General features: G+C 46.0%; 24 non-coding genes across 24 annotated transcripts; all 24 read right to left on the bottom strand.

Moving 5' to 3' along the window:
• Positions 1-14,567: 14,567 nt before the first annotated feature.
• trnae-cuc lies at positions 14,568-14,639 on the bottom strand. Its single transcript has one exon. It is a non-coding gene; the product is annotated as a tRNA-Glu (tRNA).
• A 4,562-nt stretch (positions 14,640-19,201) lies between these two features.
• Positions 19,202-19,273, bottom strand: trnae-cuc. The gene has a single exon. It is a non-coding gene; the product is annotated as a tRNA-Glu (tRNA).
• A 7,043-nt stretch (positions 19,274-26,316) lies between these two features.
• On the bottom strand, positions 26,317-26,388 carry trnae-cuc. The gene has a single exon. It is a non-coding gene; the product is annotated as a tRNA-Glu (tRNA).
• Positions 26,389-33,964: 7,576 nt separating this feature from the next.
• Positions 33,965-34,036, bottom strand: trnae-cuc. The gene has a single exon. It is a non-coding gene; the product is annotated as a tRNA-Glu (tRNA).
• A 9,472-nt stretch (positions 34,037-43,508) lies between these two features.
• Positions 43,509-43,580, bottom strand: trnae-cuc. The gene has a single exon. It is a non-coding gene; the product is annotated as a tRNA-Glu (tRNA).
• A 2,369-nt stretch (positions 43,581-45,949) lies between these two features.
• Positions 45,950-46,021, bottom strand: trnae-cuc. The gene has a single exon. It is a non-coding gene; the product is annotated as a tRNA-Glu (tRNA).
• Positions 46,022-51,162: 5,141 nt separating this feature from the next.
• On the bottom strand, positions 51,163-51,234 carry trnae-cuc. The gene has a single exon. It is a non-coding gene; the product is annotated as a tRNA-Glu (tRNA).
• A 4,024-nt stretch (positions 51,235-55,258) lies between these two features.
• Positions 55,259-55,330, bottom strand: trnae-cuc. The gene has a single exon. It is a non-coding gene; the product is annotated as a tRNA-Glu (tRNA).
• A 7,424-nt stretch (positions 55,331-62,754) lies between these two features.
• Positions 62,755-62,826, bottom strand: trnae-cuc. Its single transcript has one exon. It is a non-coding gene; the product is annotated as a tRNA-Glu (tRNA).
• Positions 62,827-62,935: 109 nt separating this feature from the next.
• On the bottom strand, positions 62,936-63,007 carry trnae-cuc. Its single transcript has one exon. It is a non-coding gene; the product is annotated as a tRNA-Glu (tRNA).
• A 1,202-nt stretch (positions 63,008-64,209) lies between these two features.
• Positions 64,210-64,281, bottom strand: trnae-cuc. Its single transcript has one exon. It is a non-coding gene; the product is annotated as a tRNA-Glu (tRNA).
• Positions 64,282-70,906: 6,625 nt separating this feature from the next.
• trnae-cuc lies at positions 70,907-70,978 on the bottom strand. Its single transcript has one exon. It is a non-coding gene; the product is annotated as a tRNA-Glu (tRNA).
• A 722-nt stretch (positions 70,979-71,700) lies between these two features.
• trnae-cuc lies at positions 71,701-71,772 on the bottom strand. Its single transcript has one exon. It is a non-coding gene; the product is annotated as a tRNA-Glu (tRNA).
• Positions 71,773-71,881: 109 nt separating this feature from the next.
• trnae-cuc lies at positions 71,882-71,953 on the bottom strand. The gene has a single exon. It is a non-coding gene; the product is annotated as a tRNA-Glu (tRNA).
• Positions 71,954-77,066: 5,113 nt separating this feature from the next.
• On the bottom strand, positions 77,067-77,138 carry trnae-cuc. The gene has a single exon. It is a non-coding gene; the product is annotated as a tRNA-Glu (tRNA).
• A 5,620-nt stretch (positions 77,139-82,758) lies between these two features.
• Positions 82,759-82,830, bottom strand: trnae-cuc. The gene has a single exon. It is a non-coding gene; the product is annotated as a tRNA-Glu (tRNA).
• A 5,732-nt stretch (positions 82,831-88,562) lies between these two features.
• Positions 88,563-88,634, bottom strand: trnae-cuc. Its single transcript has one exon. It is a non-coding gene; the product is annotated as a tRNA-Glu (tRNA).
• A 4,109-nt stretch (positions 88,635-92,743) lies between these two features.
• On the bottom strand, positions 92,744-92,815 carry trnae-cuc. The gene has a single exon. It is a non-coding gene; the product is annotated as a tRNA-Glu (tRNA).
• Positions 92,816-92,924: 109 nt separating this feature from the next.
• On the bottom strand, positions 92,925-92,996 carry trnae-cuc. Its single transcript has one exon. It is a non-coding gene; the product is annotated as a tRNA-Glu (tRNA).
• A 3,564-nt stretch (positions 92,997-96,560) lies between these two features.
• On the bottom strand, positions 96,561-96,632 carry trnae-cuc. The gene has a single exon. It is a non-coding gene; the product is annotated as a tRNA-Glu (tRNA).
• Positions 96,633-99,740: 3,108 nt separating this feature from the next.
• Positions 99,741-99,812, bottom strand: trnae-cuc. The gene has a single exon. It is a non-coding gene; the product is annotated as a tRNA-Glu (tRNA).
• Positions 99,813-103,018: 3,206 nt separating this feature from the next.
• On the bottom strand, positions 103,019-103,090 carry trnae-cuc. The gene has a single exon. It is a non-coding gene; the product is annotated as a tRNA-Glu (tRNA).
• A 1,804-nt stretch (positions 103,091-104,894) lies between these two features.
• trnae-cuc lies at positions 104,895-104,966 on the bottom strand. Its single transcript has one exon. It is a non-coding gene; the product is annotated as a tRNA-Glu (tRNA).
• Positions 104,967-116,658: 11,692 nt separating this feature from the next.
• trnae-cuc lies at positions 116,659-116,730 on the bottom strand. The gene has a single exon. It is a non-coding gene; the product is annotated as a tRNA-Glu (tRNA).
• Between the last annotated feature and the right edge of the window lie 4,888 nt (positions 116,731-121,618).

The raw sequence follows: 121,618 nt of genomic DNA, 5'->3' as shown, positions 1-121,618 counted from the left end.
TGACCGGGAATCAAACCCGGAGCTGCAGCGGTGAGAGCACCCGAATCCTAACCACTAGACCACTTAGGGAAGGATTATACAGTGCAAATCGGGTCTCAAGTGTGAGCTGGTACATATGTGCGATAACCTTCTGTATTCATTGTGACAGGTTGTACAAGTAAACATGTAGCAAAAGAGTAGTTCCCTGACCGGAATCTAACCCGGGACGCAGCGGTGAGAGCGCCGAATCCTAACCACTAGACCACCAGGGAAGGTACTACAGTGCAAATCGGGAGTCGAACTGGGAGTCGAACCACCAGGAAAGGGTACTACAGTGGAAATCGGGAGTCGAACCTGGGCCGCAGGGGGTGAGAGCGCCGAATCCCAACCACTAGACCACCAGGGAAGGGTACTACAGTGCAATTAGTTTCCCAGTTTGAAATGGTACATATAGTTGAAGTCGTAAGTTTCCATCCACTTAGGCTTGAGTCATTAAAACCTGTTTGTCAACCCTCCACACATTTCTTGCTAACAAACAATAGTTTTGGCAGTCGGTTAGGACATCTCCTTTGTGCATGACACAAGTAATTTTTTCCAACAATTGTTTACAGAGGGATTATTTCACTTATAATTCACTGTATCACAAATTCAGTGGGCCAGAAGTTTACATACACAAAGTTGGCTGTGCCTTTAAACAGTTTGTAAAATTCCGAAAATGATGTCATGGCTTTAGAAGCTTCTGATAGGCTTATTGACATCCTTTGAGTCAATTGAGGTGTAACTGTAGATGTATTTCAAGGTCTACCTTCAAACTCAGTGCCTCTTTGCTTGACTCCATGGGAAAAGCAAAGGAAATCAGCCAAGACCTCAGAAAAAAAATGTAGACCTCCACAAGTCTGGTTCCTCCTTGGGAGCAATTTCCAAACGCCTGAAGGTACCTAGCTCATCTGTAGAAACAATAGTACGCAAGTATAAACACCATGGGACCACGCAGGCGTCATACCGCTCAGGAAGGAGACGCGTTCTCTCTCCTAGAGATGAACGTACTTTGGGTCGAAAAGTGCAAATCCATCCCAGAACAACAGCAAAGGACCTTGTGAAGATGCTGGAGGAAACAGGTACAAAATGGTCTATATCCACAGGCAAACGAGTCCTATATCGACATACCCCGAGAGGCCGCTCAGCAAGGAAGAAGCTACTGCTCCAAAACCGCCATAAAAAAGCCATACTACAGTTTGGGGACAAAGATCCTAGTTTTTGGAGAAATGTCCTCTGGTCTGATGAAACAAAATCGAAAAAATGTAGACCTCCACAAGTCTGGTTCCTCCTTGGGAGCAATTTCCAAACGCCTGAAGGTACCTCGCTCATCTGTAGAAACAATAGTACGCAAGTATAAACGGCATGGTATGACGCAGGCGTCATACCGCTCAGGAAGGAGACGCGTCTCTCTCCTAGAGATGAACGTACTTTGGGTCGAAAAGTGCAAATCCATCCCAGAACAACAGCAAAGGACCTTGTGAAGATGCTGGAGGAAAAAGGTACAAAATGGTCTATATCCACAGGCAAACGAGTCCTATATCGACATACCCGAGAGGTCGCTCAGCAAGGAAAAAGCTACTGCTCCAAAACCGCCATAAAAAAGCCATACTACAGTTTGGGGACAAAGATCCTAGTTTTTGGAGAAATGTCCTCTGGTCTGATGAAACAAAATCGAACTGTTTGGCCATAATGACCATTGTTATGTTTGGAGGGAAAAGGGGAGGATTTCAATTGTTTACAGAAGAACACCATCATGTTGTGGGGGTGCTTTGCTGCAGGAGGGTCTGGTGCACCACTAGAACACCTGGGACGGACACTGCAGGGCAAATCGGTTTGCAATTTGAAGTGGTACATATGTGCGACAACCTACTAAATTCATAGTGACAGGTTGCACAAGTAAACAAGGAGCATAGACTATTTCCCTGACCGGGAATCGAACCCGGGCCGCGGCAGTGAGAGCGCCGAATCCTAAACACTAGACCACCAGGGAAGGGTACTACAGTGCAAATCGGTTCCAAGTGTGAGCTGGTACATATGTGCGATAACCTTCTATATTCATTGTGACAGGTTGCACAAGTAAACATGTAGCAAAGAGTGGTTCCCTGACCGGGAATCAAACCCCCTGCCGCAGCTGTGAGAGCGCGAATCCTAACCACTAGACCACCAGGGAAGGGTACTACAGTGCAAATCGGTTCCAAGTGTGAGCTGGTACATATGTGTGATAACCTTCTATATTCATTGTGACAGGTTGTACAAGTAAACATGTAGCAATAGAGTAGTTCCCTGACCAGGAATCGAACCCGGGCCGCGGCGGTGAGAGCGCCGAATCCTAACCACTAGACCACCAGGGAAGGGCACTACAGTGCAAATCGGTTCCAAGTGTGAGCTGGTACATATGTGCGATAACCTTCTGTATTCATTGTGACAGGTTGTTCAAGTAAACATGTAGCAAAGAGTAGTTCCCTGACCAGGAATCAAACCCGGGACGCGCGGTGAGAGAATCTAACCACTAGACCACCAGGGAAGGGTACTACAGTGCAAATCGGGAGTCAAACTGGGAGTTGAACCACCGGGGAAGGGTACTACAGTGCAAATCGGGAGTCAAACCCGGGCCGGCGGCAGTGAGAGCCCGAATCCTAACCACTAGACCACCAGGGAAGGGTACTACAGTGCAATTCGTTTCCCAGTTTGAAATGGTACATATAGTTGAAGTCGTAAGTTTCCATCCACTTAGGCTGGAGTCATTAAAACCTGTTTGTCAACCCCTCCACACATTTTTTGCTAACAAACGATAGTTTTGGCAGTCGGTTAGGACATCTGCTTTGTGCATGACACAAGTAATTTTTCCAACAATTGTTTACAGAGGGATTATTTCACTTATAATTCACTGTATCACAAATTCAGTGGGCCAGAAGTTTACATACACTAAGTTGGCTGTGTGCCTTTAAACAGTTTGTAAAATTCCCGAAAATGATGTCATGGCTTTAGAAGCTTCTGATAGGCTAATTGACATCCTTTGAGTCAATTGGAGGTGTACCTGTAGATGTATTTCAAGGCCTACCTTCAAACTCAGTGCCTCTTTGCTTGACTCCATGGGAAAAGCAAAGGAAATCAGCCAAGACCTCAGAAAACAATGTAGATCTCCACAAGTCTGGTTCCTCCTTGGGAGCAATTTCCAAACGCCTGAAGGTACCTCGCTCATCTGTAGAAACAATAGTACGGAAGTATAAACACCATGGGACCACGCAGGCGTCATACCGCTCAGGAAGGAGACGCGTTCTCTCTCCTAGAGATGAACGTACTTTGGGTCGAAAAGTGCAAATCCATCCCAGAACAAAAGCAAAGGACCTTGTGAAGATGCTGGTGGAAACAGGTACAAAATGGTCTATATCCACAGGCAAACGAGTCCTATATCGACATACCCCGAGAGGCCGCTCAGCAAGGAAGAAGCTACTGCTCCAAAACCGCCATAAAAAAGCCATACTACAGTTTGGGGACAAACGCAGGCGTCATACCGCTCAGGAAGGAGACGCGTTCTCTCTCCTAGAGATGAACGTACTTTGGGTCGAAAAGTGCAAATCCATCCCAGAACAACAGCAAAGGACCTTGTGAAGATGCTGGAGGAAACAGGTACAAAATGGTCTATATCCACAGGCAAACGAGTCCTATATCGACATACCCCGAGAGGCCGCTCAGCAAGGAAGAAGCTACTGCTCCAAAACCGCCATAAAAAAGCCATACTACAGTTTGGGGACAAAGATCCTAGTTTTTGCAATAACCTAGTTTTTGCGCCGAATCCTAACCACAAGACCACCAGGGAAGGGTACTACAGTGCAAATCGGTTCCCAGTGTGAGCTGGTACATATGTGCGATAACCTTCTATATTCATTGTGACAGGTTGCACAAGTAAACATGTAGCAAAAGAGTAGTTCCCTGACCGGGAATCGAACCCGGGCAGCTGCGGTGAGAGCACCGAATCCTAACCACTAGAACACCAGGGAAGGGTACTACAGTGCAAATCGGTTCCAAGTGTGAGCTGGTACATATGTGCGATAACCTTCTGCATTCATTGTGACAGGTTGTTCAAGTAAACATGTAGCAAAAGAGTAGTTCCCTGACCAGGAATCAAACCCGGGACACGGCGGTGAGAGCACCGAATCCTAACCACTAGACCACCAGGGAAGGGTACTACAGTGTAATTCGTTTCCCAGTTTGAAATGGTACATATAGTTGAAGTCGTAAGTTTCCATCCACTTAGGCTGGAGTCATTAAAACCTGTTTGTCAACCCCTCCACACATTTCTTGCTAACAAACGATAGTTTTGGCAGTCGGTTAGGACATCTACTTTGTGCATGACACAAGTAATATATCCAACAATTGTTTACAGAGGGATTATTTCACTTATAATTCACTGTATCACAAATTCAGTGGGCCAGAAGTTTACATACACTAAGTTGGCTGTGCCTTTAAACAGTTTGTAAAATTCCCGAAAATGATGTCATGGCTTTAGAAGTTTCTGATAGGCTAATTGACATCCTTTGAGTCAATTGGAGGTGTACCTGTAGATGTATTTCAAGGCCTACCTTCAAACTCAGTGCCTCTTTGCTTGACTCCATGGGAAAAGCAAAGGAAATCAGGCAAGACCTCAGAAAAAATGTAGACCTCCACAAGTCTGGTTCCTCCTTGGGAGCAATTTCCAAACGCCTGAAGGTACCTCGCTCATCTGTAGAAACAATAGTACGCAAGTATAAACACCATGGGACCACGCAGGCGTCATACCGCTCAGGAAGGAGACGCGTTCTCTCTCCTAGAGATGAACGTACTTTGGGTCGAAAAGTGCAAATCCATCCCAGAACAACAGCAAAGGACCTTGTGAAGATGCTGGAGGAAACAGGTACAAAATGGTCTATATCCACAGGCAAACGAGTCCTATAACGACATACCCGAGAGGCCGCTCAGCAAGGAAGAAGCTACTGCTCCAAACCGCCATAAAAAAGCCATACTACAGTTTGGGGACAAAGATCCTAGTTTTTGCAATAACCTAGTTTTTGCACCGAATCCTAACCACTAGACCACCAGGGAAGGGTACCACAGTGCAAATCGGTTCCCAGTGTGAGCTGGTACATATGTGCGATAACCTTCTATATTCATTGTGACAGGTTGCACAAGTAAACATGTAGCAAAAGAGTAGTTCCTGACCGGGAATCGAACCCGGGCAGCGGCGGTGAGAGCACCGAATCCTAACCACTAGACCACCAGGGAAGGGTACTACAGTGCAAATCGGTTCCAAGTGTGAGCTGGTACATATGTGCGATAACCTTCTGTATTCATTGTGACAGGTTGTTCAAGTAAACATGTAGCAAAAGAGTAGTTCCCTGACCAGGAATCAAACCCGGGACACGGCGGTGAGAGCGCCAAATCCTAACCACTAGACCACCAGGGAAGGGTACTACAGTGTAATTCGTTTCCCAGTTTGAAATGGTACATATAGTTGAAGTCGTAAGTTTCCATCCACTTAGGCTGGAGTCATTAAAACCTGTTTGTCAACCCCTCCACACATTTCTTGCTAACAAACGATAGTTTTGGCAGTCGGTTAGGACATCTACTTTGTGCATGACACAAGTAATATATCCAACAATTGTTTACAGAGGGATTATTTCACTTATAATTCACTGTATCACAAATTCAGTGGGCCAGAAGTTTACATACACTAAGTTGGCTGTGCCTTTAAACAGTTTGTAAAATTCCCGAAAATGATGTCATGGCTTTAGAAGTTTCTGATAGGCTAATTGACATCCTTTGAGTCAATTGGAGGTGTACCTGTAGATGTATTTCAAGGCCTACCTTCAAACTCAGTGCCTCTTTGCTTGACTCCATGGGAAAAGCAAAGGAAATCAGCCAAGACCTCAGAAAAAAATGTAGACCTCCACAAGTCTGGTTTCTCCTTGGGAGCAATTTCCAAACGCCTGAAGGTACCTCGCTCATCTGGACAGCGGAGTCAATCACCACCTTCCGGAGACACCTGAAACCCCATCTCTTTAAGGAATACCTAGGACAGGATAAGTAATCCTTCTCACCCCCCCCTAAAAGATTTAGATGCACTATTGTAAAGTGGCTGTTCCACTGGATGTCATAAGGTGAATGCACCAATTTGTAAGTCGCTCTGGATAAGAGCGTCTGCTAAATGACTTAAATGTAAATGTAAATGTATCTGTAGAAACAATAGTACGCAAGTATAAACACCATGGGACCAGGCAGGCGTCATACCGCTCAGGAAGGAGACGCGTTCTCTCCTAGAGATGACGTACTTTGGGTCGAAAAGTGCAAATCCATCCCAGAACAACAGCAAAGGACCTTGTGAAGATGCTGGAGGAAACAGGTACAAAATGGTCTATATCCACAGGCAAACGAGTCCTATATCGACATACCCCGAGAGGCCGCTCAGCAAGGAAGAAGCTACTGCTCCAAAACCGCCATAAAAAAGCCATACTACAGTTTGGGGACAAAGATCCTAGTTTTTGGAGAAATGTCCTCTGGTCTGATGAAACAAAAAATCAAACTGTTTGGCCATAATGACCATTGTTATGTTCGGAGGGAAAAGGGGGAGGCTTTCAAGCCGAAGAACACCATCATGTTGTGGGGGTGCTTTGCTGCAGGAGGGTCTGGTGCACCACTAGAACACCTGGGAAGGACACTGCAGTGCAAATCGGTTCCCAGTGTGAGCTGGTACATATGTGCGATAACCTTCTATATTCATTGTGACAGGTTGCGCAAGTAAACATGTAGCAAAAGAGTAGTTCCCTGACCAGGAATCAAACCCGGGACACGGCGGTGAGAGCGCCAAATCCTAACCACTAGACCACCAGGGAAGGGTACTACAGTGTAATTCGTTTCCCAGTTTGAAATGGTACATATAGTTGAAGTCGTAAGTTTCCATCCACTTAGGCTGGAGTCATTAAAACCTGTTTGTCAACCCCTCCACACATTTCTTGCTAACAAACGATAGTTTTGGCAGTCGGTTAGGACATCTACTTTGTGCATGACACAAGTAATATATCCAACAATTGTTTACAGAGGGATTATTTCACTTATAATTCACTGTATCACAAATTCAGTGGGCCAGAAGTTTACATACACTAAGTTGGCTGTGCCTTTAAACAGTTTGTAAAATTCCCGAAAATGATGTCATGGCTTTAGAAGTTTCTGATAGGCTAATTGACATCCTTTGAGTCAATTGGAGGTGTACCTGTAGATGTATTTCAAGGCCTACCTTCAAACTCAGTGCCTCTTTGCTTGACTCCATGGGAAAAGCAAAGGAAATCAGGCAAGACCTCAGAAAAAATGTAGACCTCCACAAGTCTGGTTCCTCCTTGGGAGCAATTTCCAAACGCCTGAAGGTACCTCGCTCATCTGTAGAAACAATAGTACGCAAGTATAAACACCATGGGACCACGCAGGCGTCATACCGCTCAGGAAGGAGACGCGTTCTCTCTCCTAGAGATGAACGTACTTTGGGTCGAAAAGTGCAAATCCATCCCAGAACAACAGCAAAGGACCTTGTGAAGATGCTGGAGGAAACAGGTACAAAATGGTCTATATCCACAGGCAAACGAGTCCTATAACGACATACCCCGAGAGGCCGCTCAGCAAGGAAGAAGCTACTGCTCCAAAACCGCCATAAAAAAGCCATACTACAGTTTGGGGACAAAGATCCTAGTTTTTGCAATAACCTAGTTTTTGCACCGAATCCTAACCACTAGACCACCAGGGAAGGGTACCACAGTGCAAATCGGTTCCCAGTGTGAGCTGGTACATATGTGCGATAACCTTCTATATTCATTGTGACAGGTTGCACAAGTAAACATGTAGCAAAAAGTAGTTCCCTGACCGGGAATCGAACCCGGGAGCGGCGGTGAGAGCACCGAATCCTAACCACTAGACCACCAGGGAAGGGTACTACAGTGCAAATCGGTTCCAAGTGTGAGCTGGTACATATGTGCGATAACCTTCTGTATTCATTGTGACAGGTTGTTCAAGTAAACATGTAGCAAAAGAGTAGTTCCCTGACCAGGAATCAAACCCGGGACACGGCGGTGAGAGCGCCAAATCCTAACCACTAGACCACCAGGGAAGGGTACTACAGTGTAATTCGTTTCCCAGTTTGAAATGGTACATATAGTTGAAGTCGTAAGTTTCCATCCACTTAGGCTGGAGTCATTAAAACCTGTTTGTCAACCCCTCCACACATTTCTTGCTAACAAACGATAGTTTTGGCAGTCGGTTAGGACATCTACTTTGTGCATGACACAAGTAATATATCCAACAATTGTTTACAGAGGGATTATTTCACTTATAATTCACTGTATCACAAATTCAGTGGGCCAGAAGTTTACATACACTAAGTTGGCTGTGCCTTTAAACAGTTTGTAAAATTCCCGAAAATGATGTCATGGCTTTAGAAGTTTCTGATAGGCTAATTGACATCCTTTGAGTCAATTGGAGGTGTACCTGTAGATGTATTTCAAGGCCTACCTTCAAACTCAGTGCCTCTTTGCTTGACTCCATGGGAAAAGCAAAGGAAATCAGGCAAGACCTCAGAAAAAAATGTAGACCTCCACAAGTCTGGTTCCTCCTTGGGAGCAATTTCCAAACGCCTGAAGGTACCTCGCTCATCTGTAGAAACAATAGTACGCAAGTATAAACACCATGGGACCACGCAGGCGTCATACCGCTCAGGAAGGAGACGCGTTCTCTCTCCTAGAGATGAACGTACTTTGGGTCGAAAAGTGCAAATCCATCCCAGAACAACAGCAAAGGACCTTGTGAAGATGCTGGAGGAAACAGGTACAAAATGGTCTATATCCACAGGCAAACGAGTCCTATAACGACATACCCCGAGAGGCCGCTCAGCAAGGAAGAAGCTACTGCTCCAAAACCGCCATAAAAAAGCCATACTACAGTTTGGGGACAAAGATCCTAGTTTTTGGAGAAATGTCCTCTGGTCTGATGAAACAAAAATCAAACTGTTTGGCCATAATGACCATTGTTATGTTCGGAGGGAAAAGGGGGAGGCTTTCAAGCCGAAGAACACCATCATGTTGTGGGGGTGCTTTGCTGCAGGAGGGTCTGGTGCACCACTAGAACACCTGGGAAGGACACTGCAGTGCAAATCGGTTCCCAGTGTGAGCTGGTACATATGTGCGATAACCTTCTATATTCATTGTGACAGGTTGCGCAAGTAAACATGTAGCAAAAGAGCAGTTCCCTGACCGGGAATCGAATCCTAACCACTAGACCACCAGGGAAGGGTACTACAGTGCAATTCGTTTCCCAGTTTGAAATGGTACATATAGTTGAAGTCGTAAGTTTCCATCCACTTAGGCTGGAGTCATTAAAACCTGTTTGTCAACCCCTCCACACATTTCTTGCTAACAAACGATCGTTTTGGCAGACGGTTAGGACATCTACTTTGTGCATGACACAAGTCATTTTTCCAACAATTGTTTACATTGGGATTATTTCACTTATAATTCACTGTATCACAAATTCAGTGGGCCAGAAGTTTACATACAATAAGTTGGCTGTGCCTTTAAACAGTTTGTAAAATTCCCGAAAATGATGTCATGGCTTTAGAAGCTTCTGATAGGCTAATTGACATCCTTTGAGTCAATTGGAGGTGTACCTGTAGATGTATTTCAAGGCCTACCTTCAAACTCAGTGCCTCTTTGCTTGACTCCATGGGAAAAGCAAAGGAAATCAGGCAAGACCTCAGAAAAAAATGTAGACCTCCACAAGTCTGGTTCCTCCTTGGGAGCAATTTCCAAACGCCTGAAGGTACCTCGCTCATCTGTAGAAACAATAGTACGCAAGTATAAACAGCATGGTATGACGCAGGCGTCATACCGCTCAGGAAGGAGACGCGTTATCTCTCCTAGAGATGAACGTACTTTGGGTCGAAAAGTGCAAATCCATCCCAGAACAACAGCAAAGGACCTTGTGGAGATGCTGGAGGAAACAGGTACAAAATAGTCTATATCCACAGGCAAACGAGTCCTATATCGACATACCCCTAGAGGCCGCTCAGCAAGGAAGAAGCTACTGCTCCAAAACCGCCATAAAAAAGCCATACTACAGTTTGCGGACAAAGATCCTAGTTTTTGGAGAAATGTCCTCTGGTCTGATGAAACAAAAATCGAACTGTTTGGCCATAATGACCATTGTTATGTTTGGAGGGAAAGGGGGAGGCTTTCAAGCCGAAGAACACCATCATGTTGTGGGGGTGCTTTGCTGCAGGAGGGTCTGGTGCACCACTAGAACACCTGGGAAGGACACTGCAGGGCAAATCGGTTTGCAATTTGAAGTGGTACATATGTGCGACAACCTACTAAATTCATAGTGGCAGGTTGTACAAGTAAACATGTAGCAAAAGAGTGGTTCTCTGACCGGGAATCGAACCCGGGCCGCAGCGGTGAGAGCGCCGAATCCAAAACACTAGACCACCAGGGAAGGGTACTACTGTGCAATTCGTTTCCCAGTTTGAAATTGTACATATAGTTGAAGTCGTAAGTTTCCATCCACTTAGGCTGGAGTCATTAAAACCTGTTTGTCAACCCCTCCACACATTTCGTGCTAACAAACGATAGTTTTGGGAGTCGGTTAGGACATCTACTTTGTGCATGACACAAGTCATTTTTCCAACAATTGTTTACAGAGGGATTATTTCACTTATAATTCACTGTATCACAAATTCAGTGGGCCAGAGTTTACATACACTAAGTTGGCTGTGCCTTTAAACAGTTTGTAAAATTCCGAAAATGATGTCATGGCTTTAGAATCTTCTGATAGGCTAATTGACATCCTTTGAGTCAATTGGAGGAGTACCTGTAGATGTATTTCAAGGCCTACCTTCAAACTCAGTGCCTCTTTGCTTGACTCCATGGGAAAAGCAAAGGAAATCAGGCAAAACCTCAGAAAAAAATGTAGATCTCCACAAGTCTGGTTCCTCCTTGGGAGCAATTTCCAAATGCCTGAAGGTACCTCGCTCATCTGTAGAAACAATAGTACGCAAGTATAAACACCATGGGACCACGCAGGCGTCATACCGCTCAGGAAGGAGACGCCTTTCTCTCCTAGAGATGAACGTACTTTGGGTCGAAAAGTGCAAATCCATCCCAGAACAACAGCAAAGGACCTTGTGAAGATGCTGGAGGAAACAGGTACAAAATGGTCTATATCCACAGGCAAACGAGTCCTATATCGACATACCCCGAGAGGCCGCTCAGCAAGGAAGAAGCTACTGCTCCAAAACCGCCATAAAAAAGCCATACTACAGTTTGGGGACAAAGATCCTAGTTTTTGGAGAAATGTCCTCTGGTCTGATGAAACAAAAATCAAACTGTTTGGCCATAATGACCATTGTTATGTTTGGAGGGAAAAGGGGAGGCTTTCAAGCCGAAGAACACCATCATGTTGTGGGGGTGCTTTGCTGCAGGAGGGTCTGGTGCACCACTAGAACACCTGGGAAGGACACTGCAGTGCAAATCGGTTCGCAATTTGAAGTGGTACATATGTGCGACAACCTACTAAATTCATAGTGACAGGTTGCACAAGTAAACAAGGAGCATAGACTATTTCCCTGACCTGGAATTGAACCCGGGCCACGGCGGTGAGAGCACCAAATCCTAACCACTAGACCACCAGGGAAGGATAATACAGTGCAAATCGGTTCTCAGTGTGAGCTGGTACATATGTGCGATAACCTTCTATATTCATTGTGACAGGTTGTACAAGTAAACATGTAGGAAAAGAGTAGTTCCCTGACCGGGATCGAACCAGGGCCGCGGCGGTGAGAGCGCCGAATCCAAACCACTAGACCACCAGGGAAGGGTACTACTGTGCAATTCATTTCCCAGTTTGAAATTGTACATATAGTTGAAGTCGTAAGTTTCCATCCACTTAGGCTGGAGTCATTAAAACCTGTTTGTCAACCCCTCCACACATTTCTTGCTAACAAACGATAGTTTTGGAGTCGGTTAGGACATCTACTTTGTGTATGACACAAGTCATTTTTCCAACAATTGTTTACAGAGAGGGATTATTTCACTTATAATTCACTGTATCACAAATTCAGTGGGCCAGAGTTTACATACACTAAGTTGGCTGTGCCTTTAAACAGTTTGTAAAATTCCCGAAAATGATGTCATGGCTTTAGAATCTTCTGATAGGCTAATTGACATCCTTTGAGTCAATTGGAGGAGTACCTGTAGATGTATTTCAAGGCCTACCTTCAAACTCAGTGCCTCTTTGCTTGACTCCATGGGAAAAGCAAAGGAAATCAGGCAAAACCTCAGAAAAAAATGTAGATCTCCACAAGTCTGGTTCCTCCTTGGGAGCAATTTCCAAATGCCTGAAGGTACCTCGCTCATCTGTAGAAACAATAGTACGCAAGTATAAACACCATGGGACCACGCAGGCGTCATACCGCTCAGGAAGGAGACGCGTTCTCTCTCCTAGAGATGAACGTACTTTGGGTCGAAAAGTGCAAATCCATCCCAGAACAACAGCAAAGGACCTTGTGAAGATGCTGGAGGAAACAGGTACAAAATGGTCTATATCCACAGGCAAACGAGTCCTATATCGACATACCCCGAGAGGCCGCTCAGCAAGGAAGAAGCTACTGCTCCAAAACCGCCATAAAAAAGCCATACTACAGTTTGGGGACAAAGATCCTAGTTTTTGGAGAAATGTCCTCTGGTCTGATGAAACAAAAATCAAACTGTTTGGCCATAATGACCATTGTTATGTTTGGAGGGAAAAGGGGGAGGCTTTCAAGCCGAAGAACACCATCATGTTGTGGGGGTGCTTTGCTGCAGGAGGGTCTGGTGCACCGCTAGAACACCTGGGAAGGACACTGCAGTGCAAATCGGTTCCCAGTGTGAGCTGGTACATATTTGCGATAACCTTCTATATTCATTGTGACAGGTTGCACAAGTAAACATGTAGCAAAAGAGTAGTTCCCTGAATGGGAATCGAACCCGGGACGCGGCGGTGAGAGCGCTGAATCCTAACCACTAGAGCACCAGGGAAGGGTACTACAGTGCAAATCGGTTCCAAGTGTGAGCTGGTACATATGTGCGATAACCTTCTATATTCAGTGTGACAGGTTGTACAAGTAAACATGTAGCAAAAGAGTAGTTCCCTGACAGGGAATCGAACCCAGGCAGCAGCTGTGAGAGTGCCAAATCCTAAGCACTAGACCACCAGGGAAGGGTACAACATTTCAAATCGGTTCCCAGTGTGAGCTGGTACATATGTGCGATAACCTTCTATATTCATTGTGACAGGTTGCACACGTAAACATGTAGCAAAAGAGCAGTTCCCTGACCGGGAATCGAATCCTAACCACTAGACCACCAGGGAAGGGTACTACAGTGCAATTCGTTTCCCAGTTTGAAATGGTACATATAGTTGAAGTCGTAAGTTTACATCCACTTAGGCTGGAGTCATTAAAACCTGTTTGTCAACCCCTCCACACATTTCTTGCTAACAAAAGATAGTATTGGCAGTCGGTTAGGACATCTACTTTGTGCATGACACAAGTCATTTTTCCAACAATTGTTTACAGAGGGATTATTTCACTTATAATTCACTGTATCACAAATTCAGTGGGCCAGAAGTTTACATACACTAAGTTGGCTGTGCCTTTAATCAGTTTGTAAAATTCCCGAAAATTATGTCATGGCTTTAGAAGCTTCTGATAGGCTAATTGACATCCTTTGAGTCAATTGGAGGTGTACCTGTAGATGTATTCCAAGACCTACATTCAAACTCAGTGCCTCTTTGCTTGACTCCATGGGAAAAGCAAAGGAAATCAGCCAAGACCTCAGAAACAAAATGTAGACCTCCACAAGTCTGGTTCCTCCTTGGGAGCAATTTCCAAACGCCTGAAGGTACCTCGCTCATCTGTAGAAACAATTGTACGCAAGTATAAACACCATGGGACCACGCAGGCGTCATACCGCTCAGGAAGGAGACGCGTTCTCTCTCCTAGAGATGAACGTACTTTGGGTCGAAAAGTGCAAATCCATCCCAGAACAACAGCAAAGGACCTTGTGAAGATGCTGGAGGAAACAGGTACAAAATGGTCTATATCCACAGGCAAACGAGTCCTATATCGACATACCCCGAGAGGCCGCTCTGCAAGGAAGAAGCTACAGCTCCAAAACCGCCATAAAAAAGCCATACTACAGTTTGGGGACAAAGATCCTAGTTTTTGGAGAAATGTCCTCTGGTCTGATGAAACAAAAATCGAACTGTTTGGCCATAATGACCATTATTATGTTTGGAGGGAAAAGGGGGAGGATTTCAAGCTGAAGAACACCATCATGTTGTGGGGTTGCTTTGCTGCAGGAGGGTCTGGTGCACCACTAGAACACCTGGGAAGGACACTGCAGGGCAAATCGGTTTGAAATTTGAAGTGGTACATATGTGCGACAACCTACTAAATTCATAGTGACAGGTTGCACAAATAAACAAGGAGCATAGACTATTTCCCTGACCGGGAATCGAACCCGGGCCGCGGCGGTGAGAGCGCCGAATCCTAACCACTAGACCACCAGGGAAGGATAATACAGTGCAAATTGGTTCTCAGTGTGAGCTGGTACATATGTGCGATAACCTTCTATATTCATTGTGACAGGTTGTACAAGTAAAGATGTAGCAAAGAGTAGTTCCCTGACCGGGAATCGAAACCGGGCCGCGGCGGTGAGAGCGCCGAATCCTAACCACTAGACCACCAGGGAAGGGTACGACAGTGCAAATCGGTTCCAAGTGTGAGCTGGTACATATGTGTGATAACCTATATTCATTGTGACAGGTTGTACAAGTAAACATGTAGCAATAGAGTAGTTCCCTGACTGGAAATCGAACCCCGGCCGCAGCGGTGAGAGCGCCGAATCCTAACCACTAGACCACCAGGGAAGGGTACTACAGTGCAATTCGTTTCCCAGTTTGAAATGGTACATATAGTTGAAGTCGTAAGTTTCCATCCACTTAGGCTGGAGTCATTAAAACCTGTTTGTCAACCCCTCCCCACATTTCTTGCTAACAAACGATCGTTTTGGCAGACGGTTAGGACATCTACTTTGTGCATGACACAAGTCATTTTTCCAACAATTGTTTACATTGGGATTATTTCACTTATAATTCACTGTATCACAAATTCAGTGGGCCAGAAGTTTACATACAATGAGTTGGCTGTGCCTTTAAACAGTTTGTAAAATTCCCGAAAATTATGTCATGGCTTTAGAAGCTTCTGATAGGCTAATTGACATCCTTTGAGTCAATTGGAGGTGTACCTGTAGATGTATTCCAAGACCTACATTCAAACTCAGTGCCTCTTTGCTTGACTCCATGGGAAAAGCAAAGGAAATCAGCCAAGACCTCAGAAAAAAAATGTAGACCTCCACAAGTCTGGTTCCTCCTTGGGAGCAATTTCCAAACGCCTGAAGGTACCTCGCTCATCTGTAGAAACAATAGTACGCAAGTATAAACACCATGGTATGGCGCAGGCGTCATACCGCTCAGGAAGGAGACGCGTTCTCTCTCCTAGAGATGAACGTACTTTGGGTCGAAAAGTGCAAATCCATCCCAGAACAACAGCAAAGGACCTTGTGAAGATGCTGGAGGAAACAGGTACAAAATGGTCTATATCCACAGGCAAACGAGTCCTATATCGACATACCTCGAGAGCCCGCTCAGAACACCATCATGTTGTGGGGGTGCTTTGCTGCAGGAGGGTCTGGTGCACCACTAGAACACCTGGGAAGGACACTGCAGTGCAAATCGGTTCCCAGTGTGAGATGGTACATATGTGCGATAACCTTCTATATTCATTGTGACAGGTTGCACAAGTAAACATGTAGCAAAAGCATAGTTCCCTGAACGGGAATAGAACCAAGGTCGCGGCGGTTAGAGCGCCGAATCCTAACCACTAGACCACCAGGGAAGGGTACTACAGTGCAAATCGGTTCCCAGTGTGAGCTGGTACATATGTGCGATAACCTTCTATATTCATTGTGACAGGTTGCACACGTAAACATGTAGCAAAAGAGCAGTTCACTGACCGGGAATCGAATCCTAACCACTAGACCACCAGGGAAGGATACTACAGTGCAATTCGTTTCCCAGTTTGAAATGGTACATATAGTTGAAGTCATAAGTTTCCATCCACTTAGGCTGGAGTCATTAAAACTTTGGGTCGAAAAGTGCAAATCCATCCCAGAACAACAGCAAAGGACCTTGTGAAGATGCTGGAGGAAACAGGTACAAAATGGTCTACATCCACAGGCCAACCAGTCCTATATCGACATACCCCGAGAGGCCGCTCAGCAAGGAAGAAGCTACTGCTCCAAAACCGCCATAAAAAAGCCATACTACAGTTTGGGGACAAAGATCCTAGTTTTTGGAGAAATGTCCTCTGGTCTGATGAAACAAAAATCGAACTGTTTGGCCATAATGACCATTGTTATGTTTGGAGGGAAAAGGGGGAGGCTTTCAAGCCGAAGAACACCATCATGTTGTGGGGGTGCTTTGCTGCAGGAGAGTCTGGTGCACCACTAGAACACCTGGGAAGGACACTGCAGGGCAAATCGGTTTGCAATTTGAAGTGGTACATATGTGCGACAACCTACTAAATTCATAGTGACAGGTTGCACAAGTAAACAAGGAGCATAAAATATTTCCCTGACCGGGAATCGAACCCGGGCCGCGGCACTGAGAGTGCCGAATCCTAACCACTAGACCACCAGGGAAGGATAATACAGTGCAAATTGGTTCTCAGTGTGAGCTGGTACATATGTGCGATAACCTTCTATATTCATTGTGACAGGTTGTACAAGTAAAGATGTAGCAAAAGAGTAGTTCCCTGACCGGGAATCTAACCCGGGCCGCGGCGGTGAGAGAGCCGAATCCTAACCACTAGACCACCAGGGAAGGGTACTACAGTGCAATTCGTTTCCCAGTTTGAAATGGTACATATAGTTGAAGTCGTAAGTTTCCATCCACTTAGGCTGGAGTCATTAAAGCCTGTTTGTCAACCCCTCCCCACATTTCTTGCTAACAAACGATCGTTTTGGCAGACGGTTAGGACATCTACTTTGTGCATGACACAAGTCATTTTTCCAACAATTGTTTACATTGGGATTATTTCACTTATAATTCACTGTATCACAAATTCAGTGGGCCAGAAGTTTACATACAATTAGTTGGCTGTGCCTTTAAACAGTTTGTAAAATTCCCGAAAATGATGTCATGGCTTTAGAAGCTTCTGATAGGCTAATTGACATCCTTTGAGTCAATTGGAGGAGTACCTGTAGATGTATTTCAAGGCCAACCTTCAAACTCAGTGCCTCTTTGCTTGACTCCATGGGAAAAGCAAAGGAAATCAGGCAAAACCTCAGAAAAAAATGTAGACCTCCACAAGTCTGGTTCCTCCTTGGGAGCAATTTCCAAACGCCTGAAGGTACCTCGCTCATCTGTAGAAACAATAGTACGCAAGTATAAACACCATGGTATGGCGCAGGCGTCATACCGCTCAGGAAGGAGACGCGTTCTCTCTCCTAGAGATGAACGTACTTTGGGTCGAAAAGTGCAAATCCATCCCAGAACAACAGCAAAGGACCTTGTGAAGATGCTGGAGGAAACAGGTACAAAATGGTCTATATCCACAGGCAAACGAGTCCTATATCGACATACCTCGAGAGCCCGCTCAGAACACCATCATGTTGTGGGGGTGCTTTGCTGCAGGAGGGTCTGGTGCACCACTAGAACACCTGGGAAGGACACTGCAGTGCAAATCGGTTCCCAGTGTGAGATGGTACATATGTGCGATAACCTTCTATATTCATTGTGACAGGTTGCACACGTAAACATGTAGCAAAAGCATAGTTCCCTGAACGGGAATCGAACCCAGGGCCGCGGCGGTGAGAGCGCCGAATCCTAACCACTAGACCACCAGGGAAGGGTACTACAGTGCAAATCGGTTCCCAGTGTGAGCTGGTACATATGTGCGATAACCTTCTATATTCATTGTGACAGGTTGCACACGTAAACATGTAGCAAAAGAGCAGTTCACTGACCGGGAATCGAATCCTAACCACTAGACCACCAGGGAAGGATACTACAGTGCAATTCGTTTCCCAGTTTGAAATGGTACATATAGTTGAAGTCGTAAGTTTCCATCCACTTAGGCTGGAGTCATTAAAACCTGTTTGTCAACCCCTCCACACATTTTTGCTAACAAACGATAGTTTTGGCAGTCGGTTAGGACATCTGCTTTGTGCATGACACAAGTAATTTTTCCAACAATTGTTTACAGAGGGATTATTTCACTTATAATTCACTGTATCACAAATTCAGTGGGCCAGAAGTTTACATACACTAAGTTGGCTGTGCCTTTAAACAGTTTGTAAAATTCCCGAAAATGATGTCATGGCTTTAGAAGCTTCTGATAGGCTAATTGACATCCTTTGAGTCAATTGGAGGTGTACCTGTAGATGTATTTCAAGGCCTACCTTCTAACTCAGTGCCTCTTTGCTTGACTCCATGGGAAAAGCAAAGGAAATCAGGGAAGACCTCAGAAAAAAAATGTAGACCTCCACAAGTCTGGTTCCTCCTTGGGAGCAATTTCCAAACGCCTGAAGGTACCTCGCTCATCTGTAGAAACAATAGTACGCAAGTATAAACACCATGGTATGACGCAGGCGTCATACCGCTCAGGAAGGAGACGCTTTCTCTCTCCTAGAGATGAACGTACTTTGGGTCGAAAAGTGCAAATCCATCCCTGAACAACAGCAAAGGACCTTGTGAAGATGCTGGAGGAAACAGGTACAAAATGGTCTATATCCACAGGCAAACGAGTCCTATATCGACATACCCCGAGAGGCCGCTCAGCAAGGAAGAAGCTACTGCTCCAAAACCGCCATAAAAAAGCTATACTACAGTTTGGGGACAAAGATCCTAGTTTTTGCAATAACCTAGTTTTGCGCCGAATCCTAACCACTAGACCACCAGGGAAGGGTACTACAGTGCAAATCGGTTCCCAGTGTGAGCTGGTACATATGTGCGATAACCTTCTATATTCATTGTGACAGGTTGCACAAGTAAACATGTAGCAAAAGAGTAGTTCCCTGACCGGGGATCGAACCCGGGCCGCGGCGGTGAGAGCGCCGAATCCTAACCACTAGACCACCAGGGAAGGGTACTACAGTGCAAATCGGTTCCAAGTGTGAGCTGGTACATATGTGCGATAACCTTCTATATTCATTGTGACAGGTTGTACAAGTAAACATGTAGCAAAAGAGTAGTTCCCTGACCGGGAATCGAACCCGGGCCGCAGCGGTGAGAGCGCCGAATCCTAACCACTAGACCACCAGGGAAGGGTACGACAGTGCAAATCGGTTCCAAGTGTGAGCTGGTACATATGTGCGATAACCTTCTGTATTCATTGTGACAGGTTGTACAAGTAAACATGTAGCAGTAGTTCCCTGACCAGGAATCGAGCCCGGGGCACAGCGGTGAGAGCCCCGAAACCTAACCACTAGACCACCAGGGAAGGGTACTACAGTGCAAATCAGGAGTCGAACTGGGAGTCAAACCACCAGGGAAGGGTACTACAGTGGAAATCAGGAGTCGAACCCGGGCTGCGGCGGTGAGAGCGCCGAATCCTAACCACTAGACCACCAGGGAAGGGTACTTCAGTGCAATTCGTTTCCCAGTTTGAAATGGTACATATAGTTGAATTCGTAAGTTTCCATCCACTTAGGCTGGAGTCATTAAAACCTGTTTGTCAACCCCTCCCCACATTTCTTGCTAACAAACGATCGTTTTGGCAGACGGTTAGGACATTTACTTTGTGCATGACACAAGTCATTTTTCCAACAATTGTTTACATTGGGATTATTTCACTTATAATTCACTGTATCACAAATTCAGTGGGCCAGAAGTTTACATACAATGAGTTGGCTGTGCCGAACCCGGCCGCAGCGGTGAGAGCACCGAATCCTAACCACTAGACCACCAGGGAAGGGTATTACAGTGCAAATCGGTTCCAAGTGTGTGCTGGTACATATGTGCGATAACCTTCTATATTCATTGTGACAGGTTGTACAAGTAAACATGTAGCAAAAGAGTAGTTCCCTGACCAGGAATCGAGCCCGGGGCACAGCGGTGAGAGCCCGAAACCTAACCACTAGACCACCAGGGAAGGGTACTACAGTGCAAATCAGGAGTCGAACTGGGAGTCAAACCACCAGGGAAGGGTACTACAGTGGAAATCGGGAGTCGAACCCGGGCCGCGGCAGTGAGAGCGCCGAATCCTAACCACTAGACCACCAGGGAAGGGTACTACAGTGCAATTCGTTTCCCAGTTTGAAATGGTACATTTAGTTGAAGTCGTAAGTTTCCATCCACTTAGGCTGGAGTCATTAAAACCTGTTTGTCAACCCCTCCCACATTTCTTGCTAACAAACGATAGTTTTGGCAGACGGTTAGGACATCTACTTTGTGCATGACACAAGTCATTTTTCCAACAATTGTTTACATTGGGATTATTTCACTTATAATTCACTGTATCACAAATTCAGTGGGCCAGAAGTTTACGTACACTAAGTTGTTTGTGCCTTTAAACAGTTTGTAAAATTCCCGAAAATGATGTCATGGCTTTAGAAGCTTCTGATAGGCTAATTGACATCCTTTGAGTCAATTGGAGGTGTACCTGTAGATGTATTTCAAGGCCTACCTTCAAACTCAGTGCCTCTTTGCTTGACTCCATGGGAAAAGCAAAGGAAATCAGGCAAGACCTCAGAAAAAAATGTAGACCTCCACAAGTCTGGTTCCTCCTTGGGAGCAATTTCCAAACGCCTGAAGGTACCTCGCTCATCTGTAGAAACAATAGTACGCAAGTATAAACACCATGGTATGACGCAGGCGTCATACCGCTCAGGAAGGAGACGCGTTCTCTCTCCTAGAGATGAACATACTTTGGGTCGACAAATGCAAATCCATCCCAGAACAACAGCAAAGGACCTTGTGAAGATGCTGGAGGAAACAGGTACAAAATGGTCTATATCCACAGGCAAACGAGTCCTATATCGACATAGCCCGAGAGGCCGCTCAGCAAGGAAGAAGCTACTGCTCCAAAACTGCCATAAAAAAGCCATACTACAGTTTGGGGACAAAGATCCTAGTTATTGGAGAAATGTCCTCTGGTCTGATGAAACAAAAATCGAACTGTTTGGCCATAATGACCATTGTTATGTTTGGAGGGAAAAGGGGGAGGCTTTCAAGCCGAAGAACACCATCATGTTGTGGGGGTGCTTTGCTGCAAGAGGGTCTGGTGCACCACTAGAACACCTGGGAAGGACACTGCAGTGCAAATCAGTTCCCAGTGTGAGCTGGTACATATGTGCGATAACCTTCTATATTCATTGTGACAGGTTGCAGAAGTAAAGAAGGAGCATAGACTATTTCCCTGACCGGGAATCGAACCCAGGCCGCGGCGGTGAGAGCGCCGAATCCTAACCACTAGACCACCAGGGAAGGATAATACAGTGCAAATCGGTTCTCAGTGTGAGCTGGTACATATGTGCGATAACCTTCTATATTCATTGTGACAGGTTGTACAAGTAAACATGTAGCAAAAGAGTAGTTCCCTGATCAGGAATCGAACCCGGGCCGCGGCGGTGAGAGCGCCGAATCCTAACCACTAGACCACCAGGGAAGGGTACTACAGTGCAAATCGGTTCCAAGTGTGAGCTGGTACATATGTGCGATAACCTATATTAATTGTGACAGGTTGTACAAGTAAACATGTAGCAAAAGAGTAGTAGACCACTAGGGAAGGGTACTACAGTGCAAATCGGGAGTCGAACTGGGAGTCGAACCACCAGGGAAGGGTAGTACAGTGGAAATCAGGAGTCGAACCCGGGCTGCGGCGGTGAGAGCGCAGAATCCTAAACACTAGACCACCAGGGAAGGGTACTACAGTGCAAATCAGGAGTCGAACTGAGAGTCGAACCACCAGGGAAGGGTACTACAGTGGAAATCAGGAGTCGAACCCGGGCCGCGGCAGTGAGCCGAATCCTAACCACTAGACCACCAGGGAAGGGTACTTCAGTGCAATTCGTTTCCCAGTTTGAAATGGTACATATAGTTGAATTCGTAAGTTTCCATCCACTTAGGCTGGAGTCATTAAAACCTGTTTGTCAACCCTCCCCACATTTCTTGCTAACAAACGATCGTTTTGGCAGACGGTTAGGACATTTACTTTGTGCATGACACAAGTCATTTTTCCAACAATTGTTTACATTGGATTATTTCACTTATAATTCACTGTATCACAAATTCAGTGGGCCAGAAGTTTACATACAATGAGTTGGCTGTGCCGAACCCGGGCCGCAGCGGTGAGAGCACCGAATCCTAACCACTAGACCACCAGGGAAGGGTATTACAGTGCAAATCGGTTCCAAGTGTGTGCTGGTACATATGTGCGATAACCTTCTATATTCATTGTGACAGGTTGTACAAGTAAACATGTAGCAAAAGAGTAGTTCCCTGACCAGGAATCGAACCCGGGCACAGCGGTGAGAGCCCGAAACCTAACCACTAGACCACCAGGGAAGGGTACTACAGTGCAAATCAGGAGTCGAACTGGGAGTCAAACCACCAGGGAAGGGTACTACAGTGGAAATCGGGAGTCGAACCCGGGCCGCGGGCAGTGAGAGCGCCGAATCCTAACCACTAGACCACCAGGGAAGGGTACTACAGTGCAATTCGTTTCCCAGTTTGAAATGGTACATTTAGTTGAAGTCGTAAGTTTCCATCCACTTAGGCTGGAGTCATTAAAACCTGTTTGTCAACCCCTCCACACATTTCTTGCTAACAAACGATCGTTTTGGCAGACGGTTAGGACATCTACTTTGTGCATGACACAAGTCATTTTTCCAACAATTGTTTACATTGGGATTATTTCACTTATAATTCACTGTATCACAAATTCAGTGGGCCAGAAGTTTACATACACTAAGTTGGTTTGTGCCTTTAAACAGTTTGTAAAATTCCCGAAAATGATGTCATGGCTTTAGAAGCTTCTGATAGGCTAATTGACATCCTTTGAGTCAATTGGAGGTGTACCTGTAGATGTATTTCAAGGCCTACCTTCAAACTCAGTGCCTCTTTGCTTGACTCCATGGGAAAAGCAAAGGAAATCAGGCAAGACCTCAGAAAAAAATGTAGACCTCCACAAGTCTGGTTCCTCCTTGGGAGCAATTTCCAAACGCCTGAAGGTACCTCGCTCATCTGTAGAAACAATAGTACGCAAGTATAAACACCATGGGACCACGCAGGCGTCATACCGCTCAGGAAGGAGACGCGTTCTCTCTCCTAGAGATGAACGTACTTTGGGTCGAAAAGTGCAAATCCATCCCAGAACAACAGCAAAGGACCTTGTGAAGATGCTGGAGGAAACAGGTACAAAATGGTCTATATCCACAGGCAAACGAGTCCTATATCGACATACCCCGAGAGGCCGCTCAGCAAGGAAGAAGCTACTGCTCCAAAACCGCCATAAAAAAGCCATACTACAGTTTGGGGACAAAGATCCTAGTTTTTGCAATAACCTAGTTTTTGAATCCTAACCACTAGACCACCAGGGAAGGGTACTACAGTGCAAGTCGGTTCCATGTGTGAGCTGGTACATATGTGCGATAACCTTCTATATTCATTGTGACAGGTTGCACAAGTAAACATGTAGCAAAAGAGAAGTTCCCTGACCGGGAATCAAACCCGGGGGGCGGTGAGAGCACCGAATCCTAACCACTAGACCACCAGGGAAGGGTACTACATTGCAAATCGGTTCCAAGTGTGAGCTGGTACATATGTGCGATAACCTTCTGTATTCATTGTGACAGGTTGCACAAGTAAACATGTAGCAAAAGAGTAGTTCCCTGACCAGAAATCAAACCCGGGACGCGGCGGTGAGAGCGCCGAATCCTAACCACTAGACCACCAGGGAAGGGTACTACAGTGCAATTCGTTTCCCAGTTTGAAATGGTACATATAGTTGAAGTCGTAAGTTTCCATCCACTTAGGCTGGAGTCATTAAAACCTGTTTGTCAACCCCTCCCCACATTTCTTGCTAACAAACAATAGTTTTGGCAGTCGGTTAGGACATCTACTTTGTGCATGACACAAGTCATTTTTCCAACAATTGTTTACAGAGGGATTATTTCACTTATAATTCACTGTATCACAAATTCAGTGGGCCAGAAGTTTACATACACAAAGTTGGCTGTGCCTTTAAACAGTTTGTAAAATTCCCGAAAATGATGTCTTGGCTTTAGAAGCTTGTGATAGGCTAATTGACATCCTTTGAGTCAATTGGAGGTGTACCTGTAGATGTATTTCAAGGCCTACCTTCAAACTCAGTGCCTCTTTGCTTGACTCCATGGGAAAAGCAAAGGAAATCAGCCAAGACCTCAGAAAAAAATGTAGACCTCCACAAGTCTGGTTCCTCCTTGGGAGCAATTTACAAACGCCTGAAGGTACCTCGCTCATCTGTAGAAACAATAGTACGCAAGTATAAACACCATGGGACCACGTAGGCGTCATACCGCTCAGGAAGGAGACGCGTTCTCTCTCCTAGAGATGAATGTACTTTGGGTCGAAAAGTGAAAATCCATCCCAGAACAACAGCAAAGGACCTTGTGAAGATGCTGGAGGAAACAGGTACTAAATGGTCTATATCCACAGGCAATCGAGTCCTATATCGACATACCCCGAGAGGCCGCTCAGCAAGGAAGAAGTACTGCTCCAAAACCGCCATAAAAAAGCCATACTACAGTTTGGGGACAAAGATCCTAGTTTTTGCAATAACCTAGTTTTTGCACCGAATCCTAACCACTAGACCACCAGGGAAGGGTACTACAGTGCAAATCGGTTCCCAGTGTGAGCTGGTACATATGTGCGATAACCTTCTATATTCATTGTGACAGGTTGCACAAGTAAACATGTAGCAAAAGAGTAGTTCCCTGACCGGGTTCGAACCCGGGCCGCGGCGGTGAGAGCGCCGAATCCTAACCACTAGACCACCAGGGAAGGGTACAACATTTCAAATCGGTTCCCAGTGTGAGCTGGTACATATGTGCGATAACCTATATTCATTGTGACAGGTTGCACACGTAAACATGTAGCAAAAAGAGCAGTTCACTGACCGGGAATCAAATCCTAACCACTAGACCACCAGGGAAGGGTACTACAGTGCAATTCGTTTCCCAGTTTGAAATGGTACATATAGTTGAAGTCGTAAGTTTCCATCCACTTAGGCTGGAGTCATTAAAACCTGTTTGTCAACCCCTCCCCACATTTCTTGCTAACAAACAATAGTTTTGGCAGTCGGTTAGGACATCTACTTTGTGCATGACACAAGTCATTTTTCCAACAATTGTTTACAGAGGGATTATTTCATTTATAATTCACTGTATCACAAATTCAGTGGGCCAGAAGTTTACATACAAAAGTTGGCTGTGCCTTTAAACAGTTTGTAAAATTCCCGAAAATGATGTCTTGGCTTTAGAAGCTTCTGATAGGCTAATTGACATCCTTTGAGTCAATTGGAGGTGTACCTGTAGATGTATTTCAAGGCCTACCTTCAAACTCAGTGCCTCTTTGCTTGACTCCATGGGAAAAGCAAAGGAAATCAGCCAAGACCTCAGAAAAAAAATGTAGACCTCCACAAGTCTGGTTCCTCCTTGGGAGCAATTTCCAAACGCCTGAAGGTACCTCGCTCATCTGTAGAAACAATAGTACGCAAGTATAAACACCATGGGACCACGTAGGCGTCATACCGCTCAGGAAGGAGACGCGTTCTCTCTCCTAGAGATGAACGTACTTTGGGTCGAAAAGTGAAAATCCATCCCAGAACAACAGCAAAGGACCTTGTGAAGATGCTGGAGGAAACAGGTACAAAATGGTCTATATCCACAGGCAATCGAGTCCTATATCGACATACCCCGAGAGGCCGCTCAGCAAGGAAGAAGCTACTGCTCCAAAACCGCCATAAAAAAGCCATACTACAGTTTGGGGACAAAGATCCTAGTTTTTGCACCGAATCCTAACCACTAGACCACCAGGGAAGGGTACTACAGTGCAAATCGGTTCCCAGTGTGAGCTGGTACATATGTGCGATAACCTTCTATATTCATTGTGACAGGTTGCACAAGTAAACATGTAGCAAAAGAGTAGTTCCCTGACCGGGGATCGAACCCGGGCCGCGGCGGTGAGAGCGCCGAATCCTAACCACTAGACCACCAGGGAAGGGTACTACAGTGCAAATCGGTTCCAAGTGTGAGCTGGTACATATGTGCGATAACCTTCTATATTCATTGTGACAGGTTGTACAAGTAAACATGTAGCAATAGAGTAGTTCCCTGACCGGGAATCGAACCCAGGCCGCGGCGGTGAGAGCGCCGAATCCTAACCACTAGACCACCAGGGAAGGGTACTACAGTGCAAATCGGTTCCAAGTGTGAGCTGGTACATATGTGCGATAACCTTCTGTATTCATTGTGACAGGTTGTACAAGTAAACATGTAGCAAAAGAGTAGTTCCCTGACCAGGAATCAAACCCGAGAGAGCGCCGAATCCTAACCACTAGACCACCAGGGAAGGGTACTACAGTGCAAATCGGGAGTCGAACTGGGAGTCGAACCATTCAGGAAAGGGTACTACAGTGGAAATCGGGAGTCGAACCTGGGCCGCGGCGGTGAGAGCGCGAATCCTAACCACTAGACCACCAGGGAAGGGTACTACAGTGCAATTCGTTTCCCAGTTTGAAATGGTACATATAGTTGAAGTCGTAAGTTTCCATCCACTTAGGCTGGAGTCATTAAAACCTGTTTGTCAACCCCTCCACACATTTCTTGCTAACAAACGATAGTTTTGGCAGTCGGTTAGGACATCTACTTTGTGCATGACACAAGTAATTTTTCCAACAATTGTTTACAGAGGGATTATTTCACTTATAATTCACTGTATCACAAATTCAGTGGGCCAGAAGTTTACATACACAAAGTTGGCTGTGCCTTTAAACAGTTTGTAAAATTCCCGAAAATGATGTCTTGGCTTTAGAAGCTTCTGATAGGCTAATTGACATCCTTTGAGTCAATTGGAGGTGTACCTGTAGATGTATTTCAAGGCCTACCTTCAAACTCAGTGCCTCTTTGCTTGACTCCATGGGAAAAGCAAAGGAAATCAGCCAAGACCTCAGAAAAAAATGTAGACCTCCACAAGTCTGGTTCCTCCTTGGGAGCAATTTCCAAACGCCTGAAGGTACCTCGCTCATCTGTAGAAACAATAGTACGCAAGTATAAACACCATGGGACCACGCAGGCGTCATACCGCTCAGGAAGGAGACGCGTTCTCTCTCCTAGAGATGAACGTACTTTGGGTCGAAAAGTGCAAATCCATCCCAGAACAACAGCAAAGGACCTTGTGAAGATGCTGGAGGAAACAGGTACTAAATGGTCTATATCCACAGGCAATCGAGTCCTATATCGACATACCCCGAGAGGCCGCTCAGCAAGGAAGAAGCTACTGCTCCAAAACCGCCATAAAAAAGCCATACTACAGTTTGGGGACAAAGATCCTAGTTTTTGCAATAACCTAGTTTTTGCGCCGAATCCTAACCACTAGACCACCAGGGAAGGGTACTACAGTGCAAATCGGTTCCCAGTGTGAGCTGGTACATATGTGCGATAACCTTCTATATTCATTGTGACAGGTTGCACAAGTAAACATGTAGCAAAAGAGTAGTTCCCTGACCGGGATCGAACCCGGGCCGCGGCGGTGAGAGCGCCGAATCCTAACCACTAGACCACCAGGGAAGGGTACTACAGTGCAAATCGGTTCCAAGTGTGAGCTGGTACATATGTGCGATAACCTTCTATATTCATTGTGACAGGTTGTACAAGTAAACATGTAGCAATAGAGTAGTTCCCTGACCGGGAATCGAACCCAGGCCGCGGCGGTGAGAGCGCCGAATCCTAACCACTAGACCACCAGGGAAGGGTACGACAGTGCAAATCGGTTCCAAGTGTGAGCTGGTACATATGTGCGATAACCTTCTGTATTCATTGTGACAGGTTGTACAAGTAAACATGTAGCAAAAGAGTAGTTCCCTGACCAGGAATCAAACCCGAGAGAGCGACGAATCCTAACCACTAGACCACCAGGGAAGGGTACTACAGTGCAAATCAGGAGTCGAACTGGGAGTCGAACCTGTACTACAGTGGAAATCGGGAGTCGAACCTGGGCCGCGGCGGTGAGAGCGCGGAATCCTAACCACTAGACCACCAGGGAAGGGTACTACAGTGCAATTCGTTTCCCAGTTTGAAATGGTACATATAGTTGAAGTCGTAAGTTTCCATCCACTTAGGCTGGAGTCATTAAAACCTGTTTGTCAACCCCTCCACACATTTCTTGCTAACAAACGATAGTTTTGGCAGTCGGTTAGGACATCTACTTTGTGCATGACACAAGTAATTTTTCCAACAATTGTTTACAGAGGGATTATTTCACTTATAATTCACTGTATCACAAATTCAGTGGGCCAGAAGTTTACATACACAAAGTTGGCTGTGCCTTTAAACAGTTTGTAAAATTCCTGAAAATGATGTCATGGCTTTAGAAGCTTCTGATAGGCTTATTGACATCCTTTGAGTCAATTGGAGGTGTAACTGTAGATGTATTTCAAGGTCTACCTTCAAACTCAGTGCCTCTTTGCTTGACTCCATGGGAAAAGCAAAGGAAATCAGCAAAACCTCAGAAAAAAATGTAGACCTCCACAAGTCTGGTTCCTCCTTGGGAGCAATTTCCAAACGCCTGAAGGTACCTCGCTCATCTGTAGAAACAATAGTACGCAAGTATAAACACCATGGTACCACGCAGGCGTCATACCGCTCAGGAAGGAGACGCGTTCTCTCTCCTAGAGATGAACGTACTTTGGGTCGAAAAGTGCAAATCCATCCCAGAACAACAGCAAAGGACCTTGTGAAGATGCTGGAGGAAACAGGTACAAAATGGTCTATATCCACAGGCAAACGAGTCCTATATCGACATACCCCGAGAGGCCGCTCAGCAAGGAAGAAGCTACTGCTCCAAAACCGCCATAAAAAAGCCATACTACAGTTTGGGGACAAAGATCCTAGTTTTTGGAGAAATGTCCTCTGGTCTGATGAAACAAAAATCGAACTGTTTGGCCATAATGACCATTGTTATGTTTGGAGGGAAAAGGGGAGGCTTTCAAGCTGAAGAACACCATCATGTTGTGGGTGTGCTTTGCTGCAGGAGGGTCTAGTTCACCACTAGAACACCTGGGAAGGACACTGCAGGGCAAATCGGTTTGCAATTTGAAGTGGTACATATGTGCGACAACCTACTAAATTCATAATGTCAGGTTGCACAAGTAAACAAGGAGAATAGACTATTTCCCTGACCGGGAATCGAACCTGGGCCACGGCGGTGAGAGCACCGAATCCTAACCACTAGACCACCAGGGAAGGATAATACAGTGCAAATTGGTTCTCAGTGTGAGCTGGTACATATGTGCGATAACCTTCTATATTCATTGTGACAGGTTGTACAAGTAAACATGTAGCAAAATGAGTAGTTCCCTGACCGGGAATGGAAACCCGGGCCGCGGCGGTGAGAGCGCCGAATCCTAACCACTAGACCACCAGGGAAGGGTACTACAGTGCAAATCGGTTCTCAGTGTGAGCTGGTACATATGTGCGATAATCTTCTATATTCATTGTGACAGGTTGTACAAGTAAACATGTAGCAAAAGAGTAGTTCCCTGACCGGGAATTGAACCCGGGCCGCAGCGGTGAGAGCGCCAAATCCTAACCACTAGATCACAAGGGAAGGATAATACAGTGCAAATCGGTTCTCAGTGTGAGCTGGTACATATGTGCGATAACCTTCTATATTCATTGTGACAGGTTGTACAAGTAAACATGTAGCAAAAGAGTAGTTCCCTGACCGGGAATCGAATCCTAACCACTAGACCACCAGGGAAGGGTACTACAGTGCAATTCGTTTCCCAGTTTGAAATGGTACATATAGTTGAAGTCGTAAGTTTCCATCCACTTAGGCTGGAGTCATTAAAACCTGTTTGTCAACCCCTCCACACATTTCTTGCTAACAAACGATAGTTTTGGCAGTCGGTTAGGACATCTACTTTGTGCATGACACAAGTAATTTTTCCAACAATTGTTTACAGAGGGATTATTTCACTTATAATTCACTGTATCACAAATTCAGTGGGCCAGAAGTTTACATACACTAAGTTGGCTGTGCCTTTAAACAGTTTGTAAAATTCCCGAAAATGATGTCATGGCTTTAGAAGCTTCTGATAGGCTAATTGACATCCTTTGAGTCAATTGGAGGTGTACCTGTAGATGTATTTCAAGGCCTACCTTCAAACTCAGTGCCTCTTTGCTTGACTCCATGGGAAAAGCAAAGGAAATCAGCCAAGACCTCAGAAAAAAAATGTAGACCTCCACAAGTCTGGTTCCTCCTTGGGAGCAATTTCCAAACGCCTGAAGGTACCTCGCTCATCTGTAGAAACAATAGTACGCAAGTATAAACACCATGGTATGACGCAGGCGTCATACCGCTCAGGAAGGAGACGCGTTCTCTCTCCTAGAGATGAACATACTTTGGGTCGAAAAGTGCAAATCCATCCCAGAACAACAGCAAAGGACCTTGTGAAGATGCTGGAGGAAACAGGTACAAAATGGTCTATATCCACAGGCAAACGAGTCCTATATCGACATACCCCGAGAGGCCGCTCAGCAAGGAAGAAGCTACTGCTCCAAAACCGCCATAAAAAAGCCATACTACAGTTTGGGGACAAAGATCCTAGTTTTGGAGAAATGTCCTCTGGTCTGATGAAACAAAAATCGAACTGTTTGGCCATAATGACCATTGTTATGTTTGGAGGGAAAAGGGGAGGCTTTCAAGCCGAAGAACACCATCATGTTGTGGGGGTGCTTTGCTGCAGGAGGGTCTGGTGCACCACTAGAACACCTGGGAAGGACACTGCAGTGCAAATCGGTTCCCAGTTTGAGCTGGTACATATGTGCGATAACCTTCTATATTCATTGTGACAGGTTGCACAAGTAAACAAGGAGCATAGACTATTTCCCTGACCGGGAATCGAACCCAGGCCGCGGCGGTGAGAGCGCCGAATCCTAACCACTAGACCACCAGGGAAGGATAATACAGTGCAAATCGGTTCTCAGTGTGAGCTGGTACATATGTGCGATAACCTTCTATATTCATTGTGACAGGTTGTACAAGTAAACATGTAGCAAAAGAGTAGTTCCCTGATCAGGAATCGAACCCGGGCGGCAGCGGTGAGAGCGAATTGAACCCGGGCCGCAGCGGTGAGAGCGCCGAATCCTAACCACTAGACCACCAGGGAAGGTACTACAGTGCAAATCGGTTCCAAGTGTGAGCTGGTACATATGTGCGATAACCTTCTATATTCATTGTGACAGGTTGTACAAGTAAACATGTAGCAAAAGAGTAGACCACTAGGGAAGGGTACTACAGTGCAAATCGGGAGTCGAATTAACCACGACCACCAGGGAAGGGTAGTACAGTGGAAATCAGGAGTGGAACCCAGGCTGCGGCGGTGATAGCGCAGAATCCTAAACACTAGACCACCAGGGAAGGGTACTACAGTGCAAATCAGGAGTCGAACTGAGAGTCGAACCACCAGGGAAGGGTACTACAGTGGAAATCAGGAGTCGAACCCGGGCCGCGGCAGTGAGAGCGCCGAATCCTAACCACTAGACCACCAGGGAAGGGTACTTCAGTGCAATTAGTTTCCCAGTTTGAAATGGTACATATAGTTGAATCGTAAGTTTCCATCCACTTAGGCTGGAGTCAGTGCCTCTTTGCTACTGACTCCACCGAAAACCTGTTTGTCAACCCCTCCCCACATTTCTTGCTAACAAACGATCGTTTTGGCAGACGGTTAGGACATTTACTTTGTGCATGACACAAGTCATTTTTCCAACAATTGTTTACATTGGGATTATTTCACTTATAATTCACTGTATCACAAATTCAGTGGGCCAGAAGTTTACATACAATGAGTTGGCTGTGCCTTTAAACAACGCAGTTTGTGAGAGCACCGAATCCTAACCACTAGAGCACCAGGGAAGGCTATTACAGTGCAAATCGGTTCCTGTGTGTGCTGGTACATATGTGCGATAACCTTCTATATTTTTGTGACAGGTTGAAACAAAAGTAAACTGTTTAGCAAAATTGTTAGTTCCCTGACCAGGAATCAAGCCCGGGGCACAAGAACACCATCATGGTGGGGGAGCTTTGCCAGGAAACCTAACCACTAGACCACCAGGGAAGGGTACTACAGTGCAAATCGGTTTGCAATTTGAACTGGTACATATGTCAAACCCTAAATTCATAGTGACAGGTTGCACACAGTGGAAATCGGGAATCGAACCCGGGCCGCGGCAGTGAGAGCGCCGAATCCTAACCACTAGACCACCAGGGAAGGATAATACAGTGCAAATTGGTTCCCAGTGTGAGCTGGTACATATGTGCGATAACCTTCTATATTCATTGTGACAGGTTGCACAAGTAAACATGTAGCAAAAGAGTAGTTCCCTGACCGGGAATCGAACCCGAAGGCGGCGGTGAGAGCGCCGAATCCTAACCACTAGACCACCAGGGAAGGGTACTACAGTGCAATTCGTTTCCCAGTTTGAAATGGTACATATAGTTGAAGTCGTAAGTTTCCATCCACTTAGGCTGGAGTCATTAAAACCTGTTTGTCAACCCCTCCACACATTTCTTGCTAACAAACGATAGTTTTGGCAGTCGGTTAGGACATCTACTTTGTGCATGACACAAGTCATTTTTCCAACAATTGTTTACATTGGGATTATTTCACTTATAATTCACTGTATCACAAATTCAGTGGGCCAGAAGTTTACATACACTAAGTTGGCTGTGCCTTTAAACAGTTTGTAAAATTCCCGAAAATGATGTCATGGCTTTAGAAGCTTCTGATAGGCTAATTGACATCCTTTGAGTCAATTGGAGGTGTACCTGTAGATGTATTTCAAGGCCTACCTTCAAACTCAGTGCCTCTTTGCTTGACTCCATGGGAAAAGCAAAGGAAATCAGCAAGACCTCAGAAAAAAATGTAGACCTCCACAAGTCTGGTTCCTCCTTGGGAGCAATTTCCAAACGCCTGAAGGTACCTCGCTCATCTGTAGAAACAATAGTACGCAAGTATAAACACCATGGGACCACGCAGGCGTCATACCGCTCAGGAAGGAGACGCGTTCTCTCTCCTAGAGATGAACGTACTTTGGGTCGAAAAGTGCAAATCCATCCCAGAACAACAGCAAAGGACCTTGTGAAGATGCTGGAGGAAACAGGTACAAAATGGTCTATATCCACAGGCAAACGAGTCCTATATCGACATACCCCGAGAGGCCGCTCAGCAAGGAAGAAGCTACTGCTCCAAAACCGCCATAAAAAAGCCATACTACAGTTTGGGGACAAAGATCCTAGTTTTTGGAGAAATGTCCTCTGGTCTGATGAAACAAAAATCAAACTGTTTGGCCATAATGACCATTGTTATGTTTGGAGGGAAAAGGGGAGGCTTTCCCTGAAGAACACCATCATGTTGTGGGGGTGCTTTGCTGCAGGAGGGTCTGGTGCACCACTAGAACACCTGGGAAGGACACTGCAGTGCAAATCGGTTTGCAGTTTGAAGTGGTACATATGTGCGATAACCTACTAAATTCATAGTGACAGGTTGCACAAGTAAACAAGGAGCATAGACTATTTCCCTGACCGGGAATCGAACCCGGGCCGCGGCGGTGAGAGCGCCGAATCCTAACCACTAGACCACCAGGGAAGGATAATACAGTGCAAATCGGTTCTCAGTGTGAGCTGGTACATATGTGCGATAACCTTCTATATTCATTGTGACAGGTTGTACAAGTAAACATGTAGCAAAAGAGTAGTTCCCTGACCGGGAATCGAACCCGGTGAGAGCGGAATCCTAACCACTAGACCACCGGCGGTGAATCGAATCCTAACCACTAGACCACCAGGGAAGGGTACTACAGTGCAATTCGTTTCCCAGTTTGAAATGGTACATATAGTTGAAGTCGTAAGTTTCCATCCACTTAGGCTTGAGTCATTAAAACCTGTTTGTCAACCCCTCCACACATTTCTTGCTAACAAACGATAGTTTTGGCAGTCGGTTAGGACATCTACTTTGTGCATGACACAAGTAATTTTTCCAACAATTGTTTACAGAGGGATTATTTCACTTATAATTCACTGTATCACAAATTCAGTGGGCCAGAAGTTTACATACACTAAGTTGGCTGTGCCTTTAAACAGTTTGTAAAATTCCCGAAAATGATGTCATGGCTTTAGAAGCTTCTGATAGGCTTATTGACATCCTTTGAGTCAATTGGAGGTGTAACTGTAGATGTATTTCAAGGTCTACCTTCAAACTCAGTGCCTCTTTGCTTGACTCCATGGGAAAAGCAAAGGAAATCAGCCAAGACCTCAGAAAAAAATGTAGACCTCCACAAGTCTGGTTCCTCCTTGGGAGCAATTTCCAAACGCCTGAAGGTACCTCGCTCATCTGTAGAAACAATAGTACGCAAGTATAAACACCATGGGACCACGTAGGCGTCATACCGCTCAGGAAGTAGACGCGTTCTCTCTCCTAGAGATGAACGTACTTTGGGTCGAAAAGTGAAAATCCATCCCAGAACAACAGCAAAGGACCTTGTGAAGATGCTGGAGGAAACAGGTACTAAATGGTCTATATCCACAGGCAATTGAGTCCTATATCGACATACCCCGAGAGGCCGCTCAGCAAGGAAGAAGCTACTGCTCCAAAACCGCCATAAAAAAGCCATACTACAGTTTGGGGACAAAGATCCTAGTTTTTGCAATAACCTAGTTTTTGTGCCGAATCCTAACCACTAGACCATCAGGGAAGGGTACTACAGTGCAAATCGGTTCCCAGTGTGAGCTGGTACATATGTGCGACAACCTACTAAATTCATAATGTCAGGTTGCACAAGGAGATAGACTATTTCCCTGACCGGGAATCGAACCCGGGCCGCGGCGGTGAGAGCTCCAAATCCTAACCACTAGACCATCAGGGAAGGATAATACAGTGCAAATCAGTTCTCAGTGTGAGCTGGTACATATGTGTGATAACCTTCTATATTCATTGTGACAGGTTGTACAAGTAAACATGTAGCAAAAGAGTAGCTCGCTGACCGGGAATCGAAACCGGGCCGCGGGCCGAATCCTAACCACTAGACCACCAGGGAAGGGTACTACAGTGCAATTCGTTTCCCAGTTTGAAATGGTACATACGTGCGATAACCTTCTATATTCATTGTGACAGGTTCCACAAGTAAACATGTAGCAAAAGGGTAGTTCCCTGTCCAGGAATCGAGCGGCGGTGAGAGCGCCGAATCCTAACCACTAGACCACCAGGGAAGGGTACTACAGTGCAATTCGTTTCCCAGTTTGAAATGGTACATATAGTTGAAGTCGTAAGTTTCCATCCACTTAGGCTGGAGTCATTAAAACCTGTTTGTCAACCCCTCCACACATTTCTTGCTAACAAACGATAGTTTTGGCAGACGGTTAGGACATCTACTTTGTGCATGACACAAGTCATTTTTCCAACAATTGTTTACAGAGGGATTATTTCACTTATAATTCACTGTATCACAAATTCAGTGATTCAGGAAGGAGCGGTAGATGAACGTACTTTGGGTCGAAAAGTGCAAATCCATCCCAGAACAACAGCAAAGGACCTTGTGAAGATGCTGGAGGAAACAGGTACAAAATGGTCTATATCCACAGGCAAACGAGTCCTATATCGACATACCCCGAGAGGCCGCTCAGCAAGGAAGAAGCTACTGCTCCAAAACCGCCATAAAAAAGCCATACTACAGTTTGGGGACAAAGATCTTAGTTTTTGGAGAAATGTCCTCTGGTCTGATGAAACAAAAATCGAACTGTTTGGCCATAATGACCATTGTTATGTTTGGAGGGAAAAGGGGGAGGCTTTCAAGCCGAAGAACACCATCATGTTGTGGGGGTGCTTTGCTGCATTAGAGTCTGGTGCACCACTAGAACACCTGGGAAGGACACTGCAGGGCAAATCGGTTTCCAATTTGAAGTGGTACATATGTGCGACAACCTCCTAAATTCATAGTGACAGGTTGCACAAGAAAACAAGGAGCATAGACTACTTCCCTGACCGGGAATCGAACCCGGGACGCAGCAGTGAGAGCACCTAATCCTAACCACTAGACCACCAGGGAAGGGTACTATAGTGCAAATCGGTTCTCAGTGTGAGCTGGTACATATGTGCAATAACCTTCTATATTCATTGTGACAGGTTGTACAAGTAAGTTTACATACACTAAGTTGGCTGTGCCTTTAAACAGTTTGTAAAATTCCCGAAAATGATGTCATGGCTTTAGAAGCTTCTGATAGGCTAATTGACATCCTTTGAGTCAATTGGAGGTGTACCTGTAGATGTATTTCAAGGCCTACCTTCAAACTCAGTGCCTCTTTGCTTGACTCCATGGGAAAAGCAAAGGAAATCAACCAAGACCTCAGAAAAAATGTAGACCTCCACAAATCTGGTTCCTCCTTGGGAGCAATTTCCAAACGCCTGAAGGTACCTCGCTCATCTGTAGAAACAATAGTACAAGTATAAACACCATGGTATGACGCAGGCGTCATACCGCTCAGGAAGGAGACGCGTTCTCTCTCCTAGAGATGAACGTACTTTGGGTCGAAAAGTGCAAATCCATCCCAGAACAACAGCAAAGGACCTTGTGAAGATGCTGGAGGAAACAGGTACAAAATGGTCTATATCCACAGGCGAACGAGTCCTATATCGACATACCCAGAGAGGCCGCTCAGCAAGGAAGAAGCTACTGCTCCAAAACCGCCATAAAAAAGCCATACTACAGTTTGGGGACAAAGATCTTAGTTTTTGGAGAAATGTCCTCTGGTCTGATGAAACAAAAATCGAACTGTTTGGCCATAATGACCATTGTTATGTTTGGAGGGAAAAGGGGGAGGCTTTCAAGCCGAAGAACACCATCATGTTGTGGGGGTGCTTTGCTGCATTAGAGTCTGGTGCACCACTAGAACACCTGGGAAGGACACTGCAGGGCAAATCGGTTTCCAATTTGAAGTGGTACATATGTGCGACAACCTCCTAAATTCATAGTGACAGGTTGCACAAGAAAACAAGGAGCATAGACTACTTCCCTGACCGGGAATCGAACCCGGGACGCAGCAGTGAGAGCACCTAATCCTAACCACTAGACCACCAGGGAAGGGTACTATAGTGCAAATCGGTTCTCAGTGTGAGCTGGTACATATGTGCAATAACCTTCTATATTCATTGTGACAGGTTACAAGTAAGTTTACATACACTAAGTTGGCTGTGCCTTTAAACAGTTTGTAAAATTCCCGAAAATGATGTCATGGCTTTAGAAGCTTCTGATAGGCTAATTGACATCCTTTGAGTCAATTGGAGGTGTACCTGTAGATGTATTTCAAGGCCTACCTTCAAACTCAGTGCCTCTTTGCTTGACTCCATGGGAAAAGCAAAGGAAATCAGCCAAGACCTCAGAAAAAAATGTAGACCTCCACAAATCTGGTTCCTCCTTGGGAGCAATTTCCAAACGCCTGAAGGTACCTCGCTCATCTGTAGAAACAATAGTACGCAAGTATAAACACCATGGTATGACGCAGGCGTCATACCGCTCAGGAAGGAGACGCGTTCTCTCTCCTAGAGATGAACGTACTTTGGGTCGAAAAGTGCAAATCCATCCCAGAACAACAGCAAAGGACCTTGTGAAGATGCTGGAGGAAACAGGTACAAAATGGTCTATATCCACAGGCGAACGAGTCCTATATCGACATACCCAGAGAGGCCGCTCAGCAAGGAAGAAGCTACTGCTCCAAAACCGCCATAAAAAAGCCATACTACAGTTTGGGGACAAAGATCCTAGTTTTTGGAGAAATGTCCTCTGGTCTGATGAAACAAAAATCCAACTGTTTGGCCATAATGACCATTGTTATGTTTGGAGGGAAAAGGGGGAGGCTTTCAAGCAGAATAACACCATCATGTTGTGGGGGTGCTTTGCTGCAGGAGGGTTTGGTGCACCACTAGAACACCTGGGAATGACACTGCAGAGCAAATCGGTTAGCAATTTGAAGTGGTACATATGTGCGACAACCTACTAAATTCATAGTGACAGGTTGCACAAGTAAACAAGGAGCATAGACTATTTCCCTGACGGGGAATCGAACCCAGGCCGCTACGGTGAGAGCGCCGAATCCTAACCACTAGACCACCAGGGAAGGGTACTACAGTGCAAATCGGGAGTCGAACTGGGAGTCGAACCACAAGGGAAGGGTACTACAGTGGAAATCAGGAGTCGAACCCGGGCCGCGGCGCCGAATCCTAACCACTAGACCACCAGGGAAGGATAATACAGTGCAAATTGGTTCTCAGTGTGAGCTGGTACATATGTGCGATAACCTTCTATATTCATTGTGACAGGTTGTACAAGTAAAGATGTAGCAAAAGAGTAGTTCCCTGACCGGGAATCGAACCCGGGCCGCGGCGGTGAGAGCGCCGAATCCTAACAACTAGACCACCAGGGAAGGGTACAACAGTGCAAATCGGTTCCAAGTGTGAGCTGGTACATATGTGTGATAACCTTCTATATTCATTGTGACAGGTTGTACAAGTAAACATGTAGCAATAGAGTAGTTCCCTGACCGGGAATCGAAACCGGGCCGCGGCGGTGAGAGCGCCGAATCCTAACCACTAGACCACCAGGGAAGGGTACTACAGTGCAATTCGTTTCCCAGTTTGAAATGGTACATATAGTTGAAGTCGTAAGTTTCCATCCACTTAGGCTGGAGTCATTAAAACCTGTTTGTCAACCCCTCCCCACATTTCTTGCTAACAAACGATCGTTTTGGCAGACGGTTAGGACATCTACTTTGTGCATGACACAAGTCATTTTTCCAACAATTGTTTACATTGGGATTATTTCACTTATAATTCACTGTATCACAAATTCAGTGGGCCAGAAGTTTACATACAATGAGTTGGCTGTGCCTTTAAACAGTTTGTAAAATTCCCGAAAATGATGTCATGGCTTTAGAAGCTTCTGATAGGCTAATTGACATCCTTTGAGTCAATTGGAGGAGTACCTGTAGATGTATTTCAAGGCCTACCTTCAAACTCAGTGCCTCTTTGCTTGACTCCATGGGAAAAGCAAAGGAAATCAGGCAAAACCTCAGAAAAAAAAATGTAGACCTCCACAAGTCTGGTTCCTCCTTGGGAGCAATTTCCAAACGCCTGAAGGTACCTCGCTCATCTGTAGAAACAATAGTACGCAAGTATAAACACCATGGTATGGCGCAGGCGTCATACCGCTCAGGAAGGAGACGCGTTCTCTCTCCTAGAGATGAACGTACTTTGGGTCGAAAAGTGCAAATCCATCCCAGAACAACAGCAAAGGACCTTGTGAAGATGCTGGAGGAAACAGGTACAAAATGGTCTATATCCACAGGCAAACGAGTCCTATATCGACATACCTCGAGAGCCCGCTCAGAACACCATCATGTTGTGGGGGTGCTTTGCTGCAGGAGGGTCTGGTGCACCACTAGAACACCTGGGAAGGACACTGCAGTGCAAATCGGTTCCCAGTGTGAGATGGTACATATGTGCGATAACCTTCTATATTCATTGTGACAGGTTGCACAAGTAAACATGTAGCAAAAGCGTAGTTCCGTGAACGGGAATCGAACCGGGTCGCGGCGGTGAGAGCGCCGAATCCTAACCACTAGACCACCAGGGAAGGGTACTACAGTGCAAATCGGTTCCCAGTGTGAGCTGGTACATATGTGCGATAACCTTCTATATTCATTGTGACAGGTTGCACAAGTAAACATGTAGCAAAAGATTAGTTCCCTGAACGGGAATCGAACCCGGGCAGCGGCTGTGAGAGCGCCGAATCTTAAGCACTAGACCACCAGGGAAGGGTACAACATTTCAAATCGGTTCCCAGTGTGAGCTGGTACATATGTGCGATAACCTTTTATATTCATTGTGACAGGTTGCACACGTAAACATGTAGCAAAAGAGCAGTTCACTGACCGGGAATCGAATCCTAACCACTAGACCACCAGGGAAGGGTACTACAGTGCAATTCGTTTCCCAGTTTGAAATGGTACATATAGTTGAAGTCGTAAGTTTCCATCCACTTAGGCTGGAGTCATTAAAACTTTGGGTCGAAAAGTGCAAATCCATCCCAGAACAACAGCAAAGGACCTTGTGAAGATGCTGGAGGAAACAGGTACAAAATGGTCTACATCCACAGGCAAACGAGTCCTATATCGACATACCCCGAGAGGCCGCTCAGCAAGGAAGAAGCTACTGCTCCAAAACCGCCATAAAAAAGCCATACTACAGTTTGGGGACAAAGATCCTAGTTTTTGGAGAAATGTCCTCTGGTCTGATGAAACAAAAATCCAACTGTTTGGCCATAATGACCATTGTTATGTTTGGAGGGAAAAGGGGGAGGCTTTCAAGCAGAATAACACCATCATGTTGTGGGGGTGCTTTGCTGCAGGAGGGTTTGGTGCACCACTAGAACACCTGGGAATGACACTGCAGAGCAAATCGGTTAGCAATTTGAAGTGGTACATATGTGCGACAACCTACTAAATTCATAGTGACAGGTTGCACAAGTAAACAAGGAGCATAGACTATTTCCCTGACGGGGAATCGAACCCAGGCCGCTACGGTGAGAGCGCCGAATCCTAACCACTAGACCACCAGGGAAGGGTACTACAGTGCAAATCGGGAGTCGAACTGGGAGTCGAACATAAAAAAGCCATACTACAGTTTGGGGACAACAGACAAGGGAAGGGTACTACAGTGGAAATCAGGAGTCGAACCCGGGCCGCGGCGCCGAATCCTAACCACTAGACCACCAGGGAAGGATAATACAGTGCAAATTGGTTCTCAGTGTGAGCTGGTACATATGTGCGATAACCTTCTATATTCATTGTGACAGGTTGTACAAGTAAAGATGTAGCAAAAGAGTAGTTCCCTGACCGGGAATCGAACCCGGGCCGCGGCGGTGAGAGCGCCGAATCCTAACAACTAGACCACCAGGGAAGGGTACAACAGTGCAAATCGGTTCCAAGTGTGAGCTGGTACATATGTGTGATAACCTTCTATATTCATTGTGACAGGTTGTACAAGTAAACATGTAGCAATAGAGTAGTTCCCTGACCGGGAATCGAAACCGGGCCGCGGCGGTGAGAGCGCCGAATCCTAACCACTAGACCACCAGGGAAGGGTACTACAGTGCAATTCGTTTCCCAGTTTGAAATGGTACATATAGTTGAAGTCGTAAGTTTCCATCCACTTAGGCTGGAGTCATTAAAACCTGTTTGTCAACCCCTCCCCACATTTCTTGCTAACAAACGATCGTTTTGGCAGACGGTTAGGACATCTACTTTGTGCATGACACAAGTCATTTTTCCAACAATTGTTTACATTGGGATTATTTCACTTATAATTCACTGTATCACAAATTCAGTGGGCCAGAAGTTTACATACAATGAGTTGGCTGTGCCTTTAAACAGTTTGTAAAATTCCCGAAAATGATGTCATGGCTTTAGAAGCTTCTGATAGGCTAATTGACATCCTTTGAGTCAATTGGAGGAGTACCTGTAGATGTATTTCAAGGCCTACCTTCAAACTCAGTGCCTCTTTGCTTGACTCCATGGGAAAAGCAAAGGAAATCAGGCAAAACCTCAGAAAAAAAATGTAGACCTCCACAAGTCTGGTTCCTCCTTGGGAGCAATTTCCAAACGCCTGAAGGTACCTCGCTCATCTGTAGAAACAATAGTACGCAAGTATAAACACCATGGTATGGCGCAGGCGTCATACCGCTCAGGAAGGAGACGCGTTCTCTCTCCTAGAGATGAACGTACTTTGGGTCGAAAAGTGCAAATCCATCCCAGAACAACAGCAAAGGACCTTGTGAAGATGCTGGAGGAAACAGGTACAAAATGGTCTATATCCACAGGCAAACGAGTCCTATATCGACATACCTCGAGAGCCCGCTCAGAACACCATCATGTTGTGGGGGTGCTTTGCTGCAGGAGGGTCTGGTGCACCACTAGAACACCTGGGAAGGACACTGCAGTGCAAATCGGTTCCCAGTGTGAGATGGTACATATGTGCGATAACCTTCTATATTCATTGTGACAGGTTGCACAAGTAAACATGTAGCAAAAGCGTAGTTCCGTGAACGGGAATCGAAGCCGGGTCGCGGCGGTGAGAGCGCCGAATCCTAACCACTAGACCACCAGGGAAGGGTACTACAGTGCAAATCGGTTCCCAGTGTGAGCTGGTACATATGTGCGATAACCTTCTATATTCATTGTGACAGGTTGCACAAGTAAACATGTAGCAAAAGATTAGTTCCCTGAACGGGAATCGAACCCGGGCAGCGGCTGTGAGAGCGCCGAATCTTAAGCACTAGACCACCAGGGAAGGGTACAACATTTCAAATCGGTTCCCAGTGTGAGCTGGTACATATGTGCGATAACCTTTTATATTCATTGTGACAGGTTGCACACGTAAACATGTAGCAAAAGAGCAGTTCACTGACCGGGAATCGAATCCTAACCACTAGACCACCAGGGAAGGGTACTACAGTGCAATTCGTTTCCCAGTTTGAAATGGTACATATAGTTGAAGTCGTAAGTTTCCATCCACTTAGGCTGGAGTCATTAAAACTTTGGGTCGAAAAGTGCAAATCCATCCCAGAACAACAGCAAAGGACCTTGTGAAGATGCTGGAGGAAACAGGTACAAAATGGTCTACATCCACAGGCAAACGAGTCCTATATCGACATACCCCGAGAGGCCGCTCAGCAAGGAAGAAGCTACTGCTCCAAAACCGCCATAAAAAAGCCATACTACAGTTTGGGGACAAAGATCCTAGTTTTTGGAGAAATGTCCTCTGGTCTGATGAAACAAAAATCGAACTGTTTGGCCATAATGACCATTGTTATGTTTGGAGGGAAAAGGGGGAGGCTTTCAAGCCGAAGAACACCATCATGTTGTGGGGGTGCTTTGCTGCATGAGGGTCTGGTGCACCACTAGAACACCTGGGAAGGACACTGCAGTGCAAATCGGTTCGCAATTTGATATGTGCGACAACCTACTAAATTCATAGTGACAGGTTGCACAAGTAAACAAGGAGCATAGACTATTTCCCTGACCGGGAATCGAACCCGGGCCGCGGCGGTGAGAGCACCGAATCCTAACCACTAGACCACCAGGGAAGGATAATAGAGTGCAATTCGTTTCCCATTTTGAAATGGTACATATAGTTGAAGTCGTAAGTTTCCATCCACTTAGGCTGGAGTCATTAAAACCGGTTTGTCAACCCCTCCGCACATTTCTTGCTAACAAACGATAGTTTTGGCAGTCGGTTAGGACATCTACTTTGTGCATGACACAAGTCATTTTTCCAACAATTGTTTACAGAGGGATTATTTCACTTATAATTCACTGTATCACAAATTCAGTGGGCCAGAAGTTTACATACACAAAGTTGGCTGTGCCCTTAAACAGTTTGTAAAATTCCCGAAAATCATGTCATGGCTTTAGAAGCTACTGATAGGCTAATTGACATCCTTTGAGTCAATTGGAGGTGTACCTGTAGATGTATTTCAAGGCCTACCTTCAAACTCAGTGCCTCTTTGCTTGACTCCATGGGAAAAGCAATGGAAATCAGCCAAGACCTCAGAAAAAAATGTAGATCTCCACAAGTCTGGTTCCTCCTTGGGAGCAATTTCCAAATGCCTGAAGGTACCTCGCTCATCTGTAGAAACAATAGTACGCAAGTATAAACACCATGGGACCACGCAGGCGTCATACCGCTCAGGAAGGAGACGCGTTCTCTCTCCTAGAGATGAACGTACTTTGGGTCGAAAAGTGCAAATCCATCCCAGAACAAAAGCAAAGGACCTTGTGAAGATGCTGGAGGAAACAGGTACAAAATGGTCTATATCCACAGGCAAACGAGTCCTATATCGACATACCCCGAGAGGCCGCTCAGCAAGGAAGAAGCTACTGCTCCAAAACCGCCATAAAAAAGCCATACTACAGTTTGGGGACAAAGATCCTAGTTTTTGGGGAAATGTCCTCTGGTCTGATGAAACAAAATTCGAACTTTTTGGCCATAATGACCATTGTTATGTTTGGAGGGAAAAGGGGGAGGCTTTCAAGCCGAAGAACACCATCATGTTGTGGGGGTGCTTTGCTGCAGGAGAGTCTGGTGCACCACTAGAACACCTGGGAAGGACACTGCAGGGCAAATCGGTTTGCAATTTGAAGTGGTACATATGTGCGACAACCTACTAAATTCATAGTGACAGGTTGCACAAGTAAACAAGGAGCATAGACTATTTCCCTGACCGGGAATCGAACCCAGGCTGCGGCGGTGAGAGCGTCGTATCCTAACCACTAGACCATCAGGGAAGGATAATACAGTGCAAATCGGTTCTCAGTGTGAGCTGGTACATATGTGCGATAACCTATATTCATTGTGACAGGTTGTACAAGTAAACATGTAGCAAAAGAGTAGTTCCCTGACCGGGAATCGAATCCTAACCACTAGACCACCAGGGAAGGGTACTACAGTGCAATTCGTTTCCCAGTTTGAAATGGTACATATAGTTGAAGTCGTAAGTTTCCATCCACTTAGGCTGGAGTCATTAAAACCTGTTTGTCAACCCCTCCACACATTTCTTGCTAACAAACGATAGTTCTGGCAGTCGGTTAGGACATCTACTTTGTGCATGACACAAGTAATTTTTCCAACAATTGTTTACATTGTTTACATGGATTATTTCACTTATAATTCACTGTATCACAAATTCAGTGGGCCAGAAGTTTACATACACTAAGTTGGCTGTGCCTTTAAACAGTTTGTAAAATTCCCGAAAATGATGTCATGGCTTTAGAAGCTTCTGATAGGCTAATTGACATCCTTTGAGTCAATTGGAGGTGTACCTGTAGATGTATTTCAAGGCCTACCTTCAAACTCAGTGCCTCTTTGCTTGACTCCATGGGAAAAGCAAAGGAAATCAGGCAAGACCTCAGAAAAAAATGTAGACCTCCACAAGTCTGGTTCCTCCTTGGGAGCAATTTCCAAACGCCTGAAGGTACCTCGCTCATCTGTAGAAACAATAGTACGCAAGTATAAACACCATGGGACGCAGGCGTCATACCGCTCAGGAAGGAGACGCTTTCTCTCTCCTAGAGATGAACGTACTTTGGGTCGAAAAGTGCAAATCCATCCCAGAACAACAGCAAAGGACCTTGTGAAGATGCTGGAGGAAACAGGTACAAAATGGTCTATATCCACAGGCAAACGAGTCCTATATCGACATACCCCGAGAGGCCGCTCAGCAAGGAAGAAGCTACTGCTCCAAAACCGCCATAAAAAAGCCATACTACAGTTTGGGGACAAAGATCCTAGTTTTTGCAATAACCTAGTTTTTGTCTGCGGAATCCTAACCACTAGACCACCAGGGAAGGGTACTACAGTGCAAATCGGTTCCCAGTGTGAGCTGGTACATATGTGCGATAACCTTCTATATTCATTGTGACAGGTTGCACAAGTAAACATGTAGCTAAATAGTAGTTCCCTGACCGGGGATCGAACCCGGGCCGCGGCGGTGAGAGCGCCGAATCCTAACCACTAGACCACCAGGGAAGGGTACTACAGTGCAAATCGGTTCCAAGTGTGAGCTGGTACATATGTGCGATAACCTTCTATATTCATTGTGACAGGTTGTACAAGTAAACATGTAGCAAAGAGTAGTTCCCTGACCGGGAATCGAACCCGGGCCGCGGCAGTGAGAGCGCCGAATCCTAACCACTAGACCACCAGGGAAGGGTACGACAGTGCAAATCGGTTCCAAGTGTGAGCTGGTACATATGTGCGATAACCTTCTGTATTCATTGTGACAGGTTGTACAAGTAAACATGTAGCAAAAGAGTAGTTCCCTGACCAGGAATCACACCCGGGACGCGGCGGTGAGAGCGCCGAATCCTAACCACTAGACCACCAGGGAAGGGTACTACAGTGCAAATCGGTTCCAAGTGTGAGCTGGTACATATGTGCGATAACCTTCTGTATTCATTGTGACAGGTTGTACAAGTAAACATGTAGCAAAAGAGTAGTTCCCTGACCAGGAATCAAATCCGGGACGCGGCGGTGAGAGCGCCGAATCCTAACCACTAGACCACCAGGGAAGGGTACTACAGTGCAAATCGGGAGTCGAACTGGGAGTCGAACCAGCAGGAAAGGGTACTACAGTGGAAATTGGGAGTCGAACCTGGGCCGCGGCGGTGAGAGCGCCGAATCCTAACCACTAGACCACCAGGGAAGGGTACTACAGTGAAATTCGTTTCCCAGTTTGAAATGGTACATATAGTTGAAGTCGTAAGTTTCCATCCACTTAGGCTTGAGTCATTAAAACCTGTTTGTCAACCCCTCCACACATTTCTTGCTAACAAACGATAGTTTTGGCAGTCGGTTAGGACATCTACTTTGTGCATGACACAAGTAATTTTTCCAACAATTGTTTACAGAGGGATTATTTCACTTATAATTCACTGTATCACAAATTCAGTGGGCCAGAAGTTTACATACACAAAGTTGGCTGTGCCTTTAAACAGTTTGTAAAATTCCCAAAAATGATGTCATGGCTTTAGAAGCTTCTGATAGGCTTATTGACATCCTTTGAGTCAATTGGAGGTGTACCTGTAGATGTATTTCAAGGCCTACCTTCAAACTCAGTGCCTCTTTGCTTGACTCCATGGGAAAAGCAAAGGGAAATCAGCCAAGACCTCAGAAAAAAACTGTAGACCTCCACAAGTCTGGTTCCTCCTTGGGAGCAATTTCCAAACGCCTGAAGGTACCTCGCTCATCTGTAGAAACAATAGTACGCAAGTATAAACACCATGGGACCACGCAGGCGTCATACCGCTCAGGAAGGAGCGGTAGATGAATGTACTTTGGGTCGAAAAGTGCAAATCCATCCCAGAACAACAGCAAAGGACCTTGTGAAGATGCTGGAGGAAACAGGTACAAAATGGTCTATATCCACAGGCAAACGAGTCCTATATCGACATACCCCGAGAGGCCGCTCAGAACACCATCATGTTGTGGGGGTGCTTTGCTGCAGGAGGGTCTGGTGCACCACTAGAACACCTGGGAAGGACACTGCAGTGCAAATCGGTTCCCAGTGTGAGCTGGTACATATGTGCGATAACCTTCTATATTCATTGTGACAGGTTGCACAAGTAAACATGTAGCAAAAGAGTAGTTCCCTGAACAGGAATCAAACCCGGGCCACAGTGGTGAGAGCGCCGAATCCTAACCACTAGACCACCAGGGAAGGGTAATACAGTGCAAATCGGTTCCCAGTGTGAGCTGGTACATATGTGCGATAACCTTCTATATTCATTGTGACAGGTTACACAAGTAAACATGTAGCAAAAGATTAGTTCCCTGAACGGGAATCGAACCCGGGACGCGGCAGTGACAGCGCCGAATTCTAACAACTAGACCACCAGGGAAGGGTACAACATTTCAAATCGGTTCCCAGTGTGAGCTGGTACATATGTGCGATAACCTTCTATATTCATTGTGACAGGTTGCACACGTAAACATGTAGCAAAAGAGCAGTTCACTGACCGGAAATCGAATCCTAACCACTAGACCACCAGGGAAGGGTACTACAGTGCAATTCGTTTCCCAGTTTGAAATGGTACATATAGTTGAAGTCGTAAGTTTCCATCCACTTAGGCTGGAGTCATTAAAACCTGTTTGTCAACCCCTCCCCACATTTCTTGCTAACAAACAATAGTTTTGGCAGTCGGTTAGGACATCTACTTTGTGCATGACACAAGTCATTTTTCCAACAATTGTTTACAGAGGGATTATTTCACTTATAATTCACTGTATCACAAATTCAGTGGGCCAGAAGTTTACATACACAAAGTTGGCTGTGCCTTTAAACAGTTTGTAAAATTCCCGAAAATGATGTCTTGGCTTTAGAAGCTTGTGATAGGCTAATTGACATCCTTTGAGTCAATTGGAGGTGTACCTGTAGATGTATTTCAAGGCCTACCTTCAAACTCAGTGCCTCTTTGCTTGACTCCATGGGAAAAGCAAAGGAAATCAGCCAAGACCTCAGAAAAAATGTAGACCTCCACAAGTCTGGTTCCTCCTTGGGAGCAATTTCCAAACGCCTGAAGGTACCTCGCTCATCTGTAGAAACAATAGTACGCAAGTATAAACACCATGGGACCACGCAGGCGTCATACCGCTCAGGAAGGAGACGCGTTCTCTCTCCTAGAGATGAACGTACTTTGGGTCGAAAAGTGAAAATCCATCCCAGAACAACAGCAAAGGACCTTGTGAAGATGCTGGAGGAAACAGGTACAAAATGGTCTATATCCACAGGCAAACGAGTCCTATATCGACATACCCCGAGAGGCCGCTCAGCAAGGAAGAAGCTACTGCTCCAAAACCGCCATAAAAAAGCCATACTACAGTTTGGGGACAAAGATCCTAGTTTTTGAGAAATCCTAACCACTAGACCACCAGGGAAGGGTAACAGTGCAAATCGGTTCCCAGTGTGAGCTGGTACATATGTGCGATAACCTTCTATATTCATTGTGACAGGTTGCACAAGTAAACATGTAGCAAAGATAGTTCCCTGGGGATCGAACCCGGGCCGCGGCGGTGAGAGCGTCGAATCCTAACCACTAGACCACCAGGGAAGGGTACTACAGTGCAAATCGGTTCCAAGTGTGAGCTGGTACATATGTGCGATAACCTTCTATATTCATTGTGACAGGTTGTACAAGTAAACATGTAGCAATAGAGTAGTTCCCTGACCGGGAATCGAACCCAGGCCGCGGCGGTGAGAGCGCCGAATCCTAACCACTAGACCACCAGGGAAGGATACGACAGTGCAAATCGGTTCCAAGTGTGAGCTGGTACATATGTGCGATAACCTTCTGTATTCATTGTGACAGGTTGTACAAGTAAACATGTAGCAAAAGAGTAGTTCCCTGACCACGAATCAAACCCGGGACGCGGCGGTGAGAGCGCTGAATCCTAACCACTAGACCACCAGGGAAGGGTACTACAGTGCAAATCGGGAGTCGAACTGGGAGTCGAACCACCAGGAAAGGGTACTACAGTGGAAATCGGGAGTCGAACCTGGGCCGCAGCGGTGAGAGCGCCGAATCCTAACCACTAGACCACCAGGGAAGGGTACTACAGTGCAATTCGTTTCCCAGTTTGAAATGGTACATATAGTTGAAGTCGTAAGTTTCCATCCACTTAGGCTGGAGTCATTAAAACCTGTTTGTCAACCCCTCCACACATTTCTTGCTAACAAACGATAGTTTTGGCAGTCGGTTAGGACATCTACTTTGTGCATGACACAAGTAATTCTTCCAACAATTGTTTACAGAGGGATTATTTCACTTATAATTCACTGTATCACAAATTCAGTGGGCCAGAAGTTTACATACACAAAGTTGGCTGTGCCTTTAAACAGTTTGTAAAATTCCTGAAAATGATGTCATGGCTTTAGAAGCTTCTGATAGGCTTATTGACATCCTTTGAGTCAATTGGAGGTGTAACTGTAGATGTATTTCAAGTTCTACCTTCAAACTCAGTGCCTCTTTGCTTGACTCCATGGGAAAAGCAAAGGAAATCAGCCAAGACCTCAGAAAAAAATGTAGACCTCCACAAGTCTGGTTCCTCCTTGGGAGCAATTTCCAAACGCCTGAAGGTACCTAGCTCATCTGTAGAAATCTGTAGAAACAATAGTACGCAAGTATAAACACCATGGGACCACGCAGGCGTCATACCGCTCAGGAAGGAGACGCGTTCTCTCTCCTAGAGATGAACGTACTTTGGGTCGAAAAGTGCAAATCCATCCCAGAACAACAGCAAAGGACCTTGTGAAGATGCTGGAGGAAACAGGTACAAAATGGTCTATATCCACAGGCAAACGAGTCCTATATCGACATACCCCGAGAGGCCGCTCAGCAAGGAAGAAGCTACTGCTCCAAAACCGCCATAAAAAAGCCATACTACAGTTTGGGGACAAAGATCCTAGTTTTTGGAGAAATGTCCTCTGGTCTGATGAAACAAAAATCGGCAAAAAAAATGTAGACCTCCACAAGTCTGGTTCCTCCTTGGGAGCAATTTCCAAACGCCTGAAGGTACCTCGCTCATCTGTAGAAACAATGGTACGCAAGTATAAACAGCATGGTATGACGCAGGCGTCATACCGCTCAGGAAGGAGACGCGTTCTCTCTCCTAGAGATGAACGTACTTTGGGTCGAAAAGTGCAAATCCATCCCAGAACAACAGCAAAGGACCTTGTGAAGATGCTGGAGGAAACAGGTACAAAATGGTCTATATCCACAGGCAAACGAGTCCTATATCGACATACCCCGAGAGGCCGCTCAGCAAGGAAGAAGCTACTGCTCCAAAACCGCCATAAAAAAGCCATACTACAGTTTGGGGACAAAGATCCTAGTTTTTGGAGAAATGTCCTCTGGTCTGATGAAACAAAAATCGAACTGTTTGGCCATAATGACCATTGTTATGTTTGGAGGGAAAAGGGGGAGGATTTCAAGCTGAAGAACACCATCATGTTGTGGGGTTGCTTTGCTGCAGGAGGGTCTGGTGCACCACTAGAACACCTGGGAAGGACACTGCAGGGCAAATCGGTTTGCAATGTGAAGTGGTACATATGTGCGACAACCTACTAAATTCATAGTGACAGGTTGCACAAGTAAAAAAGGAGCATAGACTATTTCCCTGACCGGGAATCGAACCCGGGCCACGGCGGTGAGAGCGCCGAATCCTAACCACTAGACCACCAGGGAAGGATAATACAGTGCAAATTGGTTCTCAGTGTGAGCTGGTACATATGTGCGATAACCTTCTATATTCATTGTGACAGGTTGTACAAGTAAAGATGTAGCAAAAGAGTAGTTCCCTGACCGGGAATCGAACCCGGGCCGCAGCGGTGAGAGCGCCGAATCCTAACCACTAGACCACAAGGGAAGGGTACGACAGTGCAAATCGGTTCCAAGTGTGAGCTGGTACATATGTGTGATAACCTTCTATATTCATTGTGACAGGTTGTACAAGTAAACATGTAGCAATAGAGTAGTTCCCTGACCGGGAATCGAACCCGGGCCACGGCGGTGAGAGCGCCGAATCCTAAGCACTAGACCACCAGTGAAGGGTACAACATTTCAAATGGGTTCCCAGTGTGAGCTGGTACATATGTGCGATAACCTTCTATATTCATTGTGACAGGTTGCACACGTAAACATGTAGCAAAAGAGCAGTTCCCTGACCGGGAATCGAATCCTAACCACTAGACCACCAGGGAAGGGTACTACAGTGCAATTCGTTTCCCAGTTTGAAATGGTACATATAGTTGAAGTCGTAAGTTTCCATCCACTTAGGCTGGAGTCATTAAAACCTGTTTGTCAACCCCTCCACACATTTCTTGCTAACAAACGATAGTTTTGGTAGTCGGTTAGGACATCTACTTTGTGCATGACACAAGTCATTTTTCCAACAATTGTTTACATTGGGATTATTTCACTTATAATTCACTGTATCACAAATTCAGTGGGCCAGAAGTTTACATACAATAAGTTGGCTGTGCCTTTAAACAGTTTGTAAAATTCCCGAAAATGATGTCATGGCTTTAGAAGCTTCTGATAGGCTAATTGACATCCTTTGAGTCAATTGGAGGTGTACCTGTAGATGTATTTCAAGGCCTACCTTCAAACTCAGTGCCTCTTTGCTTGACTCCATGGGAAAAGCAAAGGAAATCAGGCAAGACCTCAGAAAAAAAATGTAGACCTCCACAAGTCTGGTTCCTCCTTGGGAGCAATTTCCAAACGCCTGAAGGTACCTCGCTCATCTGTAGAAACAATAGTACGCAAGTATAAACAGCATGGTATGACGCAGGCGTCATACCGCTCAGGAAGGAGACGCGTTATCTCTCCTAGAGATGAACGTACTTTGGGTCGAAAAGTGCAAATCCATCCCAGAACAACAGCAAAGGACCTTGTGGAGATGCTGGAGGAAACAGGTACAAAATGGTCTACATCCACAGGCAAACGAGTCCTATATCGACATACCCCGAGAGGCCGCTCAGCAAGGAAGAAGCTACTGCTCCAAAACCGCCATAAAAAAGCCATACTACAGTTTGGGGACAAATATCCTAGTTTTTGGAGAAATGTCCTCTGGTCTGATGAAACAAAAATCGAACTGTTTGGCCATAATGACCATTGTTATGTTTGGAGGGAAAAGGGGGAGGCTTTCAAGCCGAAGAACACCATCATGTTGTGGGGGTGCTTTGCTGCAGGAGAGTCTGGTGCACCACTAGAACACCTGGGAAGGACACTGCAGTGCAAATCGGTTTGCAATTTGAAGTGGTACATATGTGCAACAACCTACTAAATTCATAGTGACAGGTTGCACAAGTAAACAAGGAGCATAGACTATTTCCCTGACCGGGAATCGAACCCGGGCCACGGCGGTGAGAGCCGAATCCTAACCACTAGACCACCAGGGAAGGATAATACAGTGTAAATTGGTTCTCAGTGTGAGCTGGTACATATGTGCGATAACCTTCTATATTCATTGTGACAGGTTGTACAAGTAAAGATGTAGCAAAAGAGTAGTTCCCTGACCGGGAATCAAACCCGGGCCACGGCGGTGAGAGCGCCGAATCCTAACCACTAGACCACCAGGGAAGGGTACTACAGTGCAATTCGTTTCCCAGTTTGAAATGGTACATATAGTTGAAGTCGTAAGTTTCCATCCACTTAGGCTGGAGTCATTAAAACCTGTTTGTCAACCCCTCCCCACATTTCTTGCTAACAAACGATCGTTTTGGCAGACGGTTAGGACATCTACTTTGTGCATGACACAAGTCATTTTTCCAACAATTGTTTACATTGGGATTATTTCACTTATAATTCACTGTATCACAAATTCAGTGGGCCAGAAGTTTACATACAATGAGTTGGCTGTGCCTTTAAACAGTTTGTAAAATTCCCGAAAATGATGTCATGGCTTTAGAAGCTTCTGATAGGCTAATTGACATCCTTTGAGTCAATTGGAGGAGTACCTGTAGATGTATTTCAAGGCCTACCTTCAAACTCAGTGCCTCTTTGCTTGACTCCATGGGAAAAGCAAAGGAAATCAGGCAAAACCTCAGAAAAAAAATGTAGACCTCCACAAGTCTGGTTCCTCCTTGGGAGCAATTTCCAAACGCCTGAAGGTACCTCGCTCATCTGTAGAAACAATAGTACGCAAGTATAAACACCATGGTATGGCGCAGGCGTCATACCGCTCAGGAAGGAGACGCGTTCTCTCTCCTAGAGATGAACGTACTTTGGGTCGAAAAGTGCAAATCCATCCCAGAACAACAGCAAAGGACCTTGTGAAGATGCTGGAGGAAACAGGTACAAAATGGTCTATATCCACAGGCAAACGAGTCCTATATCGACATACCTCGAGAGCCCGCTCAGAACACCATCATGTTGTGGGGGTGCTTTGCTGCAGGAGGGTCTGGTGCACCACTAGAACACCTGGGAAGGACACTGCAGTGCAAATCGGTTCCCAGTGTGAGATGGTACATATGTGCGATAACCTTCTATATTCATTGTGACAGGTTGCACAAGTAAACATGTAGCAAAAGTGTAGTTCCCTGAACGGGAATCGAACCCGGGTCGCGGCGGTGAGAGCGCCGAATCCTAACCACTAGACCACTAGACCACAGGGAAGGGTACTACAGTGCAAATCAGTTCCCAGTGTGAGCTGGTACATATGTGCGATAACCTTCTATATTCATTGTGACAGGTTGCACAAGTAAACATGTAGCAAAAGATTAGTTCCCTGAACGGGAATCGAACCCGGGCAGCGGCTGTGAGAGCGCCGAATCCTAAGCACTAGACCACCAGGGAAGGGTACAACATTTCAAATCGGTTCCCAGTGTGAGCTGGTACATATGTGCGATAACCTTCTATATTCATTGTGACAGGTTGCACACGTAAACATGTAGCAAAAGAGCAGTTCACTGACCGGGAATCGAATCCTAACCACTAGACCACCAGGGAAGGATACTACAGTGCAATTCGTTTCCCAGTTTGAAATGGTACATATAGTTGAAGTCGTAAGTTTCCATCCACTTAGGCTGGAGTCATTAAAACTTTGGGTCGAAAAGTGCAAATCCATCCCAGAACAACAGCAAAGGACCTTGTGAAGATGCTGGAGGAAACAGGTACAAAATGGTCTACATCCACAGGCAAACGAGTCCTATATCGACATACCCCGAGAGGCCGCTCAGCAAGGAAGAAGCTACTGCTCCAAAACCGCCATAAAAAAGCCATACTACAGTTTGGGGACAAAGATCCTAGTTTTTGGAGAAATGTCCTCTGGTCTGATGAAACAAAAATCGAACTGTTTGGCCATAATGACCATTGTTATGTTTGGAGGGAAAAGGGGGAGGCTTTCAAGCCGAAGAACACCATCATGTTGTGGGGGTGCTTTGCTGCAGGAGAGTCTGGTGCACCACTAGAACACCTGGGAAGGACACTGCAGTGCAAATCGGTTTGCAATTTGAAGTGGTACATATGTGCGACAACCTACTAAATTCATAGTGAAAGGTTGCACAAGTAAACAAGGAGCATAGACTATTTCCCTGACCGGGAATCGAACCCGGGCCGCGGCAGTGAGAGTGCCGAATCCTAACCACTAGACCACCATGGAAGGATAATACAGTGCAAATTGGTTCTCAGTGTGAGCTGGTACATATGTGTGATAACCTTCTATATTCATTGTGACAGGTTGTACAAGTAAACAAGGAGCATATACTATTTCCCTGACCGGGAATCGAACCCGGGCCGCGGCGGTGAGAGCGCCGAATCCTAACCACTAGACCACCAGGGAAGGATAATACAGTGCAATTCGTTTCCCATTTTGAAATGGTACATATAGTTGAAGTCGTAAGTTTCCATCCACTTAGGCTGGAGTCATTAAAACCTGTTTGTCAACCCCTCCCCACATTTCTTGTTAACAAACAATAGTTTTGGCAGTCGGTTAGGACATCTACTTTGTGCATGACACAAGTCATTTTTCCAACAATTGTTTACAGAGGGATTATTTCACTTATAATTCACTGTATCACAAATTCAGTGGGCCAGAAGTTTACATACACAAAGTTGGCTGTGCCTTTAAACAGTTTGTAAAATTCCCGAAAATGATGTCTTGGCTTTAGAAGCTTCTGATAGGCTAATTGACATCCTTTGAGTCAATTGGAGGTGTACCTGTAGATGTATTTCAAGGCCTACCTTTAAACTCAGTGCCTCTTTGCTTGACTCCATGGGAAAAGCAAAGGAAATCAGCCAAGACCTCAGAAAAAAATGTAGATCTCCACAAGTCTCGTTCCTCCTTGGGAGCAATTTCCAAACGCCTGAAGGTACCTCGCTCATCTGTAGAAACAATAGTACGCAAGTATAAACACCATGGGACCACGCAGGCGTCATACCGCTCAGGAAGGAGACGCGTTCTCTCTCCTAGAGATGAACGTACTTTGGGTCGAAAAGTGCAAATCCATCCCAGAACAAAAGCAAAGGACCTTGTGAAGATGCTGGAGGAAACAGGTACAAAATGGTCTATATCCACAGGCAAACGAGTCCTATATCGACATACCCCGAGAGGCCGCTCAGCAAGGAAGAAGCTACTGCTCCAAAACCGCCATAAAAAAGCCATACTACAGTTTGGGGACAAAGATCCTAGTTTTTGGAGAAATGTCCTCTGGTCTGATGAAACAAAAATCGAACTGTTTGGCCATAATGACCATTGTTATGTTTGGAGGGAAAAGGGGGAGGCTTTCAAGCCGAAGAACACCATCATGTTGTGGGGGTGCTTTGCTGCAGGAGGGTCTGGTGCACCACTAGAACACCTGGGAAGGACACTGCAGGGCAAATCGGTTTGCAATTTGAAGTGGTACATATGTGCGACAACCTACTAAATTCATAGTGACAGGTTGCACAAGTAAAAAAGGAGCATAGACTATTTCCCTGACCGGGAATCGAACCCGAGCCGCAGCGGTGAGAGCGCCAAATCCTAACCACTAGACCACCAGGGAAGGATAATACAGTGCAAATTGGTTCTCAGTGTGAGCTGGTACATATGTGCGATAACCTTCTATATTCATTGTGACAGGTTGTAGAAGTAAAGATGTAGCAAAAGAGTAGTTCCCTGACCAGGAATCGAACCCGGGCCGCGGCGGTGAGAGCGCCGAATCCTAGCCACTAGACCACCAGGGAAGGGTACGACAGTGCAAATCGGTTCCAAGTGTGAGCTGGTACATATGTGCGATAACCTTCTATATTCATTGTGACAGGTTGTACAAGTAAACATGTAGCAAAAGAGTAGTTCCCTGACCGTGAATCGAACCCGGGCTGCAGCGGTGAGAGCGCCGAATCCTAACCACTAGACCACCAGGGAAGGGTACTACAGTGCAAATCGGGAGTCGAACTGGGAGTCGAACCACCAGGGAAGGGTACTACAGTGGAAATCTGGAGTCGAACCCGGGCCACGGCGGTGAGAGCGCCGAATCCTAACCACTAGACCACCAGGGAAGGGTACTACAATGCAATTCGTTTCCCAGTTTGAAATGCAAGGAAGCTCCTTCCTCTGCAAGGAAGAAGCTACTGCTCCAAAACCGCCATAAAAAAGCCATACTACAGTTTGGGGACAAAGATCCTAGTTTTTGGAGAAATGTCCTCTGGTCTGATGAAACAAAAATCGAACTGTTTGGCCATAATGACCATTGTTATGTTTGGAGGGAAAAGGTGAGGATTTCAAGCCGAAGAACACCATCATGTTGTGGGGTTGCTTTGCTGCAGGAGGGTCTAGTGCACCACTAGAACACCTGGGAAGGACACAGCAGGGCAAATCGGTTTGCAATTTGAAGTGGTACATATGTGCGACAACCTACTAAATTCATAGTGACAGGTTGCACAAGTAAACAAGGAGCATAGACTATTTCCCTGTCCGGGAATCGAACCCAGGCTGCGGCGGTGAGAGCGCCGAATCCTAACCACTAGACCACCAGGGAAGGATAATACAGTGCAAATTGGTTCTCAGTGTGAGCTGGTACATATGTGCGATAACCTTCTATATTCATTGTGACAGGTTGTACAAGTAAACATGTAGCAAAAGAGTAGTTCCCTGACCGGGAATCGAACCCGGGCCGCGGCGGTGAGAGCGCCGAATCCTAACCCACTAACCACTAGACCACCAGGGAAGGGTACTACAGTGCAATTCGTTTCCCAGTTTGAAATGGTACATATAGTTGAAGTCGTAAGTTTCCATCCACTTAGGCTGGAGTCATTAAAACCTGTTTGTCAACCCCTCCCACATTTCTTGCTAACAAACGATAGTTTTGGCAGTCGGTTAGGACATCTACTTTGTGCATGACACAAGTCATTTTTCCAACAATTGTTTACAGAGGGATTATTTCACTTATAATTCACTGTATCACAAATTCAGTGGGCCAGAAGTTTACATACACAAAGTTGGCTGTGCCTTTAAACAGTTTGTAAAATTCCCGAAAATGATGTCATGGCTTTAGAAGCTTCTGATAGGCTAATTGACATCCTTTGAGTCAATTGGAGGTGTACCTGTAGATGTATTTCAAGGCCTACCTTCAAACTCAGTGCCTCTTTGCTTGACTCCATGGGAAAAGCAAAGGAAATCAGCCAAGACCTCAGAAAAAAATGTAGACCTCCACAAGTCTGGTTCCTCCTTGGGAGCAATTTCCAAACGCCTGAAGGTACCTCGCTCATCTGTAGAAACAATAGTACGCAAGTATAAACACCATGGGACCACGCAGGCGTCATACCGCTCAGGAAGGAGACGCGTTCTCTCTCCTAGAGATGAACGTACTTTGGGTCGAAAAGTGCAAATCCATCCCAGAACAACAGCAAAGGACCTTGTGAAGATGCTGGAGGAAACAGGTACAAAATGGTCTATATCCACAGGCAAACGAGTCCTATATCGACATACCCCGAGAGGCCGCTCAGCAAGGAAGAAGCTACTGCTCCAAAACCGCCATAAAAAAGCCATACTACAGTTTGGGGACAAAGATCCTAGTTTTTGGAGAAATGTCCTCTGGTCTGATGAAACAAAAATCGAACTGTTTGGCCATAATGACCATTGTTATGTTTGGAGGGAAAAGGCGGAGGCTTTCAAGCCGAAGAACACCATCATGTTGTGGGGGTGCTTTGCTGCAGGAGGGTCTGGTGCACCACTAGAACACCTGGGAAGGACACTGCAGGGCAAATCGGTTTGCAATTTGAAGTGGTACATATGTGCGACAACCTACTAAATTCATAGTGACAGGTTGCACAAGTAAAAAAGGAGCATAGACTATTTCCCTGACCGGGAATCGAACCCGAGCCGCGGCGGTGAGAGCGCCAAATCCTAACCACTAGACCACCAGGGAAGGATAATACAGTGCAAATTGGTTCTCAGTGTGAGCTGGTACATATGTGCGATAACCTTCTATATTCATTGTGACAGGTTGTAGAAGTAAAGATGTAGCAAAAGAGTAGTTCCCTGACCAGGAATCGAACCCGGGCCGCGGCGGTGAGAGCGCCGAATCCTAACCACTAGACCACCAGGGAAGGGTACGACAGTGCAAATCGGTTCCAAGTGTGAGCTGGTACATATGTGCGATAACCTTCTATATTCATTGTGACAGGTTGTACAAGTAAACAAGCAAAAGAGTAGTTCCCTGACCGTGAATCGAACCCGGGCTGCAGCGGTGAGAGCGCCGAATCCTAACCACTAGACCACCAGGGAAGGGTACTACAGTGCAAATCGGGAGTCGAACTGGGAGTCGAACCACCAGGGAAGGGTACTACAGTGGAAATCTGGAGTCGAACCCGGGCCACGGCGGTGAGAGCGCCGAATCCTAACCACTAGACCACCAGGGAAGGGTACTACAGTGCAATTCGTTTCCCAGTTTGAAATGCAAGGAAGCTCCTTCCTCTGCAAGGAAGAAGCTACTGCTCCAAAACCGCCATAAAAAAGCCATACTACAGTTTGGGGACAAAGATCCTAGTTTTTGGAGAAATGTCCTCTGGTCTGATGAAACAAAAATCGAACTGTTTGGCCATAATGACCATTGTTATGTTTGGAGGGAAAAGGTGAGGATTTCAAGCCGAAGAACACCATCATGTTGTGGGGTTGCTTTGCTGCAGGAGGGTCTAGTGCACCACTAGAACACCTGGGAAGGACACAGCAGGGCAAATCGGTTTGCAATTTGAAGTGGTACATATGTGCGACAACCTACTAAATTCATAGTGACAGGTTGCACAAGTAAACAAGGAGCATAGACTATTTCCCTGTCCGGGAATCGAACCCAGGCTGCGGCGGTGAGAGCGCCGAATCCTAACCACTAGACCACCAGGGAAGGATAATACAGTGCAAATTGGTTCTCAGTGTGAGCTGGTACATATGTGCGATAACCTTCTATATTCATTGTGACAGGTTGTACAAGTAAACATGTAGCAAAAGAGTAGTTCCCTGACCGGGAATCGAACCCGGGCCGCAGCGGTGAGAGCACCGAATCCTAACCACTAGACTACCAGGGAAGGGTACTACAGTGCAATTCGTTTCCCAGTTTGAAATGGTACATATAGTTGAAGTCGTAAGTTTCCATCCACTTAGGCTGGAGTCATTAAAACCTGTTTGTCAACCTCCACACATTTTTTGCTAACAAACGATAGTCTTGGCAGTCGGTTAGGACATCTGCTTTGTGCATGACACAAGTAATTTTTCCAACAATTGTTTACAGAGGGATTATTTCACTTATAATTCACTGTATCACAAATTCAGTGGGCCAGAAGTTTACATACACTAAGTTGGCTGTGCCTTTAAACAGTTTGTAAAATTCCTGAAAATGATGTCATGGCTTTAGAAACTTCTGATAGGCTAATTGACATCCTTTGAGTCAATTGGAGGTGTACCTGTAGATGTATTTCAAGGCCTACCTTCAAACTCAGTGCCTCTTTGCTTGACTCCATGGGAAAAGCAAAGGAAATCAGCCAAGACCTCAGAAAAAAATGTAGACCTCCACAAGTCTGGTTCCTCCTTGGGAGCAATTTCCAAACGCCTGAAGGTACCTCGCTCATCTGTAGAAACAATAGTACGCAAGTATAAACACCATGGTACCACGCAGGCGTCATACCGCTCAGGAAGGAGACGCTTTCTCTCTCCTAGAGATGAACGTACTTTGGGTCGAAAAGTGCAAATCCATCCCTGAACAACAGCAAAGGACCTTGTGAAGATGCTGGAGGAAACAGGTACAAAATGGTCTATATCCACAGGCAAACGAGTCCTATATCGACATACCCCGAGAGGCCGCTCAGCAAGGAAGAAGCTACTGCTCCAAAACCGCCATAAAAAAGCCATACTACAGTTTGGGGACAAAGATCCTAGTTTTTGCAATAACCTAGTTTTTGCGTCCGAATCCTAACCACTAGACCACCAGGGAAGGGTACTACAGTGCAAATCGGTTCCCAGTGTGAGCTGGTACATATGTGCGATAACCTTCTATATTCATTGTGACAGGTTGCACAAGTAAACATGTAGCAAAAGAGTAGTTCCCTGACCGGGATCGCTTTGCTGCCGCGGCGGTGAGAGCACCGAATCCTAACCACTAGACCACCAGGGAAGGGTACTACAGTGCAAATCGGTTCCAAGTGTGAGCTGGTACATATGTGCGATAACCTTCTATATTCATTGTGACAGGTTGTACAAGTAAACATGTAGCAATAGAGTAGTTCCCTGACCGGGAATCGAACCCGGGCCGCAGCGGTGAGAGCGCCGAATCCTAACCACTAGACCACCAGGGAAGGGTACGACAGTGCAAATCGGTTCCAAGTGTGAGCTGGTACATATGTGCGATAACCTTCTGTATTCATTGTGACAGGTTGTACAAGTAAACATGTAGCAAAAGAGTAGTTCCCTGACCAGGAATCAAACCCGGGACGCGGCGGTGAGAGCGCCGAATCCTAACCACTAGACCACCAGGGAAGGGTACTACAGTGCAAATCAGGAGTCGAACTGGGAGTCGAACCACCAGGAAAGGGTACTACAGTGGAAATCATGAGTCAAACCTGGGCCGCGGCGGTGAGAGCGCCGAATCCTAACCACTAGACCACCAGGGAAGGGTACTACAGTGCAATTCGTTTCCCAGTTTGAAATGGTACATATAGTTGAAGTCGTAAGTTTCCATCCACTTAGGCTGGAGTCATTAAAACCTGTTTGTCAACCCCTCCACACATTTCTTGCTAACAAACGATAGTTTTGGCAGTCGGTTAGGACATCTACTTTGTGCATGACACAAGTAATTTTTCCAACAATTGTTTACAGAGGGATTATTTCACTTATAATTCACTGTATCACAAATTCAGTGGGCCAGAAGTTTACATACACAAAGTTGGCTGTGCCTTTAAACAGTTTGTAAAATTCCCGAAAATGATGTCATGGCTTTAGAAGCTTCTGATAGGCTTATTGACATCCTTTGAGTCAATTGGAGGTGTAACTGTAGATGTATTTCAAGGTCTACCTTCAAACTCAGTGCCTCTTTGCTTGACTCCATGGGAAAAGCAAAGGAAATCAGCCAAGACCTCAGAAAAAAATGTAGACCTCCACAAGTCTGGTTCCTCCTTGGGAGCAATTTCCAAACGCCTGAAGGTACCTAGCTCATCTGTAGAAACAATAGTACGCAAGTATAAACACCATGGGACCACGCAGGCGTCATACCGCTCAGGAAGGAGACGCGTTCTCTCTCCTAGAGATGAACGTACTTTGGGTCGAAAAGTGCAAATCCATCCCAGAACAACAGCAAAGGACCTTGTGAAGATGCTGGAGGAAACAGGTACAAAATGGTCTATATCCACAGGCAAACGAGTCCTATATCGACATACCCCGAGAGGCCGCTCAGCAAGGAAGAAGCTACTGCTCCAAAACCGCCATAAAAAAGCCATACTACAGTTTGGGGACAAAGATCCTAGTTTTTGGAGAAATGTCCTCTGGTCTGATGAAACAAAAATCGAACTGTTTGGCCATAATGACCATTGTTATGTTTGGAGGGAAAAGGGGAGGCTTTCAAGCCGAAGAACACCATCATGTTGTGGGGGTGCTTTGCTGCAGGAGGGTCTGGTGCACCACTAGAACACCTGGGAAGGACACTGCAGGGCAAATCGGTTTGCAATTTGAAGTGGTACATATGTGCGACAACCTACTAAATTCATAGTGACAGGTTGCACAAGTAAACAAGGAGCATAGACTATTTCCCTGACCGGGAATCGAACCCGGGCCGCGGCGGTGAGAGCGCCGAATCCTAACCACTAGACCACCAGGGAAGGATAATACAGTGCAAATTGGTTCTCAGTGTGAGCTGGTACATATGTGCGATAACCTTCTATATTCATTGTGACAGGTTGTACAAGTAAACATGTAGCAAAAGAGTAGTTCCCTGACCGGGAATCGAACCCGGGCCGCGGCGGTGAGAGCGCCGAATCCTAACCACTAGACCACCAGGGAAGGGTATGACAGTGCAAATCGGTTCCAAGTGTGAACTGGGAGCCGAATCCTAACCACTAGAACAGTGCAACCAAGTGTGAGCTGGAAGGGTATTCATTGTGACAGGTTGGTAAAATGTCAAAAGAGAGTTCCCTCGAACCCGGGCCGCGGCGGTGAGAGCGAATCCTAACCACTAGACCACCAGGGAAGGGTACTACAGTGCAATTCGTTTCCCAGTTTGAAATGGTACATATAGTTGAAGTCGTAAGTTTCCATCCACTTTGGCTGGAGTCATTAAAACCTGTTTGTCAACCCCTCCACACATTTCTTGCTAACAAACGATAGTTTTGGCAGTCGGTTAGGACATCTACTTTGTGCATGACACAAGTAATTTTTCCAACAATTGTTTACAGAGGGATTATTTCACTTATAATTCACTGCATCACAAATTCAGTGGGCCAGAAGTTTACATACACTAAGTTGGCTGTGCCTTTAAACAGTTTGTAAAATTCCCGAAAATGATGTCATGGCTTTAGAAGCTTCTGATAGGCTAATTGACATCCTTTGAGTCAATTGGAGGTGTACCTGTAGATGTATTTCAAGGCCTACCTTCAAACTCAGTGCCTCTTTGCTTGACTCCATGGGAAAAGCAAAGGAAATCAGGGAAGACCTCAGAAAAAAAATGTAGACCTCCACAAGTCTGGTTCCTCCTTGGGAGCAATTTCCAAACGCCTGAAGGTACCTCGCTCATCTGTAGAAACAATAGTACGCAAGTATAAACACCATGGTATGACGCAGGTGTCATACCGCTCAGGAAGGAGACGCTTTCTCTCTCTCCTAGAGATGAACGTACTTTGGGTCGAAAAGTGCAAATCCATCCCTGAACAACAGCAAAGGACCTTGTGAAGATGCTGGAGGAAACAGGTACAAAATGGTCTATATCCACAGGCAAACGAGTCCTATATCGACATACCCCGAGAGGCCGCTCAGCAAGGAAGAAGCTACTGCTCCAAAACCGCCATAAAAAAGCCATACTACAGTTTGGGGACAAAGATCCTAGTTTTTGCAATAACCTAGTTTTTGCGCCGAATCCTAACCACTAGACCACCAGGGAAGGGTACTACAGTGCAAATCGGTTCCCAGTGTGAGCTGGTACATATGTGCGATAACCTTCTATATTCATTATGACAGGTTGCACAAGTAAACATGTAGCAAAATAGTAGTTCCCTGACCGGGGATCGAACCCGGGCCGCGGCGGTGAGAGCGCCGAATCCTAACCACTAGACCACCAGGGAAGGGTACTACAGTGCAAATCGGTTCCAAGTGTGAGCTGGTACATATGTGCGATAACCTTCTATATTCATTGTGACAGGTTGTACAAGTAAACATGTAGCAATAGAGTAGTTCCCTGACCGGGAATCGAACCCGGGCCGCAGCGGTGAGAGCGCCGAATCCTAACCACTAGACCACCAGGGAAGGGTACGACAGTGCGAATCGGTTCCAAGTGTGAGCTGGTACATATGTGCGATAACCTTCTATATTCATTGTGACAGGTTGTACAAGTAAACATGTAGCAATAGAGTAGTTACCTGACCGGGAATCGAACCAGGGCCGCGGCGGTGGGAGCGCCGAATCCTAACCACTAGACCACCAGGGAAGGGTACGACAGTGCAAATCGGTTCCAAGTGTGAGCTGGTACATATGTGCGATAACATTCTGTATTCATTGTGACAGGTTGTACAAGTAAACATGTAGCAAAAGAGTAGTTCCCTGAACAGGAATCAAACCCGGGACCGGCGGTGAGAGCGCCTAATCCTAACCACTAGACCACCAGGGAAGAGTACTACAGTGCAAATCGGGAGTCGAACCACCAGGAAAGGGTACCAGTGGAAATCGGGAGTCGCACAAACCTGGGCCGCGGCGGTGAGAGCGCCGAATCCTAACCACTAGACCACCAGGGAAGGGTACTACAGTGCAATTCGGTTTCCCAGTTTGAAATGGTACATATAGTTGAAGTCTAAGTTTCCATCCACTTAAACTTGAGTCATTAAAACCTGTTTGTCAACCCCTCTACACATTTCTTGCTAACAAACGACCACAAGGGAAGGGTACAACAGTGCAAATGGGTTCCCAGTGTGAGCTGGTACATATGTGCGATAACCTTCTATATTCATTGTGACAGGTTGCACACGTAAACATGTAGCAAAAAAGAGCAGTTCCCTGACGGGGAATCGAATCCTAACCACTAGACCACCAGGGAAGGGTACTACAGTGCAATTCGTTTCCCAGTTTGAAATGGTACATATAGTTGAAGTCGTAAGTTTCCATCCACTTAGGCTGGAGTCATTAAAACCTGTTTGTCAACCCCTCCCCACATTTCTTGCTAACAAACAATAGTTTTGGCAGTCGGTTAGGACATCTACTTTGTGCATGACACAAGTCATTTTTCCAACAATTGTTTACAGAGGGATTATTTCATTTATAATTCACTGTATCACAAATTCAGTGGGCCAGAAGTTTACATACACAAAGTTGGCTGTGCCTTTAAACAGTTTGTAAAATTCCCGAAAATGATGTCATGGCTTTAGAAGCTTCTGATAGGCTAATTGACATCCTTTGAGTCAATTGGAGGTGTACCTGTAGATGTATTTCAAGGCCTACCTTCAAACTCAGTGCCTCTTTGCTTGACTCCATGGGAAAAGCAAAGGAAATCAGCCAAGACCTCAGAAAAAAATGTAGACCTCCACAAGTCTGGTTCCTCCTTGGGAGCAATTTCCAAACGCCTGAAGGTACCTCGCTCATCTGTAGAAACAATAGTACGCAAGTATAAACACCATGGGACCAGGCGTCATACTGCTCAGGAAGGAGACGCGTTCTCTCTCCTAGAGATGAACGTACTTTGGGTCGAAAAGTGAAAATCCATCCCAGAACAACAGCAAAGGACCTTGTGAAGATGCTGGAGGAAACAGGTACTAAATGGTCTATATCCACAGGCAATCGAGTCCTATATCGACATACCCCGAGAGGCCGCTCAGCAAGGAAGAAGCTACTGCTCCAAAACCGCCATAAAAAAGCCATACTACAGTTTGGGGACAAAGATCCTAGTTTTTGCAGAAACCTAGTTTTTCCGAATCCTAACCACTAGACCACCAGGGAAGGGTACTACAGTGCAAATCGGTTCCCAGTGTGAGCTGGTACATATGTGCGATAACCTTCTATATTCATTGTGACAGGTTGCACAAGTAAACATGTAGCAAAAGAGTAGTTCCCTGACCGGGGATCGAACCAGGGCCGCAGCGGTGAGAGCGCCGAATCCTAACCACTAGACCACCAGGGAAGGGTGCTACAGTGCAAATCGGTTCCCAGTGTGGGAACTGGAGTGGGATCCTCGGGACAGTAAGACAGAGACTGGGTTTTTGGGGACTGGATAACATATTCTGACAGGTTGCACAAGTAAACTGTAGTTCCCTGGGAATCGAATCCTAACCACTAGACCACCAGGGAAGGGTACTACAGTGCAATTCGTTTCCCAGTTTGAAATGGTACATATAGTTGAAGTCGTAAGTTTCCATCCACTTAGGCTGGAGTCATTAAAACCTGTTTGTCAACCCCTCCCCACATTTCTTGCTAACAAACAATAGTTTTGGCAGTCGGTTAGGACATCTACTTTGTGCATGACACAAGTCATTTTTCCAACAATTGTTTACAGAGGGATTATTTCACTTATAATTCACTGTATCACAAATTCAGTGGGCCAGAAGTTTACATACACAAAGTTGGCTGTGCCTTTAAACAGTTTGTAAAATTCCCGAAAATGATGTCTTGGCTTTAGAAGCTTGTGATAGGCTAATTGACATCCTTTGAGTCAATTGGAGGTGTACCTGTAGATGTATTTCAAGGCCTACCTTCAAACTCAGTGCCTCTTTGCTTGACTCCATGGGAAAAGCAAAGGAAATCAGCCAAGACCTCAGAAAAAATGTAGACCTCCACAAGTCTGGTTCCTCCTTGGGAGCAATTTCCAAACGCCTGAAGGTACCTCGCTCATCTGTAGAAACAATAGTACAAGTATAAACACCATGGGACCACGTAGGCGTCATACCGCTCAGGAAGGAGACGCATTCTCTCTCCTAGAGATGAACGTACTTTGGGTCGAAAAGTGAAAATCCATCCCAGAACAACAGCAAAGGACCTTGTGAAGATGCTGGAGGAAACAGGTACTAAATGGTCTATATCCACAGGCAATCGAGTCCTATATCGACATCCCGAGAGGCCGCTCAGCAAGGAAGAAGCTACTGCTCCAAAACCGCCATAAAAAAGCCATACTACAGTTTGGGGACAAAGATCCTAGTTTTTGCAATAACCTAGTTTTTGCACCGAATCCTAACCACTAGACCACCAGGGAAGGGTACTACAGTGCAAATCGGTTCCCAGTGTGAGCTGGTACATATGTGCGATAACCTTCTATATTCATTGTGACAGGTTGCACAAGTAAACATGTAGCAAAAGAGTAGTTCCCTGACCGGGGATCGAACCCGGGCCGCGGCGGTGAGAGCGCCAAATCCTAACCACTAGACCACCAGGGAAGGGTATAACATTTCAAATCGGTTCCCAGTGTGAGCTGGTACATATGTGCGATAACCTTCTATATTCATTGTGACAGGTTGACAGGTTGCACACGTAAACATGTAGCAAAAGAGCAGTTCACTGACCGGGAATCGAATCCTAACCACTAGACCACCAGGGAAGGGTACTACAGTGCAATTCGTTTCCCAGTTTGAAATGGTACATATAGTTGAAGTCGTAAGTTTCCATCCACTTAGGCTGGAGTCATTAAAACCTGTTTGTCAACCCCTCCACACATTTCTTGCTAACAAACGATAGTTTTGGCAGTCGGTTAGGACATCTACTTTGTGCATGACACAAGTAATTTTTCCAACAATTGTTTACAGAGGGATTATTTCACTTATAATTCACTGTATCACAAATTCAGTGGGCCAGAAGTTTACATACACTAAGTTGGCTGTGCCTTTAAACAGTTTGTAAAATTCCCGAAAATGATGTCATGGCTTTAGAAGCTTCTGATAGGCTAATTGACATCCTTTGAGTCAATTGGAGGTGTACCTGTAGATGTATTTCAAGGCCTACCTTCAAACTCAGTGCCTCTTTGCTTGACTCCATGGGAAAAGCAAAGGAAATCAGCCAAGACCTCAGAAAAAAATGTAGATCTCCACAAGTCTGGTTCCTCCTTGGGAGCAATTTCCAAACGCCTGAAGGTACCTCGCTCATCTGTAGAAACAATAGTACGCAAGTATAAACACCATGGGACCACGCAGGCGTCATACCGCTCAGGAAGGAGACGCGTTCTCTCTCCTAGAGATGAACGTACTTTGGGTCGAAAAGTGCAAATCCATCCCAGAACAACAGCAAAGGACCTTGTGAAGATGCTGGAGGAAACAGGTACAAAATGGTCTATATCCACAGGCAAACGAGTCCTATATCGACATACCCCGAGAGGCCGCTCAGCAAGGAAGAAGCTACTGCTCCAAAACCGCCATAAAAAAGCCATACTACAGTTTGGGGACAAAGATCCTAGTTTTTGGAGAAATGTCCTCTGGTCTGATGAAACAAAAATCGAACTGTTTGGCCATAATGACCATTGTTATGTTTGGAGGGAAAAGGGGGAGGCTTTCAAGCCGAAGAACACCATCATGTTGTGGGGGTGCTTTGCTGCAGGAGGGTCTGGTGCACCACTAGAACACCTGGGAAGGACACTGCAGTGCAAATCGGTTCGCAATTTGAAGTGGTACATATGTACGACAACCTACTAAATTCATAGTGACAGGTTGCACAAGTAAACAAGGAGCATAGACTATTTCCCTGACCGGGAATCGAACCCAGGCTGCGGCGGTGAGAGCGCCAAATCCTAACCACTAGACCACCAGGGAAGGATAATACAGTGCAAATTGGTTCTCAGTGTGAGCTGGTACATATGTGCGATAACCTTCTATATTCATTGTGACAGGTTGTAGAAGTAAAGATGTAGCAAAAGAGTAGTTCCCTGACCGGGGAATCGAACCACCAGGGGGCCGTGGCGGTGAGAGCGCCAAATCCTAACCACTAGACCACCAGGGAAGGGTACGACAGTGCAAATCGGTTCCAAGTGTGAGCTGGTACATATGTGCGATAACCTTCTATATTCATTGTGACAGGTTGTACAAGTAAACATGTAGCAAAAGATTAGTTCCCTGACCATGAATCAAACCCGGGCCGCAGCGGTGCGCGCCGAATCCTAACCACTAGACCACCAGGGAAGGGTACTACAGTGCAAATCGGGAGTCGAACTGGTACATAGTCGAACCATTCAGGGAAGGTTGTACTAAACAGTGGAAGTTCGGGAGTCAAACCCGGGCCGCGGCGGTGAGAGCGCCGAATCCTAACCACTAGACCACCAGGGAAGGGTATAACATTTCAAATCGGTTCCCAGTGTGAGCTGGTACATATGTGCGATAACCTTCTATATTCATTGTGACAGGTTGCACACGTAAACATGTAGCAAAAGAGCAGTTCACTGACCGGGAATCGAATCCTAACCACTAGACCACCAGGGAAGGGTACTACAGTGCAATTCGTTTCCCAGTTTGAAATGGTACATATAGTTGAAGTCGTAAGTTTCCATCCACTTTGGCTGGAGTCATTAAAACCTGTTTGTCAACCCCTCCACACATTACTTGCTAACAAACGATAGTTTTGGCAGTCGGTTAGGACATCTACTTTGTGCATGACACACAAGTAATTTTTCCAACAATTGTTTACAGAGGGATTATTTCACTTATAATTCACTGTATCACAAATTCAGTGGGCCAGAAGTTTACATACACTAAGTTGGCTGTGCCTTTAAACAGTTTGTAAAATTCCCGAAAATGATGTCATGGCTTTAGAAGCTTCTGATAGGCTAATTGACATCCTTTGAGTCAATTGGAGGTGTACCTGTAGATGTATTTCAAGGCCTACCTTCAAACTCAGTGCCTCTTTGCTTGACTCCATGGGAAAAGCAAAGGAAATCAGCCAAGACCTCAGAAAAAAATGTAGATCTCCACAAGTCTGGTTCCTCCTTGGGAGCAATTTCCAAACGCCTGAAGGTACCTCGCTCATCTGTAGAAACAATAGTACGCAAGTATAAACACCATGGGACCACGCAGGCGTCATACCGCTCAGGAAGGAGACGCGTTCTCTCTCCTAGAGATGAACGTACTTTGGGTCGAAAAGTGCAAATCCATCCCAGAACAACAGCAAAGGACCTTGTGAAGATGCTGGAGGAAACAGGTACAAAATGGTCTATATCCACAGGCAAACGAGTCCTATATCGACATACCCCGAGAGGCCGCTCAGCAAGGAAGAAGCTACTGCTCCAAAACCGCCATAAAAAAGCCATACTACAGTTTGGGGACAAAGATCCTAGTTTTTGGAGAAATGTCCTCTGGTCTGATGAAACAAAAATCGAACTGTTTGGCCATAATGACCATTGTTATGTTTGGAGGGAAAAGGGGGAGGCTTTCAAGCCGAAGAACACCATCATGTTGTGGGGGTGCTTTGCTGCAGGAGGGTCTGGTGCACCACTAGAACACCTGGGAAGGACACTGCAGTGCAAATCGGTTCGCAATTTGAAGTGGTACATATGTACGACAACCTACTAAATTCATAGTGACAGGTTGCACAAGTAAACAAGGAGCATAGACTATTTCCCTGACCGGGAATCGAACCCAGGCTGCGGCGGTGAGAGCGCCGAATCCTAACCACTAGACCACCAGGGAAGGATAATACAGTGCAAATTGGTTCTCAGTGTGAGCTGGTACATATGTGCGATAACCTTCTATATTCATTGTGACAGGTTGTAGAAGTAAAGATGTAGCAAAAGAGTAGTTCCCTGACCGGGAATCGAACCCGGGCCGTGGCGGTGAGAGCGCCAAATCCTAACCACTAGACCACCAGGGAAGGGTACGACAGTGCAAATCGGTTCCAAGTGTGAGCTGGTACATATGTGCGATAACCTTCTATATTCATTGTGACAGGTTGTACAAGTAAACATGTAGCAAAAGATTAGTTCCCTGACCATGAATCAAACCCGGGCCGCAGCGGTGAGAGCGCCGAATCCTAACCACTAGACCACCAGGGAAGGGTACTACAGTGCAAATCGGGAGTCGAACTGGGAGTCGAACCACCAGGGAAGGGTACTACAGTGGAAATCGGGAGTCAAACCCGGGCCGCGGCGGTGAGAGCGCCGAATCCTAACCACTAGACCACCAGGGAAGGGTACTACAGTGCAATTCGTTTCCCAGTTTGAAATGTAAGGAAGCTCCTTCCTCTGCAAGGAAGAAGCTACTGCTCCAAAACCGCCATAAAAAAGCCATACTACAGTTTGGGGACAAAGATCCTAGTTTTTGGAGAAATGTCCTCTGGTCTGATGAAACAAAAATCGAACTGTTTGGCCATAATGACCATTGTTATGTTTGGAGGGAAAAGGTGAGGATTTCAAGCCGAAGAACACCATCATGTTGTGGGGTTGCTTTGCTGCAGGAGGGTCTAGTGCACCACTAGAACATCTGGGAAGGACACAGCAGGGCAAATCGGTTTGCAATTTGAAGTGGTACATATGTGCGACAACCTACTAAATTCATAGTGACAGGTTGCACAAGTAAACAAGGAGCATAGACTATTTCCCTGACCGGGAATCGAACCCGGGCCACGGCGGTGAGAGCGCCGAATCCTAACCACTAGACCACCAGGGAGGGATAATACAGTGCAAATTGGTTCTCAGTGTGAGCTGATACATATGTGCGATAACCTTCTATATTCATTGTGACAGGTTGTACAAGTAAAGATGTAGCAAAAGAGTAGTTCCCTGACCGGGAATCGAACCCGGGCCGCGGCGGTGAGAGCACCGAATCCTAACCACTAGACCACCAGGGAAGGGTACGACAGTGCAAATCGGTTCCAAGTGTGAGCTGGTACATATGTGTGATAACCTTCTATATTCATTGTGACAGGTTGTACAAGTAAACATGTAGCAATAGAGTAGTTCCCTGACCGGGAATCGAACCCGGGCAGCGGCGGTGAGAGCACCGAATCCTAACCACTAGACCACCAGGGAAGGGTACTACAGTGCAATTCGATTCCCAGTTTGAAATGGTACATATAGTTGAAGTCGTAAGTTTCCATCCACTTAGGCTGGAGTCATTAAAACCTGTTTGTCAACCCCTCCCCACATTTCTTGCTAACAAACGATAGTTTTGGCAGACGGTTAGGACATCTACTTTGTGCATGACACAAGTCATTTTTCCAACAATTGTTTACATTGGGATTATTTCACTTATAATTCACTGTATCACAAATTCAGTGGGCCAGAAGTTTACATACACAAAGTTGGCTGTGCCTTTAAACAGTTTGTAAAATTCCCGAAAATGATGTCATGGCTTTAGAAGCTTCTGATAGGCTAATTGACATCCTTTGAGTCAATTGGAGGTGTACCTGTAGATGTATTTCAAGGCCTACCTTCAAACTCAGTGCCTCTTTGCTTGACTCCATGGGAAAAGCAAAGGAAATCAGCCAAGACCTCAGAAAAAAATGTAGACCTCCACAAGTCTGGTTCCTCCTTGGGAGCAATTTCCAAACGCCTGAAGGTACCTCGCTCATCTGTAGAAACAATAGTACGCAAGTATAAACACCATGGGACCACGCAGGCGTCATACCGCTCAGGAAGGAGACGCGTTCTCTCTCCTAGAGAGATGAACGACTTTGGGTCGAAAAGTGAAAATCCATCCCAGAACAACAGCAAAGGACCTTGTGAAGATGCTGGAGGAAACAGGTACAAAATGGTCTATATCCACAGGCAATCGAGTCCTATATCGACATACCCCGAGAGGCCGCTCAGCAAGGAAGAAGCTACTGCTCCAAAACCGCCATAAAAAAGCCATACTACAGTTTGGGGACAAAGATCCTAGTTTTTGCAATAACCTAGTTTTGCTGCCGAATCCTAACCACTAGACCACCAGGGAAGGGTACTACAGTGCAAATCGGTTCCCAGTGTGAGCTGGTACATATGTGCGATAACCTTCTATATTCATTGTGACAGGTTGCACAAGTAAACATGTAGCAAAAGAGTAGTTCCCTGACCGGGGATCGAACCCGGGCCGCGGCGGTGAGAGCGCCAAATCCTAACCACTAGACCACCAGGGAAGGGTACTACAGTGCAAATCGGTTCCCAGTGTGAGCTGGTACATATGTGCGATAACCTTCTATATTCATTGTGACAGGTTGCACAAGTAAACATGTAGCAAAAGAGTAGTTCCCACTGAACCGGGCGGTGAGAGCGAATCCTAACCACTAGACCACCAGGGAAGGGTACTACAGTGCAATTCGTTTCCCAGTTTGAAATGGTACATATAGTTGAAGTCGTAAGTTTCCATCCACTTAGGCTGGAGTCATTAAAACCTGTTTGTCAACCCCTCCCCACATTTCTTGCTAACAAACAATAGTTTTGGCAGTCGGTTAGGACATCTACTTTGTGCATGACACAAGTCATTTTTCCAACAATTGTTTACAGAGGGATTATTTCATTTATAATTCACTGTATCACAAATTCAGTGGGCCAGAAGTTTACATACACAAAGTTGGCTGTGCCTTTAAACAGTTTGTAAAATTCCCGAAAATGATGTCTTGGCTTTAGAAGCTTGTGATAGGCTAATTGACATCCTTTGAGTCAATTGGAGGTGTACCTGTAGATGTATTTCAAGGCCTACCTTCAAACTCAGTGCCTCTTTGCTTGACTCCATGGGAAAAGCAAAGGAAATCAGCCAAGACCTCAGAAAAAAATGTAGACCTCCACAAGTCTGGTTCCTCCTTGGGAGCAATTTCCAAACGCCTGAAGGTACCTCGCTCATCTGTAGAAACAATAGTACGCAAGTATAAACACCATGGGACCACGTAGGCGTCATACCGCTCAGGAAGGAGACGCGTTCTCTCTCCTAGAGATGAACGTACTTTGGGTCGAAAAGTGAAAATCCATCCCAGAACAACAGCAAAGGACCTTGTGAAGATGCTGGAGGAAACAGGTACTAAATGGTCTATATCCACAGGCAATCGAGTCCTATATCGACATACCCCGAGAGGCCGCTCAGCAAGGAAGAAGCTACTGCTCCAAAACCGCCATAAAAAAGCCATACTACAGTTTGGGGACAAAGATCCTAGTTTTTGCAATAACCTAGTTTTTGCGCCGAATCCTAACCACTAGACCACCAGGGAAGGGTACTACAGTGCAAATCGGTTCCCAGTGTGAGCTGGTACATATGTGCGATAACCTTCTATATTCATTGTGACAGGTTGCACAAGTAAACATGTAGCAAAAGAGTAGTTCCCTGACCGGGGATCGAACCCGGGCCGCGGCGGTGAGAGCGCCAAATCCTAACCACTAGACCACCAGGGAAGGGTACTACAGTGCAAATCGGTTCCCAGTGTGAGCTGGTACATATGTGCGATAACCTATATTCATTGTGACAGGTTACACAAGTAAACATGTAGCAAAAGATTAGTTCCCTGAACGGGAATCGAACCCGGGACGCGGCAGGGACAGCGCCGAATTCTAACAACTAGACCACCAGGGAATGGTACAACATTTCAAATCGGTTCCCAGTGTGAGCTGGTACATATGTGCGATAACCTTCTATATTCATTGTGACAGGTTGCACACGTAAGCATGTAGCAAAAGAGCAGTTCACTGACCGGGAATCGAATCCTAACCACTAGACCACCAGGGAAGGGTACTACAGTGCAATTCGTTTCCCAGTTTGAAATGGTACATATAGTTGAAGTCGTAAGTTTCCATCCACTTAGGCTGGAGTCATTAAAACCTGTTTGTCAACCCCTCCCCACATTTCTTGCTAACAAACAATAGTTTTGGCAGTCGGTTAGGACATCTACTTTGTGCATGACACAAGTCATTTTTCCAACAATTGTTTACAGAGGGATTATTTCACTTATAATTCACTGTATCACAAATTCAGTGGGCCAGAAGTTTACATACACAAAGTTGGCTGTGCCTTTAAACAGTTTGTAAAATTCCCGAAAATGATGTCTTGGCTTTAGAAGCTTGTGATAGGCTAATTGACATCCTTTGAGTCAATTGGAGGTGTACCTGTAGATGTATTTCAAGGCCTACCTTCAAACTCAGTGCCTCTTTGCTTGACTCCATGGGAAAAGCAAAGGAAATCAGCCAAGACCTCAGAAAAAAATGTAGACCTCCACAAGTCTGGTTCCTCCTTGGGAGCAATTTCCAAACGCCTGAAGGTACCTCGCTCATCTGTAGAAACAATAGTACGCAAGTATAAACACCATGGGACCACGTAGGCGTCATACCGCTCAGGAAGGAGACGCGTTCTCTCTCCTAGAGATGAATGTACTTTGGGTCGAAAAGTGAAAATCCATCCCAGAACAACAGCAAAGGACCTTGTGAAGATGCTGGAGGAAACAGGTACTAAATGGTCTATATCCACAGGCAATCGAGTCCTATATCGACATACCCCGAGAGGCCGCTCAGCAAGGAAGAAGCTACTGCTCCAAAACCGCCATAAAAAAGCCATACTACAGTTTGGGGACAAAGATCCTAGTTTTTGCAATAACCTAGTTTTTGCACCGAATCCTAACCACTAGACCACCAGGGAAGGGTACTACAGTGCAAATCGGTTCCCAGTGTGAGCTGGTACATATGTGCGATAACCTTCTATATTCATTGTGACAGGTTGCACAATAAACATGTAGCAAAAGAGTAGTTCCCTGACCGGGGATGCTTTGCGGCGGTGAGAGCGCCGAATCCTAACCACTAGACCACCAGGGAAGGGTACAACAGTGCAAATCGGTTCCCAGTGTGAGCTGGTACATATGTGCGATAACTATATTCATTGTGACAGGTTGCACAAGTAAACATTAGCAGTGACAGGTTGAATCAAACGTAAACATGTAGCAAAAGAGCAGTTCACTGACCGGGAATCGAATCCTAACCACTAGACCACCAGGGAAGGGTACTACAGTGCAATTCGTTTCCCAGTTTGAAATGGTACATATAGTTGAAGTCGTAAGTTTCCATCCACTTAGGCTGGAGTCATTAAAACCTGTTTGTCAACCCCTCCCCACATTTCTTGCTAACAAACAATAGTTTTGGCAGTCGGTTAGGACATCTACTTTGTGCATGACACAAGTCATTTTTCCAACAATTGTTTACAGAGGGATTATTTCATTTATAATTCACTGTATCACAAATTCAGTGGGCCAGAAGTTTACATACACAAAGTTGGCTGTGCCTTTAAACAGTTTGTAAAATTCCCGAAAATGATGTCTTGGCTTTAGAAGCTTGTGATAGGCTAATTGACATCCTTTGAGTCAATTGGAGGTGTACCTGTAGATGTATTTCAAGGCCTACCTTCAAACTCAGTGCCTCTTTGCTTGACTCCATGGGAAAAGCAAAGGAAATCAGCCAAGACCTCAGAAAAAAATGTAGACCTCCACAAGTCTGGTTCCTCCTTGGGAGCAATTTCCAAACGCCTGAAGGTACCTCGCTCATCTGTAGAAACAATAGTACGCAAGTATAAACACCATGGGACCACGCAGGCGTCATACCGCTCAGGAAGGAGACGCGTTCTCTCTCCTAGAGATGAACGTACTTTGGGTCGAAAAGTGAAAATCCATCCCAGAACAACAGCAAAGGACCTTGTGAAGATGCTGGAGGAAACAGGTACTAAATGGTCTATATCCACAGGCAATCGAGTCCTATATCGACATACCCCGAGAGGCCGCTCAGCAAGGAAGAAGCTACTGCTCCAAAACCGCCATAAAAAAGCCATACTACAGTTTGGGGACAAAGATCCTAGTTTTTGCAATAACCTAGTTTTTGCAACGAATCCTAACCACTAGACCACCAGGGAAGGGTACTACAGTGCAAATCGGTTCCCAGTGTGAGCTGGTACATATGTGCGATAACCTTCTATATTCATTGTGACAGGTTGCACAAGTAAACATGTAGCAATAGAGTAGTTTCCCTGACCGGGAATCGAACCCGGGCCGCGGCGGTGAGAGCGCCGAATCCTAACCACTAGACCACCAGGGAAGGGTACTACAGTGCAAATCGGTTCCAAGTGTGAGCTGGTACATATGTGCGATAACCTTCTATATTCATTGTGACAGGTTGTACAAGTAAACATGTAGCAAAAGAGTAGTTCCCTGACCAGGAATCAAACCCGAGAGAGCGCCGAATCCTAACCACTAGACCACCAGGGAAGGGTACTACAGTGCAAATCGGAGTCGAACTGGAGTCGATAACCACCATAAATTGTGACAGGTTACACAGTGGAAATGGAGTCGAACCTGGTAGTTCCCTGACGGCGGTGAGAGCGCGAATCCTAACCACTAGACCACCAGGGAAGGGTACTACAGTGCAATTCGTTTCCCAGTTTGAAATGGTACATATAGTTGAAGTCGTAAGTTTCCATCCACTTAGGCTGGAGTCATTAAAACCTGTTTGTCAACCCCTCCACACATTTCTTGCTAACAAACGATAGTTTTGGCAGTCGGTTAGGACATCTACTTTGTGCATGACACAAGTCATTTTTCCAACAATTGTTTACAGAGGGATTATTTCACTTATAATTCACTGTATCACAAATTCAGTGGGCCAGAAGTTTACATACACAAAGTTGGCTGTGCCTTTAAACAGTTTGTAAATTTCCTGAAAATGATGTCTTGGCTTTAGAAGCTTCTGATAGGCTAATTGACATCCTTTGAGTCAATTGGAGGTGTACCTGTAGATGTATTTCAAGGCCTACCTTCAAACTCAGTGCCTCTTTGCTTGACTCCATGGGAAAAGCAAAGGAAATCAGCCAAGACCTCAGAAAAAAAATGTAGACCTCCACAAGTCTGGTTCCTCCTTGGGAGCAATTTCCAAACGCCTGAAGGTACCTCGCTCATCTGTAGAAACAATAGTACGCAAGTATAAACACCATGGGACCACGCAGGCGTCATACCGCTCAGGAAGGAGCGCGTTCTCTCTCCTAGAGATGAACGTACTTTGGGTCGAAAAGTGCAAATCCATCCCAGAACAACAGCAAAGGACCTTGTGAAGATGCTGGAGGAAACAGGTACAAAATGGTCTATATCCACAGGCAAACGAGTCCTATATCGACATACCCCGAGAGGCCGCTCAGCAAGGAAGAAGCTACTGCTCCAAAACCGCCATAAAAAAGCCATACTACAGTTTGGGGACAAAGATCCTAGTTTTTGGAGAAATGTCCTCTGGTCTGATGAAACAAAAATCGAACTGTTTGGCCATAATGACCATTGTTATGTTTGGAGGGAAAAGGGGGAGGCTTTCAAGCTGAAGAACACCATCATGTTGTGGGGGTGCTTTGCTGCAGGAGGGTCTGGTGCACCACTAGAACACCTGGGAAGGACACTGCAGGGCAAATCGGTTCCCAATTTGAAGTGGTACATATGTGCGACAACCTACTAAATTCATTGTGACAGGTTGCACAAGTAAACAAGGAGAATAGACTATTTCCCTGACCGGGAATCGAACCTGGGCCGCGGCGGTGAGAGCGCCGAATCCTAACCACTAGACCACCAGGGAAGGGTACTACAGTGCAAATCGGTTCTCAGTGTGAGCTACTACATACGTGCAATAACCTTCTATATTCATTGTGACAGGTTGTACAAGTAAACATGTAGCAAAAGAGTAGTTCCCTGACCGGGAATCAAAACCTGGACGTGGCGGTGAGAGCGCCGAATCCTAACCACTAGACCACCAGGGAAGGGTACAACAGTGAAGGGTACAACAGTGCAAATCGGTTCTCAGTGTGAGCTGGTACATATGTGCGATAACCTTCTATATTCATTGTGACAGGTTGCACACGTAAACATGTAGCAAAAGAGCAGTTCCCTGACCGGGAATCGAATCCTAACCACTAGACCACAAGGGAAGGATAATACAGCGCAAATCGGTTCCCAGTGTGAGCTGGTACATATGTGCGATAACCTTCTATATTCATTGTGACAGGTTGCACAAGTAAACATGTAGCAAAAGAGTACCTGACCGGGGAAGGGTGAGGCCGAATCCTAACCACTAGACCACCAGGGAAGGGTACTACAGTGAATTCGTTTCCCAGTTTGAAATGGTACATATAGTTGAAGTCGTAAGTTTCCATCCACTTAGGCTGGAGTCATTAAAACCTGTTTGTCAACCCCTCCCCACATTTTTGCTAACAAACGATAGTTTTGGCAGTCGGTTAGGACATCTACTTTGTGCATGACACAAGTCATTTTTCCAACAATTGTTTACAGAGGGATTATTTCACTTATAATTCACTGTATCACAAATTCAGTGGGCCAGAAGTTTACATACACTAAGTTGGCTGTGCCTTTAAACAGTTTGTAAAATTCCCGAAAATGATGTCATGGCTTTAGAAGCTTCTGATAGGCTAATTGACATCCTTTGAGTCAATTGGAGGTGTACCTGTAGATGTATTTCAAGGCCTACCTTCAAACTCAGTGCCTCTTTGCTTGACTCCATGGGAAAAGCAAAGGAAATCAGGCAAGACCTCAGAAAAAAATGTAGACCTCCACAAGTCTGGTTCCTCCTTGGGAGCAATTTCCAAACGCCTGAAGGTACCTCGCTCATCTGTAGAAACAATAGTACGCAAGTATAAACACCATGGGACGCAGGCGTCATACCGCTCAGGAAGGAGACGCGTTCTCTCTCCTAGAGATGAACGTACTTTGGGTCGAAAAGTGCAAATCCATCCCAGAACAACAGCAAAGGACCTTGTGAAGATGCTGGAGGAAACAGGTACAAAATGGTCTATATCCACAGGCAAACGAGTCCTATATCGACATACCCCGAGAGGCCGCTCAGCAAGGAAGAAGCTACTGCTCCAAAACCGCCATAAAAAAGCCATACTACAGTTTGGGGACAAAGATCCTAGTTTTTGGAGAAATGTCCTCTGGTCTGATGAAACAAAAATCGAAAAAAAAATGTAGACACAAGTCTGGTTCCTCCTGGGAGCAATTTCACAGAACACCAGGGAAGGTACCTCAGTGCAAATCGGTTCTGTGAGAAACAATGTACGATAACCTTCTATATTCAAACAGGTTGGTAACACCAGGCGTCATACCGCTCAGGAAGGAGAGACATTCTCTCCTAGAGATGAACGTACTTTGGGTCGAAAAGTGCAAATCCATCCCAGAACAACAGCAAAGGACCTTGTGAAGATGCTGGAGGAAACAGGTACAAAATGGTCTATATCCACAGGCAAACGAGTCCTATATCGACATACATACCAAGAGAGGTCGCTCAGCAAGGAAAGAGCTACTGCTCCAAAACCGCCATAAAAAAGCCATACTACAGTTTGGGGACAAAGATCCTAGTTTTTGGAGAAATGTCCTCTGGTCTGATGAAACAAAAATGGAACTGTTTGGCCATAATGACCATTGTTATGTTTGGAGGGAAAAGGGGATCAAGCCGAAGAACACCATCATGTTTTGGGGGTGCTTTGCTGCAGGAGGGTCTGGTGCACCACTAGAACACCTGGGAAGGACACTGCAGTGCAAATCGGTTCCCAGTGTGAGCTGGTACATATGTGCGATAACCTTCTATATTCATTGTGACAGGTTGCACAAGTAAACATGTAGCAAATGAGTAGTTCCCTGACCGGGAATCAAACCCGGGCGCGGCGGTGAGAGCGCCGAATCCTAACCACTAGACCACCAGGGAAGGGTACTACAGTGCAAATCGGTTCCCAGTGTGAGCTGGTACATATGTGCGATAACCTTCTATATTCATTGTGACAGGTTGCACAAGTAAACATGTAGCAAAAGATTAGTTCCCACGGGAATCAAACATGTGAGAGCGCCGAAGCACTAGACCACCAGGGAAGGGTACAACATTTCAAATTGTTTCCCAGTGTGAGCTGCTACATATGTCAATAACCTTCTATATTCATTGTGACAGGTTGCACACGTAAACATGTAGCAAAAGAGCAGTTCACTGACCGGGAATCGAATCCTAACCACTAGACCACCAGGGAAGGATACTACAGTGCAATTCGGTTCCCAGTGTGGGAACTGGAGTGGGATCCTCGGGACAGTAAGACAGAGACTGGGTTTTTGGGGACTACGACAGTTGACTTTTGAGGGCAAGGTTTTAATCATCAAAGCTGTGATTTTACCTGTGCTTTTACTAATCAGTTCTGTTTTTATCCCCCCCCCCCGAAGGAGTATTTTAGCCCTGGAGCGGATGCTCTTCTACTTTCTGTGGGGAAGCAAGTGGGAGAGGCTGAGGAGGGAGGTGGTCAAGAGGCCCAGGTCCAAGGGGGGGAAAGGCTTGCCTGACCTCTACTTGTTCCTGGGCAGCCGCTACACAGCATTACATCTGACTCTTGCCACCTCCCCGGTCAATAACAAGACACAGGCCCTCGCACGGTTCTGGCTGGGATCTTACCTCAGGACACTGAGGCTGATCCCAGTCGACCTGCGAGCCCCAGTCTCTTTCCTGCTCCCCACCCACTACTTCCAGCTCCAGAAATTTTTAAGACATTTTAAACTGGAAAAGGAAGCAGTCACGGTTTTAACTAAACACCGCTCTCTTCTCTCTCTTGTGCAGGAGCGGGAACCAGTATGTCCAGTGCGCGGGCTCGCTATAGGCGAGCCCACAACGGTCTGGCGCAACGTGGCCCATCCTGCTCTCCTGAATCGGCATCGGGACCTGTCCTGGATGGTCGCCCACGATATCCTCCCGGTCAGGGCCGTTATGCACTCACGGGGCATGGCGAGGACATCCGCGTGCCCCCGACCGGGCTGCAGCCAAGAAGAGTCGGTGAGGCACATGCTCTGGGAGTGCAGAGCCGCCAGGGACCTGTGGAAGGAAGCAGGCCCCCTGATCACCTCGTGTCTGCCAGCAGGGGAGGACCTAACACCTCAGCTCGTGCTGTACGGGGTGGGCCGAAGGCCCATTCCACCGAAGGCCTTCACCAAGTTCTGGCCCACCCTCACGTGTCTGAAGGAAGCACTGTGGTCCTCCCGTAACCTGCTGGTAGCAAAAAGCGTAGAGACCACCCCCAGGCAGTGGCCATGGTAGCCACGGAAGCCCTGGGGTGGTACGAACGGAAGGGGGCCTCGACCCCAGGCGAAGGGTCCCCCACAACACCCTAGGTCCCGGCGGCCACGGCCTGACAGCGCTGCGGCGCCTAGGGCGATGCACCTAGGGGAGGGATCTCCTCTGGGCCCCAAAGGACGGGACGATGGTCTATTCGGGAGAGCAGGATGAGGCGAGTTTGATAAGGACTCACCCCGCTCCTGTACAAGCGATTGAAGACAGCCTTTTAACAAAGTGACTTTTTAACATGTTTCTAACGTCTTAAAAATGTTTTATCTTTGTTGAATCATTTCGTACACATTTTAAATGGCTTTTACAGATTTCTTTTTACAAAGAAAGTACTTTTATTCATAGTTGTTGTCATTGGTTTTAACAACACGTACTTTTAACAAATTTAAATGTAAATTCAAATGCTGTGTTTTATGCCTTGTTGCCGTTTTTATGTGTATAAATGATTAAATGAATGTATGAGCTGTTTTTTTTAAAGCAATTGTGAAAATAAAACTTTTCCAAAAAAAAAATATGTGCGACAACCTACTAAATTCTTAGTGACAGGTTGCACAAGTAAACAAGGAGAATAGACTATTTCCCTGACCGGGAATCGAACCCGGGCCGCGGCGGTGAGAGCACCGAATCCTAACCACTAGACCACCAGGGAAGGGTACTACAGTGCAAATCGGTTCCCAGTGTGAGCTGGTACATATGTGCGATAACCTTCTATATTCATTGTGACAGGTTGCACAAGTAAACATGTAGCAAAAGAGTAGGTCCCTGACCGGGAATCAAACCGGGCCGCGGCGGTGAGAGCGCCGAATCCTAACCACTAGACCACCAGGGAAGGGTACGACAGTGCAAATCGGTTCCAATTGTGAGCTGGTACATATGTGCGATAACCTTCTGTATTCATTGTGACAGGTTGTACAAGTAAACATGTAGCAAAAGAGTAGTTCCCTGACCAGGAATCAAACCCAGGACGCGGCGGTGAGAGAGCCGAATCCTAACCACTAGACCACCAGGGAAGGGTACTACAGTGTAATTCGTTTCCCAGTTTGAAATGGTACATATAGTTGAAGTCGTAAGTTTCCATCCACTTTGGCTGGAGTCATTAAAACCTGTTTGTCAACCCCTCCACACATTACTTGCTAACAAACGATAGTTTTGGCAGTCGGTTAGGACATCTGCTTTGTGCATGACACAAGTAATTTTTCCAACAATTGTTTACAGAGGGATTATTTCACTTATAATTCACTGTATCACAAATTCAGTGGGCCAGAAGTTTACATACACTAAGTTGGCTGTGCCTTTAAACAGTTTGTAAAATTCCCGAAAATGATGTCATGGCTTTAGAAGCTTCTGATAGGCTAATTGACATCCTTTGAGTCAATTGGAGGTGTACCTGTAGATGTATTTCAAGGCCTACCTTCAAACTCAGTGCCTCTTTGCTTGACTCCATGGGAAAAGCAAAGGAAATCAGCCAAGACCTCAGAAAAAATGTAGATCTCCACAAGTCTGGTTCCTCCTTGGGAGCAATTTCCAAACGCCTGAAGGTACCTCGCTCATCTGTAGAAACAATAGTACGCAAGTATAAACACCATGGGACCACGCAGGCGTCATACCGCTCAGGAAGGAGACGCGTTCTCTCTCCTAGAGATGAACGTACTTTGGGTCGAAAAGTGCAAATCCATCCCAGAACAAAAGCAAAGGACCTTGTGAAGATGCTGGAGGAAACAGGTACAAAATGGTCTATATCCACAGGCAAACGAGTCCTATATCGACATACCCCGAGAGGCCGCTCAGCAAGGAAGAAGCTACTGCTCCAAAACCGCCATAAAAAAGCCATACTACAGTTTGGGGACAAAGATCCTAGTTTTTGGAGAAATGTCCTCTGGTCTGATGAAACAAAAATCGAACTGTTTGGCCATAATGACCATTGTTATGTTTGGAGGGAAAAGGGGGAGGCTTTCAAGCCGAAGAACACCATCATGTTGTGGGCGTGCTTTGCTGCAGGAGGGTATGGTGCACCACTAGAACACCTGGGAAGGACACTGCAGGGCAAATCGGTTTGCAATTTGAAGTGGTACATATGTGCGACAACCTACTAAATTCATAGTGACAGGTTGCACAAGTAAACAAGGAGCATAGACTATTTCCCTGACTGGGAATCGAACCCGAGCCGCAGCGGTGAGAGCACCGAATCCTAACCACTAGACCACCAGGGAAGGATAATAGAGTGAAAATTGGTTCTCAGTGTGAGCTGGTACATATGTGCGATAACCTTCTATATTCATTGTGACAGGTTGTAGAAGTAAAGATGTAGCAAAAGAGTAGTTCCCTGACCGGTAATCGAACCCGGGCAGCGGCGGTGAGAGCGCCGAATCCTAACCACTAGACCACCAGGGAAGGGTACAACAGTGCAAATCGGTTCCAAGTGTGAGCTGGTACATATGTGCGATAACCTTCTATATTCATTGTGACAGGTTGTACAAGTAAACATGTAGCAAAAGATTAGTTCCCTGACCGTGAATCGAACCCGGGCCGCAGCGGTGAGAGCGCCGAATCCTAACCACTAGACCACCAGGGAAGGGTACTACAGTGCAAATCGGGAGTCGAACTGGGAGTCGAACCACCAGGGAAGGGTACTACAGTGGAAATCGGGAGTCGAACCCGGGCCGCGGCGGTGAGAGCGCCGAATCCTAACCACTAGACCACCAGGGAAGGGTACTACAGTGCAATTCGTTTCCCAGTTTGAAATGCAAGGAAGCTCCTTCCTCTGCAAGGAAGAAGCTACTGCTCCAAAACCGCCATAAAAAAGCCATACTACAGTTTGGGGACAAAGATCCTAGTTTTTGGAGAAATGTCCTCTGGTCTGATGAAACAAAAATCGAACTGTTTGGCCATAATGACCATTGTTATGTTTGGAGGGAAAAGGGGGAGGCTTTCAAGCCGAAGAACACCATCATGTTGTGGGGTTGCTTTGCTGCAGGAGGGTCTGGTGCACCACTAGAACACCTGGGAATGGACACTGCAGGGCAAATCGGTTTGCAATTTGAAGTGGTACATATGTGCGACAACCTACTAAATTCATAGTGACAGATTGCACAAGTAAACAAGGAGCATAGACTATTTCCCTGACCGGGAATCGAACCCGGGACGCGGCGGTGAGAGAGCCGAATACTAACCACTAGACCACCAGGGAAGGATAATACAGTGCAAATTGGTTCTCAGTGTGAGCTGGTACATATGTGCGATAACCTTCTATATTCATTGTGACAGGTTGTACAAGTAAAGATGTAGCAAAAGAGTAGTTCCCTGAACGGGAATCGAACCCGGGCCGCGGTGGTGAGAGCGCCGAATCCTAACCACTAGACCACCAGGGAAGGATAATACAGTGCAAATCGGTTCTCAGTGTGAGCTGGTACATATGTGCGATAACCTTCTATATTCATTGTGACAGGTTGTACAAGTAAACATGTAGCAAAAGAGTAGTTCCCTGACCGGGAATCGAATCCTAACCACTAGACCACCAGGGAAGGGTACTACAGTGCAATTCGTTTCCCAGTTTGAAATGGTACATATAGTTGAAGTCGTAAGTTTCCATCCACTTAGGCTGGAGTCATTAAAACCTGTTTGTCAACCCCTCCCCACATTTCTTGCTACAAACGATAGTTTTGGCTAATTTCACCTCAAATGCTTTGAATGTGTGAATACATGTCGCAAATGAGTTTCCCCTCGCCTTGTAGCTGCAAGTTAAGGCTGTTAAGTATTTCTGTCACGTCTGTTAAAAATGCGAGGTGCCATTTCCATTCTGGGTCGATCAGCTCTGGGACCGTTTCAGTCTTTTAAATGAAGAAATGCGTTAATTTCAAGCTCGTAAAAACGCCATCAAAACTTGGGCCCCGGCTCAGCCATCGGACCTCTGTGTAGTACAGCACATCTCCGTCTAGACTCCAGTTCAGACAGGAATTCTTGGAACTGCCTGTGTTTAAGTCCCTTTGCTCTGATGGTTTATGTGACACCACAACCTTCATTACAGAATCCCACGTCAACACTTTGCAGCACAGTGCTTGCTGGTGAAAGGCAGTGGACTAGAGCGGGGCGGTGAGACCCCTTTTTCCAACTCCCGGTTCATGCGTCCTATTAGACCGCGAGTTTCGCCCACCATGCTAGGAGCCCCGTCAGTCGTGATGCTAGCTAGCTTTGACCAGTCCAGGTCCAACTTCTCCATGGTTTGGCACACTTTGTCAAAAATATCCTCTCCCGTTGTAGTCCCTTTGAGACTTTGGAGGGCTGGCTCCTCGCATATCTCAAAGTTTGCGGAAACACGAATAAAAATGAGCAGTTTGCAATTTGAAGTCCGGCTCTCATCCAGTGTAATGACAAAAAAGTAAATTCATCGTCTTCTGCTGCAGCTGGGCAATACATTAGATTTCTTCCCTGACCTGGGAATTGAACCCAGGCCGACAGCGGTGCATTAAATGCATCTTTCTTAACCACGGGACCACCAGTGAAGCATCCATACAGTTAAAAACGGTTCTCAGTGTGAGCTGCTTACATATCTTGCTATCAGTTTAGCAAACCAAAAGCTGCCCGAAGGATGCCTGGTTCAGTAAACATGTAGCAAAAGAGTAGTTCCCGAGAGAGCAAGTAAACTTGGCGTACAAATGTATTCTGCTGAGAAGTCAAGTCCACTTTTGGAGCTTTGAGAGTTTGTCTGCTCGTATTAACCACTAGACCACCAGGGAAGGGTACAACAGTGCAAATCGGTTCCCAGTGTGGGAACTGGAGTGGGATCCTCGGGACAGTAAGACAGAGACTGGGTTTTTGGGGACTACGACAGTTGACTTTTGAGGGCAAGGTTTTAATCATCAAAGCTGTGATTTTACCTGTGCTTTTACTAATCAGTTCTGTTTTTATCCCCCCCGAAGGAGTATTTTAGCCCTGGAGCGGATGCTCTTCTACTTTCTGTGGGGAAGCAAGTGGGAGAGGCTGAGGAGGGAGGTGGTCAAGAGGCCCAGGTCCAAGGGGGAAAGGCTTGCCTGACCTCTACTTGTTCCTGGGCAGCCGCTACACAGCATTACATCTGACTCTTGCCACCTCCCCGGTCAATAACAAGACACAGGCCCTCGCACGGTTCTGGCTGGGATCTTACCTCAGGACACTGAGGCTGATCCCAGTCGACCTGCGAGCCCCAGTCTCTTTCCTGCTCCCCACCCACTACTTCCAGCTCCAGAAATTTTTAAGACATTTTAAACTGGAAAAGGAAGCAGTCACGGTTTTAACTAAACACCGCTCTCTTCTCTCTCTTGTGCAGGAGCGGGAACCAGTATGTCCAGTGCGCGGGCTCGCTATAGGCGAGCCCACAACGGTCTGGCGCAACGTGGCCCATCCTGCTCTCCTGAATCGGCATCGGGACCTGTCCTGGATGGTCGCCCACGATATCCTCCCGGTCAGGGCCGTTATGCACTCACGGGGCATGGCGAGGACATCCGTGTGCCCCGACCGGGCTGCAGCCAAGAAGAGTCGGTGAGGCACATGCTCTGGGAGTGCAGAGCCGCCAGGGACCTGTGGAAGGAAGCAGGCCCCCTGATCACCTCGTGTCTGCCAGCAGGGGAGGACCTAACACCTCAGCTCGTGCTGTACGGGGTGGGCCGAAGGCCCATTCCACCGAAGGCCTTCACCAAGTTCTGGCCCACCCTCACGTGTCTGAAGGAAGCACTGTGGTCCTCCCGTAACCTGCTGGTAGCAAAAAGCGTAGAGACCACCCCCAGGCAGTGGCCATGGTAGCCACGGAAGCCCTGGGGTGGTACGAACGGAAGGGGGCCTCGACCCCAGGCGAAGGGTCCCCCACAACACCCTAGGTCCCGGCGGCCACGGCCTGACAGCGCTGCGGCGCCTAGGGCGATGCGCCTAGGGGAGGGATCTCCTCTGGGCCCCAAAGGACGGGACGATGGTCTATTCGGGAGAGCAGGATGAGGCGAGTTTGATAAGGACTCACCCCGCTCCTGTACAAGCGATTGAAGACAGCCTTTTAACAAAGTGACTTTTTAACATGTTTCTAACGTCTTAAAAATGTTTTATCTTTGTTGAATCATTTCGTACACATTTTAAATGGCTTTTACAGATTTCTTTTTACAAAGAAAGTACTTTTATTCATAGTTGTTGTCATTGGTTTTAACAACACGTACTTTTAACAAATTTAAATGTAAATTCAAATGCTGTGTTTTATGCCTTGTTGCCGTTTTTATGTGTATAAATGATTAAATGAATGTATGAGCTGTTTTTTTTAAAGCAATTGTGAAAATAAAACTTTTCCAAAAGAAAAAAATATGTGCGACAACCTACTAAATTCATAGTGACAGGTTGCACAAGTAAACAAGGAGAATAGACTATTTCCCTGACCGGGAATCGAACCCGGGCCACGGCGGTGAGAGCGCCGAATCCTAACCACTAGACCACCAGGGAAGGGTACTACAGTGCAAATCGGTTCCCAGTGTGAGCTGGTACATATGTGCGATAACCTTCTATATTCATTGTGACAGGTTGTACAAGTAAACATGTAGCAAAACAGTAGTAGACCACTAGGGAAGGGTACTACAGTGCAAATCGGGATCAAACCACTAGACCACCAGGGAAGGGTACTACAGTGGAAATCATTGTGAGTCGAACTGGGAGTAGAACCACCAGGGAAGGGTACTAAACAGTGGAAATCAGGAGTCGAACCCGGGACACGGCAGTGAGAGCGCCGAATCCTAACCACTAGACCACCAGGGAAGGGTACTACAGTGCAATTCGTTTCCCAGTTTGAAATGGTACATATAGTTGAAGTCGTAAGTTTCCATCCACTTAGGCTGGAGTCATTAAAACCTGTTTGTCAACCCCTCCCCACATTTCTTGCTAACAAACGATAGTTTTGGCAGTCGGTTAGGCCATCTACTTTGTGCATGACACAAGTCATTTTTCCAACAATTGTTTACATTGGGATTATTTCACTTATAATTCACTGTATCACAAATTCAGTGGGCCAGAAGTTTACATACAATAAGTTGGCTGTGCCTTTAAACAGTTTGTAAAATTCCCGAAAATGATGTCATGGCTTTAGAAGCTTCTGATAGGCTAATTGACATCCTTTGAGTCAATTGGAGGTGTACCTGTAGATGTATTTCAAGGCCTACCTTCAAACTCAGTGCCTCTTTGCTTGACTCCATGGGAAAAGCAAAGGAAATCAGGCAAGACCTCAGAAAAAATGTAGACCTCCACAAGTCTGGTTCCTCCTTGGGAGCAATTTCCAAACGCCTGAAGGTACCTCGCTCATCTGTAGAAACAATAGTACGCAAGTATAAACACCATGGGACCACGCAGGCGTCATACCGCTCAGGAAGGAGACGCGTTCTCTCTCCTAGAGATGAACGTACTTTGGGTCGAAAAGTGCAAATCCATCCCAGAACAACAGCAAAGGACCTTGTGAAGATGCTGGAGGAAACAGGTACAAAATGGTCTATATCCACAGGCAAACAAGTCCTATATCGACATACCCCGAGAGGCCGCTCAGCAAGGAAGAAGCTACTGCTCCAAAACCGCCATAAAAAAGCCATACTACAGTTTGGGGACAAAGATCCTAGTTATTGGAGAAATGTCCTCTGGTCTGATGAAACAAAAATCGAACTGTTTGGCCATAATGACCATTGTTATGTTTGGAGGGAAAAGGGGGAGGCTTTCAAGCCGAAGAACACCATCATGTTGTGGGGGTGCTTTGCTGCAGGAGGGTCTGGTGCACCACTAGAACACCTGGGAAGGACACTGCAGGGCAAATCGGTTTGCAATTTGAAGTGGTACATATGTGCGACAACCTACTAAATTCATAGTAACAGGTTGCACAAGTAAACAAGGAGAATAGACTATTTCCCTGACCGGGAATCGAACCCGGGCCGCGGCGAGAGCACCGAATCCTAACCACTAGACCACCAGGGAAGGGTACTACAGTGCAAATCGGTTCTCAGTGTGAGCTGCTACATATGTGCAATAACCTTCTATATTCATTGTGACAGGTTGTACAAGTAAACATGTAGCAAAAGAGTAGTTCCCTGACCGGGAATCAAAACCTGGACGTGGCGGTGAGAGCGCCAAATCCTAACCACTAGACCACCAGGGAAGGGTACAACAGTGCAAATCGGTTCCCAGTGTGAGCTGGTACATATGTGCGATAACCTTCTATATTCATTGTGACAGGTTGCACAAGTAAACATGTAGCAAAAGCGTAGTTCCCTGAACGGGAATCGAACCCAGGCTGCGGCGGTGAGAATCCTAGACCACCAGGGAAGGGTACTACAGTGCAAAGTGTGAGCTGGTACATATGTGCGATAACCTATATTCATTGTGACAGGTTGCACAAGTAAACATGTAGCAAAAGATTAGTTCCCTGACCGGGAATCGAACCCGGGCATATAGTGAGAGCGCCGAATCCTAACCACTAGACCACCAGGGAAGGGTACAACATTGCAAATCGGTTCCCAGTGTGAGCTGGTACATATGTGCGATAACCTTCTATATTCATTGTGACAGGTTGCACAAGTAAACATGTAGCAAAAGAGCAGTTCCCTGACCGGGAATCGAATCCTAACCACTAGACCACCAGGGAAGGATACTACAGTGCAATTCGTTTCACAGTTTGAAATGGTACATATAGTTGAACAATAAGTTTCCATCCACTTAGGCTGGATCATTAAAACCACTAGACCACCAGGGAAGGGTACTACAGTGAAAATCGGTTCTCAGTGTGAGCTGCTACATATGTGCAATAACCTTCTATATTCATTGTGACAGGTTGTACAAGTAAACATGTAGCAAAGAGTAGTTCCCTGACCGGGAATCAAAACCTGGACGTGGCGGTGAGAGCGCCGAATCCTAACCACTAGACCACCAGGGAAGGGTACAACAGTGCAAATCGGTTCCCAGTGTGGGAACTGGAGTGGGATCCTCGGGACAGTAAGACAGAGACTGGGTTTTTGGGGACTACGACAGTTGACTTTTGAGGGCAAGGTTTTAATCATCAAAGCTGTGATTTTACCTGTGCTTTTACTAATCAGTTCTGTTTTTATCCCCCCCGAAGGAGTATTTTAGCCCTGGAGCGGATGCTCTTCTTTCTGTGGGGAAGCAAGTGGGAGAGGCTGAGGAGGGAGGTGGTCAAGAGGCCCAGGTCCAAGGGGGGGAAAGGCTTGCCTGACCTCTACTTGTTCCTGGGCAGCCGCTACACAGCATTACATCTGACTCTTGCCACCTCCCCGGTCAATAACAAGACACAGGCCCTCGCACGGTTCTGGCTGGGATCTTACCTCAGGACACTGAGGCTGATCCCAGTCGACCTGCGAGCCCCAGTCTCTTTCCTGCTCCCCACCCACTACTTCCAGCTCCAGAAATTTTTAAGACATTTTAAACTGGAAAAGGAAGCAGTCACGGTTTTAACTAAACACCGCTCTCTTCTCTCTCTTGTGCAGGAGCGGGAACCAGTATGTCCAGTGCGCGGGCTCGCTATAGGCGAGCCCACAACGGTCTGGCGCAACGTGGCCCATCCTGCTCTCCTGAATCGGCATCGGGACCTGTCCTGGATGGTCGCCCACGAGATCCTCCCGGTCAGGGCCGTTATGCACTCACGGGGCATGGCGAGGACATCCGCGTGCCCCCGACCGGGCTGCAGCCAAGAAGAGTCGGTGAGGCACATGCTCTGGGAGTGCAGAGCCGCCAGGGACCTGTGGAAGGAAGCAGGCCCCCTGATCACCTCGTGTCTGCCAGCAGGGGAGGACCTAACACCTCAGCTCGTGCTGTACGGGGTGGGCCGAAGGCCCATTCCACCGAAGGCCTTCACCAAGTTCTGGCCCACCCTCACGTGTCTGAAGGAAGCACTGTGGTCCTCCCGTAACCTGCTGGTAGCAAAAAGCGCAGAGACCACCCCCCAGGCAGTGGCCATGGTAGCCACGGAAGCCCTGGGGTGGTACAAACGGAGGGGGCCTCGACCCCAGGCGAAGGGTCCCCCACAACACCCTAGGTCCCGGCGGCCACGGCCTGACAGCGCTGCGGCGCCTAGGGCGATGCGCCTAGGGGAGGGATCTCCTCTGGGCCCCAAAGGACGGGACGATGGTCTATTCGGGAGAGCAGGATGAGGCGAGTTTGATAAGGACTCACCCCGCTCCTGTACAAGCGATTGAAGACAGCCTTTTAACAAAGTGACTTTTTAACATGTTTCTAACGTCTTAAAAATGTTTTATCTTTGTTGAATCATTTCATACACATTTTAAATGGCTTTTACAGATTTTGTTTTACAAAGAAAGTACTTTTATTCATAGTTGTTGTCATTGGTTTTAACAACACGTACTTTTAACAAATTTAAATGTAAATTCAAATGCTGTGTTTTATGCCTTGTTGCCGTTTTTATGTGTATAAATGATTAAATGAATGTATGAGCTGTTTTTTTAAAAGCAATTGTGAAAATAAAACTTTTCCAAAAGAAGAAAATATGTGCGACAACCTACTAAATTCATAGTGACAGGTTGCACAAGTAAACAAGGAGAATAGACTATTTCCCTGACCGGGAATCGAACCCGGGCCGCGGCGGTGAGAGCGCCGAATCCTAACCACTAGACCACCAGGGAAGGGTACTACAGTGCAAATCGGTTCCCAGTGTGAGCTGGTACATATGTGCGATAACCTTCTATATTCATTATGACAGGTTGCACAAGTAAACATGTAGCAAAAGAGTAGTTCCCTGACCGGGAATCGAACCCGGGCCACGGCGGTGAGAGCGCCGAATCCTAACCACTAGACCACCAGGGAAGGGTACTACAGTGCAAATCGGTTCCAAGTGTGAGCTGGTACATATGTGCGATAACCTTCTATATTCATTGTGACAGGTTGTACAAGTAAACATGTAGCAATAGAGTAGTTCCCTGACCGGGAATCGAACCCGGGCCGTGGCGGTGAGAGCGCCGAATCCTAACCACTAGACCACCAGGGAAGGGTACGACAGTGAAAAATCGGTTCCAAGTGTGAGCTGGTACATATGTGCGATAACCTTCTATATTCATTGTGACAGGTTGTACAAGTAAACATGTAGCAAAAGAGTAGTTCCCTGACCAGGAATCGAACCAGGGCCACGGCGGTGAGAGCGCCGAATCCTAACCACTAGACCACCAGGGAAGGGTACGACAGTGCAAATCGGTTCCAAGTGTGAGCTGGTACATATGTGCGATAACATTCTGTATTCATTGTGACAGGTTGTACAAGTAAACATGTAGCAAAAGAGTAGTTCCCTGACCAGGAATCAAACCCGGGACGCGGCGGTGAGAGCGCCGAATCCTAACCACTAGACCACCAGGGAAGGGTACTACAGTGCAAATCGGGAGTCGAACTGGGAGTCAAACCACCATGAAAGGGTACTACAGTGGAAATCGGGAGTCAAACCTGGGCCGCAGCGGTGAGAGCGCCGAATCCTAACCACTAGACCACCAGGGAAGGGTACTACAGTGCAATTCGTTTCCCAGTTTGAAATGGTACATATAGTTGAAGTCGTAAGTTTCCATCCACTTAGGCTTGAGTCATTAAAACCTGTTTGTCAACCCCTCCACACATTTCTTGCTAACAAACGATAGTTTTGGCAGTCGGTTAGGACATCTACTTTGTGCATGACACAAGTAATTTTTCCAACAATTGTTTACAGAGGGATTATTTCACTTATAATTCACTGTATCACAAATTCAGTGGGCCAGAAGTTTACATACACAAAGTTGGCTGTGCCTTTAAACAGTTTGTAAAATTCCCGAAAATGATGTCATGGCTTTAGAAGCTTCTGATAGGCTTATTGACATCCTTTGAGTCAATTGGAGGTGTAACTGTAGATGTATTTCAAGGTCTACCTTCAAACTCAGTGCCTCTTTGCTTGACTCCATGGGAAAAGCAAAGGAAATCAGCCAAGACCTCAGAAAAAATGTAGACCTCCACAAGTCTGGTTCCTCCTTGGGAGCAATTTCCAAACGCCTGAAGGTACCTAGCTCATCTGTAGAAACAATAGTACGCAAGTATAAACACCATGGGACCACGCAGGCGTCATACCGCTCAGGAAGGAGACGCGTTCTCTCTCCTAGAGATGAACGTACTTTGGGTCGAAAAGTGCAAATCCATCCCAGAACAACAGCAAAGGACCTTGTGAAGATGCTGGAGGAAACAGGTACAAAATGGTCTATATCCACAGGCAAACGAGTCCTATATCGACATACCCCGAGAGGCCGCTCAGCAAGGAAGAAGCTACTGCTCCAAAACCGCCATAAAAAAGCCATACTACAGTTTGGGGACAAAGATCCTAGTTTTTGGAGAAATGTCCTCTGGTCTGATGAAACAAAAATCGAAAAAATGTAGACCTCCACAAGTCTGGTTCCTCCTTGGGAGCAATTTCCAAACGCCTGAAGGTACCTCGCTCATCTGTAGAAACAATAGTACGCAAGTATAAACGGCATGGTATGACGCAGGCGTCATACCGCTCAGGAAGGAGACGCGTTCTCTCTCCTAGAGATGAACGTACTTTGGGTCGAAAAGTGCAAATCCATCCCAGAACAACAGCAAAGGACCTTGTGAAGATGCTGGAGGAAAAAGGTACAAAATGGTCTATATCCACAGGCAAACGAGTCCTATATCGACATACCCCGAGAGGTCGCTCAGCAAGGAAAAAGCTACTGCTCCAAAACCGCCATAAAAAAGCCATACTACAGTTTGGGGACAAAGATCCTAGTTTTTGGAGAAATGTCCTCTGGTCTGATGAAACAAAAATCGAACTGTTTGGCCATAATGACCATTGTTATGTTTGGAGGGAAAAGGGGGGAGGCTTTCAAGCCGAAGAACACCATCATGTTGTGGGGGTGCTTTGCTGCAGGAGGGTCTGGTGCACCACTAGAACACCTGGGAAGGACACTGCAGTGCAAATCAGTTCCCAGTGTGAGCTGGTACATATGTGCGATAACCTTCTATATTCATTGTGACAGGTTGCACAAGTAAACATGTAGCAAAAGCATAGTTCCCTGAACGGGAATTGAACCCGGGCTGCGGCGGTGAGAGTGCCGAATCCTAACCACTAGACCACCAGGGAAGGGTACTACAGTGCAAATCGGGAGTCGAACTGGGAGTCGAACCACCAGGAAAGGGTACTACAGTGGAAATCGGGAGTCGAACCGGGGCCGCGGCAGTGAGAGCGCCTAATCCTAACCACTAGACCACCAGGGAAGGGTACTACAGTGCAATTCGTTTCCCAGTTTGAAATGGTACATATAGTTGAAGTCGTAAGTTTCCATCCACTTAGGCTTGAGTCATTAAAACCTGTTTGTCAACCCCTCCACACATTTCTTGCTAACAAACGATAGTTTTGGCAGTCGGTTAGGACATCTACTTTGTGCATGACACAAGTAATATTTCCAACAATTGTTTACAGAGGGATTATTTCACTTATAATTCACTGTATCACAAATTCAGTGGGCCAGAAGTTTACATACACAAAGTTGGCTGTGCCTTTAAACAGTTTGTAAAATTCCCGAAAATGATGTCATGGCTTTAGAAGCTTCTGATAGGCTTATTGACATCCTTTGAGTCAATTGGAGGTGTAACTGTAGATGTATTTCAAGGTCTACCTTCAAACTCAGTGCCTCTTTGCTTGACTCCATGGGAAAAGCAAAGGAAATCAGCCAAGACCTCAGAAAAAAATGTAGACCTCCACAAGTCTGGTTCCTCCTTGGGAGCAATTTCCAAACGCCTGAAGGTACCTAGCTCATCTGTAGAAACAATAGTACGCAAGTATAAACACCATGGGACCACGCAGGCGTCATACCGCTCAGGAAGGAGACGCGTTCTCTCTCCTAGAGATGAACGTACTTTGGGTCGAAAAGTGCAAATCCATCCCAGAACAACAGCAAAGGACCTTGTGAAGATGCTGGAGGAAAAAGGTACAAAATGGTCTATATCCACAGGCAAACGAGTCCTATATCGACATACCCCGAGAGGTCGCTCAGCAAGGAAAAAGCTACTGCTCCAAAACCGCCATAAAAAAGCCATACTACAGTTTGGGGACAAAGATCCTAGTTTTTGGAGAAATGTCCTCTGGTCTGATGAAACAAAAATCGAACTGTTTGGCCATAATGACCATTGTTATGTTTGGAGGGAAAAGGTGAGGATTTCAAGGCGAAGAACACCATCATGTTGTGGGGTTGCTTTGCTGCAGGAGGGTCTAGTGCACCACTAGAACACCTGGGAAGGACACAGCAGGGCAAATCGGTTTGCAATTTGAAGTGGTACATATGTGCGACAACCTACTAAATTCATAGTGACAGGTTGCACAAGTAAACAAGGAGCATAGACTATTTCCCTGACCGGGAATCGAACCCGGGCCGCGGCGGTGAGAGCGCCGAATCCTAACCACTAGACCACCAGGGAAGGATAATACAGTGCAAATTGGTTCTCAGTGTAAATTGGTTCTCAGTGTGAGCTGGTACATATATGCGATAACCTTCTATATTCATTGTGACAGGTTGTACAAGTAAACATGTAGCAAAAGAGCAGTTCCCTGACCGGGAATCGAATCCTAACCACTAGACCACCAGGGAAGGGTACTACAGTGCAATTCGTTTCCCAGTTTGAAATGGTACATATAGTTGAAGTCGTAAGTTTCCATCCACTTAGGCTGGAGTCATTAAAACCTGTTTGTCAACCCCTCCACACATTTTTTGCTAACAAACGATAGTTTTGGCAGTCGGTTAGGACATCTGCTTTGTGCATGACACAAGTAATTTTTCCAACAATTGTTTACAGAGGGATTATTTCACTTATAATTCACTGTATCACAAATTCAGTGGGCCAGAAGTTTACATACACTAAGTTGGCTGTGCCTTTAAACAGTTTGTAAAATTCCCGAAAATGATGTCATGGCTTTAGAAGCTTCTGATAGGCTAATTGACATCCTTTGAGTCAATTGGAGGTGTACCTGTAGATGTATTTCAAGGCCTACCTTCAAACTCAGTGCCTCTTTGCTTGACTCCATGGGAAAAGCAAAGGAAATCAGGCAAGACCTCAAAAAAAAATGTAGACCTCCACAAGTCTGGTTCCTCCTTGGGAGCAATTTCCAAACGCCTGAAGGTACCTCGCTCATCTGTAGAAACAATAGTACGCAAGTATAAACACCATGGTATGAGGATTTAAAGTGGGGTCAGGCGTCATACCGCTCAGGAAGGAGACGCGTTCTCTCTCCTAGAGATGAACGTACTTTGGGTTGAAAAGTGCAAATCCATCCCAGAACAACAGCAAAGGACCTTGTGAAGATGCTGGAGGAAACAGGTACAAAATGGTGTATATCCACAGGCAAACGAGTCCTATATCGACATACCCCGAGAGGCCGCTCAGCAAGGAAGAAGCTACTGCTCCAAAACCGCCATAAAAAAGCCATACTACAGTTTGGGGACAAAGATCCTAGTTTTGGAGAAATGTCCTCTGGTCTGATGAAACAAAAATCGAACTGTTTGGCCATAATGACCATTGTTATGTTTGGAGGGAAAAGGGGAGGCTTTCAAGCCGAAGAACACCATCATGTTGTGGGGGTGCTTTGCTGCAGGAGGGTCTGGTGCACCACTAGAACACCTGGGAAGGACACTGCAGGGCAAATCGGTTTGCAATTTGAAGTGGTACATATGTGCGACAACCTACTAAATTCATAGTGACAGGTTGCACAAGTAAACAAGGAGAATAGACTATTTCCCTGACCGGGAATCGAACCAGGGCCACGGCGGTGAGAGCACCGAATCCTAACCACTAGACCACCAGGGAAGGGTACTACAGTGCAAATCGGTTCTCAGTGTGAGCTGCTACATATGTGCAATAACCTTCTATATTCATTGTGACAGGTTGTACAAGTAAACATGTAGCAAAAGAGTAGTTCCCTGACCGGGAATCAAAACCTGGACGTGGCGGTGAGAGCGCCGAATCCTAACCACTAGACCACCAGGGAAGGGTACAACAGTGCAAATCGGTTCCCAGTGTGAGCTGGTACATATGTGCGATAACCTTCTATATTCATTGTGACAGGTTGCACACGTAAACATGTAGCAAAAGAGTAGTTCCCTGATCGGGAATCGAACCCGGGCCGCGGCGGTGAGAGCGCAGAATCCTAACCACTAGACCACCAGGGAAGGGTACTACAGTGCAATTCGTTTCCCAGTTTGAAATGGTACATATAGTTGAAGTCGTAAGTTTCCATCCACTTAGGCTGGAGTCATTAAAACCTGTTTGTCAACCCCTCCCCACATTTCTTGCTAACAAACGATAGTTTTGGCAGTCGGTTAGGACATCTACTTTGTGCATGACACAAGTCATTTTTCCAACAATTGTTTACATTGGGATTATTTCACTTATAATTCACTGTATCACAAATTCAGTGGGCCAGAAGTTTACATACACTAAGTTGGCTGTGCCTTTAAACAGTTTGTAAAATTCCCGAAAATGATGTCATGGCTTTAGAAGCTTCTGATAGGCTAATTGACATCCTTTGAGTCAATTGGAGGTGTACCTGTAGATGTATTTCAAGGCCTACCTTCAAACTCAGTGCCTCTTTGCTTGACTCCATGGGAAAAGCAAAGGAAATCAGCCAAGACCTCAGAAAAAAATGTAGACCTCCACAAGTCTGGTTTCTCCTTGGGAGCAATTTCCAAACGCCTGAAGGTACCTCGCTCATCTGGAAACAGTCAATCACCACCTTAAACACCTGAAACCCCACCTCTTTAAGGAATACCTAGGAAGGATAAGTAATCCTTCTCACCCCCTAAAAGATTTAATGCACTATTGTAAAGTGGCTGTTCCACTGGATGTCAAGATGCTGGAGGAAAATGCACAAAATTTCTATATCCACTGGAAAGAGCGTCCTAAATGACTTAAATGTAAATGTAAATGTATCTGTAGAAACAATAGTATGCAAGTATAAACACCAGTTTGGGACAAACGCATCATACCGCTCAGGAAGGAGACGCGTTCTCTCTCCTAGAGATGAACGAACTTTGGGTCGAAAAGTGCAAATCCATCCCAGAACAACAGCAAAGGACCTTGTGAAGATGCTGGAGGAAACAGGTACAAAATGGTCTATATCCACAGGCAAACGAGTCCAATATCGACATACCCCGAGAGGCCGCTCAACAAGGAAGAAGCTACTGCACCAACAATTGAACGGCGGTGAACCGCCATAAAAAAGCCATACTACAGTTTGGGGACAAAGATCCTAGTTTTGGAGAAATGTCCTCTGGTCTGATGAAACAAAAATCGAACTGTTTGGCCATAATGACCATTGTTATGCTTGGAGGGAAAAGGGAGAGGCTTTCCTGCCGAAGAACACCATCATGTTGTGGGGGTGCTTTGCTGCAGGAGGGTCTGGTGCACCACTAGAACACCTGGGAAGGACACTGCAGTGCAAATCGGTTCCCAGTGTGAGCTGGTACATATGTGCGATAACCTTCTATATTCATTGTGACAGGTTGTACAAGTAAACATGTAGCAATAGAGTAGTTCCCTGACCGGGAATCGAACCCGGGCCGCGGCGGTGAGAGCGCCGAATCCTAACCACTAGACCACCAGGGAAGGGTACGACAGTGCAAATCGGTTCCAAGTGTGAGCTGGTACATATGTGCGATAACCTTCTATATTCATTGTGACAGGTTGTTCAAGTAAACATGTAGCAAAAGAGTAGATCCCTGACCAGGAATCAAACCCGGGACGCGGCGGTGAGAGCGCCGAATCCTAACCACTAGACCACCAGGGAAGGGTACTACAGTGTAATTCGTTTCCCAGTTTGAAATGGTACATATAGTTGAAGTCGTAAGTTTCCATCCACTTAGGCTGGAGTCATTAAAACCTGTTTGTCAACCCCTCCACACATTTCTTGCTAACAAACGATAGTTTTGGCAGTCGGTTAGGACATCTACTTTGTGCATGACACAAGTAATTTTTCCAACAATTGTTTACAGAGGGATTATTTCACTTATAATTCACTGTATCACAAATTCAGTGGGCCAGAAGTTTACATACACTAAGTTGGCTGTGCCTTTAAACAGTTTGTAAAATTCCCGAAAATGATGTCATGGCTTTAGAAGCTTCTGATAGGCTAATTGACATCCTTTGAGTCAATTGGAGGTGTACCTGTAGATGTATTTCAAGGCCTACCTTCAAACTCAGTGCCTCTTTGCTTGACTCCATGGGAAAAGCAAAGGAAATCAGCCAAGACCTCAGAAAAAAATGTAGACCTCCACAAGTCTGGTTCCTCCTTGGGAGCAATTTCCAAACGCCTGAAGGTACCTCGCTCATCTGTAGAAACAATAGTACGCAAGTATAAACACCATGGGACCACGCAGGCGTCATACCGCTCAGGAAGGAGAGCGTTCTCTCTCCTAGAGATGAACGTACTTTGGGTCGAAAAGTGCAAATCCATCCCAGAACAACAGCAAAGGACCTTGTGAAGATGCTGGAGGAAACAGGTACAAAATGGTCTATATCCACAGGCAAACGAGTCCTATATCGACATATCCCGAGAGGCCGCTCAGCAAGGAAGAAGCTACTGCTCCAAAACCGCCATAAAAAAGCCATACTACAGTTTGGGGACAAAGATCCTAGTTTTTGGGGAAATGTCCTCTGGTCTGATGAAACAAAAATCGAACTGTTTGGCCATAATGACCATTGTTATGTTTGGAGGGAAAAGGGGGAGGCTTTCAAGCCGAAGAACACCATCATGTTGTGGGGGTGCTTTGCTGCAGGAGAGTCTGGTGCACCACTAGAACACCTGGGAACGACACTGCAGGGCAAATCGGTTTGCAATTTGAAGTGGTACATATGTGCGACAACCTTCTATATTCATTGTGACAGGTTGCACAAGTAAACAAGGAGCATAGACTATTTCCCTGACCGGGAATCGAACCTGGGCCGCGACGGTGAGAGCGCCGAATCCTAACCATTAGATCACCAGGGAAGGATAATACAGTGCAAATCGGTTCTCAAGTGTGAGCTGGTACATATGTGTGATAACCTTCTATATTCATTGTGACAGGTTGTACAAGTAAACATGTAGCAAAAGATTAGTTCTCTGACCGGGAATCGAACCCGGGCCGCGGCAGTGAGAGCGCCGAATCCTAACCACTAGACCACCAGGGAAGGGTACAACAGTGCAAATCGGTTCCCAGTGTGAGCTGGTACATATGTGCGATAACCTTCTATATTCATTGTGACAGGTTGCACACGTAAACATGTAGCAAAAGAGCAGTTCCCTGACCGGGAATCGAATCCTAACCACTAGACCACCAGGGAAGGGTACTACAGTGCAATTCGTTTCCCAGTTTGAAATGGTACATATAGTTGAAGTCGTAATTTTCCATCCACTTAGGCTGGAGTCATTAAAACCTGTTTGTCAACCCCTCCACACATTTCTTGCTAACAAACGATAGTTTTGGCAGTCGGTTAGGACATCTACTTTGTGCATGACACAAGTAATTTTTCCAACAATTGTTTACAGAGGGATTATTTCACTTATAATTCACTGTATCACAAATTCAGTGGGCCAGAAGTTTACATACACTAAGTTGGCTGTGCCTTTAAACAGTTTGTAAAATTCCCGAAAATGATGTCATGGCTTTAGAAGCTTCTGATAGGCTAATTGACATCCTTTGAGTCAATTGGAGGTGTAACTGTAGATGTATTTCAAGGTCTACCTTCAAACTCAGTGCCTCTTTGCTTGACTCCATGGGAAAAGCAAAGGAAATCAGCCAAGACCTCAGAAAAAAATGTAGACCTCCACAAGTCTGGTTCCTCCTTGGGAGCAATTTCCAAACGCCTGAAGGTACCTCGCTCATCTGTAGAAACAATAGTACGCAAGTATAAACACCATGGGACCACGCAGGCGTCATACCGCTCAGGAAGGAGACGCGTTCTCTCTCCTAGAGATGAACGTACTTTGGGTCGAAAAGTGCAAATCCATCCCAGAACAACAGCAAAGGACCTTGTGAAGATGCTGGAGGAAACAGGTACAAAATGGTCTATATCCACAGGCAAACGAGTCCTATATCGACATACCCCGAGAGGCCGCTCAGCAAGGAAGAAGCTACTGCTCCAAAACCGCCATAAAAAAGCCATACTACAGTTTGGGGACAAAGATCCTAGTTTTTGGAGAAATGTCCTCTGGTCTGATGAAACAAAAATCGAACTGTTTGGCCATAATGACCATTGTTATGTTTGGAGGGAAAAGGGGGAGGATTTCAAGCCGAAGAACACCATCATGTTGTGGGGGTGCTTTGCTGCAGGAGGGTCTGGTGCACCACTAGAACACCTGGGAAGGACACTGCAGGGCAAATCGGTTTGCAATTTGAAGTGGTACATATGTGCGACAACCTACTAAATTCATAGTGACAGGTTGCACAAGTAAACAAGGAGCATAGACTATTTCCCTGACCGGGAATCGAACCCGGGCCGCGGCAGTGAGAGCGCCGAATCCTAACCACTAGACCACCAGGGAAGGGTACTACAGTGCAAATCGGTTCCAAGTGTGAGCTGGTACATATGTGCGATAACCTTCTATATTCATTGTGACAGGTTGCACAAGTAAACATGTAGCAAAAGAGTAGTTCCCTGACCGGGAATCAAACCCTGCCGCAGCTGTGAGAGCGCCGAATCCTAACCACTAGACCACCAGGGAAGGGTACTACAGTGCAAATCGGTTCCAAGTGTGAGCTGGTACATATGTGTGATAACCTTCTATATTCATTGTGACAGGTTGTACAAGTAAACATGTAGCAATAGAGTAGTTCCCTGACCGGGAATCGAACCCGGGCCGCGGCGGTGAGAGCGCCGAATCCTAACCACTAGACCACCAGGGAAGGGTACTACATTGCAAATCGGTTCCAAGTGTGAGCTGGTACATATGTGCGATAACCTTCTGTATTCATTGTGACAGGTTGTTCAAGTAAACATGTAGCAAAAGAGTAGTTCCCTGACCAGGAATCAAACCCGGGACGCGGCGGTGAGAGCGCCGAATCCTAACCACTAGACCACCAGGGAAGGGTACTACAGTGCAAATCGGGAGTCAAACTGGGAGTTGAACCACCAGGGAAGGGTACTACAGTGCAAATCGGGAGTCGAACCCGGGCCGCGGCAGTGAGAGCGCCGAATCCTAACCACTAGACCACCAGGGAAGGGTACTACAGTGCAATTCGTTTCCCAGTTTGAAATGGTACATATAGTTGAAGTCGTAAGTTTCCATCCACTTAGGCTGGAGTCATTAAAACCTGTTTGTCAACCCCTCCACACATTTCTTGCTAACAAACGATAGTTTTGGCAGTCGGTTAGGACATCTACTTTGTGCATGACACAAGTAATTTTTCCAACAATTGTTTACAGAGGGATTATTTCACTTATAATTCACTGTATCACAAATTCAGTGGGCCAGAAGTTTACATACACTAAGTTGGCTGTGCCTTTAAACAGTTTGTAAAATTCCCGAAAATGATGTCATGGCTTTAGAAGCTTCTGATAGGCTAATTGACATCCTTTGAGTCAATTGGAGGTGTAACTGTAGATGTATTTCAAGGCCTACCTTCAAACTCAGTGCCTCTTTGCTTGACTCCATGGGAAAAGCAAAGGAAATCAGCCAAGACCTCAGAAAAAAATGTAGACCTCCACAAGTCTGGTTCCTCCTTGGGAGCAATTTCCAAACGCCTGAAGGTACCTCGCTCATCTGTAGAAACAATAGTACGCAAGTATAAACACCATGGGACCACGCAGGCGTCATACCGCTCAGGAAGGAGACGCGTTCTCTCTCCTAGAGATGAACGTACTTTGGGTCGAAAAGTGCAAATCCATCCCAGAACAACAGCAAAGGACCTTGTGAAGATGCTGGAGGAAACAGGTACAAAATGGTCTATATCCACAGGCAAACGAGTCCTATATCGACATACCCCGAGAGGCCGCTCAGCAAGGAAGAAGCTACTGCTCCAAAACCGCCATAAAAAAGCCATACTACAGTTTGGGGACAAAGATCTTAGTTTTTGGAGAAATGTCCTCTGGTCTGATGAAACAAAAATCGAACTGTTTGGCCATAATGACCATTGTTATGTTTGGAGGGAAAAGGGGAGGCTTTCAAGCCGAAGAACACCATCATGTTTGGGGGTGCTTTGCTGCAGGAGGGTCTGGTGCACCACTAGAACACCTGGGAAGGACACTGCAGGGCAAATCGGTTTGCAATTTGAAGTGGTACATATGTGCGACAACCTACTAAATTCATAGTGACAGATTGCACAAGTAAACAAGGAGCATAGACTACTTCCCTGACCGGGAATCGAACCCGGGCCGCAGCAGTGAGAGCGCCGAATACTAAGCACTAGACCACCAGGGAAGGATAATACAGTGCAAATTGGTTCTCAGTGTGAGCTGGTACATATGTGCGATAACCTTCTATATTCATTGTGACAGGTTGTACAAGTAAAGATGTAGCAAAAGAGTAGTTCCCTGACCGGGAATCGAACCCGGGCCGCAGCAGTGAGAGCACCGAATCCTAACCACTAGACCACCAGGGAAGGATAATACAGTGCAAATCAGTTCTCAGTGTGAGCTGGTACATATGTGCGATAACCTTCTATATTCATTGTGACAGGTTGCACAAGTAAACATGTAGCAAAAGAGTAGTTCCCTGACCGGGAATCGAACCCGGGCCGCGGCGGTGAGAGCGCCGAATCCTAACCACTAGACCACCAGGGAAGGGTAATACAGTGCAAATCGGTTCCCAGTGTGAGCTGGTACATATGTGCAATAACCTTCTATATTCATTGTGACAGGTTGCACAAGTAAACATGTAGCAATAGAGTAGTTCCCTGACCGGGAATTTTACCCGGGCCGCGGCGGTGAGAGCGCCGAATCCTAACCACTAGACCACCAGGGAAGGGTACGACAGTGCAAATCGATTCCAAGTGTGAGCTGGTACATATGTGCGATAACCTTCTGTATTCATTGTGACAGGTTGTTCAAGTAAACATGTAGCAAAAGAGTAGATCCCTGACCAGGAATCAAACCCGGGACGCGGCAGTGAGAGCGCCGAATCCTAACCACTAGACCACCAGGGAAGGGTACTACAGTGTAATTCTTTTCCCAGTTTGAAATGGTACATATAGTTGAAGTCGTAAGTTTCCATCCACTTAGGCTGGAGTCATTAAAACCTGTTTGTCAACCCCTCCACACATTTTTGCTAACAAACGATAGTTTTGGCAGTCGGTTAGGACATCTACTTTGTGCATGACACAAGTAATTTTTCCAACAATTGTTTACAGAGGGATTATTTCACTTATAATTCACTGTATCACAAATTCAGTGGGCCAGAAGTTTACATACACTAAGTTGGCTGTGCCTTTAAACAGTTTGTAAAATTCCCGAAAATGATGTCATGGCTTTAGAAGCTTCTGATAGGCTAATTGACATCCTTTGAGTCAATTGGAGGTGTACCTGTAGATGTATTTCAAGGCCTACCTTCAAACTCAGTGCCTCTTTGCTTGACTCCATGGGAAAAGCAAAGGAAATCAGCCAAGACCTCAGAAAAAAATGTAGATCTCCACAAGTCTGGTTCCTCCTTGGGAGCAATTTCCAAACGCCTGAAGGTACCTCGCTCATCTGTAGAAACAATAGTACGCAAGTATAAACACCATGGGACCACGCAGGCGTCATACCGCTCAGGAAGGAGACGCGTTCTCTCTCCTAGAGATGAACGTACTTTGGGTCGAAAAGTGCAAATCCATCCCAGAACAAAAGCAAAGGACCTTGTGAAGATGCTGAGTGGAAACAGGTACAAAATGGTCTATATCCACAGGCAAACGAGTCCTATATCGACATACCCCGAGAGGCCGCTCAGCAAGGAAGAAGCTACTGCTCCAAAACCGCCATGGAGAAAAAATCTACTACAGTTTGGGGACAAACGCAGGCGTCATACCGCTCAGGAAGGAGACGCGTTCTCTCTCCTAGAGATGAACGTACTTTGGGTCGAAAAGTGCAAATCCATCCCAGAACAACAGCAAAGGACCTTGTGAAGATGCTGGAGGAAACAGGTACAAAATGGTCTATATCCACAGGCAAACGAGTCCTATATCGACATACCCCGAGAGGCCGCTCAGCAAGGAAGAAGCTACTGCTCCAAAACCGCCATAAAAAAAGCCATACTACAGTTTGGGGACAAAGATCCTAGTTTTTGGAGAAATGTCCTCTGGTCTGATGAAACAAAAATCGAACTGTTTGGCCATAATGACCATTGTTATGTTTGGAGGGAAAAGGGGGAGGCTTTCACGCCGAAGAACACCATCATGTTGTGGGGGTGCTTTGCTGCAGGAGGGTCTGGTGCACCACTAGAACACCTGGGAAGGACACTGCAGGGCAAATCGGTTTGCAATTTGAAGTGGTACATATGTGCGACAACCTACTAAATTCATAGTGACAGGTTGCACAAGTAAACAAGGAGCATAGACTATTTCCCTGACCGGGAATTGAACCCGGTGCGCGGCGGTGAGAGCACCGAATCCTAACCAATAGACCACCAGGGAAGGATAATAAAGTGCAAATCGGTTCTCAGTGTGAGCTGGTACATATGTGCGATAACCTTCTATATTTATTGTGACAGGTTGTACAAGTAAACATGTAGCAAAAGAGTAGTTTCCTGACCGGGAATCAAACCCGGGCCGCAGCGGTGAGAGCACCGAATCCTAACCACTAGACCATCAGGGAAGGGTGCTACAGTGCAAATCGGTTCCAAGTGTGTGCTGGTACATATGTGCGATAACCTTCTATATTCATTGTGACAGGTTGTACAAGTAAACATGTAGCAAAAGAGTAGTTCCCTGACCGGGAATCAAGCCCGGGACGCAGCGGTGAGAGCGCCGAATCCTAACCACTAGACCACCAGGGAAGGGTACTACAGTGCAATTCGTTTCCCAGTTTGAAATGGTACATTTAGTTGAAGTCGTAAGTTTCCATCCACTTAGGCTGGAGTCATTAAAACCTGTTTGTCAACCCCTCCACACATTTCTTGCTAACAAACGATCGTTTTGGCAGACGGTTAGGACATCTACTTTGTGCATGACACAAGTCATTTTTCCAACAATTGTTTACATTGGGATTATTTCACTTATAATTCACTGTATCACAAATTCAGTGGGCCAGAAGTTTACATACACTAAGTTGGCTGTGCTTTAAACAGTTTGTAAAATTCCCGAAAATGATGTCATGGCTTTAGAAGCTTCTGATAGGCTAATTGACATCCTTTGAGTCAATTGGAGGTGTACCTGTAGATGTATTTCAAGGCCTACCTTCAAACTCAGTGCCTCTTTGCTTGACTCCATGGGAAAAGCAAAGGAAATCAGGCAAGACCTCAGAAAAAAATGTAGACCTCCACAAGTCTGGTTCCTCCTTGGGAGCAATTTCCAAACGCCTGAAGGTACCTCGCTCATCTGTAGAAACAATAGTACGCAAGTATAAACACCATGGGACCACGCAGGCGTCATACCGCTCAGGAAGGAGACGCGTTCTCTCTCCTAGAGATGAACGTACTTTGGGTCGAAAAGTGCAAATCCATCCCAGAACAACAGCAAAGGACCTTGTGAAGATGCTGGAGGAAACAGGTACAAAATGGTCTATATCCACAGGCAAACGAGTCCTATATCGACATACCCCGAGAGGCCGCTCAGCAAGGAAGAAGCTACTGCTCCAAAACCGCCATAAAAAAGCCATACTACAGTTTGGGGACAAAGATCCTAGTTTTTGCAATAACCTAGTTTTTGCCGAATCCTAACCACAAGACCACCAGGGAAGGGTACTACAGTGCAAATCGGTTCCCAGTGTGAGCTGGTACATATGTGCGATAACCTTCTATATTCATTGTGACAGGTTGCACAAGTAAACATGTAGCAAAAGAGTAGTTCCCTGACCGGGAATCGAACCCGGGTCGCGGCGGTGAGAGCACCGAATCCTAACCACTAGACCACCAGGGAAGGGTACTACAGTGCAAATCGGTTCCAAGTGTGAGCTGGTACATATGTGCGATAACCTTCTATATTCATTGTGACAGGTTGTACAAGTAAACATGTAGCAAAAGAGTAGTTCCCTGACCAGGAATCAAACCCGGGACACGGCGGTGAGAGCGCCGAATCCTAACCACTAGACCACCAGGGAAGGGTACTACAGTGAATCCTAACCACTAGACCACCAGGGAAGGGTACAATTCGTTTCCCAGTTTGAAATGGTACATATAGTTGAAGTCGTAAGTTTCCATCCACTTAGGCTGGAGTCATTAAAACCTGTTTGTCAACCCCTCCACACATTTCTTGCTAACAAACGATAGTTTTGGCAGTCGGTTAGGACATCTACTTTGTGCATGACACAAGTAATATATCCAACAATTGTTTACAGAGGGATTATTTCACTTATAATTCACTGTATCACAAATTCAGTGGGCCAGAAGTTTACATACACTAAGTTGGCTGTGCCTTTAAACAGTTTGTAAAATTCCCGAAAATGATGTCATGGCTTTAGAAGTTTCTGATAGGCTAATTGACATCCTTTGAGTCAATTGGAGGTGTACCTGTAGATGTATTTCAAGGCCTACCTTCAAACTCAGTGCCTCTTTGCTTGACTCCATGGGAAAAGCAAAGGAAATCAGGCAAGACCTCAGAAAAAAATGTAGACCTCCACAAGTCTGGTTCCTCCTTGGGAGCAATTTCCAAACGCCTGAAGGTACCTCGCTCATCTGTAGAAACAATAGTACGCAAGTATAAACACCATGGGACCACGCAGGCGTCATACCGCTCAGGAAGGAGACGCGTTCTCTCTCCTAGAGATGAACGTCACTTTGGGTCGAAAAGTGCAAATCCATCCCAGAACAACAGCAAAGGACCTTGTGAAGATGCTGGAGGAAACAGGTACAAAATGGTCTATATCCACAGGCAAACGAGTCCTATATCGACATACCCCGAGAGGCCGCTCAGCAAGGAAGAAGCTACTGCTCCAAAACCGCCATAAAAAAGCCATACTACAGTTTGGGGACAAAGATCCTAGTTTTTGCAATAACCTAGTTTTTGCGCCGAATCCTAACCACAAGACCACCAGGGAAGGGTACTACAGTGCAAATCGGTTCCCAGTGTGAGCTGGTACATATGTGCGATAACCTTCTATATTCATTGTGACAGGTTGCACAAGTAAACATGTAGCAAAAGAGTAGTTCCCTGGGTGACCGGGAATCGAACCCGGGCAGCGGCGGTGAGAGCACCGAATCCTAACCACTAGACCACCAGGGAAGGGTACTACAGTGCAAATCGGTTCCAAGTGTGAGCTGGTACATATGTGCGATAACCTTCTGTATTCATTGTGACAGGTTGTTCAAGTAAACATGTAGCAAAAGAGTAGTTCCCTGACCAGGAATCAAACCCGGGACACGGCGGTGAGAGCACCGAATCCTAACCACTAGACCACCAGGGAAGGGTACTACAGTGCAATTCGTTTCCCAGTTTGAAATGGTACATATAGTTGAAGTCGTAAGTTTCCATCCACTTAGGCTGGAGTCATTAAAACCTGTTTGTCAACCCCTCCACACATTTCTTGCTAACAAACGATAGTTTTGGCAGTCGGTTAGGACATCTACTTTGTGCATGACACAAGTAATTTTTCCAACAATTGTTTACAGAGGGATTATTTCACTTATAATTCACTGTATCACAAATTCAGTGGGCCAGAAGTTTACATACACTAAGTTGGCTGTGCCTTTAAACAGTTTGTAAAATTCCCGAAAATGATGTCATGGCTTTAGAAGTTTCTGATAGGCTAATTGACATCCTTTGAGTCAATTGGAGGTGTACCTGTAGATGTATTTCAAGGCCTACCTTCAAACTCAGTGCCTCTTTGCTTGACTCCATGGGAAAAGCAAAGGAAATCAGGCAAGACCTCAGAAAAAAAAAAAATGTAGACCTCCACAAGTCTGGTTCCTCCTTGGGAGCAATTTCCAAACGCCTGAAGGTACCTCGCTCATCTGTAGAAACAATAGTACGCAAGTATAAACACCATGGGACCACGCAGGCGTCATACCGCTCAGGAAGGAGACGCGTTCTCTCTCCTAGAGATGAACGTACTTTGGGTCGAAAAGTGCAAATCCATCCCAGAACAACAGCAAAGGACCTTGTGAAGATGCTGGAGGAAACAGGTACAAAATGGTCTATATCCACAGGCAAACGAGTCCTATATCGACATACCCCGAGAGGCCGCTCAGCAAGGAAGAAGCTACTGCTCCAAAACCGCCATAAAAAAGCCATACTACAGTTTGGGGACAAAGATCCTAGTTTTTGCAATAACCTAGTTTTTGGAATCCTAACCACTAGACCACCAGGGAAGGGTACCACAGTGCAAATCGGTTCCCAGTGTGAGCTGGTACATATGTGCGATAACCTTCTATATTCATTGTGACAGGTTGCACAAGTAAACATGTAGCAAAAGAGCAGTTCCCTGACCGGGAATCGAATCCTAACCACTAGACCACCAGGGAAGGGTACTACAGTGCAATTCGATTCCCAGTTTGAAATGGTACATATAGTTGAAGTCGTAAGTTTCCATCCACTTAGGCTGGAGTCATTAAAACCTTTAAAATAGTTGTTCAGTTTGAAAAGTTTCCATCCACTTAGGCTGGAGTCATTAAAACCTGTTTGTCAACCCCTCCACACATTTCTTGCTAACAAAAGATAGTATTGGCAGCAGTCGGTTAGGACATCTACTTTGTGCATGACACAAGTCATTTTTCCAACAATTGTTTACAGAGGGATTATTTCACTTATAATTCACTGTATCAAGAATTCAGTGGGCCAGAAGTTTACATACACTAAGTTGGCTGTGCCTTTAATCAGTTTGTAAAATTCCCGAAAATGATGTCATGGCTTTAGAAGCTACTGATAGGCTAATTGACATCCTTTGAGTCAATTGGAGGTGTACCTGTAGATGTATTTCAAGGCCTACCTTCAAACTCAGTGCCTCTTTGCTTGACTCCATGGGAAAAGCAAAGGAAATCAGCCAAGACCTCAGAAAAAAATGTAGACCTCCACAAGTCTGGTTCCTCCTTGGGAGCAATTTCCAAACGCCTGAAGGTACCTCGCTCATCTGTAGAAACAATAGTACGCAAGTATAAACACCATGGGACCACGCAGGCGTCATACCGCTCAGGAAGGAGCGGTAGATGAACGTACTTTGGGTCGAAAAGTGCAAATCCATCCCAGAACAACAGCAAAGGACCTTGTGAAGATGCTGGAGGAAACAGGTACAAAATGGTCTATATCCACAGGCAAACGAGTCCTATATCGACATACCCCGAGAGGCCGCTCAGAACACCATCATGTTGTGGGGGTGCTTTGCTGCAGGAGGGTCTGGTGCACCACTAGAACACCTGGGAAGGACACTGCAGTGCAAATCGGTTCCCAGTGTGAGCTGGTACATATGTGCAATAACCTTCTATATTCATTGTGACAGGTTGCACAAGTAAACATGTAGCAAAAGAGTAGTTCCCTGAACGGGAATCGAACCCAGGCCACGGCAGTGAGAGCGCCGAATCCTAACCACTAGACCACCAGGGAAGGGTACAACAGTGCAAATCGGTTCCCAGTGTGAGCTGGTACATATGTGCGATAACCTTCTATATTCATTGTGACAGGTTGCACACGTAAACATGTAGCAAAAGAGCAGTTCACTGACCGGGAATCAAAAAGAGCAGTTCACTGACCGGCGAATAACTAACCACTAGACCACCAGGGAAGGATAATACAGTCCAAATTGGTTCTCAGTGTGAGCTGGTACATATGTGCGATAACCTTCTATATTCATTGTGACAGGTTGTACAAGTAAACATGTAGCAAAAGACTAGTTACCTGACCGGGAGTCGAAAAGGCCTCGGCGGTGAGAGCGCCAAATCCTAACCACTAGACCACCAGGGAAGGGTACTACAGTCCAAATCGGGAGTCGAACTGGGAGTCGAACCACCAGGGAAGGGTACTACAGTGGAAATCAGGAGTCGAACCCGGGCCGAATCCGAATCCTAACCACTAGACCACCAGGGAAGGGTACTACAGTGCAATTCGTTTCCCAGTTTGAAATGGTACATATAGTTGAAGTCGTAAGTTTCCATCCACTTAGGCTGGAGTCATTAAAACCTGTTTGTCAACCCCTCCACACATTTCTTGCTAACAAACGATAGTTTTGGCAGTCGGTTAGGACATCTACTTTGTGCATGACACAAGTCATTTTTCCAACAATTGTTTACAGAGGGATTATTTCACTTATAATTCACTGTATCACAAATTCAGTGGGCCAGAGTTTACATACACTAAGTTGGCTGTGCCTTTAAACAGTTTGTAAAATTCCCGAAAATGATGTCATGGCTTTAGAATCTTCTGATAGGCTAATTGACATCCTTTGAGTCAATTGGAGGAGTACCTGTAGATGTATTTCAAGGCCTACCTTCAAACTCAGTGCCTCTTTGCTTGACTCCATGGGAAAAGCAAAGGAAATCAGGCAAAACCTCAGAAAAAAATGTAGATCTCCACAAGTCTGGTTCCTCCTTGGGAGCAATTTCCAAATGCCTGAAGGTACCTCGCTCATCTGTAGAAACAATAGTACGCAAGTATAAACACCATGGGACCACGCAGGCGTCATACCGCTCAGGAAGGAGACGCGTTCTCTCTCCTAGAGATGAACGTACTTTGGGTCGAAAAGTGCAAATCCATCCCAGAACAACAGCAAAGGACCTTGTGAAGATGCTGGAGGAAACAGGTACAAAATGGTCTATATCCACAGGCAAACGAGTCCTATATCGACATACCCCGAGAGGCCGCTCAGCAAGGAAGAAGCTACTGCTCCAAAACCGCCATAAAAAAGCCATACTACAGTTTGGGGACAAAGATCCTAGTTTTTGGAGAAATGTCCTCTGGTCTGATGAAACAAAAATCAAACTGTTTGGCCATAATGACCATTGTTATGTTTGGAGGGAAAAGGGGAGGCTTTCAAGTAAACGAAGAACACCATCATGTTGTGGGGGTGCTTTGCTGCAGGAGGGTCTGGTGCACCACTAGAACACCTGGGAAGGACACTGCAGTGCAAATCGGTTCCAAGTGTGAGCTGGTACATATGTGCGATAACCTTCTATATTCATTGTGACAGGTTGCACAAGTAAACATGTAGCAAAAGAGTAGTTCCCTGAATGGGAATCGAACCCGGGACGCGGCGGTGAGAGCCGAATCCTAACCACTAGACCACCAGGGAAGGGTACTACAGTGCAAATCGGTTCCAAGTGTGAGCTGGTACATATGTGCGATAACCTTCTATATTCATTGTGACAGGTTGTACAAGTAAACATGTAGCAAAAGAGTAGTTCCCTGACCGGGAATCGAACCCAGGCAGCGGCTGTGAGAGTGCCGAATCCTAAGCACTAGACCACCAGGGAAGGGTACAACATTTCAAATCGGTTCCCAGTGTGAGCTGGTACATATGTGCGATAACCTTCTATATTCATTGTGACAGGTTGCACACGTAAACATGTAGCAAAAGAGCAGTTCCCTGACCGGGAATCGAATCCTAACCACTAGACCACCAGGGAAGGGTACTACAGTGCAATTCGTTTCCCAGTTTGAAATGGTACATATAGTTGAAGTCGTAAGTTTCCATCCACTTAGGCTGGAGTCATTAAAACCTGTTTGTCAACCCCTCCACACATTTCTTGCTAACAAACGATAGTTTTGGTAGTCGGTTAGGACATCTACTTTGTGCATGACACAAGTCATTTTTCCAACAATTGTTTACAGAGGGATTATTTCACTTATAATTCACTGTATCACAAATTCAGTGGGCCAGAAGTTTACATACACTAAGTTGGCTGTGCCTTTAAACAGTTTGTAAAATTCCCGAAAATGATGTCATGGCTTTAGAAGCTTCTGATAGGCTAATTGACATCCTTTGAGTCAATTGGAGGTGTACCTGTAGATGTATTCAAGACCTACATTCAAACTCAGTGCCTCTTTGCTTGACTCCATGGGAAAAGCAAAGGAAATCAGCCAAGACCTCAGAAAAAAATGTAGACCTCCACAAGTCTGGTTCCTCCTTGGGAGCAATTTCCAAACGCCTGAAGGTACCTCGCTCATCTGTAGAAACAATAGTACGCAAGTATAAACACCATGGGACCACGCAGGCGTCATACCGCTCAGGAAGGAGACGCGTTCTCTCTCCTAGAGATGAACGTACTTTGGGTCGAAAAGTGCAAATCCATCCCAGAACAACAGCAAAGGACCTTGTGAAGATGCTGGAGGAAACAGGTACAAAATGGTCTATATCCACAGGCAAACGAGTCCTATATCGACATACCCCGAGAGGCCGCTCAGCAAGGAAGAAGCTACTGCTCCAAAACCGCCATAAAAAAGCCATACTACAGTTTGGGGACAAAGATCCTAGTTTTTGGAGAAATGTCCTCTGGTCTGATGAAACAAAAATCGAACTGTTTGGCCATAATGACCATTGTTATGTTTGGAGGGAAAAGGGGGAGGATTTCAAGCCTGAAGAACACCATCATGTTGTGGGGTTGCTTTGCTGCAGGAGGGTCTGGTGCACCACTAGAACACCTGGGAAGGACACTGCAGGGCAAATCGGTTTGCAATTTGAAGTGGTACATATGTGCGACAACCTACTAAATTCATAGTGACAGGTTGCACAAGTAAACAAGGAGCATAGACTATTTCCCTGACCGGGAATCGAACCCAGGCCGCAGCGGTGAGAGCGCAGAATCCTAACCACTAGACCACCAGGGAAGGGTACTACAGTGCAAATCGGTTCCCAGTGTGAGCTGGTACATATGTGCGATAACCTTCTATATTCATTGTGACAGGTTGTACAAGTAAACATGTAGCAAAAGAGTAGTAGACCACTAGGGTTCCCAGTGCAAACCGGGAGTCGAAACACCAGGGAAACAGTGGAAATCAGGAGTCGAACCCGGGCTGCGGCGGTGAGAGCGCAGAATCCTAAACACTAGACCACCAGGGAAGGGTACTACAGTGCAAACTAGTCGAACTGAGAGTCAAACCACCAGGGAAGGGTACTACAGTGAAATCAGGAGTCGAACCCGGACGCGGCAGTGAGAGCGCCGAATCCTAACCACTAGACCACCAGGGAAGGGTACTTCAGTGCAATTCGTTTCCCAGTTTGAAATGGTACATATAGTTGAAGTCATTGTTATCGGTTTGGAGGGTACAAATGAGGTAAAATGCGTAGTTTCCATCCACTTAGGCTGGAGTCATTAAAACCTGTTTGTCAACCCCTCCCCACATTTCTTGCTAACAAACGATCGTTTTGGCAGACGGTTAGGACATCTACTTTGTGCATGACACAAGTCATTTTTCCAACAATTGTTTACATTGGGATTATTTCACTTATAATTCACTGTATCACAAATTCAGTGGGCCAGAAGTTTACATACAATGAGTTGGCTGTGCCTTTAAACAGTTTGTAAAATTCCCGAAAATGATGTCATGGCTTTAGAAGCTTCTGATAGGCTAATTGACATCCTTTTAGTCAATTGGAGGTTGTACCTGTAGATGTATTTCAAGGCCTACCTTCAAACTCAGTGCCTCTTTGCTTGACTCCATGGGAAAAGCAAAGGAAATCAGGCAAAACCTCAGAAAAAAAATGTAGACCTCCACAAGTCTGGTTCCTCCTTGGGAGCAATTTCCAAACGCCTGAAGGTACCTCGCTCATCTGTAGAAACAATAGTACGCAAGTATAAACACCATGGTATGACGCAGGTGTCATACCGCTCAGGAAGGAGACGCTTTCTCTCTCTCCTAGAGATGAACGTACTTTGGGTCGAAAAGTGCAAATCCATCCCTGAACAACAGCAAAGGACCTTGTGAAGATGCTGGAGGAAACAGGTACAAAATGGTCTATATCCACAGGCAAACGAGTCCTATATCGACATACCCCGAGAGGCCGCTCAGCAAGGAAGAAGCTACTGCTCCAAAACCGCCATAAAAAAGCCATACTACAGTTTGGGGACAAAGATCCTAGTTTTTGCAATAACCTAGTTTTTGCGCCGAATCCTAACCACTAGACCACCAGGGAAGGGTACTACAGTGCAAATCGGTTCCCAGTGTGAGCTGGTACATATGTGCGATAACCTTCTATATTCATTGTGACAGGTTGCACAAGTAAACATGTAGCAAAAGAGTAGTTCCCTGACCGGGATCGAACCCGGGCCGCGGCGGTGAGAGCGCCGAATCCTAACCACTAGACCACCAGGGAAGGGTACTACAGTGCAAATCGGTTCCAAGTGTGAGCTGGTACATATGTGCGATAACCTTCTATATTCATTGTGACAGGTTGTACAAGTAAACATGTAGCAATAGAGTAGTTCCCTGACCGGGAATCGAACCCGGGCCGCGGCGGTGAGAGCGCCGAATCCTAACCACTAGACCACCAGGGAAGGGTACGACAGTGCAAATCGGTTCCAAGTGTGAGCTGGTACATATGTGCGATAACCTTCTATATTCATTGTGACAGGTTGTACAAGTAAACATGTAGCAATAGAGTAGTTCCCTGACCGGGAATCGAATCCAACCGGCGGTGAGAGCGCCGAATCCTAACCACTAGACCACCAGGGAAGGGTACTACAGTGCAAATCGGTTCCAAGTGTGAGCTGGTACATATGTGCGATAACATTCTATATTCATTGTGACAGGTTGTACAAGTAAACATGTAGCAAAAGAGTAGTTCCCTGACCAGGAATCAAACCCGGGACGCGGCGGTGAGAGCGCCGAATCCTAACCACTAGACCACCAGGGAAGGGTACTACAGTGCAAATCGGAGTCGAACCACCAGGAAATGGGAACTTACAGTGGAAATCGCACAGTCGAACCTGTTGTGCGGGGAGAGCGCCGGGAATCGTAACCACTAGACCACCAGGGAAGGGTACTACAGTGCAATTCGTTTCCCAGTTTGAAATGGTACATATAGTTGAAGTCGTAAGTTTCCATCCACTTAGGCTTGAGTCATTAAAACCTGTTTGTCAACCCCTCCACACATTTCTTGCTAACAAACGACCACCAGGGAAGGGTACAACAGTGCAAATGGGTTCCCAGTTTGAACAATGTGCGATAACCTTCTATATTCATTGTGACAGTTGCACACGTAAACATGTAGCAAAAGAGCAGTTCCCTGACCGGGAATCGAATCCATAACCACTAGACCACAAACGATCGTTTTGGCTGAGTCGGTTAGGACATCTACTTTGTGCATGACACAAGTCATTTTTCCAACAATTGTTTACATTGGGATTATTTAACTTATAATTCACTGTATCACAAATTCAGTGGGCCAGAAGTTTACATACAATAAGTTGGCTGTGCCTTTAAACAGTTTGTAAAATTCCCGAAAATGATGTCATGGCTTTAGAAGCTTCTGATAGGCTAATTGACATCCTTTGAGTCAATTGGAGGTGTACCTGTAGATGTATTCCAAGACCTACATTCAAACTCAGTGCCTCTTTGCTTGACTCCATGGGAAAAGCAAAGGAAATCAGCCAAGACCTCAGAAAAAAATGTAGACCTCCACAAGTCTGGTTCCTCCTTGGGAGCAATTTCCAAACGCCTGAAGGTACCTCGCTCATCTGTAGAAACAATAGTACGCAAGTATAAACACCATGGTATGACGCAGGCGTCATACCGCTCAGGAAGGAGACGCGTTCTCTCTCCTAGAGATGAACGTACTTTGGGTCGAAAAGTGCAAATCCATCCCAGAACAACAGCAAAGGACCTTGTGAAGATGCTGGAGGAAACAGGTACAAAATGGTCTATATCCACAGGCAAACGAGTCCTATATCGACATACCCCGAGAGGCCGCTCTGCAAGGAAGAAGCTACTGCTCCAAAACCGCCATAAAAAAGCCATACTACAGTTTGGGGACAAAGATCCTAGTTTTTGGAGAAATGTCCTCTGGTCTGATGAAACAAAAATCGAACTGTTTGGCCATAATGACCATTGTTATGTTTGGAGGGAAAAGGGGGAGGCTTTCAAGCTGAAGAACACCATCATGTTGTGGGTGTGCTTTGCTGCAGGAGGGTCTAGTTCACCACTAGAACACCTGGGAAGGACACTGCAGGGCAAATCGGTTTGCAATTTGAAGTGGTACATATGTGCGACAACCTACTAAATTCATAATGTGACAGGTTGCACAAGTAAACAAGGAGAATAGACTATTTCCCTGACCGGGAATCGAACCTGGGCCGCGGCGGTGAGAGCGCCGAATCCTAACCACTAGACCACCAGGGAAGGATAATACAGTGCAAATTGGTTCTCAGTGTGAGCTGGTACATATGTGCGATAACCTTCTATATTCATTGTGACAGGTTGTACAAGTAAAGATGTAGCAAAAGAGTAGTTCCCTGACCGGGAATCGAACCCTGGCCACGGCGGTGAGAGCACCGAATCTAAGCACTAGACCACCAGGGAAGGGTACAACATTTCAAATCGGTTCCCAGTGTGAGCACATATGTGCGATAACCTTCTATATTCATTGTGACAGGTTGTACAAGTAAACATGTAGCAAAATGATTAGTTCCCTGACCGGGAATTTGAATCCTAACCACTAGACCACCAGGGAAGGGTACTACAGTGCAATTCGTTTCCCAGTTTGAAATGGTACATATAGTTGAAGTCGTAAGTTTCCATCCACTTAGGCTGGAGTCATTAAAACCTGTTTGTCAACCCCTCCCCACATTTCTTGCTAACAAACGATCGTTTTGGCAGACGGTTAGGACATCTACTTTGTGCATGACACAAGTCATTTTTCCAACAATTGTTTACATTGGGATTATTTCACTTATAATTCACTGTATCACAAATTCAGTGGGCCAGAAGTTTACATACAATAAGTTGGCTGTGCCTTTAAACAGTTTGTAAAATTCCGAAAATGATGTCATGGCTTTAGAAGCTTCTGATAGGCTAATTGACATCCTTTGAGTCAATTGGAGGAGTACCTGTAGATGTATTTCAAGGCCTACCTTCAAACTCAGTGCCTCTTTGCTTGACTCCATGGGAAAAGCAAAGGAAATCAGGCAAAACCTCAGAAAAAAATGTAGACCTCCACAAGTCTGGTTCCTCCTTGGGAGCAATTTCCAAACGCCTGAAGGTACCTCGCTCATCTGTAGAAACAATAGTACGCAAGTATAAACACCATGGTATGGCGCAGGCGTCATACCGCTCAGGAAGGAGACGCGTTCTCTCTCCTAGAGATGAACGTACTTTGGGTCGAAAAGTGCAAATCCATCCCAGAACAACAGCAAAGGACCTTGTGAAGATGCTGGAGGAAACAGGTACAAAATGGTCTATATCCACAGGCAAACGAGTCCTATATCGACATACCTCGAGAGCCCGCTCAGAACACCATCATGTTGTGGGGGTGCTTTGCTGCAGGAGGGTCTGGTGCACCACTAGAACACCTGGGAAGGACACTGCAGTGCAAATCGGTTCCCAGTGTGAGATGGTACATATGTGCGATAACCTTCTATATTCATTGTGACAGGTTGCACAAGTAAACATGTAGCAAAAGCGTAGTTCCCTGAACGGGAATCAAACCCGGGCCGCGGCGGTGAGAGCGCCGAATCCTAACCACTAGACCACCAGGGAAGGGTACTACAGTGCAAATCGGTTCCCAGTGTGAGCTGGTACATATGTGCGATAACCTTCTATATTCATTGTGACAGGTTGCACAAGTAAACATGTAGCAAAAGATTAGTTCCCTGAACGGGAATCGAACCCGGGCAGCGGCTGTGAGAGCGCCAAATCCTAAGCACTAGACCACCAGGGAAGGGTACAACATTTCAAATCGGTTCCCAGTGTGAGCTGGTACATATGTGCGATAACCTTCTATATTCATTGTGACAGGTTGCACACGTAAACATGTAGCAAAAGAGCAGTTCACTGACCGGGAATCGAATCCTAACCACTAGACCACCAGGGAAGGATACTACAGTGCAATTCGTTTCCCAGTTTGAAATGGTACATATAGTTGAAGTCGTAAGTTTCCATCCACTTAGGCTGGAGTCATTAAAACTTTAGGTCGAAAAGTGCAAATCCATCCCAGAACAACAGCAAAGGACCTTGTGAAGATGCTGGAGGAAACAGGTACAAAATGGTCTACATCCACAGGCAAACGAGTCCTATATCGACATACCCCGAGAGGCCGCTCAGCAAGGAAGAAGCTACTGCTCCAAAACCGCCATAAAAAAGCCATACTACAGTTTGGGGACAAAGATCCTAGTTTTTGGAGAAATGTCCTCTGGTCTGATGAAACAAAAATCGAACTGTTTGGCCATAATGACCATTGTTATGTTTGGAGGGAAAAGGGGAGGCTTTCAAGCCGAAGAACACCATCATGTTGTGGGGGTGCTTTGCTGCAGGAGGGTCTGGTGCACCACTAGAACACCTGGGAAGGACACTGCAGGGCAAATCGGTTTGCAATTTGAAGTGGTACATATGTGCGACAACCTACTAAATTCATAGTGACAGGTTGCACAAGTAAACAAGGAGCATAGACTATTTCCCTGACCGGGAATCGAACCCAGGCCGCGGCGGTGAGAGCGCCGAATCCTAACCACTAGACCACCAGGGAAGGATAATACAGTGCAAATCGGTTCTCAGTGTGAGCTGGTACATATGTGCGATAACCTCCTATATTCATTGTGACAGGTTGCACAAGTAAACATGTAGCAAAAGCTTAGTTCCCTGAACGGGAATCGAACCCGGGTCGCGGCGGTGAGAGCGCCGAATCCTAACCACTAGACCACCAGGGAAGGGTACTACAGTTCAAATCGGTTCCCAGTGTGAGCTGGTACATATGTGCGATAACCTTCTATATTCATTGTGACAGGTTGCACAAGTAAACATGTAGCAAAAGATTAGTTCCCTGAACGGGAATCGAACCCGGGCAGCGGCTGTGAGAGCGCCGAATCCTAAGCACTAGACCACCAGGGAAGGGTACAACATTTCAAATCGGTTCCCAGTGTGAGCTGGTACATATGTGCGATAACCTTCTATATTCATTGTGACAGGTTGCACACGTAAACATGTAGCAAAAGAGCAGTTCACTGACCGGGAATCGAATCCTAACCACTAGACCACCAGGGAAGGATACTACAGTGCAATTCGTTTCCCAGTTTGAAATGGTACATATAGTTGAAGTCGTAAATTTCCATCCACTTAGGCTGGAGTCATTAAAACTTTAGGTCGAAAAGTGCAAATCCATCCCAGAACAACAGCAAAGGACCTTGTGAAGATGCTGGAGGAAACAGGTACAAAATGGTCTACATCCACAGG

This window comes from Oncorhynchus gorbuscha, unplaced genomic scaffold (genome assembly GCF_021184085.1).
Source record: "Oncorhynchus gorbuscha isolate QuinsamMale2020 ecotype Even-year unplaced genomic scaffold, OgorEven_v1.0 Un_scaffold_1658, whole genome shotgun sequence".
NCBI classification, from domain to species: Eukaryota; Metazoa; Chordata; class Actinopteri; order Salmoniformes; family Salmonidae; genus Oncorhynchus; species Oncorhynchus gorbuscha.
Note: the sequence above shows the minus strand (reverse complement) of the source record. Positions and strands in the feature narration are given on the sequence as shown.